This window comes from Chaetodon auriga, chromosome 17 (assembly GCF_051107435.1).
Source record: "Chaetodon auriga isolate fChaAug3 chromosome 17, fChaAug3.hap1, whole genome shotgun sequence".
Lineage (NCBI taxonomy): Eukaryota > Metazoa > Chordata > Actinopteri > Chaetodontiformes > Chaetodontidae > Chaetodon > Chaetodon auriga.
Window position 1 is genome coordinate 7368529 of NC_135090.1, and position 123040 is coordinate 7491568.

Genomic DNA, 123040 nt, shown 5'->3' on the forward strand with positions numbered 1-123040 from the left:
TTGGGGCCAATCTTCCTCAATGTGCTCTCATTCTGTCACTGCCTTTAACGCTGGGTGTGTGTGGAGGGGAGAGCAGGTGGTCAGCACCACCATACCTGTGGTTAATGTGATGGAGTAAAGGAGTTTATATAGAATGTCCCATTTATAGCACATGGATTGTGGTTTGACAACATGGCAAAAACAGGCATTGTAGTATACTGTCTGTAGCTGTCTGTGTCCCACACACACTCACTCATTTGCTGATAAGAGTGTGTGTGTGTGTGTGTGTGTGTGTGTGTGTGTGTGTGTGTGTCTGTGTGTCTGTGTGTGTGTGTCTGTGTGTGTGTGTGTGTCTGTGTGTTTGAAGTTTTGAGGTTGTGTCCTCAAGTTTTCTCTCCCTCCTCCCCTCACAGTCTAAGTTACGCTTGACAGATTAGCTCCACATTGATGCTTCTGCCCATTTTGAGGAAGTTTGTGTGTGTGTGTATGTGTGTATGTTAAGCTTGGTAAAGACTGGGATTCCCCTAATTTGAGTAACATTGCTCAAGGGCTCATGAAAACAACATTTATCACACTGAACGAAGGACGAGCTGAATAAAAGAAAATGGCCCACAGTTCAAGATATCTCTCTCTTGCACAATTACAAGCACGCACACACACACTCACACACACACACACACACACACACACACAGGCAGTTCTGTCACGGGGGTTGTGTTTGTGTTTGTGTGCGAGGAGCTCTGCTCAGTTCATTAATCCTCTCTTTGTTGTGTCAAGGCAGACCTAATTAGATTACATTACACACACATATTCAGCTTATTCAAGGCAACCAAGCAGGAAGCATATGAGATGTTGCAATATGTTAGGAGACGACACACACACAGAGACATAGACACCAAACACTGCAGCTCTAGACCTCATCACACGTTTTGTCAAATGCCTCTGTTACCACCAGAGCAGAGATTTGATGTGACAATGAAACCCAGACTCACACCAATTTTCATGGCGTCACAAAGCCGTCGGGACAGGGCACAGACAGACTCACAGTCACGATAGAGGCGGAATGAGCAACGCCGAACGGCTGTAAATACATCACACTTGATGTCATACAGCTATCAGCTTGTCAGGGGGAATCTGGGTTATTGTGATGCGTGACTCCTGGCATCAGTCATCCCGTCTATCTCGCTGCCGTCTTTCCTGTTACTAAAATAAATATTTGGGCCTAGGCTGTTCCAGAGGGCCTGATCTTTTACAGCAGCAGACTGCTTTACATTCAGGAGGTTACTGACACTGAAAACGCGCCCCCGTTCTGATCAGCCGCTGGAGCAGCGGGCCTTAAAGTTCAGGCTCGGCCACTTTTGAGAGTATAGTTCGTGTTGCTGTTGAAATGCAGCGTGTGATATTAAAACCTTTCTCTCTGTTGTCGATGTTTACCACATTACTTAAGTTTATGATATGTAATTAAGCCAAATGATACTTTTGTGTGGAATAACTCTACACTATGAATTTGTTCTCCATTATCTATAATTGCTTATAGAACTGTTTACATTCTGGTAGCTGTGTAATGCTTAAATTGCTGTACCTGAGATTATTCGTAGTTTCAACATAGTGCTGTTTTGTGGTAGTGTCATGTTAGCATGACGTAAGCTGAAACAAAGTCAACAATTACTTTTAAGTTCTTTCACCTGCGAGTAGCTCCTAATGGAAAAGCGCAGGTGTGAGCTGACAGCCCTGAATCAGGCACACCTGAATCCAGTGCTGTTGCTGCTGTGGCATGTCAGACTGTTTGCCCTGATTCAGCTCTACAGCGTCCATCAATTAACATTGTCATTTCTCAATGTAAATATATTACATTCACACTTCAGTCACTTTGGACAAAAGTGAAATAAAGGTAATAAATTCCCAGGTAGCATCTGTATTTAATCATTCAGCCATGCAGCTTTGATTAAATGTCTGTTGCTGTTAGATTAAAAGCAACTAAACAGCAGTGACAGCATTTAATCCAGCATTTTTTACTGGCCTGCATGGACAAAAGAGTGGAGGAAAAAAACGTTAATGTGCAGCAGGACGAGATGATGATGTGCGTATCATTATCATCATCGTTCTCATTACCATCATTCTGTTACCCAACTGGACGCTGAGCTCTCTCCGTGTCACTTCCTCCACAGTGATCGATTTCTCTGCCCTATGCTCCTTCTGAAAAATGAGAGAAAACGTCTTTTTCTTTGCTTCTTTCTCTTTCTCCAGCCGCACGAACACCGAACAGCCACAACTGATTTGATCTTAGCACTATTGGATTTCCAGTTGTTTGTCTGCTGATCCAAGCTCAATATGCTCCATAATGTCTGGAAGTAAAAAGCTATGAATCCTGAGGAAGCATGTGTTTGACCATCCCTTCCAAATCATTTCTCACATTTGCTAATCAGAGTTCCACTATTATTCCAAATATGACCCTATTCTGAATTTGATCTGGATCATGTAAACAGTGTATTTTGTTTGGGTATTTTTGAATTAGATATTTCTCCGAACGGAGCATTTTCCAATTTAGACATGTCAGATATGCTGATATTTTTCAGCCTTTAGGAGCATTCTTTGCACATGTGTACATCCTATTCAGATTATGTGTCTCAGATGGGGTTTTTACTGCAGTTTGCGACACAGAGCCTTGTGCTCGTACACTCAGATCTGTGCATCAAACCAAGCAGCCAACAGTTTGCACATACGCCCAAACAAAAAGGCCACATTTCTGGTCTGAAGGACGAACACACCTGCATCATGAAAGACCACAACTATGACGGCAGGTTTTTGGATTTGCGTTAATATCATATTTTGTGCATGTAAATGCCGTCAAAGTTGCATTCTGGGATTTTCAGAAATACAACAAATGTCTGAAGACTGTGGAACTGACAGCTGGAACAAGATAAAATCCAGTGCACGCTGGCGTACTTGCTGTAATAATCTGCCCTCAGGACCTCTTCATTTATGTACTGACTGCGTCGTGTGTGCAATCAATCAACACAAGGCAACACAAACGCTGTAAATAGACTGCCAAAACTTCATTGTGTCGCCAAGCTGGCAGCAGGGCTCCATGGACGGCAATGCTGATCAGTCTGTTGGTTGCGCGGTCCAAATGTTGGATACACTGAAATTTTGTGCGTATCCCCAGACTGTGTTTGACTTTGGATCCGCAGACTTTTTTTTTCTAGCACCACCATGAGGTTTTTTGTTTTTGTGTGAAATATTTCAAAAGCAACCTGATGGACATCCAAGGTCCCCCAGAAGCAGGTGAAAGTTTCCACCTGTTGGATATCTCAGATACCTGCAAAACTAATGGCGCTCCCACCAGTCAGCTGCTCTTTAGGCTTAGTGCTTATTGGCAAGTGTTAGCATGCTATAAACTGAGATAGTGGCTGTGGTAAACATGATCTGCTGAACATCAGCATTTGGACACATTTATTGTGAGCACAGTGCAGGCCAGTGGTCCCATGGCTGAACAGTCTGTTCAAGTTCTGAGCGGTTTGCCCTCAAGCCGGACGCATTTGTCACTGGGGATGATATATTTGTTGTTTTGCTTATGGCTGCTTGTAATTGTTGGCGCTCGGGGACAGAAGCTTATTCTGTCGCCTTCACTTTGAGATCAAGTGCATTCCCAAAAGTTCTATGTGCAGTATTTATCACGATCAGACACGCTGCAGACTTGGCCCGAGCGCGCTCTCTCTTCCTCTCTCTGTCTGGTTCACGTGCTGAAGGGAAACGATGTGGGTTTGACACATTGAAGTGGCACGGCCATTTTCACACTTCACAGAGCATCACATGTAGAGGGGAGAGAGAGGGACCGCCGCGGCAGAGCAGGGCTCCAAATGAAAGGGGGAGAGGAATATTGGGATTTTGGTTCGTCAGATCTTATTTTACTCCCACCAACCGACACACAGACGCTGCCACCCTCAAACTTTCACTCATTACCAGCTCTCTCTTCCCTCTCCTTCAACAAGCCCCCGTTTGAAGCACCGATCTCTCTTCCTCCCACACTCTCTCTGTCTCCTGAGGTTTTCCTTCCTGACTTTGTTTCTTCTTCCTCTTCCTCCCCGTCCTTCCCCCTTCTGTGTGTGTTTTTCTTTCCCTCCTTTTTATCTCCTCACCGGCTGCTAGATGGCATTTTATTCTCTTTCCCTCCACACTCTGCTGCTCCTCTTGGTTTAGCGCAGCTGTTACAACCCTTCTCACTCACTCATTTTCACTCTGCTTTGCACGCGCACACACACACACACACACACACGCACACACACACACACACACACAGTTTTTCTTCTTCTTCTTCTTCTTCTTCTTCCTCTCTTCTCGTCTGCCAACTTTGCTCTGTCTTCTGTTTCTCTCTTGTAAATTTCTAACTCCGTACTTTTTCTGTACCTCGCAAACACAAACACACACACACACACACACACACACACACAGAGTCTTGAGTCATATACCAGTTCTCTCCACATTAGCTAATCTCACACATCACCATTCTCACATTTCCACTTGCTCCGATAGGTACAGCACACGCACACATACACACACTCTTACCCACAAGCTCTCCCCACCACACACATTGGTACACACCCTCTCTCCTCTCGCTCTCTTTTCTCCCTCCCAGTCATACACATTCTCTCTCTCCCTCAGTCCTCATCTGCACCTCAGCAGAGTAACATGTTGCCTCGTCGCAGCCACAGCACAGAGCGGTGAGCGGAGGCTGCCTGACCAAACATAAAGAGCAAACAAGAAGGAGAAGCGCGAGGAGGGGAAGTCAAGTCTCATCTCTCCTCCTCGGTGTCCGACCACCTTCTCTGGGAGGAAGAGGAGGAGGTGGAGGAAGATCGGTGTTCACACTGTCCTGACTCAGTTTGTCGCCTCGAGCGGAGGGAGTGGCAGAGGATGCAAGGGAAACCGGAGGAGCTGAAAAGTTGGCTCTCTCTCACTCAGCTGTCCATCCATCCCACACAGCTGACCAAACTTTTCTAGACGAAGAGGAGCCAGAGGACGTTGGCTGTTTAGGATAGGAAGGAAGGCGAGAGAAAGCATCCCTCACCCCGATCACTCCTGTGCACACGTTGTTTTGGTCAATCAGAAAGCAGGACTGTCCTTGCAGAGGCAGCTACCCATGTGGCAGGAGGCTCTGTGGACCCGAGGACGCTACCTGCTGGAGAAGAGCGATGGCGGCGAGGGTGGCGAGGGGCCTGATAGCCTTGGAGATGGGTGCCCGGGGTTCCAGGGCGAGGTGTGCGTGGAGGACGAGAAGCCCCAGGACTGGCTTTACGAGTCCTACTACAGAATGAGCCAGCAGCATCCGCTGATTGTGTTCTTGCTGCTCATCGTCATGGGAACCTGCCTCGCGCTGCTGGCGGTGTTCTTTGCCTCAGGACTGGTGAGTGAGTGAGTGTGTGTGTGTGTGTGTGTGTGTGTGTGTGTGTGTGTGTGTGTGTGTGCAGAGGTAACTGTTCAGACAGGTCTTTAGAGGTGTGGGTAAGTTTAGCTATCCGCAACAAAGAGGATCATGTAGCTTGATCTGAAATATGCAGCAGCACAGCGCTGCCAGTAAACAGGACATTTCACAGCATTTCACAACATTTTCGCAATATTAACAAACAACCTTTTCAAGTTATGTCACATTTTTTGTTCCCTTATCATCAGAAGTCCCTTCTTCAGGGTTTTTAGAATAAATGGAACTTGGTAGTTAAAGGAACACTTTGACATTTTGGGAAGTTTGCTTATTTGTTTCTCTTCCAGAGAGTTAGACAGAGATGGGTACCACTCAATCATTATGAAGCTGCAGCCGGCAGATGTCTAGCTTAGCATAAAGACTGGAAACGGGGAAACAGCTAAAGGTAAATAAACACTTTCTTGCACATTTTAAGTTCAATAATTAGCATGTTACAGCTTGCTTGTTTAATCAGTACAAAAACCAAAGTGTACAAGTGACAATTGGCTGTTTTCCCCTGCTCCCAGTCTTTATGCTAAGCTAAGCTAACTGGCTGATGGCTCCAGCTGCATATTTATTTTATAGACATGAGAGTGGCATCGATCTTCTCAGCTAACTCTCAGCAAGAAAGCAAGTCGGTGCATTTGTCAAAATGTTGAACGGTCCCCTTAACATGAGCTGCAACAACCAGCACAAACAAAAAGAAAAACCCTCTTTCTGCCTTACACTTCTGCTTCTCTCTATTACAAGTGATACAAGCAGAACTGCAGTCACAGAGAAAGACCAGTGTTAAATCTAATGATTGCTCATTGCTCTAACAATGAGCCACATTGATCAGAGATCTCATTAAGAATCACTTCAATGTGCATTTCAAAAAAAAAAAAAAAAAAAAAAAAAAAGCCAGCATGAAGGCCACAGTCTGTTTTTAATGCCATGGACTGAATTCTGCACATCTCATAGTACCGTGAAAGATCCGGCAAGGCTACAAGCTGTACATTCAATCAGATAGAAGCCTCCTTGTTAGAATCACAGAGCAGCGATAGAATAAACGACGAGTTTGGCTTTTAGCACGAGACTGAATGAGACAGGGAGGCCCGTGTGCATGTGTATAAATATGTGTGACAACATAAGAGGCTGTGAAGCGGCACTTTAAATTGGGACGCCGGGTTTGCAGAGAGGATCAAGAGCGGGATGAGTGTTTAGTTCGCAGCTGTGTGGGTGTTGGTGCTTTTGTCAAGTGAAAAGTGTTGTTTTGGCCACAAACACTCAACCACAAAACACAAGCTATTGTTTCTCAAGTGCCGCTCTAGTGTTTTTATGAAATAGCCGTACAAAAGGAAGCCCACTCATTACTGTGGTTGTCGCTGTTTCAAAATGATTGGTTTGCTGTGGTACGGTCCCCACAATCTGCGGACTCGCCACGCTTTTCTCTCCGCGTTCGTCATGTGCGATGAAAGCAGCACATGGAGGTCAGGGGTGAAGCTAGGGGTAGATGGAGCCCATAAAGAAGAAAAAAAAAAAAACACTTTGGTCCTTTTAGCTTTTTGGAGGCACTTAATGACGTTAATGCCACAGTCATTACAAATATTGAAGGGGGTGAAATTTCCATTTTTCATTTATTTCTGCTCCACACAGACGCCACCCACCAGCCAATCCCTGGAAGCTGTCACTGAAGTCCCGTTAAATTCAGCTGAACTCCATCTAAATCGATCCCTTTACTTCTATTTAGGAAAAAATCAATAGATCATATTGCCCCGGCTGGTCAATGTACTTCTTCAGGTTCTTCTGGTGCACGTGTGTCCAGATTATGGTTTGCCCTAATAATTCCCCATCATTCACAATGTCAATCTAGAAAACCTTCTTTTTTTTCCCCCAATTTGTTCCCATTAAATGACGGACAGATCTGTCTTTAAGTTATGGAGTGGTTGTTCAATGAAGCGTGTGTATTTATTACTGCTGGAAGAAGAAGAAGAATGGCAGGAATAAATAGAGGGTAGGTTTGGAGCTGGGGGCCTGGCAGCAGAGAGGGAGAGGGGTGGGGGGGTGGGGTGGGGAGGATGTTGTCATAAGTGTTCTGGCTTTATCAGTGAGCCGGCAGAAAGTCAACCAAAGCAGCACTAATGCTCCCAAAATTACCGCACACTTTTTATCTTCCTCCTCAGATCAGGGCTGGAGTGGGTGAGTGTGGTGTTTGTACGCCGTAGACTCCTCCACCCATACTGTGCAGTGTGTGTGTGTGTGTGTGTGTGTGTGTGTGTGTGTGGTATTTACACGTGCTTGCATGTTCATGTTGCGACTACACGTATGTGTGTGAGTTGTTTGGGTGTGTTTGTCTGAGGAAGTCTCTCATTTCCTTCTTGGGCTTATCTGCAACTTTTAGAGAAAATAATTCTTCTGCTCTTGTTGGCTTGAAGTTGTATTGATAGGAGAGTGTATTGGTATGCATCCGTGTGTGTGTGTGTGTGTGTGTGTGTGTGTGTGTGTGTGTGTGTGTGTGTGTGTGTGTGTGTGTGTGCGTGGTTGTATTTGCATGTATTGTGTGTGTTTTCATGCCCAAATGTCTGTACAGAACCAGCAGTTAGATGGCAGTATGTCAACTTAATGTTCAATTGACAGTTTAGTACAGATCAATATTACATCTGGTGATGGAACATTGGAAATCTTTGAATTGGATAAAGAATAAAGAATCCCATTATTTTTACTTCACTTAAATCATTGATTATATCAGAGCATGTTCATTTATTGACTTTTCAGGATCATTTGCAACCCATTCTGCATTTTAAGAATTTGCTGATATTATATTTATAGCATCTGCAAGCACTTATTCCATTCCACGTCGTTGGCACTTTGATAGATGCAGGACAGTGAGAGCAGAGTGTTTTTGTAAAGATGGATCACCAATCCATTACTCAGGGGCAGGAAGGTGAACGCATGAGGTGAAATAGATGTTGTGACATCACTGACTGAGCTGCGACGCCAAAAAGCGCTACTCTGCGCACAGATGTGGTGCTTCATGACAGAACTCATGAGGTTAATCTGGAAAAAATAGGGCATTGTTGTGTTGATTTTCCTTGAAAAAACCAACCTGTTTTTTGATGTTACAGTGCCATGGTGGTGCCTTTGTTAAAGTGCCTCTCCTGGCATTTCTTAAACACAGAGAAACCTCGTCTCATTTAGACTTTTTTTTGCATTAAAAAGTCTGATGATTTGCTGGCCCATCCGTCCACCCCAACCTCCTCTCTCCATCGCCTGAGCTCCTCAGTTCCTCCTGTCATAATGACCACTGCCCCGAGAGGACTTTGGGTAAATGTAAGTCATTTCAGAGCATTTTCTGGAACAGCTGAAGCTGTTGTTCTTCTTGGGAGGACAGTCTGCGACTAAACTGATTTTGATGTGTAAAATAGGTGGTGACCCTTTAGGGCTGCACATGATTGTGGTTTTAAATACAGGAGTAATTCCACTGGCTTTAGCTTTTAGCTAGCATTCAGATCTTCCTGAAGTTCATGTTATTAATTTTAATTTAATGAGTGCCCATGTTACCATTCTCCCATGACCTACCTTCACATGTCTGTTATTTATCACTTAGCTGGATCTTTGCTTCAAATGCGTTTCACGCTGGTCCGATCCACTCTGCAGCTCAGTGCCACTGTTGTGCCCTCTGGCATCTTTTTGTCTGCTTTTGAAACGACCATTTCTTCACCCTGCACCGATGAACTCCTCCCCTGGGGTGCTGTGATGAATGGATGTAAGATCACACAGTTGAAGTAATAAAATCTCAACGCTATAAATAACGACCACAACGACCTCATCTCATCCCCAGCAAACAAAAAGCCTCGATCTTCTTGAGTGAGATCTCTTTAGTTTACGCTTTTGAATGACACTCAATTTTTGTTTTTTTTACCCAGCTCTTTGTTGTTCTAACCTGCAGTGTTTGACCACATGTGAAAATGATGATGAAGTGATTTCCTGTCCTCCAGAACTGATCTTTCCTTTACTATCTTTCTTACCTGGATCTGGCATTTGGATGAGTCATAGTCTTTTCTGGCTTCCAATAATAGTTTTTTTAGTCACAATAATGAAAACATTAGCCCCTTTCTGCCTTGGAAATGAAACCTGTATACCAAATGGTCACCACGACCCTCTTCTCCAGCTGTGTAGCCGAGCACAAAGGGTGTGTCTCTTCTGGAAAACACCAGTCGCAGTCTTCTGCAACCAAAATCAAAAGTTTGTACGTTTCACACCCATTCTCCGTCGTTATCCTCTCCCTCCAGTCTTGACAGCGTTTCCGCATCCAGATCGTCCTCTGGACAGTGACCACAGCTGAAATAACAGCAACTGCGTTAAACAGCGTTCTCCTCTGCTTTCCTCTTCAGCACTGCAGTTGTCAAAGACCGCTTCGATCAAAAGTCCAAACAATAGCACCACTTCACGGGTGGCTGCCTTTTTGTTGTTGTTGTTGTTGTTGTTGTTGTTGGTTTGGCTGTGCATATGAGAGGAGGGTGGAGAGGAGAAAGAGCCAGAAGAAGAAGAAGAAGCTGGGCAGAGTGATCGGATCCCAGCGGGATCTCAGTGTGGACGTTGGAGACACATATTAATGCTACGTGTTAATGCTAATGTGTTATTTTCTCAGATTGAAGAAATCGTCACCAGAGCAACTGAAGATGTTTTACAACTGTTTTCACAGGCTGCTCCCCATGACAAGTAAAATGATTTTGGAGCATCCCTTTGAGGTTTTTTTGAACTTCCACATGAAGACTTTTAATACCGGGGTTATTTCTCTTGCTTTGAATCATTGAGTGCTGATCAGCCTTACTACTGATGGAACGCCTACTTCCTCAGGTACAAATTCTCAAGTGCATTTCCCCGCACGTTACTTATTGTTTGGCTTTGTCTGAATGTGTTTCAGACTGGTTCGATCCGCTCTGCAGCTCAGTGTCGCCGCGGTGCCGTCTGGCATCTTTTTGTCTGGTTATGAAACGGCCGTTTCTCCACCCTGTGATGAACTGTCGAAAGATCACACAGCTGAAGAACAAAAAATCTCTCAAGGTCTCTTAAATAAAAATAGGCACACAGGATAAATAAGCGTCATATTTTGAAATATTATGTATTGAAATGTGTTGGGTGTGAATCCACCACCAGAACACAATTTACTCACCTGTCAGGGTTCATATGAAACTGATAGCATTTGAGCATGAGCATTTGAAGTAGAATCAAACTTTCCCCTTCATGACAGTACGTCCTATATAAGCGATCAGGCTTCAGATAAGTACGTGCTTTTAATCATTTCTATCTTTTGGGTCAAATGCTGGATGCTCTGCAACCCTTGACCTGTTTTAACAGAGTGTGTTAACATTCCCGTACGCTGCAAATGGAGCGCTCAAGGAAAGGTTTGTTGATTATTGATGATGTTCAGAACCAGGCTGAGAGCAGACTGAAGAAATCTGCCACGAGTGCTGTTTCATCAGGCAGGATAAATATTAAACAGGCACCAAAACATGGAAAGTGCATACACTACCATGATTTCAACACAAGCCTCTGAACCGTCTCTCCGCTTCTCCTCACTTTCTCAAATGATGTATTTGGTGTGTTTGTGTCATTTCACCGCTGAATAATTAGATTACTGAACCTTTCTGCTGCTGCTGTTATGTCTCCCTGTTACCCCCTTTTTCCTCCCAGTATAATAGCTGGATAAGCCAGACTGGGCTAAAAAAGGAAATAATTGTTCTGGATGACAATGCAGTATATTATGGCAGGCCGGCAGAACTCCCTCCCTCGATGTCACGATGAGGGAAATGGCTTTAAATGGTTTCAAAAGGGTTTTAACAGGATTAGATGGCCCACAATCAGAAATGTGCAAAGTGCAAAAGCTTCTCTTTTTTCTTACCACAAAAGCATGAAAACACTGAAGTGGTGAGAGAGCGGCTTCCTCCCTCTGTAACCTGTGTGTGCATGGCTGTGTGTGAGCATACAGTTTGTGCAAATGTGCCAAAGGAAGGGTCGTTGTTACTGATTCGCACTCAGGTATCCCTGTTTGCAGTCTTGCTCGCGTCCTCATTGGGATTCAATCTGTGCTGCAGGCTGACTGTATAGCTGGCATGGCGTCAGCAGCCAGATCCCATGTGATCCCTTCTCCAGACCCTGACTCACACTACCTCCGTGACGCCGCGCTGCTACTCTAACACACAGCAAAAAAAGCTCTCTTCCTGCATTCGCTCTGGCCAAATCACTTATGCTATTTTCAACAAGTCGCTCGAGTCAATAAACTGTCAAATCAGCCACAAATTCAAGGTTGAGTCTGTGGCATCTTTCCATTCTGTTACATAAAAGCTGCTCCAGCGAGCTGCACGGTCGCCGAATCAAACGCATTTCTGTGCCCACACTGATGTTCATTTCGCCGTAAAATCGGTGACATCTAATCACACAGTGGCTTGATAATTTAACATTTATAGCTGCTGGACCTGTCAGTGCAATCATGACTTTGGAATAACTTAGCATGGTTTACGTGGGTGTCGGGCAGGATCAAGTCTGTGAAAGTGCGCCCAGTATGTGGAAGCTCTCAGTCCTCTCCTGAAGCAAATGATGGTGATTTTGCCGCTGTTCCATAATTTACACAGTCTGAAGAGGGGGAAAGGACATAGAGAGTATTTTGTGGGATGTGGGATGAGTGTGTGTTTGTGTGTGCTGGGATTTTTGCACAGGAAAGTTTTTTCTTTTTTTTTCAGTCAAAATCAGATGAGGTTTGTCCACAGAATGTACCATTGGAAACATGCCTAGAACACACACACACACACACACACACACACACACTCACACACAGACACACACACAGGGGTTATGTACAGGTCAAAGGGGTGAAAGTGCTCAGGGTGAAGACATTAAGGGGATCTGAAAGGTGGTGCAGTCTCCTCTTGTTAACACTAATAATTTATCACTAAGACACAGATGAAGCTAACTCCCTTGACTCCTACCAAAGAACTTTGGTTCATAATGTCTTCATGCTGATGACCCACAAGCTATCAGTCCTACCACCGAAGTTTGGTGTCGTGATCGTGGGAGTTACAAAAATAGGCTTTGAGCTGTAAAAAAAAAGTTTTAAGGAGTCATTTTGTTGCATATGAAGACATTTTTCCTGAAACAATGAACAATTCTGACAGCTTTGTGAGATCATTTGCCCTTAATTTTGGTCGTTTCAAAGGAACCAGATATGAGAGAATCCTTGACAAAAAAGCTGAACTCTGCCTTGTGAGGAAAAAATACAACCAGATTTGTGTCTTTTTCTAAAGCACAAACATGACAAAGTGAGAGTGAGGAAGAGGCTGTCGAGGATGAGGAGGTGGGCGAGGGAGGTCTAGTTGAAGAGGGAGAGATCCTGTGTGAGCGTCTCCGTGTGTGTGTGTGTGTGTGTGTGTGTGTGTGTGTGTGTGTTGACAGCGTCTAAATGCTGACTTTGACAGTGTGAGCGCAAAAGTGATGCAGTAGCACATTCTCTGGGCTCAGACTGTCTGTCTGCCAATCTGTGTGCCGTCTGTTCATCTCTTTGTGTGTGTGTATCACGTTGCATCTCCGTCCTAATGAGGACTGAATGTCCTCACTAGGACACGAAAAACAGTAAGTAAGCACACAGTTTCATTATTTTGACCTTATTTGTTGTTTTTCCATGAAAAAAAATCCCTTCATGCCTCACATTGACTTAAATGGAACACCTCTGCCTTCATGCAGTGTGTGCGGATCTAAGCATCCCCACTCCCCCTCTGCCATGTACCGTTACGTAGGCTTCTCCTCTGATGCCCCTCGTTTCAGCCCACCAAGCTGACGGTATTGGTTCTTTATGTGTATGAAACCCTGGCTGTCTGAATCCCTGTTTCTGAGACTGTTTTTGGTCCACTGCAGTTCCAAGGTGGAAATGCTCAGCCATGGCACGGTATTTCACTCATGATATGTCCTGTAGTAAAAAACATCACATGGACGTGTTAACAATGTTAAAAACTTTCACTGGAGGGTGTCTTTAAGGTTAGAGGAAAGTTTTGGGCTAAATCGATCTGTAATAAGTATTTAAAGCATATTCAGAACCCATCTAAGTGTCTTTGCTGGATCTTTCTGTGGTCCTCCACACTGTGCTGAGGTCCAGCAACTAAACATGCTAACAGGGATGGACTGAATGTACTGCCTGTGTTTAACTCCACTAAACTCACCCACCCTGAAAACTGTATACGCCAATAACTCTCTCTCTCTCTCTCTCTCTCTCTCTCTCTCTCTCTCTCCCTCCCTCCAGAATACAGAGGACCACTTGACGTTCTTGATTACGGTTCCCGCCGCTCTCTTCCTCTTCCTGTCCATCTTCATCCTTGTCTGCATTGAGTCGGTCTTCAAGCGGATGCTCGGGCTCTTTTCTCTCCTTATATGGGCCTGTCTGGTCACCATGGGCTACCTGTTCATGTTCTCAGGAGGGATCCTCAGCCCCTGGGACCAGGTTTATAAATCTATGTTTGCTTTATGTGCGTGCATGTGGGTGCGTGTGTCAGAAAATGCAGATGCATCCTGGGTATACCTACTGTACATACAACAGCATATCTGGCTGCACATGTGTGGGTGTGCAGTCAGTTTGATTGACTGTTCGCTAAGCTCCGCCTGCCTTAGTTACAGTTGCTATGCCTGTCAAGTTTTCTGTTCTCGCACGGTACATCATGCAGTTTACAGTGAATGCAACGGTAGATTTACCATCAAAACTCTTCATCGTTGCTTTAAATTTCATTAAGAGCACAATAACAACCACCAGTTTTATACAGTTTTCCTGAGGTGTTTGCTTTACATGAGCCACACCTCAATTATTATTAATAATAACAATCATTATTGTTATTTCTGCTAAATATGTACCAGAAACATACTGCACGCATAAAAAGCAAAATGCAGAATCATTTTATGCTTTAAAAATGTGATTATTGACTAAAGTTACCAGCACTTGTGGGAGATGCTGAAAGAAAAACCCTGCTATTGAAATCTACCTCTGAGAAGTTTTCCCAAGTTCCCAGGGCATTACAAAGAATAGGCCAACATTAATAATTGAAGGTAACTAGTTAACATTATGTAACAGCCTTGGATCTCCAGCAATACACCAGCCAAGGGTGAAATAGAACGGTTAAATAGTTCTCGAGATATGCGAAGGAAATCCATCTGTACAGACAAACAGAGATTTCCTGCTTTCTCGTCAGATATCAGACAAGCAAAACAGAGGTTTGATTCATGCTTTATTGCTTGTATTTTCCAAGTGTGGCTGGGGTTTCTGGAGTGTAATCTTATCTAAATCCAAAAAGCAGCAGGACAGAGCCGCAATTTTAGCCTAAATGCTGACAATGTCACATTCAGAACGGATGCAAAACCAAATTAATGTAGTATTAAACGACCGCTTTGGAAGAAACATTTGGTTAGGTTGCTATTGTAGTAAGAGAGTTAGCTGGACATGCTAATGCTAATGCAGACCATCACACTGTTTTATCCAAACCTTACATTTTAACTCATGCATTTTTGGTTTGGTCAACATCTACATTTTCTGTATAAGGAGTAGCTTTCACTGTCGTTGTAGCATCCACAGAAATCCAAAGCTTTGCAGATCAGCCGAGTGAAGGCTGCAAAACTATGATTAGACAACTACTGGTTGCATATTTTGTTACAGCTATGTCAAACTTCCATAAAGTTGGGGGGGGGGGGGCATGCATGTGTATTCAGGAGTACTCTTGATTGAGTGATTGCCTACATAGTTGTTGTTACACATCTATCCGTCAGTTTAGGCGTGCCTTTGTGTACGCATACATGATTGTGTATGATGTATGTGTGTCTGTGCGAGCACACCCTTGAGCGCAATTAATTCCACGTGACAACAAGTGTTAATGAGGCCTGATGAGAGCTGGAGGTGAGCAGATCAGGAGACAGACACATTAGTTTTCAGTGCCAGACTCCTCTCTCTGTCTCAGGAATCCTATTTTCTCATGCTAGCGCCCTGTCTCCCCCTATTCATCAAATCCCATTTTCTCTGCCCAGCTTTTCCACCTGCCTCCTCCTCTCCTTTTAAGACCCCCTCCACCTACCCCACCATGTCCAAATTTCCTCTCTCCCCTCTACCCAGCCCCTTCTCTCCTTCCCTCCATCCTCTGGGGTGGAGATATTTTTACCATCGACCACCTGTGAGAGCATAATCATTCTGCATTATTAATCACTCTCCTCTGTTCCTGTGACTCTTACACTTATACTCGTATCTATCTATCTATCTATCTATCTATCTATCTATCTATCTACACTTTTAAAGAAAGAAAGACACTTACAGGGAGCAGGGAGTGGTGAACAGCTGGAATTGCAGCATGCTTTCAGTGGATTGACTGGATTGACTGTGATTACTGAGAGAACAACATGTCTGATGGATAACAGCAAAGGCCTGAGAAAGAGAGGGAGAGAGATAAAGTGGTGCTCTTCTCGGCCATTCACTTTCAACCCCTCTGCCCCCAACATGCTCGCCTGCTCACCCTCTTTCTGTACACACACAAACAAATATCTTGTCCACGTACAGTAAAAGCCACGTGTGCCACCATCTAGCTGCATTACCCTGTTATGTCTGGGCTTTATTCAATTTCCACGAAGGCTATGACGCTTCCCAAAAGGCAGATTGAAGATGGCTGCAACACCTGGTACCCCGGAATCAAGACGCAGTCACACTGGTACATACGTGCAAAAGACGACAATGAGTTTGCATCTAAAACCGCTGCCAAGCTGCTCATAAACGCTAAAGTGAGCAAAGAGTGAAGCATTTGTGATGCCGGTACTCAAGTCTGCATATGTGTGTGTTTGGAAGCAAGTGTGCTGCTTCCGTCAGGAGAGCTGTGAGCTGGAAATGAGGGAGAGGGGAAAAAAAAAAAGTCAACCAAGAAACTGGATGGCAGCGGCTCCCATCTGGAGGTGTTTGAGTATTAGGATTCAGACCGGAGTGGTGTGCAGACGGAGTGTGTCTGGCTGCCTGCGCAGCAGAGAGAAGCAGGTGACGCACCTGAAATTGGACTGCCATTCTCGATTCCCACAGCCACCCTAACAGACCAGACGTCACACACTCTCCGCCCTCCGTCCTCTGTTTTTTCTTTTTCCCAGAGGTGGTAGCTCAGGGTTTGCAGTTGAAGGTTATTGCAAAATATACAAGACCTTCATAACACCACATCTGCTCCGACGTCAGCATCTAGCTTCCCTATGTTGGTTCCCCTAGCAACAGAAAGTCTAAGCCTACACAAAACACCCCTCTCTCTCTCTCTCTCTCTCTCTGTGTCCTCTGTGTTCCCGTCTTCTGTTAGAAGGAACTCGGTCACCCAAACAGTCACTTTTATCCAATGTACTAGTCTCGATATCTGTGAAACCTATGTTTGCACTTGATAACACACCACATGGACTCATAATATCTTTGTAATGCATCTCTGTGCACCCTCTCACTGCAAATAATGTTTATGACACTGAAGTCATAAACACTGTGAGTAGCATGCAAAGAGCTCTTCTTGGCTAGCACTCAAAGGAGGCAAAGGACTTTTCAATGAACATATATTTTTTTAAATTTCACATGTATAATAACGTGGCTCATTGAGGTCCGAGTCCGAGCAAGATCAGTTTTCCCTCTCTGTAGATTCCTGTTTGTGGACCCACTCTCTGAACCTGAAAGACACAGGAAATAAACAGACAGGCAGGAAGGTCAGAGTTCATCTGGTGTCCCATTTGAGACTGTGACCCACTCACGCTGGTGGCCACCATAACAGGAAGGGGTGGACTCACAGCAGGGGAAGTGGACAGAGACAAAGCTGGAGGTTAAGGCACAAGGTATCACTGAGCAATGCAGTAGGAAACACACACCTAGCTCAACACACACACACATGCACATTCACAATCTGAGCAGATGGGAGGTCGGAGTGAGAGGCTTTGATGGAAACCTGGAAAATCAGATGACTGATTACAGTAAAGAAGCAGGAAACTCCTCTTAATATGTTCCACAGTCAAGTACTGAACTCAAGTACTGAAATGAAATATTCGAGCAGTCATTGTATTATACTTCAGTATTTGTGAGATTTTGCTTTGTTTTGTTTTCAAGGCAGTTTTTTTTTTTTTTATAATGCTGAGTGAGCAGCCCACTCATCTCTAATCATTTATTGAGGATCAGCAGTTTATTGTTGGATCTTGAAGAGTGGGCAGCCCAATTAACTCTTACAACTCTCTTTCTGTATTCAAACAAAAAGCAGACAAAGAGTCAGGGAAACGTAAATCTCTGGTGGGATTCAGTCACAGCCATTTTTGTGATGCATATTTTGGTATCGCTCTGGTCATTTCTGATGCATGACCACACATATTAGCCCAGGTTGACCTACGATGCTGATATTTACTGTCCTCTACGCACGTAATTCTGTAAACCATACAGTGGTTATCATAGCATATCATGAAAGAAATTTCAAAATTTATTTCAAAAGAGCTTTGAGCCGATCTGATTCCTTTTAGACAAATCGGCCCCTTCACCTATCAGCGTCTTTCTGTTTCCTGTGTCCAGGTGTCCTTCTTCCTGTTCATCGTGTTTGTTGTCTACACCATGCTGCCTTTCTCCATGAGAGGGGCCATTATCGCCAGCGCCATCACCTGCTTCTCGCACACCGTCACCCTCAGCGTCTGCCTGGCCTCCAAAGTCACAGAGCTGGAACCTTTAGTCTGGCAGGTAAGACAGATAATTGCTCGTGTTGACTCTCAAACTGTTGAACACACGGCTCATTGCAGGACTGTTGAAATCCACATTTTACCCAACTTCCTGCCTCTGCGGCTGATGTGGCGGAGTGACTGCTGTGAGCTTCCCCTTTAGTTTTTCTGAAGGCCTAAATGATTTCTTCACAGGGTTTAGTTTCTCACAAACCAAATTGGTAATGCTGCTCCCCACACGATTAAAAATGACGAGGTGCAACATTTTAAAAAGGACTGGCTTGTAAAACAGTGAACCTGTCCTGTATCATCACGACACAGCACATTCAGCAAAGCCTCCAGAGTCAAATGAACTGCCTTTTAATGTACTCAGGGAGCAGCTCTTAAAACGCTGCCTCTAAATGAATGTACTCTTGGTACAGCGGCACAAAGAAAGTCTCCCCACAAACCAGAAAACTCATCGCGCTTCTGTGAACACACCAAACAACAAACATCACAGAACCATGCTTGATAACGCTTCACAGAATTGCTTTTGCATCGCATGCATGTTTGAGGTTCACACACACATATACACACACACACACACGCACAGTGGAAAAGCACACTAACAATAAAACATGCTGGATGACTTCATTGCCCTTGGATACAGCACCAGAGACAACCTATTGATATGCAAGGCTGCATTTTAAAGAGCTCAAGGTTGACATAGTGGTGTAAAGGTGCAGCCAAAGTGTGCGCACTGGCCCGCTTTTACGAGGTAATAATGTAGGCTTAAGTGGAAGGAGGTAGATAGAGTGAAAATTACATGTATATCTGCATCACTTCCTGACATTATTTTAATGCCCCGTTCTTTGTGCGTATACGTCTGCATGCGGTGTACGTGCCAGATCTTAGCCAACATGATCATCTTCACCTGTGGAAACCTGGCCGGGGCGTACCACAAGCACCTGATGGACCTGGCTCTCAAACAGACCTATCAAGACACCTGCAACTGCATCAAGTCCCCCATTAAACTGGAGTTTGAGAAGCACCAACAGGTACACACACACACAAAGATAGACTTGCAATGAACATGTGAATAAACCCTTAATGTCAGTTCCTGTCATCAGATTGCTGAGGATGCATGTGACACCTGCTTTTATGCTGTTGAGTCAAATGTTTCTATGCAAGACTGCAAGCAAGTTCGCAAGACTTTAACTTCTTAAAGTCTCTGCATACTCAGTGCAGCTACATTTTTAGCTCCAGGAATGGCGATGTCAGTCCTCTTCTTTGTTCCATGACATTTTGTGCAGACATTTGTGGTCCCCAGAGGATGTTCTCCAGTGTTTTTGTCTGATTCCCTGACTTTTCATGGAGCACCACAATGAAGCTGACATTTGTGGGTTCGAGTGAAATTCCTCAACAATGACTAGACTCTTTTGAAATTTCATACAGAGATTCATGCTCCCCTCAGAAAGAATTGTAATGGTATCAATAACGCCTGACTGCTCTTCTAGCGCCATCATCAAATGTGTTTTATTTCCAATACAAACCTACAATACTAATGTGCATCCCATCAGCTTCAGCTTTGTGTTTACTGATAGTAAATGTCATCACGCTAGCATGCTAAACTGCATAATACAGTGAACATGGTAAGCATTATTCATAGTGTGAGCACAGCCATCATGAGTATGTTAGCGTGCTGACGTTAGCACTTAGCTCAAAGCACACCCTAAATGAAATTCAGACTTGTTCTGCTTCATGGCCAAAATATGTCACTTCTCAGTTTTGTCAGGGATGAAGAGTTTGTAAGTCGGTCATGTCTAAAGAGGCATTATGCAGTGACATTTGCTTGACATTAGCGTCTTTGCCCTGACATTAGCCATTCTCTCCGACCAGGGAAATGACATATAAAATTACACATTAATAACTGGTGGTCCACTCAGTGGGGATTCACTATGATTATTATTATTATTAGTGCTGTAATTCTAAAATTTGAAGTGTTTCCTTACAAAATGGTGAAATACACAATTTAAAATTAATATATCATTCAAAAAAATGGCTGTTGAAATATTTCAAATACCTCATATTTTATTTATTATTATTTAAGTTATTTCTGATCTGTTATGTACATCACTTATCCTACAGGTGGGCAGAACAATCTCATATGTGAAAAATATATTTGATTATCTGACTTATTTTTCTTTTTAAAGCAAATTCTAGCTGTAAGAAATGTTTAGCCACAGGTCAGTTGCACACTGAATATTATATCTTGCACATAATAACAGAAAATATTTACCTGTGGCAACAATCTTCGTGTTAAATGTTCACTGGCTTATGTATCTCTGCGTAGTCTTTGTGTGTGCGTGTGTGTGTGTGAGGATTCACACAAATGCCAGTGCATAACTAAACAATGCCAAATCTCATTGAAAAGCTGAATACAGATCACTTTAGTTCATTAATCAAACACATGATTAATAAAGCTACATCTCTTCAGGCTATTATACCCCCTCTGCACGCTCACAGTAGAGTGCTTCAGTGCTGAATGAGTAAATAAGTGAGGGTGGTGTGGGTTTCTATTTTTAGTGTATCCCCCCAACTCCTCTCTCTCCCCTTAATTTGCTGCTGTGTTTTAGGAAATGAGCTTGTGGTGTGTGAACATTGTAATGACCCTCTTTGCTGTGAGCCGCATTTATGAGTCACACCCCCTCAGGCAGCTATTCACTCTGTCGAATATGCACACACACACACACGCACACACACACGCACACGCACACACGCACACACGCACATCAAAATCACCCTTACAGAAACCTCTATTCAATGTAGATGGTGCAAAATTAAAAAACACAAAAACCCACAACATGCATGGCCACAGAGCAGCTATGGGCGATGGATGCTGCATTTTTCTTATTCCCCCAGATAGCTGGCCATATTAATCTGTAAGATATTCTTAGTGCTGCGGAATATGTGAACTTGAATATGTCAACTTCCTCAAACATCAGCAGCAAACATCAAACTTTGATGTCAACATCTCAGAGTCACGTGTAGCAGACTGAAGTAGAGATCAGTGAGGAAGGACAGCGCTTCACTACAAGGGGCTCAACATCAGAAATTTCTTATTAGTGAATCTGACAAGTATGTTTCCTTTAAGTTTCACCTGCAGGATCGCAGGATCACAGGACAGATTGACAGAACTCACTCCATTGCTTTCCTCTACCTTGCTTCATGTTTGAAAATAAAGAAATTTCTCTGCTTGACTTTAGCCTCCTGTGTTGGGGTGCAGAAAAATGAGCCGCGCTGATCCATCATTAAGGGCATGTAAAAATCTATTTAGCAGGTTAAATATTAGCTGTGGACAACGATGGTTACATGCAGTATTAGAGAGAAGAGAACAGAAGAAAATCTACCACAGTATACTGTCTTATATTGTGTTGTTATCATGTTAATGTGTCCAAATAGTTCATTGCCTCGTCTTTTTCTGTCTCCAGGAGCGCTTGCTGTTATCCTTGCTGCCGGCTCACATAGCCCGGGTGATGAAAGCCGAGATCATCCAGAGGCTGCAGGGACCCAACTTCGGTCGAACTGAGAGCACCAACAACTTCCACAACCTCTATGTGCAGCGGCACACCAATGTTAGGTATGAATCCTTCTCCTATATCCGTGCCTCCTTATAACAAAGGTTATTATTTTCTGCTCTCTTACCATCTGTAGCATCCTGCCCTCCTCCCGCCACCGCTCATCCCTCGTCTTCTTTTGTCCTCCCCTCTCTGCCTGCTCTCACATTTGGATTGCTCCTATACTCTGTGCTCTTCTCATCTTCTATCATCTTCCTTTATTTCCTTTCTCCCCTGCGCTCCATTTTCACTATCTTGTCTACATCCCATCTTCTTATCCCTTGTCATTGCCATGGCCCAATTCAATTCAGAGTTAATCCACCTCCATTGCGACCTGAGATCGCTTTGCCAAACGAAAAGGGGTCAATGTCCTCTGTTGTCGATGGCACCCTCCCCTATATTGGTGAGGTTCAAAGACACAAATCCACGCTGACCATAAGAGCCTCTCCATTGATTGTCCTCTAAAAACCTGTTTCCCATCATGCTGGAGCCTCACAGGAGAAACAACATCACCGTGCCCCTTTTTCATGGGCCTCAGGTGTGTGTGTGTGGGTGAGCATGTGCATCCGTGTGTGTGTTTGCTCATGCTGATCTGCCTATTATCCTTCCAATAATAACAAATTCTCGCATGGTCTAGCTCACAGTGAAGAGGGCAATCTCTCCCGAACAAAGAACTGACACCCAAGGACAGGTGGCATTGTGATTCTGCTGGGATCCTCCTACACTAGACAGCTAGTGGAGAGCCAAACACCGGCATCTGCCTCCACCATCCTATCTGCAGCTGTAATAATTGGTTGTTGCTGCTGAGAAACAGGATAAATTGTGTGTTTTTATGCTTGTTCTAATAGCATCCCTTCTCTTTGGGAAGCAGTCAGATGCTTGTTGAGATTCTGCAGACTTGTAACCGTTCTGAGGCGACGGAGACATCACGTATGAAGTACTGTTTCTATAAGTCTGCTTCAGAACTTCTTTTTTTTTTCACATTTAGCAAATTGGCCACTGGTGGACTCAGGGTGCCTGAGGGACAGGGGCGAAAAATAAAAAATAAAAAAAAGGTATCATGATGCATTCATGGTAAAACAGTTCCAAATCCTGCTAAAGATTAAATTGTTTTATTCTGTGACTCAGATTTAAAGTGTAACCACTCCAAGAACTATCATCTATTTGAGCATGCAGGGGCACGTAGAGGCCAACCAGCTTTCTCGCATGTAGGCAGCTTATATGGCGCCACACTGTATTTTCTCTGTTAGGGCATCAAAGAGGGCACTTTATCATGTTTTATCTACCATAGGGGCATCCAAGAGAGCTGTTAAGCAGCTTTTTTTGTTTTATTTGTTTTTGTCTGACATAAGGGCACCAGGGAGCGTTTGTCTTTGTAGTTTGTCAAATATGAATCCAAAGGCTTCCTCTGTAGTAAAATGTTTCCTCTGTTGACCCCAACATACTCACCACCATAGTAAAAGTGCTGCAAAACAACACTGCATACAAGCTCATTGGAAGCAATTGTAAGTGCAACAAATACCGAAGTGCCCCATATCAATGTTATTTTCTTAATAAAATGACACTAATTAAACCTCATGCAGTACAACTTCTACACTTCTTGTTTTCTTGTAGCATTCTGTATGCCGACATCGTGGGCTTCACCAGGCTGGCCAGTGACTGCTCCCCAGGTGAACTTGTACACATGCTGAATGAACTCTTTGGCAAGTTTGACCAGATCGCAAAGGTAATTCAAGACCAGCCCAGCTTCATTTACATATCACATTTCATACACAGGGACACTCGGTGTGCGTCAGATGGAAAACAATTACAGCAGAAATGGATGGGTAACGTGCCCTCAAACACACATCGTTGTCGTTGTATGTACAAAATAAGAGGATGATGATGATGAGGTTCAGCTCTGAGAGGTACTTGTTAATGTCCACCATGAAGGTCAAATCACACACACACTTGCTATCACTTTAGATTTTAATTATTCCAGACAAACTGACACTTTGGAACATTTTTATTTGTCTGCTTCTAGCAGCTCTGCAGCAGCAACAAGGCTCTCCTTCACAAACTCTCCTTCTGAATGAGGTTTCAGCTTCTTAGCTGTTAGCTCGCTCACCACAAAACTTGCCTGCAGAACACTGTCTCTGTCAGAATGTGGTCTGCAAAAGCTGCTTGATGGGCATCCAAACTCTCCTGCAGCTCATTCAGTTTAGCATGTTTGTAGCTGTAAGTAATAGCTCAAGTAATTGACCTTTTTCATCACAGCGAGTTCATCCCCAAAAGCCTCCCCAACCGTGCAAAACATGCACCATAAATACATTATAGTGAAATTACAGTATGACATTTTTGATTAAGAATTCATTAGGATTGAATAAATGAAGGACATGTAGCACATAAAATAATGTGATCTGGTTCACAAGTAGTGCCTTCATTTAATGTAACCTGACGTGTAGAATAATCAATCTAATTTGAATAGTCTGCACAAATTGGTCAGTTACAAAATAACCAAGAAGAGACAACAAGTCTGTCTTGAGCTGTCAATCAGATGAAGCGTGGCCTTGAAATAGATGTTTTCTGTGTCCTGCGGCCAGACTCGGCCTTCGCACCGTACCTTCCCGGAGCGCAGCGCTTGTTAACAGCTGCAGGTTGTAGCAGTGTGGGCTGGTCAGAGTGTATCTCGCAGTCTCATGGGTGCTCTGCTTTGCGGGTCTAAACAGTTGAGTCAGGCTCTCTCAGCTTTGTGTCCAGCAGCTCTGTCTTTCTGCCTGACGAAGCTGCCGTTATATAAACCCGATGCAACGATGAGCTGTTACACATCCCACATGTGGAAAAAGAGCTAATGTGTTAGGTGTGTGGGCGTATGATTTTGGGCTTGATGGATGTGACTGTGTGTGTGTGTGCGTGAGGGTTGTGTGGAGGTGAGGAAGAGCACGAGAAACGGTATTGTATAAGTGAAATAGTTGACAGTTATTAAAGAGTTTGTTGGTAAGCGCACACTAAATCCCCATTTCCCCTCTTTACGTCTCTCTCTTTAAGGAAAACGAGTGCATGCGAATCAAGATCCTCGGAGACTGCTACTACTGTGTGTCCGGTCTGCCTGAGTCGCTGCCTCACCACGCCAGGAACTGCGTGAAGATGGGCTTGGATATGTGTGAGGCCATCAAGTAAAATACCAGATCTCTCCCTCTTTCTCCCTCTTTGTCTCTCTCTCTCACACACACATATCCACACACACATGCACAAAATGGAAACACAAACAAACACGTGCCTGTCAAACAGATTGAGCAGAAGGAATGCCAGACTTGATTTCAGCTCTGTTTGAACTCCAGAGTAAACACAATGTGAATTCAATATGATAAGCCTCCCAACTGAGCAAATACAAATTTCAAACAAATGGAAAAATATCCCCTCTCTGCTCATCTCTCTCTGTGTCTTTCACTCAGGCATGAACACGCACACATTAGTTTTATAGACCGATATGTTTGCTTGCCAGCACTGACATTTAACCACAGTTATATTAAAGACATCATCAAGTGTCGTCCACTTCTGACACGATGAGGCTGAGTCTGTATTTCACTGCGGTTGTGCAGTGTTTTCTGCTCAGGTTAGAATTAAATTGCAGAGGAAAACACTGAATCATTTTGGCACATGTCACAAAATACATTACTGATTACTGGCAGCATTAGTAATGGCAGTCTATAAATGGCTAAAAAACACATTAATTTTTAAAAAATTCAACATTTTGCTGGATATGCTTGATTAGCCAAGAAACAGTTCCAGCACGAGCTTCCCCATAGAATCACATATTGTCATTCTCACATCTCTTTGTCAATGAATGAGACACAATGTGTTAATTGTAATGGGAACAACTTGAAAATGAGATGATCCAATCTCAAATATTTCATCCTGTTACAATAAATCTGTCTTATTTTTTGCTGTAGATGCATTCAGAGGTGTGATTTTAACCTTTGTTCACAACCAGGCTAACTGTTTCCCCCTGCTTCCAGTCTTCATGCTAAGCAAGGCTAATGTGTCCCATCTCCAGCTCTGTACTCAACACTCGAAAAGCGAGTAAGCACATTTCCATTATCATTTCCCTTTAAAGATGAACTCTTCTGCCCTGCGCTCCCCACAGGAAGGTCCGCGATGCCACTGGAGTCGATATCAACATGCGTGTCGGTGTTCATTCTGGGAATGTCCTGTGTGGCGTGATTGGCCTCCGGAAGTGGCAGTATGACGTGTGGTCACATGACGTAACGCTAGCCAATCATATGGAGGCAGGAGGTGTGCCAGGGTAAGATATTACCAATACTTGAAAGAATGTTTGATCTCAGCTTGCAGTGCTGCTTTGCAGATCCTTAGAATTATTGTGTGGTTGGCAAACTGGAGGGATGTACCTGCAAGGTTGCCAGTTTTAGTTTGTGAACCAGACAGGAAGCTAAGCTTTGGGATTTGACTAACACTTTCTGCTCTCTGTGATTAATGTTGACTTGCACTCTAGCAAGTCAGTGAATTCCCATCTGCTCCACAGCAGTTCCATGTGGCCTAAAGTAGAAGTGAGCAATTCCCGGTGGCCACATGTACAAAAGCATCATTATCTGGAGTTTCAGTGGAGAGTTAGTGTCTCAAGGAGGCTGAATTTTCACCCGCGTTTTCAATCCTTGGGTGTGGAATATGGTTCAGCATGAAATACCACAGAGCAGTACAACTTAAAAATATTCACATCAGTGTCAGTGTTCTAAAACCAGTGTTTGCTGAACCCCAGTAAACCACCCCCTGAAAACCAAATATGACATTACACCTGAGGGAACAACATATTGATGTGTTGCAGCAGCACCAAGACCGAGCACAGTCAACACTGAATCATTTCTTTCTCGCCTCATTACCAACTTGCTTTACATTCGAAAATACACACATTTACAGACTGACATGGAACATGAGATTCTACTCCATCCTAAACATTTTAGACAATTACAGCCACCTCATTTGACCACCAGCTCTGTGCTTGTTATGTGGCCATTAGGTCTTCCATCCAAGCACTGTAACAAGCCATGGGAAACTGTGCTGGTGGTTATGTGCGTGCTCACTGAAAATAAGCTCTCCAGTGTCACCACATTGTCTCACTGGGCTGCTAATGGTTTGTCTCCTCTTATGCATGCTGAAAGATATGTGAAAAACACATACTCCTATCTCCATCCCTCACTGTTTGGTAACAAACAAAGCCGAAAAAATGACAATTGCAGGTTGGCGTAGTTATAAAGCTGGAAGGTAAATAATGTGTTTGATTGACCTGTTGATGGCGCAGTGACGCAAGCTCTTAACCTCTCATCATCTGTCCTCTTATCCCTTCCTGTCTCATCTCCAGGAGGGTCCACATCTCTTCAGTTACGCTGGAGCACTTGAAGGGCTCCTATAAAGTGGAGCCTGGAGATGGACAGAGCCGAGACTCCTACCTGAAAGAGCATGGAGTGGTCACCTTCCTGGTCATCAACCCCAAGGTCAGACACCATCACTTACAAAGTTCTATGCATTCACATACAGTCAGAAAGAGCCATTGAGAAGGTTATTCGAACACAAGAAAGATGGACTGCATCTCTATAGGAACATGTGACGTTATAATGCATCCCAGCATAACAGCCCCACAGTGAATCCTAACTTAGCTCGTAATGTTTCAGCTTAGTTGCAGCTGTGTGTGTCAAAGAGCTGTTTATTCAACAGTCTTTGTGTTGTCCAACCCCTCTCCATAACCCTGGAAAAAACTGTTGCCATCACTTCATTTCAAGTTGCCAAAAAAATTTCTATTTTTCTTTCATGAAAAGTTGTAGAGATGCAGGGCAATAAACACACTCACTCTTTGCCGCAGCGCTAACTGCTTATGTGTGTTTTGGGTCACGATGATATAATGAGCCTGGATGCAAAACTATGAGGGTCTATTTTCAGCACCACAGCTTTCCAAACATTTCAACGCGCAGGTCAGGTTTACACAAAAAAATCCCACGCCATCCTTCCATCCTGCCTGGAGCACAGTGGGCCGCTAAACAACTCTGACAATGTCAAGTATGGAATCAAATAATATTGGATTTACTCTCATACTGGTAAATAATATTAGTGCGTAGTGAACCAATGACGGTATGTTATCAAATGAACACCTCGGCCGGTGTTCAGTCAGTCACTCTAAGGAGAACGGATCCCTTTTCGCTGCTTGAGGCACTGTGAGACGTGGTGGAGCTCCTCCAGTCAAACCAGGACAGAGTAAAGGGCTGTTTAAGGACATTTGAGCGATCTGCCGAGAACGTCTCCATATAGAATATGTTGTTGGCATCCAGCGTGTGCTGTGTTTGGCTCGGCAGATAAAAAACCCTGCTTAACAGTCCTCTTCCCTCATAATCTCTCCATCACTTGGCGGAGATGCAACCACCTCTTTAAATATGTGCAGTGAGACCCTCCTCCTTCAGGCGTCCTGTGCTCACTATCTCCTTGCTTCACAGACCTCAGGGTTACGCTTTCCAGTGCATTCCTCCAAATCCGATCCTTTGGCTCCTTCTCTCATTTTCATCGTCTGGTTGCTCTCCAAAGGGCCTGACCGCAGATTGGTAGCTTTCCCTTAAAGTCAGTTTCAACACTCTCAGAGTGCAGATGTTCAACTCAGTAGCAGCATTTTGCAATGGAATTTGCAAGAAAAACACACAAAACAAAACAGGTCGCGAATCCTTCACAGAAGCTGCTAATGTAAGTGATGGAGCATGTTTTCTTTGATACCGATGTGATTATCATCTGTGAGAATGTCAGAAAGAGACCTCATATGTGCCGACATCTTCTGTCATCAGTGGACACCACGTTCAAACAATCTGTTGTTGTAACTCCACCAGGTGTTTGGTTTTGAAGGAGAGATTATGTGGGCCATCATACAAGCTGCATGTAATGAGCTGCCTTTTTAATAGCTCCCTCTGGTCACGGCAGTGTATTAGAGCATTTCATGACAGACTGCCCTGTTTGCTTGTCTTTCAGCTTTTTAGATTTTTCTGGTATCCCACCTCCGAATGCACAGTAGCAACACTTGAGTAGAGAGTCCTAATTTACTCTGGCTCTGTGCAGCCCTACAGCAACCCGCTAAACCACCAGTTTTCTGCAAAACTCGAGCCTCTGGGTATACACACTGTGGTAACTTTCAATATAATATTATTATCTTAGGAGGTCTCTACAACATATGAGAAGATGCTGCTCTGTGGCCTTTATTTAATGCACTGGAGATAGCTTATCAGATATTGGAAACAAGGCTGTGGGTGGTCAGTGACATTTTCAAGAAGCCCATGAATGGATCAAGGCCAAATATGGAGCATGGGTCGCAGGAGGTGTCATCTCCACTGTCGTTGTCATTGATTGTCACTGTCAGAGCTCTTTACTGCACCCGCGGGAAATGAACACTGCCATTATTGACAGTGTCTGTTTTAATTCTTACAGGCTTATGTGCCATGTTTGCTCAGTCACACTCTCTACATTAAATCACCAGAGGAATGGAACAAGCTTAGAGGCAGCTGGATTCATGAGATCACACAAGATCTTGCCAGGTTTCAAGTCCCAGCAGCTATGGGCAGGCGTGGTTTAGATGCAACGACAGTGGAAGAGTTTGCTAAAAATCACCAATGGCGACTCCTGCAGAGGTTAGCATAGATGCTGCTGTAGCAGCGTTTCTTCACTGCAAGACGAGCAAAGAACAGAACTGAAGGTTTTTCTTCATAAAAAAGATGTTTTTGCTCTTCTCTCCACTGACTTCGCCAAGAGTCCTGTTACATCATATGGTTCATTAATCTCAGTGGTTGAAGTTGGGCTGTGATAGATGATGGTTCATCCAATCACCTGCCAACTATTTGTTGAAAGTGCCTGCCCTTTTCCAAACAGTTTCCATGGACGACTTCCCAACCTTCATCAGGTTAAGAAGAAGGAACATCGTGTGACAGTTCCTCCTTGGTTTTGTCCACTCCATTCAGAACCCCCCCCCAAAAAAAAGACTTTCACTGCTGTATGGCTCAGTGCAGGGCAATGTTTCTGTCAGCCATAAAGTGGTGTGGTGTTTGTCAGAGAGAAGCACTCAGCATACATGCCAAAATAATAGGAGAGCTGCATCATTCTCTTAAAGTGGTTTAAGTAGCTCAAAACACTGACAGGTAGGTCACAGATGTCAAGAGCTGTCATTTGACCACAAGTACCTCGTCCTCTTTACTTCACACCCACTGAGTGTGAGCATGAATTACTGCTCAGCTCGGTCAGACAAAAAGGAATAATGATCTTTTGCTCCCAGAAAATGAATTTAGATGTTTTTAACTCCGGAAGATCGTTTACAAAATGTCGGTACCTGGTGTTTTGAAGTGCTGTGAGGATTACTTTTTTAGAAAACTACACTTTTCAGTCGGAATTCGGAGACAAACTTAAACTCAAACATTGTGCATTGTTTACTGAGGTTCAGTTAAATGCGCCGCAGCTCACCTATGGTAATCACAATGGGCATTGTTTGCATGACATTAATCAACACAATGAGAGGAAAACATTTCAAACTGCGGTCTCAAGCTGTTCACTTCAGTACACTCAGGGGTTTTGCCACTGAGGCCTACTGTGTGTGTCCTTCTCTATTCCTGCTGGTTTTCCCAGACTGAGAGGCACAGCCCTCTGTTGGGTGTGCGCTCTCGTCCTTCTCTGGACGGTGGGAAGATGAGGGCGTCTGTCAGAATGACCCGATACCTGGAGTCCTGGGGCGCCGCCAAGCCCTTCGCCAACCTCCACCATCGAGACAGCATGACCGCAGACAACGGCAAGATCAACACAACTGTAAGTACAATGCAGTCCTCTCTTGCTTTCAAAGACACACGCAGATGAGAATATCAGTCATTAATAGTGAATGAATGATTTGATTCCCATTTCAGGATGTTCCAATGGGGCAGTACCACTTCCAGAGACGAGAAAGGTGAGCCAGGAGCAGTGCTGCATCGCATGTAATCACTCTGCTCTGACGACATTTCATCACGTTTATTCTGTGTCTCGTGTTTAAGCCTGTCCTCCCCTCCCTTCCATCCCAGGTCCAAATCTCAAAGGAGGAGGTTTGAGGAGGAACTCAATGAGCGAATGATTCGCACTATCGATGGCATCAACTCGCAGAAGTAAGAGACTGCTGCACGTCCAATTTCTTTTCTTTTTGACACTCGCTCAACACTCAAATGAAAACAGTGCAAAGACAATATATTTAATGTTTAGATTTTTTGTAAATATATGCTTATGCTGAATTTGATGCCAACAGTATGCTTCAAACAAGCCGGGAGGGCCTCGTCCCTCTGTGTTTTCTCAATCTGTCTGTTCGATTGTGTCTCCAGACAATGGCTGAAGTCTGAGGACATCCAGAGGATCTCATTGTTCTTTCACAACAAAGGTCTGGAGAAAGAGGTAGGCGAATGCATACAAACCACCAGCCTGCACTGTTCACTGGGGAGACAAATCAATACAATTGTATAGGTGTCAGTGAGACAGAAGTCATTAAGGAGTCTGTGCAACCTTACAACCTTCACATCGTTTATCCTTTTTAGCTTCGTTCCACATAGCAGTCTGGTGTATTTTTGAATTGTGCATCATCAGTATTCATTTTCTCTTTGCATGTTTTACTGCTGCTGTGTTACATATTGTCATAATGCACCCAATTTTCCAATTTTTGGCCTCATTCAATTTTCAATTATCTCCTCTCAACAGTACAGATCTACAACATTACCAGCCTTCAAGTACTACGTCACCTGCGCCTGCCTCATCTTCTGCTGCATATTCATAGTGCAGGTCCTCGTCCTGCCCAAGTGAGTCTGTGCCCCCTTTACTGAATTTACACTCGTAGCATCAGCAAACTCCAGCTGTGGCAGCGGGTTGATGTGAAAAAGCCATTTGACGCCAGCTGTCTCATCAACAGGACCGCACTGAAATGAAAGAGGCAGGGGGGCAAAAGGCAGAATGCTAAAAAGCAGATTGAGATGAAAGGGCACCATGTCTGGTAGTGATTATACATCGGGTGAATCAAAGTGTGTCGTCTCTTTAATGGCGAGGAGAGAAATTCATGGGCATGCTAATTCACTGCCTCAGGGAGCCAAGGGTGTAATTCAGCATCTGAGAGGCCATTGATTGTCTAATTCACCTCTCTCTCTCACCCTCTTTTTATCTTTGCCCTGTTTGTCGCAGCATTGCTCTGCACTTCTAAATGTGACATCATCTATTTTATGGCAAGGGTCCTTAAATCAGCCATACGGTGGTCCTCCTTCGAGAAAATAATCATGAATGTAACTGCATTATGAAACACAATCCACAGGTTCACTTACTTAATGTAAATGGATTTCAGGTCTGAGGTAGAATACATTAGAATCTCCAGTACATGTATTGCCCCTGATGGCACTGCAGAGGGCCGAGCGGTGCCAAGACGGTTTACAATAATGTGTGTGTGTGTGTGTGTGTGTGTCTGTGTGTGTGTGTGTGTGTGTGTGTGTTGCAGAACTGCTGTGCTGGGGATCTCCTTTGGCCTGGCATTCCTGCTGTTGGCATTAATCCTGCTGCTTTGCTTTGCGGGTCACATTCTGGTGGGTTTGTATGGATTTATCAGTGAAAATACACACACACACACACACACGCACACACACACACACACACACACACACACACACACACACACACACACACACAACTGCATGCACACACACTCTCCAAGACAAAAATATGGAAAATAGCTTTTTTTTGTCTTAAAAATTCTATGCAACAAGTTGATGTCATTGGCCAATGCTCTTCTGAACACTTCATAAAATGTCCTGTTGAACTGCCTGCAACTTAAAAAACATATATACATATATATCTGTTTGTAGAAACTATGAAGGGTCAAACTAATTTTTTTGAGATTCATTCAGAATTTTCTCATATACAGCATCATGCAGTGTAAATTATTATGTGTTATGCAGTGGAAATTATGGAGCCAATAAGTATCACAAGACAAAATATTGACCTTTCATACATCATTTAAGTTTTATTTGAAAAGCAAAGAAATATTACATTTTCTATTCTTTGCATTCCCCATCTAATCATGTACGTGTTTTTGTTTTTCTATTTTCATTTGCATTCTCTGGATTTTGACATCTGATCATTTATTGGTGTGGTAATTTTTTTCAGCTGTTTGAGATTTAGCTCCCGGTTTTGATTCGCCGCTAAAGCCTGTGGCTTTAGTATAAAGTGTGTTGTTTCACATTGTGGATTTGATGCCTCCCAAGGGTCCATGACCAAAACGTTTCACAGCGTGGTAATTCAGCCTTTCCGCTCTTTCACATGAATTCACTTTCCTGTGCTTGTTTACCAGCACTGAGTCCAGCTTCGAACCTACAAAATGCTCCACCAGTCACTTGTGAAGTGAAATGATCTGTTGCCAATATGCAAACAAGATAGAGAGGCCCATTACTGAAACTGAGCACGAATGGCAAAAAGTAGAAGTAGACAAAAAATGTGAACGTATTTGTGCTCACGCTGGTTTTTGCATCGATGGCGAATTGCTTCACCTGAGCTATCCAGTAAGCACTAAACCATGTACCAGTAATTACTTGATGATCAATGGAAGAAAATTCTATGTAGAAAAATGTGGAATGAGATCCTTCACATCAGAGTCAATACTTCCTCTTCTTCTTCTGTCTTCTTTAAACACACAAGCACAACCTTACTCTAAGGACCCTTTGACATACAGGATAAGCTTGTAATTGGTTCCTCGAACAGCTACGCAACTTAACAATGACGTGTCTCATAGGAGCCCAGCAGCCATTCTATACAAGGTTTATATGAGCTGATCTATCTTTTATTCTCCGTCATCCATCAGTTCACTGCTGCTGTTTGTTAAGTGGAGGGATGGGTGTTATTTACCGGCTGCCACAGCTTCCTGTCACATGTGTTTTATGGACAATCAATAAATGATTTCTTCCCTAAGAGCCCATTTTCTTCCCTCTTGCTTCTCAAGAGGGTATTATCACCCAGTAAGTGGGTCACTGCTGATTAATGTGGATTTCAATAAACCTGGGTCTGTCCAACCCCAGATACCAGCTTCCTACACCGCCTCGGTGAGAACAGAGAGCGAGATCACGCTTGATGGGTGTGTAGCTCCATGCACCTGTTGGATATGTGCCAATTTTTATTAATGTGGCGTATTACAGTTGAATGATGTGCTCTGATCATCTGTGACAGCGTGCATTACACGGCTATCATGATCAAACACATTTCTTGGAAAATGGATTTTCAAGTCTAAAGAGTTCAGCTATTTGTAAGGAAAAAACAGACCCGACTTGAGATATGAAGCTGTAGAAACTCTTGGGTAAGCGCAAATAAAAAGTTAGACTTTTCTCAGCTAAACATAACTCGCTTCTCCAGCTGACTTTTTTTTTCTGTTTCTTTGCATCCTCAGCAGGGAGGAAAGGGCTCCTCTTGCTCTCTAACCTGGTTCCCCACTTCCTCCCGTATCATCGTCACCAATAACCCCTGGCTGAGATTGGTCCTCACCATGACGACCACTGCTCTTATCCTGGTGATGGCCGTCTTCAATATGGTGAGAAAGCAGTTACAGGTCGAGGTGGCGTGACGTCGTTGGTCCACAGATGTTTAACGGGATTATGGAACAGCATGTCCTGACAGTAGCTGTAATAGCACAGCGGAAATAGCATTATTTTTGATGATTCGATTTGATTAAGGTCGCACTAGGGATGAAAGTGCTCTCATTAAGATAATGCAGCAGCTGAAGAAGCACCTTTAAAACAGCATTTAAACCTCATGAGATCTTGAGATAAACATCTATATTTTTAGTATGACACCAGCATGAGACTGTTTTGGCTAAATGTGTGTTGAACTTATAATAACTTATATCCTCAAGAACATTATTTATGTCCCATTTGTTGCCTATATTGTTTGTCAGCTTAGTTTATGTATTACATGCTTTTGATAGTAATGGATTCACACTCATCGACTGGGTAACGTGCATGAAAGACCACTCCACTACCTGACACACCAGATGGTTTGTTACACAGAACCATCTGGGACGTCATGGAAACTGTTTGGAAAAGGGCAGGCCCTTTCAAAGAAGACTTGGCAGGTGATTGGATGACCCATCTCTCTATCACGTCTATCAGGCTAACGAACCACATGACTGAGTCGGAGAGCGATCTTGCACCTGTGTGTGTGTGTGTGTGTGTGTGTGTGTGTGTGTGTGTGTATATATATATATATATATTTATTTTATTTTATTTTATTTATTTATTTTTTTTTTCCTAACACATGAAGGCATCTAACTCTGATTATAAGGACACATTTATCTATTCAGCCTGCTGCTGTGCCACCTGGTGATGCACACAGGAGGAAAGCTTGTTTGAAAATAGCTAATTATCAGATTCTGCATCAGTTATCAGCCAAAAAAGAAAAAAAAAGAAAAGAAGAAGAAGAAGAAAGGAACTTAAAGAACTCAAAACTTTGTTTCCTTATGTCTCAACCGTATGAAGGTGGCACGAATAAAAGACTTTAGAGGAAGTGGAAGTGTTGCTGCGCTCAGCTATCATCCAGCTCTGCTTATCTCTCCACACTGACAAAACCTCAACACAAAACTTTTTGCCTTTTTTTGTGCTTGCTAGTTCTTTGTGGAGGATCCTGGAGGATCCATGGAGGATACCCTGACTACACCATCCGTGAATCTAAGTAATGACAGCCTGTTGGACTACCAGGAGGAAAGCACAGGAGAAAACAAGTTTTATCTGCCAGTAAGTGCAACAGGTCAAGTGGAAAGAGGGTGAATAGCTAGTCATATGTCATATATGTAAATAACAACAACAAAGTCAAAGTCAAGACATTTACTGTATTAAAACCTGCAAAATGTGATATTTGTGCTCATGCTAATTTAGCTTTCTTTGTAGCATTCAGGGCAATCCTCTTTTTTTAACTTTAAATAGACATATTTGATTCACATGTTGGTGTGAACACAGGATTGAGACCCGCTGTCAGGCATTTACTGAGGAGCCATCTACACAGCTGTGTCTCTTTACCATTAAAAACACAATAAACAATCCAGAGAGGCCAAGTTTTTTTCCACTTCAACAAGGAAACTTTTGATTACCCAAATCCGATCTGTTACACCAATAATATAGTTTCACGGCAAGCTGGAGAAAAAGGTCACTGAGAGAAAACAAGACATTCATTTCAGTCATCAGGTTGTCAGACATATTGGGGATTTCTTCAAGCGCAAAGACTTCATTCATTGTCCTTCTAAATTGTAGATTCTAAAAAAAAAGTGTCACGCTATGTAAAAGCATACATAGAAACAAAATGCAATCATTTGCAAAAGAACTGTGATCCTGAGCAAGAAGAGCAAGAATATTCTTTTTCAATCAAGTGATGAACCTTCATCCTTGCTTTTAAACGACTGAGCCAGGATGCAACTTTCATACTCATGCCTAGTCCTCACAGACACTGTTTAAAAAAATCTTATTCATCCATATGGGAATGCAAAAACACAACTAAAGCACTGTCAAGAGCACGCCAAAAACCAACAGGCAGTGAAGAAACCCTGAACCTAAAGCCATCTTGGCTGATCAGAAACCTGAAAAAAAGCTGTTACCAGTAGGCTACCTGCAACTAGAGGTCTGACCAGGTCTCGTCCAAAGCCAGTAATGTTGGCGTGGTCTGTGCTGTGGGGGTGTTGGATTATGCAACAGTGACCTCGTGGTGCATTCTGACGCCTCTGTTACTCAACAAAAGTTGAAGAGTAACTGTACGTTTAACAGTGCATTGTAAAAGATGCAAAAAGTCCTGTTAGCAAGATTAGCATCAGCACTATTTTGGCCACATCACTGCACAAAATCGCCTCATGTAAACAAAGGAGATAGTGGCGCTCTCTCTGAAATTTCTGAGTATCTTCACCCTGGAAGGAGTTTCCCAAAAGCTCCATTTTTTAGTGACCTTTCTGTGTGGACAAATAACCAAAACACATAGAAAACGCAATATCTGAAAAGTAACTGTGTACATGTGGACTACGCATCAATCATGATGCTCTCACCTGTTACCAATGAACCTGTTTACCTGTGGAACGTTCCAAACAGGTGTTTTTGGAGCATTCCACAGCTTTCCCAGTCTTTAGTTGCTGCTGTCCCAGCTATATTTACAAAAATCAGTGAAGTCAATGAGGCATGACATTCAAGAAATTGTCTTTGTGCTGTTTTCAATGAGCATATGTCAAAGAGGATTAGCAAATGATCGCATTCGGTTTTATTTAAGTTGCACACTGCGTCCCAACTTTTTTGGAATCTGGGTCGTACTAATCGTTTTCTTACAGAATCACCCTTCTTTGTCATTGGTTGGTCTTACATAAACAAAATGTGGTGTTGTATAAGGATATTGACAAATTCTCATGGCAGTATGCAACCTTTAGTTCTGTTCTTGCATCTTAACGACACAGTATGCTGTCTGATTCACCACTGTCAGAGCAGCACTCACTGAAAGCATATTACACTGAACAAAAGCTGCATTTCCGTCCATTTTTTATTTATTTTTTTTTTTTTTTTGTAGCCTGAAGCATGCATTATGTGCGACACAAATGTCATGAAAAGCTCACACATCAGGGTGCACAGTGCCTCACTGCTGGAGAAACGTTTTTGACTCTCTTTCTGTCTCCAGTACTTCATCTACTGCTGTATACTGGGCCTAGTGTCGTGCTCAGTGTTCCTGAGGATCAACTATGAGCTGAAGATGGTGGTGATGCTCGTTGCCGTGGTGATCTACAACATCATCATCCTCCAGACACACGCCACCCTGCTGGATGAATTTAGCAAAGCGCTTTACCCCACCGATACTAGGTACTAACAAACTGCAAACTCCTCTTTACTCTAAGCAGTGAAACAATTATTAAGACCACTTAAGGTCAAAGCGTGCGTCCCCTCTGACCCTGCTGCTTTCTTGAGCGCAGCAGAGCCCATTAAAATGACTCAAGAGAGTGGACCCTGGTCTTGAGGGAAGGAGTGCTGCTGAGCTAGCAATATCCCATATGACTGTCGAACAAGTGTAACCGGCTGAGGAGGACGATGAGTGGCAGAAGGAGATGCAGCACGTTGTGTTGATGGACCTGAATTCATTTCCTACATTTGACTGACAGCTGGAGTCTCACTGCTGAAAAATACCATTATGCAAAACATTTTTAGAGCGCTAACAAAGACTGGTGAAGTTTCCATCTCTTATTTCTCTCTTTGTTTCTCTTGCTCACCCTGACTTTATTAGCATGAGGAGTATGCTGTTGTTGCTGCCAAAGCACTGGGACATACTGTTTAAATAAGAATAGTTATGCAGTATTAAATGAAAAGGAAATGGACCGGGACAGCCGAATGAATCAGTTTTGTTTCTTGACGAGCGTCAGTTTAATCTTCATTAACTTTGAATATATCTTGGCATTAGGGTGTGTGTCTCACTACAGTTTGGGTTCATAATGATAATGTACACCAGTGAAAGCTACCTGAACAGCGCAACAAGAAAACAAAGTCATCTTATAAGTAGAATCTCGCAGGTATTAAATGAGATTCTTTTAACACCCTTTATAATTTTAATGGTCCATTTACTGTGCATGCACATCAATAAACAGAGACAGGTAACTATGAGAGAATCTAAAAGACCATACCCGTGATTTTTCATGTTTACGTCCATTTACAAATCATAATTACGACACATTATGGCTGATCATTTTCCAGGCCATGCCATCATTTTTAAACAGTTTTAAAGACATTATTCCTGTGACAAAGGCAGGCAGTGACAAAGTAGATGCTGCACAGAAGAATCAGGCTCAGTCTACACAGGCAGTATTTGCTACTGATCAGTTCATTGTAGGTTTGGTTTTATTCATGGGACTCTGACAGCAGATAATCAGCACTGTGATAATTGTATTCTCTCTCTTTGCGTGTGCAGACCAGGAGTGTTGAAGGATTTGAAGACGATGGGCTCTGTTTCTCTTTTCATCTTCTTCGTCACCCTACTGGTATTAGCCAGGCAGGTCAGTAGTCTTCTTAAACTGACCGTCACGATGACACCAAGACATTTAACTATAGCCTATTTTCAGCATTAGTTCTGACTTTACCATTCACTACAGTTGGACCCATTTGATTTGACCATTCAGCACTGTCACAGAAACATGTTTTACTGAACAATCTCTGCATGAGGATGGGCTTTTTTTTGTTTTGTTTTGTTTTTTTGTTTTTGGATTGGAGCTAATCATCACTCCTCTCCACAGCAGAATTTGGAAGCAAGTGAAGCTGCATTCAAGGATTTGGCTCAATGTGCTCACAGACCAAAATACTTGTTCAGATGAACATTTTTCTAGTATTGGAGCAGTCAGCCCGCCTGCCTCCGTCTCCTCTGTGTCCACCCCCCTCACTTCTTATGGAAGCTAGTCTCAGCTGACACAGATTTGGTGTGCGTGTGTTATCTTTTTCGGGGTACTATCCATCAGCTCTGACCCCAAAGCAGATGTTCTGGACAGAAAGAGTCCCCCATGAGGCTCTGTACACGAAACTGGGGCTCCCCTGAGAGCCACAGTTGGTCCAAACAGCTCCATGTGTTGTTCTGATTCTGGGTCACCATCACCAGAAGGGAGGGGAGCATTTGTTTTGGAAACACAACTTTGCTGTGGTAAACTCTTTGTTACTGTCATATCTTATTCCAGGCTGCGCTCTTATCAAGGTCTTTCAGGATTAATTGGGTTCTTCCTGGGTCCTTCTGGATGCTGCTTGGGTATAAATTAGTCCAGTTGAAATGCTTCATCAATTATCGTCTAAATAACTCTGGACATGGTGTCGCAAGCGGCGTCATCCAAGGCCCTCGATGCAGATATGCAAATCTGTGTCGGATATGAGGTCACAAGGTCTACGAGCATTCTGCTATTAACAAATTTGGCCTGCAAAAATGTTCGTGGTCAACCCAAATGAGCCCATTTCAAAGCGTTTAGCAAGAAGGAGGAGGAAGCATGTTAGGAGAACGAAGGCATTTGTAATTCATCCCTGAAGAACAGATGCACGATGGAGCAAAGCTCATTTACAGGCTTGTTAGCTGGTTTCTCAGTGGCATCTGGAACGAGCTTTGTTTCCTCTGGCCTACTTTCTGGACTCCTTGAGGTGCTGGAGTTCCTCTCTCTATGGGAAGGGCTCAAACTGTACGTACACATATCTATATATACACAAATGGTTCAAACTAACCATCCTTAGAGGGCTGGAAGTCTTTCTATTTCAGCCTCAGGCTATCAACATTATAGCACAAGAGCAGTATGGGCCTACACTGTTGGAGCGCTCCAAATTGACACCATTTTTTAATCTCAAGGGGAAAAATAGTCAGTGCACACATACATCATGCACACCGCTAACTACACACATGAAATATATGTCACAGGAGGCAGAAAACACTCCCACACGCATCCATACACACACTGTAGGCGCCAGACCACAGGTAGCCTGCAGCTTTCAAATATATAATAATGATGATGTGTTCAGGAGACCCTATCTGATGTAGGACACACTCCTGGGATGCAGATCTGAAACCTCTTCAAGCATTAATAACCAAAACATTAAAAAAAAAAAAAAAAAAGCAGCGGCTATCTTTTATGCAAAACACTCCTGCCTGCATTTCCTTGAGCAGTGACAGCGGAGCTCCTCGCATTGCTTCATTGTTGTCATTTGGGCATTAATTTTCTATGAATACCAAGCGAGCCCTTTAGTTTCAGATGGTTATGTCTTCCCTGAAATCCTGTATGGCTTCCATTTAGTGGTAATGATTAGAACTGAATGCATGCAGCCTTTCTGTAAGAAACGCTCTCATATCATGGACAAATATCCGTTGCTGGAGGAGGACTGGACTCGGATACATTTGTGGCGTCTCCGATCAGCCTCCAGTCCAAATCCGGTCCAAATCAAATATCAGCTGTTCAGTTGCTTTTCTTGATTTTGGTTTCGGCTTCTCCTGCGGCCTGTGGCTTTGGAGCAGAGTGCTGGGTGTGAATGACACAGGTGTCTCTTTACTCTGTGTCCTCCTGTAACAGAATGAATATTACTGTAGGTTGGACTTCCTGTGGAGGGACAAGTTCAAGAGGGAGTGCGAGGAGATCGAAACCATGGAGAACCTCAACCGGGTTCTGCTGGAGAACGTTTTACCCGCTCACGTCGCTGAACACTTCCTGGGACGCAACTGGAAAAATGAGGTGAGCAAACAAGATACGTGGTAATTCATGAGTTTTTAGACCTTTGGACAGAACCAGGCCAGCTCTGTCCCCCTGTCTTAGGCCTTTTGTGCTAAGCTAAGCGCTAAATGGCTGCTGTTCTATTGACCTTTTCATTTAAATGCCTGCAAGAAAACATGGCACAGGGTTCATTTATTTATCGTTCTACAACACAGGGTTGTACAGCAGAATGCAAGTTGTAGTAACTTTAAATATAATAAATAAACTATTATTCATGGCTGCGTGTGGAGGATGAACTGATGAATCTCACAGCCTGAGGAAAGAGGCTGTGAGGAACAAAAAAAAGCGTGTTTAAATGAAATCTGTGTACTCTGCATGTGCTGTGGATTCACATGTTTTGTCAGCATATTCTTTTGTTTTCTCAACTGTTCCATGTTCCCTCTCGGTATAATTGAACAAACACATGTCCTTTTCATTTTCCTCGCTTCGCTCTTCACTGCTTTTGCTTGCGGCCCATGCGAACATGCTGAGGATTGATGTCGCATAACATACTTTCCATTCCTATGTGCCTCCTTAATTCATTCCAGAGTTGTGCATTTTTGGTCGCGCTCTGCTCCCTCATTTCCTCTATTCTTACATCCGTCTTACTCTCTGTCTTTCCCATGATGAATGCTGTTACTATTTTGCTGCTGCAGTGACCCAGTGTCCTCACGGAGATGATTAAAGTTTCATTTTATTTATTTAAAGAGTCAGTGTCATTGTTCAGTATTAGGCATGCAGCCCATAGATCTTCTTCCTGTGGTCAAGGCTCATTGAAACCACGGACCATTCATCTTTAACCTCCCTTCACCAGCACTCCATCAGTACAACACATCCAGCTCTTATCTTTCTCGTGCTCGTTACCAGGACCTTTATCATCAGTCATACGAGTCGGTGTGTGTGATGTTCGCCTCCATCCCCGACTTCAAAGAGTTTTATACCGAGTCTGATGTCAATAAGGAAGGACTGGAGTGCCTCCGTCTTCTCAACGAGATCATAGCAGACTTTGATGAGGTAAACTCCCCTCACGCTGATAATCCCGGCTGTCTGACAATGTGAGAAAAAAGCAGAGGCAGTCACACAGGATGGTTATGCTCTAAAGTAGCAGGCAAATGTAGCAGCATTTCCTGCTCCTGCGCGTGTTTGGTGACGCTCTGTATTCTCCGTGTGTCCTCAGCTGCTGTCCAAGCCTAAGTTCAGTGGAGTGGAGAAGATAAAGACCATCGGTAGCACCTACATGGCTGCAACTGGACTGAATGTGACACTGGGACCGGAGTGCACACAGGCACGCTTTTACACTCATTCTTACGCACGTGCACACACAGACACATGATTCAACACATTGCAAATAGACACGCACGGACAGGCACACGGTGTTTAATGTGTCCTCCACATTGAACGCAAAGTGACCCACTGACTATCAGGTTAAAATGTCCAGCTTCCATTGGAGCTCACGTTCTAATAATATCACATAATCGACGACCAGGCAAAGAACAACAGGCCTTTTCGTCTCATTTCAGAGCGCTAAAACTGTTTTGGCAGCCGGAGCTCGTCTTCAATCATCTTGTCATTTTTCATTCATGGTCACAAAACGGGACGAAGCTTAAGCATCAAAGTTTTTATTGCTGTCCAAATACACTTGGAAGCTTTGTGTGGGTTGCTGCTTAAAATGTGCCACACATAACGTTCACACGTCAGTGATTCATTACTACGATCGTTTGAATGCATCAGAGGAAGCAAATAAGATCATCACTCATGTGACAGCAGGTTGTTTTTAAAAAGATATGTCCTTGATTGGTTGGGAATCGGCTTTCTAGACTAAACCCCACCCCCTTAGTTACTGCTGCTAAGCCTGTCAAGCTGAACATCATAGCACAGGACAACTAACGCAGTTCACTGTGATAACAGTGGTAGATTTTTGGTTTCTCATTCTAATCGTCCATTCATTAGCTATAGCTACATCTAGCTAATTAATATTCTGAAATGGTGTGCATCACTGTCATTAGAGGAATGGTTTTTATGAGTTTGGGAAATGTAACACTCTCATGTAACGAGTTTGGCTGAATTTGCTTGAGTGCAAACTTGCCCAAATCCAAGAGCAGGACAGAGCCGCTAACATTAGCTGATAGCATCTGGCTCCCACACAGTGAATGTGTCATTCCTGGCTTTGGCTTTGGAAAGGTGATTCCAAAAAATCACCACCCTCCAAACTCTTAAAATGCTGAGTGTCTCTCTCTCTCTAGTGTCCAGAGCACACTGCTTCAACATGCTGAGAAATCCAAAGCTTTACTGTCTGTCAAGGTCTGTTAGGGTTGCTAAACCATGACATGGCGATCACTGTTGGGAGGAGGGGTACAGAACAACAACAACAACAACAACAACAACAAAAAAGAGATGCATGAAACTGAGACTGCCACACGTGGTGATCATGGTCTTATGTGTTTACAGTCATCCCCAGTTATGATGTTAATTTGACAATGACACATTGAGGTCTGAACAGGGGTCAGACAGCACGTTGAACTTCTTTTCTCCCCCTCTGCATTCCCCTCAGGAGCATGACAGACAGTACATGCACATTGGCACCATGGTGGAGTTTGCCTTCGCTCTTGTGGGGAAGCTGGATGTCATCAACAAACACTCCTTCAACGACTTCAGACTCAGGATTGGTGAGAGGACATTTCTTCACTTCATTTTTTATTTTTTCCAAGAGCAAAACTTAAAGCTGATGATATGTGAGTCATGTTATGTGTGATTTGCTGTTTTTTTTCTTCTAGGGATAAACCATGGGCCAGTGATCGCAGGGGTTATCGGAGCCCAGAAACCTCAGTATGACATCTGGGGAAACAGTGTGAACGTGGCCAGTAGGATGGAGACCACTGGGGTGCTGGGAAAAATACAGGTGGGAAGTCTCCCAAAAACGCAGTATGCGTCTTCCAGTGTGAACTTCTTACTCTAATCATGTTTGTTTCTTTCCGAACAGGTAACAGAGGAGACAAATCGTATCTTATCAACACTCGGGTACATGTGTTCATGTCGTGGCATCATCAACGTGAAGGGCAAAGGAGAGCTGAAGACCTACTTTGTTCACACAGAGATGACCCGATCTCTGTCACAAGGGACAGTGATGCCATGAGCTCGCCACACTCACCGATCAAATGAGGCTCGAGAACACAATCGCACACACAAAGTGGCCGTAGAAGTGATTTGTCATGCTCCGTAACTAAAACCCATTACCAGAAGCCAGCAGCGCAACGGCTAGACAATTGTCGAGAAGCAGTTTTGTCCTTAGCAACACAATGTAGAGCAGGGCCGAGGCGCGCCGCCGCAGTCCTTCAACACTGCACATCGGATGGTTTCCGCATCTCAAGTGTAACGAGGACTTTGCTCCGAGGAGTCTCTTCACTGTCTAAAGGAGTGCCTGACTAAAGAGAGGTTTGCTAAATTAGTGCAGCTCTCAAGGACTGCAGTCACCCTTCTGTACAATAGTAGTGGTGTGGAGCTAATTAACCACGCCGGTGTTGCAGTGCTTCAGAGCCTTACACTTCAGCAAACTGAGCTGCCTGTCGTGCTTTTTTTTTATATCTGCCTGGTTGGGACTGTGAGCCGGTTCGTTCCATTTTATTCTAAATGGATGTTACAATAGTTTATTGTCATATAGAGCAGTCGACGCCAACAAATCGCTAGTGTGATGGGTAGTGCCAAAACCTGTGAATTGTATTTATAGCTTTAGAGCGGCGTTTGTGTCCCACTGAAGAGGAGGTGGACTCGGGCACAGGATTCGAGAGGAAAGTAGAGGTTTCTTTTTTTATAATCCATCTGGATCCAAACCAACAGCAATGTGTGTTAATGTTCACTGCCATCCTTTTGTTATTCATTAAACATTTGTATATAAACTGACGCCCTGTGTCTCTGTGTGTTTCTTTTGGTGCTTTCAATACAAGTGATCGGCTCGTCACAGTATTAACAGTCACAATACAGTCAAAGGCTTGTAAGATCAATAGTTTGAGTGATTAGAGACAGTACAGGTGTATTTATTGTAGTCATCAAACACAGAATTGTTGCCATGAGAAGTATTTGCGATGTGGCAGAGAGTCACTGCTAATACTTTGTATTTCTTCAATACTTATCAAAACCCTATCAGAGTACATCAGACATACATTTTCTTGTAACATATTTATTAACATTCAGAAATGAGTTTCTCTCAGCCAACAGTCATAATAAAGGCTATTCAGGTGAAATGCGCTTTGATGCAATAAGATACATTTTCTGCAGGACCAAGCAGAAACCCAGCAGAGAGAGGATGAGTCTGCTGACTGCGGTGTGAAACCATGTTTTCTTACGGCTTCTGTGACCAAATAATTACTTGTATGACAACAGTTTCATTTTACTCAGCTATTTTTCTCTTTCCGCTTCCTAAATACCACCTTGCCTATTAGCTCCTAATCCTCCCAAACAAACACTGCACCTCTTAACACCAAACAGATTCAAATACTGTATTTCTTCTCCGAATAAAAGGCCTATTTCTACCAGAGTACAAAGACGGCAGCAAATGAGAGATGTCTGCGCTCAAAAACATCCCATTATGTGGGAGGTTGGTCTCAGTTGCGTGGGTTCAGAATGTATTCTCAAAAATAATCCAAGAACTTGCAAATCAAAGAGGTTAGTGATGCACAAAAAAGAACTGTGTTTACATAAGGAGAGGGGAACACATGAAGTGCACCGGAGAAACAGGGGGGAAATATGAGTGTGCTCAGTGTGGGTTTGGTTGAAGCGACTCTTTGCAACTTCTGCAGTTTATATAAAAGAATCTTAGTCTCTCTTTCCGTATTAAGTGGCATGCTCGATAGAGAAATCCTCCCAGTCTCATTGTGCCCGTCATCCAGGGCACTCTGTGATAATGAAAACAAGCATTATACAGAGGGAAGGAGTCTGACACTCTGATCTTTGATATCATGTGCAATACTGAGCTGCAATAACTGGAAGACAGTTTTTGATTTATAGACGGCGCCACCTGAGCCTTTAAGTGACGCTCACACTGATGGAGCGATTTCAGTCTCAAAGTAGAAAATACAGTTTGAGCTTCGAGGAAAATGTCACTGTCTTCATATCTTCTATCTTCTGAATTATTCTTTACGGTCTTTTGACAGATAATACTGCACTGAAATGAACTGTATTTGTCTTGCTAATTACAGCATATACTACAGTAAAATACCATAATTAAGTGTCATCAGATTACATGATTGATGAAATGTTTCATTTTTTACTATGGACCGATCAAGTAAATTGAAATTTAAACTACAACACTGGTTTATTAGTAAATGCTGTGAAACTTGTGGCTTTCAGATAGGGACCACTGATCCATACCCTTCTTCCACATTCCAGATGATACCATTTTTCATGAAAAATTCAGCTTTTATACAAGCCACACGTGCGTACTGCCGGCCCGGCTGGTAGAGGACAGGTACAGGGCGACGGCCATATTCTGAAGAGGAGCGCACGGGAACCACTCGGGACTTCTCCTGACGTTGAGCAGAACAAGAGGGCGGAGAGATACAGAGTCAGTTTTTAAAAAAGAAAGAAAGACTATCCATTATCCCGTGTTTGGCCTGATCCATTTGGGGAAAACATGCAATAGATCTTTTCACAGGAGACTTTCTGACACGCAGGAAAAAGCACAAAAGTTAATAATAACATTAATGATGGCTGCATTCCAGTCAGGTGTGTCAGCTCTGGAGTTCAGGTATTGAAGAAGGTATTGAAGACTTTCTTCAGCTCCACAAACACAACCTTTGCTCATTGCTAAGACATTCCATTTATGGTATACTACAGCAATCAATATTCAATTTGGGCTTTAATTATTAACTTTAATTAGCTACAACCTTAGGGGGAAAGTCAAAACCTTCAATAATTCAGCAATATGTCATTTTTTAAATCAAATTAGAAGTTCTACCTTTTCCAGTTAGTTGAATCTTTACAGGTACCCCCTGGTAACTGCAGACGTACCCCCTCGAGTACATGCCTGTTTTAACTGTGTGTTCATCCTCAGAAAGTTTTGTAAACCATTTGTAGTTTGCACATGCTGTCATACTCATTCATTGAGCTATTTTTAGCTCCAAAATGTGCCCAATGAAAGCGTTTTAGCATTGAAGGGGCGGGGTGGTATACAGCTGCAGAGGACCCCTGATTTTAGAAAGCTATGATCATTGCAGCTGAAGCAAAAGTCCTTGCTGTTTCTCTTTCTCTGCTTTAAGATTCCTTTTGCCTCTTCACGGCCACGACTTGAAACAGGAAGCAATACTGGCAGGATTGAAAATAGTCCAAACAAATGAAGCTATTAGCTCCACCATAGTGTCATATTATGAAAAACTGAAGTACACGTGTTGCTCAGGATTACCCAGGGCAGCAGTGAGTCTCAGTGTGAGCTTTTTACACAGATTTGTGAACACTGGGAGCCTCTGACTTCAGGAAGGTCAGGCTGACTATCTGCAGAACAGTCAGTACCTGCTTCTGGCTGCGGCAGATTCACTGCTGGGTTCACATTTGCATAAGCCTTGGTGGAAACTGGAACAAAAAACTAACACACTACCATTATCCTCTGAATAGTTTATACAATAAATAGTTTCTTTAATTCATATTCAAATGTGAATTCCTCAACAGAAATGTCCTAATTCAGCAGGAAGCTGTCAGCCAACCACTCAACTAACTGTAATTACAAGCTCAGCAGTGTGTGTGGCTGCTTTGTTCACCCCCCCCTCTCTGCTTTCAGTGACCCAGAAACTCACTGTGAGCTACTTTTCTTGACATGAATAATTACTCTGTGGGGATGAAAAGGCTTCAAACAGGAGCCATAAACAAGTGTCAGAAAACGTAGATATATATGTCAGCCACCACATGGTAAAGGAATGTTAACAGACTTAGAAATATGGCACATTTTGAAGTGTATGCTCTTTTAGAATTCATTTTTACAATATACTGACATTTCCAATCTATGGACCACTGCAAAGTCACAGTGTCAATATCCTCTAGACAAGATAATGTGTGTAATGTACACTGATCTGTGGTACGCAGGTGGTCAGTGCCATAAGGCAATATCCATGGCTGTCAAGTAAAACACTGTACTGCATTCATTTGACCGCTCATTGCATTAGTTCTTCATTGCATCTTGCTGTAAAACAACTGAGCTTGTGTTGAACTCATGAGCACTGAACATGTAAAGCAAGCTTTCATGAAGACTGCTATGCCTAATAAAACCTAATTTCCTGAGAGTAGAGCATTGATCCAGACTCCAGCACGTAAAAATGGGATAAAAGTAGTACAGTTAGTGGAAAGTCATCCCTGTCAGCACAGTACCATTGATTCAACAGTAAGTCACGGAAGGATTTGAAGTTTGTGTGTTACATGTCTGTGTCCATGGATTCCAGTATGTCAGAATTTAACAATGAATCACTACAAATAGTAATATTAAGTTTGACCCTTTAGTCACATTATCCAGTTTATGACAAGAGGATCAGATCTGATGAAGCTGCCCTGTGAGTGACAAGTTGAACATGTGTAGCAGCTTTAGGGCTGGATGGCCTCTTTCACTGTAGAATTTAGTGATTTGACTGAGTGACTTTTTTTAGCTTGTTTTAAGATGCTACACAACAATCATTAGGGGATGAAATAACATCCAGAACAGAGTATGGATTACTGAGGTGTTTGGTTCATGAAGTCCAATTTCTTGCTGAGGCTACCTTAAATACTATTCAGATTAACTGAACTCAAGTTTGAGCTCATCAGCAAGCTAAAACCGTTTTTTAATTGAGAAGCTTAAGACTAAAACAGTCAATTGTGGTCATTACCTCTTTGTTTATGTCTAGTCCTCTTCCTTTATAGTGTTTTCTGTCATCTCGCCGCAGTCTCATGTCATAACCCTCAGCCTGGTGGAACACTCGGTCATACATAGAGACTTCTGGGGCCTATCAAAAGAAAAGCAGTGAGTGGGTGTTTGTCATTCAAAGCCTGTCCTCAAACAGAAGGGGATCGTTTTGTGCCACTTTGGGCAAGGCGCAGGGTGGTAGAGGTGCAACCAAAGCCAACAATCGCAGCAATCACTTCTCAAAGCTGGCTCAAGTTACACGATTATATCCAAGCAACATTTCAGGAACATTCCTTTCATAAATTAGGCAGTTAGCTTTAGCATTAACTAAACTCACTCACTTCCTTTGTTTGAAACTCACTTTCCACATATTACCAGCAGTACGTCGCAATAACATGATAAATATAAATATTTCCACATAACTGGCTGCCTAGCTAGCTACATTAGCCGTGAGATTAGCTTAGCACTTTCAGTTACCTCTGAGACTTTGTTAAAGAACGACATTTCTTTTGGTTCCTTTCGTCGTGGTGGGATGTAACTAAATGAAGACAAGGTGGAAAGCGGTTTGGTTTGTGCCTCCAGTGATACGTCCATCTTCTTGGCTAAAAATCACTCAGCAAAGGTAATAAAAAGTGAGAAAACTGAGCGTCCAGGTAGTTAACGCAGCGCGCTGGCGTCTGTGGTTGCTAGGATACGGATGCTCTCCGATTGATGTCTTACGTGGTGCCTTCACGACCCCTTTCCTTCCATGTACTTCAGAATTTCAAAGTGCTCCATGTCAGCTAACTCAAAAGCGTTTGATTAGGGATGCATAATATGAGTAAATCCTCTAAACACATGTATGACACGTAATATTGAGGAGAATCCCAATGACTGCTGCAAGAAATTCTATTATATCAGCGTGTCACATTAAGATGTATGTCGCTGCCAAACTGTAAGGGAACATTTGTCCACTACTGGTTGCTTTCGTCCTCAGAATACATTAGAGGGGATGTTTTCAAAGTCTGCTCATTTTTATTATTTAAAATAATCGAATTTCAATTGATTTTTTAACTGAAAGCCACACTTTACTATGTAACTTTATGGGAAATCAGTGCTAATGCACCCTTTTTGTTGAGGCACAGAGCTTCTTTTAACTGCAGGAAAATAACAAGGATGGCATGCAAGGAGGAGATGGTGGTGGGGTTATTAAGTTAATTGTGGCAATTGCCTCACTTTCAGAGCCAATTAATGATAAAATTTTAATTTGCTTCATTTTGCAACTTTGAGGAGACCAATAAGATGGCTCCTATATTCCCTTTTGCATATGAAACTGGTTTAAGAGACACTATTATCATAACCCTGATGAGCTGCTACATTCAAATAGTCCATATAGGCCAACCAATTACTTTATGTGTCTAATTTTCGTTGATGATAAAAAGTATTTTTATTCTATTGTTTTATCTTTAACTAAACTTCAACAGTCTGGCAGGAGTAGGTGGATTTAAGCAGATGTCTTCTGCAGCATATCTAGAAGTAATTGAATTCTATAGTTTTATATTGTAGTTGAGTTACAGCATGCCGATATTCACACAGAAATATCAATCAAACTGTCTGTTCCAGATACACTTTTGACTTATCGATGCAGGAGTGTTGAGAGTCAACAGTGGAGCATCAAAATAAAGTGATAGCACATCCTTGCACAGTTGCCTCAGTACGTTCCTTTATGCTAATAACACTTGTGCCTTCAAGGTCCTGCGAAGGTCTCCCGCTGCATCTGCTGTATGACTGTGGCAGCAGAATCAATTTATAACAGTGGACAGACTCTGCCTCAAGCATAGTGTGGAATATGTGGTTCAGTTGTCACAAGAAAAGCCCATTTGCCAGGGCTCTAAAGTATAAATACCCTCCCAGTCCCTCAGCAGGATAAAGACACAGATGGTGCACCTCAAGTTAATCTTGGCAAATTGAGTCCAGTGGGGAAATAGGAAAAGTTGCTACAAAACAACTTCTGTATGAACAATTTATATCTATAATTTTGTGTGCTTAAAGCAATACTTAGACATTTTGGGAAACATGCTCATTCACTTTCTTGCCAAGAGACAGATGAGTAGATCAATATCATTTCCTATTGGATAAAAAATGAAGCTACAGTGATAGCGTAGCTTAGCATAAAGACTTGGCACCAGGGGAAACTGCTACCGTGGATCTGTTCAAACTTGGTTTTATGGATGGTTATGTGCTGCTGGTTGACCTGTAGTCAGCCTTTATGCTACGCTAATTGTCTGCTGATTGTAGCTTCATGCTTAATAAACAAACATGATAGTGGCATCTACTCATCTAGACTGGTCGATCGTTTAGATTGATCCATTCTTTTCAAAATACCAAATGATGTTTAAGGCTGTGTCTCAGGAGGCAGAGCTGATCATCCACCAATCAGAAGGTTGGTGGCTCAATCCCCAGCTCCTCCAGCCAGCATGTTGAAGTGTCCTTGGGCAAGATGCCGAACCCCAAACTGCTCCTGATGGCTGTCACTGCTGGGTGAAGGTGTCATCAAGTGCTTTGAGTGGTTGGTAGACTCAAGAAGGCTTTAGATTAGTGTCCTATTGTCCAATTATGTTTTGAACAACTAAAACAGAATAGCATTGTGTGTTTTTTGATAGAACAGGATGGCGTGGCTAAAAAATGGAAATGCAAATGAATGCGTTGTCGTTTTATTTTGCAGCACACAATTTCAGAGGCTCTGTATGTCTGCACCTGCTTCTGTCACCCTTTCACACACAGACACAAACACACTTTAACCTAACACGTCACAAAGTGTGTGTGTGTGTGTGTGTGTGTGTGTGTGTGTGTGTGTGTGTGTCTTTCACACCGATAGTGGCCTCAGAGAAAGCACACATTGTCCACATAGTGGGACAGTTAACCTCTAAGCTTTTTCCATTCAGGAGATTACAGCTGTGACATACACCTTGTGTGTGTGTGTGTGTGTGTGTGTGTGTGTGTGTGTGTGTGTGTGTGTGTGTGTCTCAGCGTGTGTGTGTGTGTGTATTATTCACATTGTGGGACTTGCCTTCCTTACTAGGACAAAATATAAGTCCCCATAAGATAAATCATTCAATTTTAGGGTGAAAACTTGGGTTCAAGGCAAGTAGTGGTTATGGTTATGGTCATGGTAAGTGTCAGAGATGAACCTAAGTCTATGTGATGTCCCCAAAAGCGATGGAAACATGACGGTGTGAGTGTGTGTCTGCCACCTGCTGTTATTGTTCTCTCCTTCCACATAATTACGACAGAGCAACAGGGGGTGGCCAATAGAGGACACCACTCACTGCGCTGTGAGTTGGACCAGACCACATCACACACACACACACACACACACACACACACACACACACACACACACACACACACACACAGAGAGAGAGAGAGAGAGAGAGAGAGAGAGAGAGAGAGAGAGAGAACCACAATATAAACCCCAAATCTCTCTGAGAGTAGGGGAGCACAGATTTTGATCAAACTGCCAGCAATTCAGCAGCACAGTTCAAGAGGTTTCCAAGAGCAATGATGTGGAGGACAGAAGGGATGTGTGAAGAAAGAGAGAGGGGGGAGAGAGAAAGAGAGAGGGGGGAGGGAGCGAGAGAGAGAGAGAGAGAGAGGGAGAGAGCACAATCACCACCTGCTTTCTTTCATTCTAGATGTTGTCTCAGAGCGCCAGAGTAATTACTGCTGACATTTCAGAGGGATATATTGCTATTTGGCAGGACTCACTGTGGGAATGAAACCACCTGAAGGCAGGGGTCAGTCATTTCAATGGTTCTGAGTTATTAAAAGGAGGTATCAGCGTTACTGAGTTCTTCTCATCCGTATATTTTTTTTTCCCCTGCTTCAGATGATATTTCTTTAATACAGAATTCACTGTTACGCTGTCTTATTTGCACGTTTTATATCATTCTAAGTAGCACTGCATATTTTCTGACCAGAAGTCCTCATCAGTATGAAGCCAGGCACGCTCCAGCTGATAATGAAGATTCCTTGGACAAAAAAACAGAATAATAAAAGGTCATGGTTATTAAACAACCAAGCCACCGATAAAAACTAATCCAGGCAACAAATGACTCATAAAATGCCAGTCAAAAGTAATATTAAGATTCAGAGGGAGAAAGAAATAGAGAAAAATTGCAGAACTTTATTGTGAAAGGCAACACATTTTGACTTATTGACTTCATCTGGGCTAAAGGCTTCAGCTTTTTACTATGAGAAACAGTTTGGGTTATTTTACATGTGAGACTTGCCCTTTCTTTACTCCTTAATTTGAACTGGGCAGTTAGAAAAACATGATATTTACCTGTCAGAGTTAACAAAACATGATGACAGTTATGGGGCGGTTTGCTTACAGTTGCCATCATCTGTCAACCAGATCTGATTAAACCACGTCCATGTAGAAGCAGATGAAGTGAAAACTTTTCACAGATAATGCTTAAGGATGTTGTTTTCCTCATGTTATGATTGTCCTGAACATAAGAATAGCTTTCAGGGACTTAAACAAAAAGTTACGAAATCAACCACTGATCACGTCTTACTTCTGCTATCACCATGTCCAGCAGGTTGCTCTCTCTGTCAGCATCACCATTGATAGCAGACAACTTGCTTTGAAAGGGTGATTTCTTTCATGCATTGTCTTAAAAAGGAGAGGAGGGGAGAGATTCATCCATTCTTCCACCACCCAGCATCAATATCCCTCTGTGGACACAAGTTGATCTCTAGTATCAGCCTTCCCCCTGCTGGACACGACAAGTAATACATCAGTGTCTCCATAAGAAACAGCTTTAACAAGAGAGGCAATGAAACAAAGCATATTATGTGTCTGTCCAAAGACTTTTTTCTTCTCAGCTTTTGGTCAGTGAATCTGAGTCTTGATAACTGCAGTACAAATGTCTAATATCCTCATGGGACTCTAATTCTATTCTTTTGAAAAATCTGGTGTTGTTTTGATAATGGCTCCATGCACACAGAGTGAAATCTGTTACCCAAATGTGCCGTCAAAGCGACTGCGCCTCGGCTATCAAGGAGCATCAGCATCATTACGGTTGAATAAATGCAATAAGATGTTCAAATATCACCAGTGGACTTAGCTGATCCTGAACAGTTAAACAGCTGCTTCCCAAGAGAACAGAAATAAGGCTGATCTGCAGTCCTCCGCTGGATGTAATGAATGCATTACAGCTAAAGGTCATTTTCCATGTTCAGCCCCATTTATAAAAGGGCATATGATGTCATCTCGTCGATAAATCACTCCACTATCTGCTGCTACATTTCCACAGCAGTTAGTCAATATCAACATTTTCACTCACAGGGAATCATTTGGAGCATTTTGTGCAGGTGTGTGCCTTTGAATGTGTGCGTGTGTGTGTGTGTGTGTGTGTGTGTGTGTGTGTGTGTGCGTGTTACGTGTCAAAGCACTTTGAGCAAGCATCCGTGCTGTGATGCTCTCATTACTAGAGGGACCTTCTGTTCTGTTCCAGAAAATATTTACTTGACATTAGCTGAAGAGACCTTGGGTGTCGTTAAGGAACATAAAACCCACAAGTTGTGGATGGTCAGCATGAAAGAACCACAAGCAAGCAGCAGGATTGGTCTGTTGATCTTGAACACAGCTTGAAAGACGGCAACATAAACCCTGCTTTGACTTCGGCACAGAGCTTCAATCTGTGTGGTACAAACACTTAGAGCTAGAACTGACATGACACTGGACCTATTGACGCCACCCATACCTATACAGCCCCAACACACACACACACACACACACACACACACACACACACACACACACACACACACACACACAGTGTTCTTATTTTGCTGGTGGGGACTTATGGAGCTCCAAAGCACTCAATGTTGGAATAAAGGATACCATGATGTAAACAATCCTGAGAATTAATGGAGAGAAAATATGTAAGAGAAATATTAAATTATGAAATAGTCCAATAAATGTTTAAAACACATCTTAATATTCTGAAATCGTTTTCCATTTTTGTATGTAATATTTAGTCTACCCTCATTAAAATATAATAGTGATTACAGGATAGTGATTTATCAACAAGATGGCACCATTTTGGCCTTTTATGACTTATTTTGAGAAGAATCAGGATGAAATATCATTCGAGCTGAATTTGAAACATTTATTGGATTATTCCCCAGTTTCATTCTGCTACATAATATGTCTGTATTTATTATTTGATTCTTAATTTCATTCTGCCTCTGAATTTATGGTTTCTCTAGCCGTTGCTGGTTATTCAACAATAGCATTACAAACTGTGGGGTTAAATCATGCATAAAAAGGATCAGTGATCAACACAAAGTTTCTTAAATTCAAATTCTGTGGAAAAACAAAAAAACAAAAAAAACGAGACTTCGAGCAGAAGCGCCGGTTCGCGGCCAAACCAGCAGATGGCATCAGTCATACAGCTCAGACCACAAAGCTCCGAGAAAAGAAGGCCATGACAGAAGCTCAATCATAACAGCTGCCCTTTTCTGTTTGTATCCGGCAGACTTTACCAGCCTCTCTACTCCTCCCTGAGAGTATGAGTAACTCCACATTCACCCACTTTTTATGGAAACATCACAGACACGATCAACAGCACATGAATCACTCTGTTAAATTCCCCCAAAATGGGTCTTTTCCTACCAGTGTGTCGCATAATTGAGCTCGATGAGACAGCTCAAGTTACACACAGCCCAGAAGCTTATCATTCACATCATGATCCCCACTGACAGTGTGTCTATGCCTCGTTCTTGCAGCAGTTTTCATTGTTTTAGATATCCTCCGCTTGGTCGTAAGTTCACACGCGCGCGCACACGCGCACGCTCGCGCACAGTGACCGCCGTCGTTCCTTGATGACCCACCGTCTGCTCATTTCCGAAAGCTTACGGAGATTCACCGAGCAGCGACCCGGCCCCTCCCGTCCCCCTCCTCCGCGCCACAGCTACTCTCCCCTCGGCTCCACTCCGAGGAGGAACCCGGTGCCCCCGGCTGATCGTTTCCAATTACGTTACCCCAAGATGGAGGTCTGCAGATGGCACTGCTCGCGTCTACGAGTCACCGTAACCGTCCGTGTGTCTTAAATGACGCTTTTGTCGGGACAGAAGTGATTTTGTGCCATCTTTTAGTCGATTTTTGGGGGGATCTACTTGGGAGATACTGAGCTCCAGGTTCGGGTTGTAGCAGCCATGAGCTCCGGTGAAGGAGCGGAGGAGACGACGAAGGACGCCAGCGATATAGCGGCGTTCTTCAAGACCGGTAAGCCCAAAAAGGAGTGGAAGAGGTCGGACTGAGCTCCACAGAGAGCTGCTGCCTTTGGTCCAGCTGTGTGAGGGACAATGTTCCCGTCCGCGTTGACTGCTTTGGGAGCTCAGGCAGTTAATAGGGAATAGGGAAGGCTTTAGCGGATGGATTTCATAGCTGTTGTTATAAACTAAGTGTATAACAAGCGGCAATTGCCAACACCATTGTGGAAATCTCTAAAAATGGGTTTCTTCCATGCATTTTTCCAACTACATCAGATAGCCCATCAGGACTGAGTAGCCAGGCAACGTTAGCTACAGCGCTAATTGTCAGAGTTCCATCTTCGGACACATCTCCCAGATTTGTCAGCGCTTGGTTGGCTACCTCTTCGTGTACTTCAGTATACATTATTGTGTGTTTCTGCCCTGTCCACGGCTTAGCTTAAACTCGTCTATGCTTTTGTCTGCGGTCCAAATGAGGGTGTGAAATGTAGCTAAGTTTGACCCAGTAAGCGTTAAGAGAAAGGAAAATATAGGAACAACAAATGTATGTTCCCCGTCCAGCAAGCCCGACACAAATGGATCAACGCGACTTTATGTTAATGGGAATAATTCGCAGTCACTATGGCATATGGATGACATGTTTTTATCTAGTTCAAGTGGAGTGACTTTAGATCTTGCAGAAGCGAGAAAAGAAGCAGGTCAGGGCTGTCCGACAATGGACTAGTGTGTTAACTAACTACTTCCAACATCTTAGCTCCCAATGTTAGCCTGTGAGCTAGTGAATCCTGTATCAGATTTGGTGAATCCTGTCTGCTTGGTTAGCTAACAAATGCTAGCTCGTTTAGCATCGCTAGCTCGCCTGTGAGTTGACAAAGCGTGTATCTAAGCAGCTTATTTGTGTATTTAGCACACACGAACACACCGCGTGTCTGTTTTACGTTCGCTGTTCCGTTAACTGGTTGTTTGTTGTTTTCTGGGCTGTCAGAAAATAGCACAACTGTACAAGCTATGTAAACAATACATGGCGTGGCACATAGAGCCTGGGTGTGCACTGTGTAGGGTAAGCTAGCTGTGTAACATGGCTATCAAGGCCAAAAAGGCTGCCTAGTATCAATAAGTCTGTTGGTTGTGACAAAAACCGCAGAAGATCAGTGACACTGACTCATTCATACACAACCAAACTGCTGTTTTTAGACAAGATCAGATGCTGCCCACTAGCATGTACAGATTGTTAACCCAGCTAAGTAGGCTAATTAATCAGCAAGGACTGTGACTTGAAGTCCCAGCACGGGCCTACAGTGATCCCAAAGGCTGCAACAATAGCTCATAAACTGTGAATTCTAGGGGTCCGAGCAGAGATTTAAGGGGCCAGAGAAATATATAGTTAAGTTTTATTTTATCTGGCACAGCTTGCATTGTGAAACCATGTGTAAGGATTTCTCATTTCTTATTCACTTCCATACCCACACCCAGTGTACAGTATCCACATTTATACACTCATTACAAAATTCTGTGTTTCAATTGAAGTGTCCTCAGATACAGTTGAATGGAAAGGTGATCCGTGGGCCTGTGCCTGTCCATTTTTAGGTGAAATAGCAAAACCTCTGAGCTTATTCGCTGCACTTGGATATGCCAGATAAGCCTCAAGTGATGTTCTCTGACTGCAAGCTGTGAATTAGATCTTGTGCGTGATGTCATGTCTGCCAGTGTCATGGTCTAACTCCACTTGCTTAAGTAGCTTACTGTTTCAATGTAGTTTCTCCATAAACCAATAGCTGCCTTTGTAATATATGTGTAGCGGTAGTTGCACATGTGATTTTTCCTGGTAATATGCGCACAAGCGTGTGATAAATATTAAACTGTAGCATATGAGAATAGTCATGCATTGTGTGCATTGTTGTGCAGCGCAGTGTTGGACCGTTGTGGTAGAACTGAGATTTTGAAGTAAAGTTAGAGGGGTGTAAACAAGCACTAGAATGCAGAGTATTGACATCCAGCCTCTGGCTCCTGTGGTTTTGTGTCTAGCGAGATAATAAGCACAGAGTGAAGTTCACTTTCTGTATTGAGCTGATCTGATGGCTTCCTCTCAGGGAGGGAGGCGAGAGGCATCCTGTAGCTCACTTGCAGCCACAATGTGAATGTATGTTTTGTTGATGGTGCACAGCTGCAGCCATTCTGCTTCACTGTTAATCAGATCTGTTGCTAATTTGGTGTATAATTAAAATGTTTAGATGTAGCTCCTTTTCTTGGTACCTCAGGTCCATCTGCTGCAGTTTCAGTTTGTAGTTTAGTAATAGCTCTTTATTTACCAATAGAGCACGTAAACCATATATTCCCGTTGTTTTGAGAGAAGCAATGACACAGTTTTTGTTGCACTTAAATTTTTCCACCAGTGGTGGGACACCTACTGCTGAATTAATAATAAAATAGGAATTGTGGGTAAAGTGAAAACAAATCTGTGTCTGTTTTTGACAACAATACACTTGCAGGATCATTAATAAACATTTCATGGTGCTATCCTGATGTAAAGATCTTAAGGATATTTAAACACCCATTACATTTCAGGCCTGTCTGTACTTGATGCATTCTCTTAATTGCCACAGCAATGGTGAGAGATTGAAGTCCTTCCTACATTAAAACACTAACATTAATCAAGACAAACCTGTATGCTAACCAAGATCTTAACTTAAATCTGACAGTTATCTAACCTAGTTTATCTTAGTGGGATCCACAATTTTGTGTGTACTTAAAGCTAAACATGGCCTCTGAGCACTTAAGTACAATTATTGGAGTTTTATTGACAAAATGTTACCGTAAGCTGCTTTCTTAGTGTAACTACCATCTTCTATGAAGATCCTTTACGAGCATGTGTGCGTTTGTTGTCTTTCCTAACAACACACCTTGTTGAACACACCTCTAAAGGTATACTTAGCACTGATTATGAGTTCTGTGTGACTGATAGTACAGCAGTCACAAACGGCTGCTCTTTGTGTTAAATATGACCCAGGGTTTTGTCAGCTTGATTTGTGCTTATTGTATAGTGTTGCCGTAACCCCCCGAGAGTGCCTGGCTCCATCCGTTGATATGCTGATGCCACTGAGCGCAGCAGGACAGTGACTGACAAAGACCACCTACTGTATGAGATAATGATAACTATGGACAGATATTTACTGTAAACATGAGATTTTTGTTTCAAAGTGCAAGTCAGGTCCATTATCTTTTGTCTCCAAACAGTGTGGAACTACTGGGGACACCAGAAATGCTTTTGCTAATGCTGTTCTGCATATTTCCGAGTGCTGTGTCTGTAATATATTGTACACAGTCTCTAGTTCTTTCAAGGTCTGCCAACCTTAATTGGTACTGAACTGATGTATATGGTTATTATAACAGTTCAAAGTGGAGCATCCTTGAAAGTCTTGTTCGGAGTCATCTCAGTAGTGAAACCACCATAGCCCTGACTATGGACAGCCTACCAAGAGATATGTACAATGAGCCAGTTGGAAGGCTTGAGTGTCACCTTTGGGCTCCCCTCCGTTTTGTTCTGCTTGTGAACTTCCTCCTCATAGATCTGGGAGTCTTGTTTTGACATGCACAGGTTTGAGTGTCTTGCCACAGGCTATGCTTTCTCCCCCCCCCCTCCATCCCCAGCTCCATCCTCATCTCTTTTTCCATCCTTTGGCATTTGGTCTCTTTGTCTTTCCCATGTCCTCCCTCTTTGCTTACTTCCCCACTCTGTCTGCCGGCCTGCCTGCCTTCTGTCTGAGCGTTCATTCGCCAATGCCTGTTTCGTGTTTTCACTCCCTCCCTCATTCTTGTTGCGTCGTGTTGGGCCTCTCCGTCCTGATGCAAAATGACAACTAATAAAAAAAAAAACGAGCTTCCCCCCGTCTGTCTCCCCTGTCTTCCAGACTGGAATTAATACCTAGGCCTCAGAGCTCTGAAAGGGGGAGTTTTGTTGTGGCATGTTGTCAATCATCAAGTTATTCCACTCCAAACATATCTTTGGCTACACCGATGACTAAGAGGCTGATTTAGTGTTGATTTCATACAGTTATTACTTGTTGGTAGTGTAGAATATTATTTATAGTTAGGGGGGATCTGCAGTCGGCACTGCCAGGCCTTCATGAATGAATATTTAGAGTCTGCAACACGCCGTTCACAAGGTTGCTCTGTATGTTTGAATGAGCGTCAGTGTGTGCGTGTGTTTGTGCAAGAAACAGAGTGAAACAGACAAGCAGGAGAGAGAGTGGGAAATCTGATCCAGAGCATGCATTTATGACTCAGGCCCATTCACCCAGGATGAGGTCTGGGAGCACAGACACACACACACACACACACACACACACACACACGCACACACTCTGAGACTAATGGATATTGATCCAGGAGATGGAGACTGATTGAGGTCCCTCAGTAAAGGTTTCCTCCAGGCTTAAAGCTGCCAAGTCAGACACAGAGCAGAGGCTAAAGCCTAATGCTGCACAAAGCAGAATTCTTTTATCATCCTCATGTTTATGGGATGGAAGTAAACAGAGGATTGGTGCGTCACAGATCAATACAAACAGATAATTGAAGGCTAGGTTTGTTGTCACGTTGTTTTGCTCCTTTCTTGATAAAATGCATTTATTAATTAGTGGACCGATTATTCGGAACCTTTAATCGTAGAGGAACAGCCAAGTGAACGAGTAGTAGACACCGTATTCGTTGAAAACTTTAAAAAGCTGCAGAGGCCGAGATATTCCGACTTTCAACCCCTTGTATGAGCCACACCCCCAATACGCAGGATTCTGCATTTCCCACAGTGCATCTTGATAGCGCCTCATGACATCATCAGGGTTATTTTGTCAGATTCATAGAAGGCAGCTGTTTTCGCTGGCTGAATAGCATCTAAAATCAGTGGAGTGAACCTTTAAACCTCCACACACCATAAAACTAAAGGTTTTTCATGCCCTGCACCTCTAATATTTGGTAGGTTATGGTATTAAGTACAGATTTGGCTACTAGACGATACAGATGCAGTTCTATATAATGGTACGTGCAATTTTATAGCACTACCTATGTATATATGTACACATACGCATAGTATCTATATATTATATTGTCAATTTTCTCTTAAATCAGTTCTTCTGTTCTGAGTAATTGAGGAATGTATTTTTTTGGCCAATTGCAGCTAATTGGAAACCATCATTAATCAAATTACTCTATCGCAGCGGTGCAAAGAATTCAATCAATTTTTTGATTTGCAACATTGTCCACAACTTTCTAATACACCCAGAGATATTAAAGGTATAGATTAAGGTTGCTTCCTGATAGGCAGCCACTGTTCTCTCTCCATTGCTTTTCGCACTTACTCACACACAAGCAGGCACTTTCTCCGATTTGCCTTTTTCCACTGACCCGGGCCTCTGTCTCCCCACATCTGTCTTTGTACCGTTAAGATCCCAGCGTACATCCACATCCACTGCGAGTGGCCGTTTCTGCTTGTACGCACATTCTCAGGAGCAAAATATCAGGTACCTCACACACCTCTCAGTAACTGTACCATTGTGCAACAGAGAGGAGTGAATATAATATATAATAAATGGAAGCCATCTGGAGGGAAAGATAATGTTAGGAGATTTTATCCTTTTATTTAGCCAGGCATCTTCAATCAAGAGCAAATGGATGGCTGGGTAAAAAAAAAAAACCTTTTAGAAAGGGTTGGAGATTAAGCTAAAATATGGGGATAAAAAACACTCCTTCTACTCAAATTGTTCCCTTTATTGTGGCATTAAAAATGTGATGTTTCAGTTAGAAAGGCATTCATCCCTTAAAACGAAGCCCAAATACAAACACTGAACACATGGTTACAAGACGAGCAACTCAGGCACTTGGAAACCATTAGTGGCACAGACCATCATGTCCTGAATAACAACCTCTTTCTGTCATACATTCTTACTTTTGTGGAGAAAATTGTCGAAAAAATGCTGCAAATATCGGTTGGTTAGCAAAGAGTAAATAATTCAGATTGCTCTCATTTCCCATGGGTGGTTGTGTAAACACATAATCTTTCTCATCCCTGATAACAGGTGCAGGTACATTAAATTTTAAAGGCAGATTACAGCTCGCAGAGCAAGCCAGACCTCCTCAGTCTGCTGTGAGGTCAGTTTGAATGGGAGGATTGTGAGCCTTTTTTTCTTGTTTGAGCTATCATCTATATTTCGGTAAATCATTAGCGTTCAAACACAGAGAGCTGCCGGTATCACAGTTCAATGTGAAGAATGATCATGGCAGATCAGGATTAGCACATGTGGCCTGTGAGACTCTTGATTCCAATTGAGTGTTTGTGCCAGAAAGGAAGGAAAATGTCCAGGGTTATGTTTGACGAATCACCTTGTAGAATACTCACTTGTACTCTACATCATGTGACTGAAACTGTGACTTATGCAGTATGAAAGTTTCATGTGTTCCAAAAGTTACACGAACACCAAACAGCAGCCAGACCGGTCACAGCGCAGAAATATTAAAAGCTGCTCATGTCGGACCAAGGAAAATGAATTAAAGCTCCACAGCAACTATGTCAGCAACTACAACTTTAGATTTTAGCTTTGTGGTAGCGAATAATTTCCTATTTTACACACCCAGCAGAGGGACTCGAGACTAATGGCGTCCCATCGTCCTAGGAATGATAGAAAATGTGTTTGGGATGAGCAGAGATCTTCCCCGGGACACATCTGGGATGAAAGAGATTTATGTATGTATGTGTGTATGTATGTATTTACTTGACCACTCTTGACTTTATGACACATAAAGGTACAACGCACAGGTCGTGGCCAGAATTTTGGTTTAAAACACTCAAACAAATGAACTAAAATGAATTGTGAAGACGTAATAGGTCTGACTTCTAGAGCAACAAGATTAACCCTCTCAAGCTACGACCGTAGCATCATTAGCATTAATTTGGGTTTGATGTGGTGAATGTAATATGCATTCTCCTGATGTTTGGTCTCTGCTAAATGCTCCACTGTGTTCACCTGCCAGGTTCTAACTGTGTCTGTCTGCTGTTTGGTGTTGAGTAGTTAGAGTACAGTGAATGTATAGAGGTTTTTCACTGGAAACAGTGACACTACAAAACCAAAACACTGAGCTGAGAGACACTAAAATGCTCTGTGGAGCTGAGGGGAACCGCAGAGTCAGGTGATTATTCTTTCATTCTAGGTCGGTGGTTCAATCCCCGGCCTTTGCAGCCTACATGTTGAAGTATCTTTGGGCAAGGTACTGAACCCCAGTTTGCTCCCGATGTGCCATCAGTGTGTGTGAATGGATAACGCTCGTAATGAGCAGGTGGCTTAGCCGCCGTACGAATGTGTGTGAATGAGTGAATGCAGACTTGTGTTGTCAAAGCGCTTTGAGTGGTCATCAGACTAGAAACATGCTATACAAATACAGTCCATTTACCAGTGTGGATTCACTCCCGAACCCAATCACATACAGATAATCATGTGGGCCATTGTTGACGTAAAAATACTGATCATAGCAGCTTTAAATGTTATGCTACAGTATGTGTTCAGGAAGATCCTCTTTGCTCAGTTAAGTTTCCCTGGAAAACTATGGTTAAACTATTTCTGTGGTAAACCTGATGTCAAGCTGGCACAATACATCATCTTACTCAAGGTCTTTGTTGCTGATCTGTGTATCATATCACGGGCTTGTAACGGCTGGGTCAGGTTTACTTTGGCATTACAGTGACGTATTCCAAGTTTTATTTTATCTTTTTCAGTGTGCTGTTGAATTAATGTCACGAGGTGAACCAGGAGGTGCATTTCTTATGATGGCAGTTTCCTGTTTTAACCACAATAGGTTTAGTGATTGGAACCAATCAGAGACAAGTTAAATGAGGACATTTTATGAGGTCTTGATAGCTAATAATCACACCTACAAACGCAGACCAGGAAGGAATCCGTTTCAAAAACTATCGCACACCATGTAAATGAAGGGAGAGTCTATCAGCAGTCATTGATGCAAATGGAGAAATTTCTGATGCAAATTTAAGATTTTTGGGACTGCCATGGTAACAAAGAGTGAAATAATGTTTTGACCTCACAGATTGGGGTCCACAGCAGAACTGGTCGGAAAACCCGTCCCGCAGATGTCTGGCTAGACTAAACACTGTAATTTTTCAATCAGGACACAGTGAGCGAAGCCATTGAAAGCCATGAAGTAAAACTGAATGGCAACACTGGAGTTGTTTGTAGCCCAAAGCATGGATGATGTCAGTGTGAACTCTAAGGAGCACCACAGTAACACAAACCTAAACCCGAACAAAAAGCACCAGATTGCGTTTCAGAGGGAGTAACGTCCTCTTCCCTGATAGTCAGAGGCTTGTAAACAAGTTTTGTCTTTCTCTGGATGTGCCATACATGGCAATGTGAAGAGTGGCCTGTAACAGCTTACCAATGAGCTCGGACAAGTTTAGAGAGCGATTTGAAAACGGTTGGGGTTAACATTGGCCCTGTGCGTCTAGATGTGCTGCAATGAAGTCATTGCAGAAATGGATTTAATAGGATTGCCTTAGATGTGCATGTTGATAGTAAAACCCTGTAAGGATATATAGTCAGAAATACAATGTTTTGATCCCAGGAAGTCAGTATGTTATTAATAATATAGTGAGCAGATTGCAGATCCTCTCAGAGAGGGTATGGAGCATGTGGGGAAGCAGACTGGCCAAGAACTGTTTTAACAACAAATCTGCCTGCTTAAACAGGAATTTATACATGATGTGTTCGAGAGCACAGCTATGTGGCAGCAGTACAAGTCCCTGTCCCTGTGTGTGTGTGTGTGTGTGTGTGTGTGTGTGTGTGTGTGTGTGTGTGTGTGTGTGACAGAGAGAGACGGTGTGATGTTGTCAGCTCGAACAGCATTAGGCATGTTAGAGGTGAGAGTTCATTGGATTACACACGCTGACCTAATCTAATCTGGCCTTTATTCTCTGGGATTACTGCGAGTGTGTTTTCGAGTGTGTTTTGGGATGTAGGCGTGGAAGTGGAGAGAGGGAGGTGGATTCACAGTGCGAAGGTGTGCATGGCCACACACACACACACACAAACACAAACACAAACACACACACAAAGAAATTGTTTGACATGTTGGGAAATATGCTCATTAGTTTTCTTGCCAAAAGTTAGAAGAGTAGTTTGTTGCCACTGTCTGTAAATACGAAGCTGGAGCCAGTCGAGCATAATGACTTGCGACACTGGGAAACGGCTCCGTCCGACCGTCACAAAGTCCCAAAATCTGTACAAAAACCCAAACATTAAAACAACAAGTTGTGGTATTGTAGCTGGTTCTGTGCTGGGCTATTTTGCCACTTAATCCCCCTTAAAACCACAATTTATCCCTTTGAAACATTGGTTTTTGTACAGATTAAAAAAAAAAAAATGTAACTTAGTGAGCTTTAGTGATGCTGATTGGCGCATTTTGGTACCTTTGGACAGAGCCAGGCTAGCTGAGTCCTCCTGCGGTTAGTCTTTATGCTGAACTAAGATAAGCGGCTCACATGGTGGTGGTATCATCTAAGTAAATAAGAAAATAAGGGGATATCCCAAAATGTTCTTTTAACTGTTGTCTAAACACAAACAACCATACAAAAACTTTGAAGGGAGCAGTGTGTAGGCTTTTGGGCATCTAACAACTGATTACCTCTCACCTCATCACCCACTTTCCAGGCGTGTAGGCGGACCTATGGTGGCCACGAAACTCATAAAAAATGCAAAGTCTAGAGCCAGTGTTTGGTTTGTCCATTCTGGGCTACTGTAGAAACATAGAGGTGCAACATGGTGGACTCTGTGGATATAAAGATAGATTTGAAGAGCTTATTCTAAGATAATGAAAACAAAGTTATTCTTATCTTAATGTGTAGTTTTAAGGCAGATATTTTAACACAGGAAATACCCATGGTAAAGACAGCTTTCTGCATGTTATATCCCTCTTCTCTCCTCATGTCCACCAAACAAGGTTGAACTCGCAGTCTGTCACCATGGTAACAGCAGCTAGCATGGCCGTCTGTCTGACCCGTGCTCTGCCTTCACTAACAGGCCTATGTAAACCAGGCCTGTGCTTTACCACTCTCACAAACAGGGACACGGGTCCCACCCAGATGCAGACGAGATAAGACCAAAGGGCGTCTGATAAGAGCCAATCACGACAGTCGCTTTCAGTGCTCTTCATATGGGGCAGTTGGTTCGAGGGTGGATCGCTCGCTGCGTTTTAAAACAAAGTTTTACCGGTGTTACCGCTCCAAAGCAGAAGTGCGCTCATGTAGTAAGATACAGTAGCTGTCAATCAGAGCACTTGTGAATCAGGGCAAGCAGAGCAAGGTGTTTCCACTCCGCTTCAAAGTAGGTAATGAGAAGTGAAAGGAGGGCTATTGAGTTATTTAAAAGTATTATATTATAATGTCAAATATAGTTAAAAGTTCTCCATTAACAAGGGAATTGAAGTATTAGGGTGTTTTGTCAGATGTGTAAATGAAACGATTTTTGGCTTGTTTAATCCCCTCTTAGGAACAACTGAAACACGCACGCACACACACACACACACACACACACACACACACACACACACACACACACACTCTCACATGCAAACCTCTCGCCTCTCTGTGTGTTTATAAAAAGGAGCTTGTCCCACTTTTCCCTCTCATCTGCCGTGCTCTCGTTCGGTAATTTCTCCGGCGTGATAGCTAATTGGTGTGAGCTCGGGGAAAATTTGCCGCCCCGCCGCTGCCTCCTTAAAACAAGCTGGAACGAGAGAGAGAAAAGAGTCGAGGGGGCAAAGAGAAAAATGGAGAGAAGATGGAGAAGGAGGAGAAGACAGGAGGTAGGTTGCAAGGGAGGCGGGGTGTGCAGGTTGCAGGCGGCCATGAAATCACATGCAGATAACCGTTTTCTCCACGCGTTCTTGTTAGAAGAGCATAAACAACAAGAGTGAGTGAATGATTTTGTTGTCCTGTTAGAGGGAAATAAGGAAGTCTATTCAGAGCAGGTGGAAGAGGAAGGAGAGGAGCTGTGAAACTCAAAGATACAGAGAAAGAGAGAGAGAGAGAGAAGAGAGCTAGACCTTGGAAAGATAATGAAGAGAGCAGAAGTGTAAATGTATGTGCCAAGCTGGGTTAACAGAGTTTCAACTGGGTAATGAAAGAGGTCAGTAAAGGAATTGAATCAGCTTGCAATTGATTAGGATCAGTGTGAAAGATTTGCCAGAATGGTCTCTGCTCCTATTTTGAGAGTGGAAGGAGACAGGGAGAGAGAGTGAACCAAACTAGGACAAGTCCTGAAAGACCATTGTACTCCTTTTTCTTTGGGTCTCCAGTGCATTCAAAACTGCTATCTCACTGTCGCCCTCCCCATCTCGCTCACTTTTCTCTCTCTGTCTCGTCCTCTCACTGCTTTTCACCCCGGTTCTCTCCCGATAAGGGCCGGTCACTGAGAGAAATTGATTCACTGTAAGCATCACAGTCAGTGGCTTTTTGTGTCTTCAAGCATAAGTTATGGGGCGCTGAGGTCCTGGAGAGGGCCCCAGAGGTCCCCAGGAAAAATGAGGAGCAGTTTAAAGCGGTGCCATGCTTTTTTTTTTTTTATCTTGGCTACAGTTTCTAATGGAGACTGTTTTGCACCTGGGATCCAAGGTGAAGCCAGATAACAACATGGTTGGATAGAAGAGTACTGGCACACTTCTGCCCCAACCCATCATAAACTGAGCTTTGGTGGTAGATTTAGAGTGGATGTATCGATCAGAGTCACAGTTGTGATTCGGCTGGCTGTCTCGTGTATGTCCTGGTAAAAGTATGTATGTTATGTTCCAGCTTTGTTTCGAATGAAGAACAAGTGGCTCAGTAGTTCACAGTAATTGATCCCCTCAGGGTCACAGATGCAAACACTGTGACTGTCGCACCAAACAAGAAGCTGGTTTTAAGGAGGAAATGTGCATAAATCAGTTTTCACATGTGGGCGAAGGCCAGCCTGCATTGCTTTTGATTGTTGGCAGTGTGTGGTTTTTTTGAACATTAACTGTCCACAAGATTCAATTAAGCGTATAAACAAAGATAGTAGTGTGTGTTGACAATGTAGTAACCTCCCAGAGTGTCGCCATTTTTAGTTGTTTAACTTGAAATTCTCTCTCCTTCCCAAGACCCCCTTAAAATCTACATCCCACATCGGCCTGAGCACACTGGGATGTTGATGTTGAAGTGAAATATTTCCTTTGTGTTTTACGTGTATTAGGTGTCACGGTATAATGAATAATCGATGAACATGAACGAACATTTGGTAAAAAGCATATATATCACAGTCCTTTTACATTTCTTCAAATGATGTCACTTGAGGTTGCATTGACTGGGGCTGAAGACCACATTATCGGAAATGGGGAAATAAAATCTGGAGTTGTCGAGTTGGAAAGAAGTGCGCTCACAAACCGCTTGAAGCTACATTAGCTGCTAGCAGCACAACACGGCTGAATCATCTGCTGAGCTGCTGGCATTCCAATTGCATTGTGGTTAATGTAGGTGCCAGGTTTTGACAAGGAAGATGAATGCATGCAATATAAAGGTTGGAATCCGATAGCGACTTTGCTTCTACATGAAGCAAAGACGAGCTCCACAGTAACGCATTGTCGGCAGACTGATGACCATTATGGCCGAAGCACTAGCAGCAGGTGACGTCACAGCACTGATCACCTTGTTTGACTAAGAGGTTATCTCTGGGAAGTGCTAGGGCATGAATACCGAAGCAATGAGTATTTGCTCCAAACGAAAACACAAAAAAACACGAAACTCAGTTGAAGTTCAGTATCACCTACCACTTGACTGTTTGGATCATGAGTTTCACAGGTTGACATCACAAGTTTTAACCACCTACAGCTCTGTGCCAAGCAGCAAAAATCCTCTCAGATGGCCGATCCCTGAGGTATTTTTAAATGTGTTGTCCATGGCCCTTGACATTTAAATGTTTGCTAAACCCCTACAGCAGTATGTAGTGCTACACTCTCCAAGACAGCTTTGACAGCGGGGTATTACTCATTGTTTTTGTGCCTCACACCTCATTCTAGTCTAGTGTGAGCTAGACAATCGGTATTTTCAAATGAAAGGGGGTCTTTCCTTTTTGTGTATGAGTCAAATGATGAGTGTGCTTGCCGAGAAGGGAAAGGCAGGGGCCCACAGAAAGGGTGGTCTTGTGTTAATGTGGGCTCGGAGACAGAAACAGTGTGTTTTGGGACAAGAGAGAGCTGCCTGTGGAAGGACGCTCAGTTAAGGATACAGTGTAGGCTGTGTTCCTCTGAGCTGAGGTCCAGGTGAGTTCACTGTGCCTTAGTGTTTGCTTATGTCAGAGAGATGGGTGTTTGGATGTTTTATGGGATTGAGCCTGGAGAAGTTTTTTTTTTTTTTTTTTTTGCTTTGTCATTTCCTCAACGTCTGTGCTCGCGCGTCCCACTGCTCCAACACGGCCACATCTCGGAGAAAAAGCCTCCGCTCATGAGTTCATGTGTGTGTCTCTTCCTGCACACAGACATTGTGTTTTATCAGCTTTTTTGTCCATGCATGTTTGACTTCTGGCACGGCTACAACTTTTATTGTTTAGATTGCGATAAGATGTGGGCAACCACTACTGTAGTCTGGTATTACATTGTTGTACACTGCGTCTTAAGTGGATATCTTTGGCATTGCAAATATGTGAGGTATGTGGGTGTTTGGTCTTTCTCTTGCCGTCCCTTTTTCCCTTCTTTTCTCCTGCATCCCATTCATTCTCTGTTAAGTTCTCCCAGGTACACGGCTTTAGACAAAATTCCCTTGAGATCTTCGCGCTTCTCTTCCCATGCCGTGTTCTTGTGTGCGTGTGCTTTTCCTCATGAACACGGACCCCTGTGGCACTGGCAGTTGTTGCCAGCAAGTTTGCTCATGTGTAGTTTTATTTGTACTGTGCTGCTTTATGGGCATCAATGGAAAATGCCACCAGTAAAATATTGCTAAATCACAGCTTTCTGTGAGGATAGTTTACACTAGCAGCCACGACAGAAGGAAACCAGTTGTCATATGTGAAAGTGCTGTAGCATAAAGACCGAATTAAGTCAGAAATGGAAACGGCAAAAGGTGAGACAGGGATAATGGTCATTGCAGGGAAAGTCTTTTCTCTTGCCTTTGAAGGGCAGAGGTCAGGGTCTGTATCTAAGAAGCCAGAGGGAGTTAAGTTTCTTGCTCAAGGACCCATTAGAAAGCCCATTTGTTCCTAGCAATGCGTCTTGAACCTGCACCTCATAGTTATCAGCCCCACTACCTCATTTATGTCAGTGTAATTAAAATTTTCAAACTTATGTATGTAGCATGTGGTTTTGCACACACTGTGGGACTGTGGGAGACATTGTTCCAATCCCTCTGCATGTCCTGCACGTATGGCGTAATCGACAATAAAGTTGACACATCAGCACGTCATTCACCTACTTTGTAAATGTGAAAGCTGCATTTCTGCTGTGAGCCTCGCTATCGGTATGATGAAACATAAAGGAGTTGCCACCGTGATGACTTTCCAGAGCTGTAAAATCCTGTCCTTGAGTATCATAAACCATTGTGCGGCGTCTTGGCATCTAATAAGCCTCTTAATGCATTAATCTGTTACCGCAGCTGGACTTCCTGGATCATATTTTAATTGTCCCACCTGTGCCTTGAACAACAGTCCCGACCAGTGCGGCCCGGTTTGTTGTTTTAACACAGGGCTGTTTTCCGGAAACTTTCCCATCTATCAATCTAATATGACATGAACAAGTTAATGATAAGCTGGATTACTGTCCTGCGTGCTTTCAAGTGCGAGCATGTGAGCGAGAGGGTTATTGTTTGAGTCAACAGAAAACTGAAGAGCAGGTTTTACTGTTGCTTTAACTCAATCTTGACTCTTTTAGGTGTGACTCAGGCAGTTGCTTCATTGCAACTTCCAACTATTGCCGCCAAAACATCCTGCTTCTGCAGTAATGGTGGCACTGTACTAACAGTATGGATTCAATAAATCAACAGTATTGATTAGCACGCATGTAGGAGAGGATGACAGTTAAGTGCAGGAAATGTGTCATGGCTGAGCCTCTGTATTAGTATGAAATGGTACTTTTAGCTCCTTTACAGTGTGTGTTTACATGTTTCTCTTGCCTCAGTGCACTTATGGAAGTCTACTTTGTATATAGAGAACACTGCAACAGGCAAGCATCCTATGTCACATACTGCATGTACTGTATACTATATCCTAGTGTTGATAATACAAATGTTAGTATTTAGTACGACCCTCTCTCTTCCCTAATGTAGGCATCTGTAAGGTTAAACAGGAAGGCGTAAGCCTGAGTCAGAACAGAGGGAGCATGTGTCACTGAGTCAGCCAGCAGAGCGTCCAGCCTGTGTACATGTTGCTAGCACATGACACTGACTGTATCTTCCCCTGAGTCGCAGCAGCAGCCTCTGTCACACACACACAGGCTATAGGCTGGATCAATGGGCCGATTGTTGTGTTTGCCGAGAAACCAGTCGGCCTCGGTCATGAGGTATAGGGTGATGAGAAGATGACTCCTGCCTGCGCTGGTCCAGTTTACGCAGAACGTGCTGGTTAAGAATGGGAAATGATTGGACTGGTGGTACCACGTGTGATAATTAAAAACAAAGGATTCAATGAGACGAGTGGCAGCTTCATCTGTGCTCACATTTTTTGAAAATGAAGACACGTTTTCTCCTAGCTGGCTGTTGTCATTGCAGTTTCATGACATCGTTTTTGAAGGTTGACTTTTGATGTGATTTGTCCAGCGTGTCAGCAGCAGCAGGGGATTTGTGTTCGGTATTTTACACGATGTTCCCATTTTGACTGATGACATTTAGCCAAAAAAAAAACAAAAAAACAAAAAAAACCAACTGTTTCTACGTTGTTAATATAATTGTTTTGTGTGCGTGTGTGTGTGTGTGTGTTTTGCCTACAGATGGATCCCTCCCGAAAGAGCCAAAAGGAGATGTATCGAGTCAGATAGCAGGTAAAACACACAGAAACAAACCCAAACACACTGATTCAAACTGTTACAGCTGTTTTCACGTCCCTGCCTGTCTGGTCTTGTTAGTGTGTGTTGTGACAGTGGAAGAGAAGTGTGTTTTTTATTATAGCGGAAATAAAACTGGCACACACACACACACACACACACACACACACACACACACACACACAATATTAATATTTCAGTGTCCCCAGTGACAAAGACAGGACATTGTCACTGTTCCCAACCCCCCTTCCCTCCACCCCTCCACCTCTTCAGTCTCCCCCCGCCATCGCATACAATGTTGCCCACCGCGCCTGTGATTGGCTACCGGTGTCTAGCTCCCGTCTCTGTAGCGACAGCAGGCTCTCCACGATGAGCTGAGATGTAGCTTTCATTTTCCCCGTTTCTTCAAGCCGCCTGTCCATTATCGTTTGCTTTTACGTTTGATATTTCCAGTCGCTCCTGCCTTCCCCTCCATCATGATATATTCGCTTAATTTGCCCCTCCCTCATCAAAATGGCCTGTCCTTTCAGTCATACTTGAGTGCAGCATGCACTCCCCCGTGCTTCATTGGGAAGGTTTTAAGGTTTTATGGGCGAGATGTTGTAGTCTGAAAAGGACACACAAATGATTGACCTTCAGTAGCTTTATACCAAGACTATCCGCGTTATCTGAGCCTACATATGAAGGAAGACAGCGTTTTGGTAGGATGCTCTGATGCCCAGGGGCCCTGATGGAGACAGCTCTTGCACCTGCAGAAAAAAAACAATGTGAATCTAATAATATCAAGACAATACTTGTCTTCATTGCTACTGTTCGGCCTGTCTGCAACACGCTGTCAGGGCAGTGTTTTCCTTAAGCTTCCTGGTGCTCGCCAGTTATCACCTCCTGGTTTAGAGGGAGCGCTGGGAGATTAGGCCTGTCCATCTGCTGGCCTGGCCTCCTCAGCCACTGGTGTGACTGGGCGGCTGAAGAGTGGGCTGCAAGGCAAGGGGGAGGCAGTGCTGTTATGTAATAATGTTAATGCCTTTGGATCTTGACAGATGTACTTAAGTGTACTTTGCAAGGAGGGAGTGTTGTGGGCTTTTCCATCACTGTCTCTCTCTGTCTCCTTTGTGCTTTGGTCAGAGTGTAGAATTACTCCAATACTATTGAATGGAAGTTTTGATAAATCATCAGTCAATAACTGCATTCCGCAAGCTGAAAGTTCATTCAACAGTTGCCTCCAGATGGCGTATTTGTGCAGATTGGAGTCGCTGAAGCAGAAAAATAGTTTGCAGTAGGCCAAGCTGCAGCCGGAATCAGCTGCTGACGACAAGACGACAGTGTCAAACTGTTCGCTGCGTGTTGCACTGAATCTCAACTGGTAACAGGAGGGAAGTGCGCAAGTGTTTACAGCACTGAAGGTGGTGGTTGTTTTCCTCCCTCTATCACAGTGGTATCAGATTCATATATATATAAAGCCCAGTGCTGCCAACACAGTTTGTCAGAATGAGATCAAGTGGCATTAAAAGACCCAGACGAATGAACTCTTGGCACCAATAACAAGCCATCTTTTCTCTCTCTCTTTCCTCTTTCTCTTCCCTTTCTCCCTCCCTCCATTCCTCCTCCTCCCTCCCCCATCCTCCCCTGCTGTGTTTGGGTCGCTGGGGTAACCCTGGCCTGCTTCTCGCTCGGTTAGCCTACCCTGCTATTAGAGGTCTGGACGGATGGAGGGAACGAGAGAGGCGGAGGTGAAGGAAAGATGGTGTGCTCTCTCTCTCTCTCTCTTGCTCTCCCTCCCAGGCCAAAATTCAGACTGGGGACAAAAAGAGGAAAATAGGGCAGGACATGGCGAGTCTGAGTGGAATGGACTGGAAACAAACACCCGGGCTGGACTGCTTAATCGCTTACACTGTCATCTTGGCGTCTCGAGATAATGATACCCCGTTTTCATCGACAGGGCCAGATTTTCAATGCAGCATGAAATAAGTGAAACAGAAATATCTCTTTTAAAAATTGCACCTTTTAGTTCACACTGTCGATCTTGGATCAGATCAGACAGTTGGCCAGAGGAATCGTTCAAGTGGTGTCGAGGAGGATTTTACTCAACAAGTTCAGGGATATCAGCCTGTAAAAACAATGTAGTGAAACCTGCCTCCCTCTGCCTTCTGGCGCAAACACGCAGAATCCGGCAAAGATGCATCTAAACACTCAGGACAACTTTCTCATATTAGAGCTAAATAGTAGACTGAAGTATGTTTTTGAAGACGTTTTAGGCGAGAAAAAGGCAATGCAGTAATAAAATCTTGATTCATGTTTTATCAGCGCTGCCTCGTTTGACCGTGTGATCAGATTTTCATGAGCCCACCATGCTGGACAGACTCATTTGCATGAAGTAGAGGTCAGGTTGTAATTATCGTCAGCTTGCCGTGCCGTATCCATCATGCACCACATGGCGGGATCTCCTGCTCTCCATTGAAAATGAATACGATCCGTCGACTTGGCATCCGTCAATGGATCCGGTCTGTACCTTCAAAGAGCTGCTAGCAGAGAGTGTCCCATAATGCAGTGCAGGCTTTCTTACCCCTATGTGAAATATTTGCATTACTTAACACATCTAAAAATATGGGCACAATCACCAGGTTAAACAATATGCTGTAACTCCATGCTCCTTCTTCTTAATTAGTTACCCACTTGTTTGTATGTACAGTGGCATAGCCAGTATCTGATCCCAACAGCCAATCAGATGAGCCCCTCTTTTTTCATCACTGACCAATAGGGCAACACCCTCCAGGGCAGCAGCCAATCATCAACGTGGGTCTACTAGGACCGAGATTCAGGTCGACAGCTGCTAGTTACAAGTAAAGTAGGCTAAGGGCAGTTCAGACAGGAGGAGATGAATAAGACGCTGTTGCTGGCTGTGGATAAAAACACAAAGCACAATACATAAAAACAGTTGTAATGGAGCTAAAGATGGGAAGAGGAAGACAGAGGGCTCATGACATTAGAGAAAGACGATGGAAGAAGAGTCACACTGAAGCAGAGTAGAATACTGACAAGAGAGTAAGACGAAGGCTGAAACCTAATGAAGGAAATGTCTCTTTCTTCTTCACGTTCTCTGTGTGTCAGCTGCTGTTTCCCACAGGAAACGTGACACCTGCATCAGTCACATACACACATTTATCTGTCACCTTCAGCTAATTTCTCTTAAATGGGATCGGGTGTCTGAAAAGTCTGTCATGACTGTAAAATGACACTCTCATGACCCAGCACCGACTTCTAGACACGTTTGCAGACAGTAGTACCACATTTCTCTGTGTCCAGTAAAAGAGGTTAGCAATAATTGACCGTTCGCTAAACCCTGGCCAGCGATTGTCTAATCACGGCTTAGCGAGAGTCAAGGCAGCTGACAAGCTTTTGATTTCTCTGCATGTGAGAGCAGTGTGCGTGGAGCTGTATCAAGACAGATTCTCAGCATTTAAAGGGCCAGTGTGCTGAATTTGGGGGCATCCAGTGGCGAGGTTGCAAATTGCAACCGGCTGAATACCCCTCGCCTCGGAATCTGCAAATGTCAGCTGGTCAAGCCAACTAGTTTTTCTTTACGGTAGAAATTCAGCATCCAAGGAGCTTTTCATATTACATTATTATTAGCCGGTCTGTCCTGTTGTATTGGATTTGGGGAAGCCAAAGTCATAATCCAAGACAGCGTAACATTTGGCCGGTACAGGAGTAAGTTCTCATCCTAAAAACTTTTTCTCTTGTGACATTACAAGTGACAAGATATGCAGCTTAACACAGTTGTGTTAGATGAAATAACAGTATGATTGTAGAGTTTTCCTTATCAGGGTGGCCATGCTGTCCCTTGCAGAGCTGTCATTGTTGCACTGACCCGGGAAAAATAAAATGTTCAGTATACTTGAGTCAAATCAAATAGTCAGACTTTCCCACAGTGAAACCTTCATGAATGAAATCAGCATGCTGTCTGCTCGGTATCAATTTTTTTTTCTACCCCGGGATTTCGGAGCGTCTGATCAGGATGTAGGTCAGGGGTCCAGGTCACGGACGCCCTATTCCTGTCCACTCCCTCAGCCTCAAGGAATTCCTGCCATTCCCACACATCCCTCAGCGAGGAATTCCTGGCACGCCGTGAATGTGGGAAGTCCACAGTTATGCAGGGATGCACACACATGTGCACGGTTCTGGTTTCTCTTGACCCATAACAGCTGGTTTCCAAATGATGCACCCAAGACAGCTGCCGGGGAGCCATTATGAGATTACGCCTGTATGTAACTGCTCTTTAATCAGATCTTCCAAATCTTTTTGTGGTATGTATGCAACTTCTCCCCTCCCTCCGCTGACTGACCGTACCACCCGTCCCATCTGTCCCGGTCCAGGCAGCTGTTGCATTCTCTCTATTTTTTTCTATAAACACACAGACTTTGACCCCTCCCTGAGCTATTTGTCACAGTCCTTCTGAGGCGTTCTTGTAGTAGTGTTGTCAAGTAAACTGCTTTGTTGCATCAGCCAGCCTAATTCCCACTTGACCTCCCAGAAGCCCCTACAGGTCTCAAGCCTCTGAGGTGTGTACTGAGTGTTGACACATTGAGACACACACACGAGCCAGTAACAGTCCTGCCCTGGAATGATGAGCTGACCGTGTTGTGGTAGTTTCCATACAGGCGTGGATGATGGACGTATCTGGCATTTCCCTCTCATCCCTTGCCCTTTCTCGCTGAGGGGTGTAGCCGTATCAGTGGTCACTGTGTTTCACCAGTACCCACTTCACACAGGACCAGGATCCAGGAAGTACTGGGACTGACTTTCGGATTAGGAAAAGGATGATGTCATGAATGGGACATTTTTGTCGTATGGGATAGATGAGCTTCCCGGAAAATAAGTGTTCACCTCAGCTTTTTGAGGGCTTGACAATGGACGTAGAATTCCTGAATTTAGAGAGCGTCTACAAGGTAAAAATCCTCACCGGCTCTGGCTAATGGCTCATTTATTCTAAATAACATGAGGAATCGTATGAAATAATGTATTCTGGTGTTGCCCACAGTTTGTCGCTGAACTTCATCACTGGTGAGAGTAAACACTGACTCCGTGTCGTTTACTTTTCATTCAGCGTGCTCAGCGACTTCATAATACTGATTAAATTGTGCTGTTTTTTCGGGTGGGCATGAGCCTTCTTGGCTAATTTTGACTTTTTAGTCTCTGTTGTAGATCTACCCAGTGCCATTGATAACAGTAGGAGCTTATCAACTTATTAATTAATCAAATGATGACCTCCTCAGCAAGGAAAGAAACTAAGCTAAATAAGAATTAATAGAAGTATTTTATTACAAATCATTGTCCTCAGGCCTCAGCACTTGAGCAGGTTTATAGCTCAGGTGTAATCACATATTCACGCGCACTTCATAACATTTATGATGTATTCTTGGGCTCATTGCTAAACATTGATAGACGTGGATGCATACATACGTGTAAGCTGCCAAGGACAGCCACAGTCTGATGCTGTTGGTCCCTGAGTGGCTCCACTGGAGCGACAGCAGGGAATGTGAGACTGTGATGTGTGTGTGATGTTCTATCTCACTCTCCCCTGCACTGTAAGGGTTTCCCCCATCAATCAAGTCTCCCTCCTGATGCTAAGCAGCTTGTCAAGGTGCCTAAATGCAGTGCAGGCATATTATAATTATTGCCCCTCCTACACATTGAGGATTACCTTCAGGAACCTGCCTTCCCAAAAGACAGGCAGATTAGCGTCTCACCTAATGCCGCACGAGGTGCACGCCACCGCCGTGCATCCAGACTGAAGCGGCTCGCACCGATCGCCGTGTTTCTGCTTGGAAATGTTTGCACCAGCTTTTCCGTGTTGACGCGGAGATGACACCGAAATGGGCGGTTTTGGTTGTCTGCTGGATTGGAACATCTCCCCTCAGGAATCCCAGGATTAGCCTCAGCTGCTCCGACTGTGCCCGCAGTAGATTGGGATCCCTTCAGCACATCAGCCCGTCAGTCTATCATTAGTTGATGGTAGCAGCAGACTTCGTTTCCCCGTCAGCAGACAAAGCCAAATCCGCAGTGATTTATGGATTTTGTTACTGTTTGTGGAAGAATTATCAAGCATGACTTGCTGGGCCACCAATCACAAGTGGCGGTACGCCCAGACAGGCTCCGCCCTCATCCAGCTGACAGGTACACCGTGAGGTCATCGCCCTCCTGTCCCTTTTCCCTGCCCATCCCGCAGTCACCTGCGTGGGAAGTGAAGCTAACTTTACTTTCTTTCATCCTTCATATTGCTTTGAAGCTGAGAATAAAGAAGAAGGAAGAACAGCAAATAAAGGGAAAGAGACAGGATGGAAATGAGTGTGTGTTTGGCAGCGAGCGATTGGTTGGTCTGTTATTACCGTCTTTTCCTCCGTCCTTCTGTTTGTCTGTCCACCTGTCATTTGTCACACACTTCCCCTCTGCCTTCCTCCTCCTCACTCTCGCTCACTCTCCCTCCCTCACTGTCCCCTTCATGCCCTCCCCCCCTCTCTCTCAGCCATGGTACGTCAGGATGACTTGTCTCATTATCTCACCCATTTGCATAGTTTCTCTTTTGTCTGCTTCTTTGGGTTTTTTTTTGCCCTCCCTCTCCACTGTGTGTGTGACCTGGCCACTCTATATTTAGCTGTTGTGCCACTTTCTCCAGTTGCAGAGCACAGGGAAGTGCTGTGTCTGTATGGTTCAACTTACCTTTTGTGCTTGATAGATGAGAAAATCCAGGCCAGAAATACTTCAGCACAGTTGAAACCTCCACCCGAGGTTGGACTGAACACTTTCTTTGTCGGGCTATTCATAGAAAATATGTCATCATATTCAGATCTTTTCTGCTACAGCGCCATGTAGAAGCAGAAAATCATCAAGTGATCGCTCTAGCAAGTGATCTTGTGTAGAGAAGCGCTTATGCATCAAGTCAATCACATATGATGTGTCAATATAATGTACATTTAGGCATTTTGGGGTTTTCTCCCTGAGAGGAACTGCCCACTGGGACACTCCCCCAAGAACTACAGACCTTCAAGGGCTTTTCTTCTGTTTGCATCGCACTGCCTACAGAGATGCTGAAGTGACGTAAGCTGACTGGCAGCTGGTACAGCAACATCACTTCTGCACAACATACAACAAAGGCGAGAATAAAGGTTGAATCCTACTGTTAGTCCGTCCTACCTTTTGTTAAATTTCTTCAAGGCAAATGTTACAAGCTGTTATTTGTGCGGCTAATGTTTTACACAGGCTTTAAAAATGCTGCTTCTGCAGTGGCTCGACCAATCAACGTACACCTGTATCCTACTATGAAGTGAAACACCATTCTAAGAACTTCTAAGAACCAGGTTTTGCAGTGCGGGCACAATAAAAAGGGGGGGGTTCTTAGACTTATGTTCTTGAAAGTGTGAAAAAAAATGATGATCTGGTCGGAAAACAGAGGTAAAAAATACTTCATGAACAGTTGCATCAAAAATCAGGAGTGCGTTTTCCCCGATGCAGCATCTTCCCAGCACTTTTCTGGAGCTCGTTCAGAGATATTGTGAAAATGTAGAAAATGGCTAACTGAAGCAGAAGGTGATGCAGGAGCTTAAAGGAATTCCCAGAATAGATTGACGATATCTGCCACTGTATGAAGCCGTGTTGAGTTTGACATACAGAGTGATTCCTCTCAGAGGAGAGGAGGATGAAAAGGAGCGTGTTTGGAAAGAGGCAAAGGTTTTGTGCGTTAAAAGTGTGTGTGCATGTGTGTCGGTGTAAAAACAGAGGAGGCTTACAGTATGTTTGGGCAGATCTTAATGCAGTAACCATCAAATTTTGACTGTACAGTAGTGAATTCACACACAGCTACAAAGCACTCAGTGTGTTCTCCCTCCCCCCCTCTCTCCCTCTCTCTCTCACACACGCACGCACGCACACACACACACATACACACACACACACGCACACACACACACACAGAGTGGTTTTCTGCTTGTCATCTTGTCAACATTAGGTTTTACATTGACCTTTGATTATCCTGCTGCTTGATGGCACTGCAGCCGGCCAATCAGAGAGCAAGTTTGTGGAAAACAGCAGAGATTCTCTTTGCTTTAGAGGATGAATCACTCCACGGTGAAAAGATGCTGACTTATCCAAACAAATAACACCCATCACAATTTCCTGAAATCTCAGGTGATGTCTGCAGATAATTTCTTTAGTCGGACCAACGAGCCAAAGAGATATTCATTTTTTTATCACATAATGCATTTGTCCGAAAAGCACACACTTTTAGCCGTAGATGCTTCAGCACTTATGATGCAACAGCAAAACTTCTATATCAGGGATGTCGCAGTGCAGGAATCCCACAATCTGCAGGCGTTTGTTTCAATTCATTGATTAGTCAATCAGTGAAGTCAAATTGCTCATCGTTTAATCATTCAATGTTATATTACTATAAATTGAGCTTTGGACCTTGTATTGTTGTGGATATGATTGCGCTTTGAGAACACGAGATGTGCATTTTCTGCTATTTTTTGTCAAATGATTAAGCAAAAAAAAAAAAAAAAAAAAAAATCGAAATGACTCGTCAGTAATGATCCCAATTATTAGCTGCATCTTGGTCCTTAAAACAGAGGCCGAGCGAGGCCTCTCTGTCTGCGTCCACCTCCTCTCATGTGTCATCTAGAAAGAACTACAAGCTCAGTCTCTACAGGAGCGCTGTGGGAAATGTAGTCGATCACGCTAATTTGTTTTTTTTTTTTGCGGCACCCTGAGGGAAGTCGGGAGACAAATGAGAGGAGGAAAGAAGTGTTAAAAAATACAGACAAGTCCTGATTCTCATCCATCTCCTCCGGTGGTGGAAAAGAATTAACATCTCATTAGCATACAGCCATGAATACGACAGCATGCTGAGAGCGGAGACTGGAGTACAATTCACTACAAGTGCCAGGGAGAGGTGTGTGTGTCTGTGCGTTTGTGTGCGTGCTTGCATCATAACAGTAGTAGAAGGCCGATATTTACATTGTACTCATTATGTAATACATGGTAACAGCATGTGTGTGTGTGTCTTACTAGTTCACCACCACGCTAGACAGACACTCCAGATTTCTAAGCTGTTTTCCTGTTTCTGGAGATGTTGTGTGTGTTTGTGACATATATTGTCCTCAGAGAGAAGGTCATTTCATTGTAATTTCTGTTAAATGTGCTAAAAGTGTCACTTCCTGATGGCAAAGACGGACAGAAGGAGAGAGTAAAGGGACGGCTAATGTGACTTGTCTGGGTCATCAGTCACACAAAGCACACCTCTGCTCAGTCTGAAGGACAAAATCTGGGTCCATTCTGTCCGTGTGTGTGTGTGTTTTTAAGTGGAGGTGTGTGTTCAATCACTCGGGGGGAAATGTGTGTTTATATATATGAGTCGTTGAAACAGGTTTTCACTGATTGGATCTCTTGACAGCCATTCAGGGATCACACCCACGAGATCCAGTTTGACATTTATAGTGTCAATTTATAGTTTGGATTATTGCTGTGGGCTTTTTTTTTTTTTTCTTCGCTAACTCTCATGCTAACCATGTAGTACTCCTTGCATTTATTCCAGACAAACCAGTATGTAAAACACATCAGTCCTCGTGTGAAGTGCCAGAGGATCTTTCCCAAGAAAGAGCCACAGTTGTCAGAGAGCCCCTGTTGAGAAAACATCGAAGCTTTTATGAAGCAACTGAAGGTTCAGCCACTATTGTGTGATTCATCACTGAATACCGGCAAATACTAGCAGATATTTATTTATAGGAAAATGTCAGGTATTAGTAGTGGAAGGGAAGGCAAACGGTGTTGAAGTGAGTACAGTAACTATATTTATATTCATTTTTCTCAGCTGACAGCTTGTTGGCCTGCTCTGATGGTGCCATTTAGAAAATCTTCTGACTGCGGTTTGAGCAGAAAGTGGAGGGAAATTTTGAAAGCTGAGATGTCTGAATTTTAATTTGACGACATGCATGCATACATGCGATACCCAGGATTTATGAGGTTTATGAAAATTGTTAAGTAGGGGAATTGGGGGTAATAGCTTTTAGCCATGGCGATGTGGGTCTGTTGTTAAGTTGGTCGGTGCACCACTTTGGTTCTCGACCCTCATAGAACAATAACCACTGGATGGATTGCAGTGAAGCTTTTCACAAACATTCATGGTCCCCAGAGGATGAATCCTGATTTTGGTGATCTCCTGACCTCTCATGCTGATGATGATGTTGACATTTGTGGTTTTCTGTGAAATGTCTCATCAACTACTGGATGGATCAGAGTCGTGGTCCCTGCACGATCATTTTGAATGACTTGATCCTCTGCTTCTGCAGCTTGTGCAATCATCACAAGTTTCAGTTGTTTAAGAGCAAATACCTTCAAAACTAGCGACATTCCCTTCAGCCTCAGCTGTACTTTGTGCTAATTAGCATGCTAACATTGTTACACCTGCTTAACATCAGCATGTTGTCATTGTGAGAATGTTAGCATCATTTAGCTTTTTTGTCCTCCATTGAAACTTTACTGGTGGATGTAAGAATTTGTCAGCTACTTCTGTTTAACAGTGCTGTGATTTAAGTGTAGTTGATGGGAACCGAAGTGGCCGATGGTGTTTAGTGTAATGTTACCCTGTTTCACCTCTGTTACTGCAAGAGTTACAACAGCTCTTTGTCTCTCCTGAACTTCCCCTCTCTTTGGCCTCACTTTGTCTCACCACTACTGTGTGTCTGACCACAGCCTCTGTGCTTTGTCTCGGTGTGTGTGTGTGTGTGTGTGTGTGTGTGTGTGTGTGTGTGTGTTATGGGGTTGTAAGTGAATCTTACTTTTTCTTCATGATGCAAGCGATCTGAAAAAGGACCCAATCCTCGGTGTTTAAAAGCCGCCGATCTCCAGATTACAAGTGGACAAAGCCTGCTCGGTCCCAAATAATATGCCCCGAAGAAACAAAAAGTCCCGGCTGATGGACAGAGAAAGAGCAGAGAGGAGAGGTGTGCTTTTTTTTATTCTTCCATTCAAACCTTATTGTCTTCCCTCTGTCTCTATCCAGGTTTCAGGAGAAATGAAGAGATGAGAGCAATGGAGGTACTTCCCATCCTCAAAGAAAAAGTTGCCTTTTTGTCAGGTAAGATTGTGTGTGCGTGTGTGTCTCTGCATGTGTGTGTGTGTGTGTGTGTGTGTGTGCGCATGTGTGTGTCTACTCTCAGAAGTCAGCCTCGACTGTCTGATTATGGTAGACAAGGCTAATGAAACACAAAGTAGAGCCCTTAGTTTGCATTTTCACACACTCACACACACACAGTCAGGACGAAATAATGAGCTGTGCACTGTGCTTGTAAAAACTTACGGGGTCAGTCTGAGGCCCAGACACTTAACCCTTGACCCTTCTTCAGTATCAGCAGGACTACAGAATAGAGTCTGTGTCTCTGCCCCCTCTTAAGGAACCTCAGCCATGTCTGACACACACATACTGACAGGCAGGCAGACAGACAGACAGACAGACAGACAGTCTTTCTCTCTCTCGCGCTCGAGTCGTGCCAGGGAAAACTCACAGGAGGCCGAACTGGAGATAAGGATTGCCAAGAACATCCAGCAGGATTATTTGTACAACACACAAAAACATTATTCAACTTGTGCGTGTGCGCGAGAGACTGTACGCATTATCATCACATGTGCATGCAGATGCCAGTGGAAAAACACTCACACAGTAGATCTCAGTGGTATCAAATGGAATAAAAAAGTGACGTGTGGAAGTGTGTGTGCGCCTGTGTGTGAGCATGTCGTGTGTGCACTTCTCATTGGCCTCCTTGCGCGCGGCGAAGGTCACAGGCAGAAACACAATGACGAGGACGATGACTCAGACGAAACACAATGAATTTGAGAGAGGGAGAGATGGGACACCGTCGCCATGGAGATGACTTACTCTCAGCTACCGCATCCCATAGTAGTCGCTTGCGGAGTAATTGGCTTTGAAATGAAGGAGGGAGGGATGTAGAGGAGGGAGCGCTGGTGAAAAGGAGGGTAAATGAGCTAAGCCTATTATCCCGAATCTGGCCCCTTAATAAATCGGCCATGTTCGCGCTCACTCATGTTTGCCTGTTTGCCACGTGAGCGTTTGATTTTCTCCTCTGAGCAGCCAGGTCGAGCCTACAGGCGCACAGCAGCCGACCTCAACTCACTAATTTGTGGGCCGAGCTCAGTCGGCCTGTGTTTACAAGTCCTCACGTGACGGGAGCAGAAAACTGGTCAGGAACTAGACCCGCAATGTTATTGTTATTGTAGACATTTGTAATTTAGTCATTAAAATGACAAGATAATATTGCAAAATACAGAACGTTGGATTCAGGCTAGAAGACTGTTGAAGGCAGAAATACTGTAAACACACGAAATGTCAGATATGCAAAATATGCAGTGTGTTGGGATACGCAGAAAATAGAGAAACCACACATTTAGCTTGCATGTGTTTGGAATAGGGGGATGCTAGCACCGCTTTAGGAATGGCATTGTCGGGTTTTTCCTTCAGTGTAGACTCAATATCTCAAACTATCAGATGGATTACCATGACATTTGGCGCAAGCACTCGTGATCCCTAACGGATGAATCACGATGTCCTCCGCGAGCTTCTGGCCTTTCATCTAGCGAAACTGACAGGTTAAACATTCGGGGTCCCCGGGCGACGCGGCCTAATGGCTTCAGAGGCCTCCTGACCTTTCCTCAAGGGCCACCATGACTGTAACATTTGTGGTTTTGAGTGTTTCGACAGTTTTTTAGATTGATTACCATGAGTTTAGTGCAGGCACCCGTGCCCCTGCACCCAGCATAAATTTGAATCACTTTGGTGATCCTCTGAATTTTCACCTAATGTCACCATAAGGTCAGATACCTGCAAAACGAATGCCATTATCATCTGCCTGAGCTGTGCTTTGTGTTTAGTGCTTATTAGCAAAACTAAAATAAGATGGCGATGGAGAACATTATGCCTGCTAAACATCAACATGTTAGCATGGTTTCTGTGAGCATGCTACCATTAGCATTTTTTATCTCAAAGCACTGCTGTGCCTGAGTACAGCCTCACAGAACTGCTAGTGAGTTTGTAGCCTAGAGATTCAAATCACTTGTGAATCTCTTGCCAAGGGCGTTCAATTTAATTCATCGAATCCTGTCACTCCTTTACTGGATTCATATTATACTCCCAGTCAGATTTTTGATGATTTAGTGACAAATGTAACCCTCCAAAATGGGTATAAACATGCCTGTTTTGGGGGGTTGCCTTGAGGGAATTTCTTCAAAAACAGTCACTTGGACTCAAGGATGAGCTGATTAGATTTTTGTGGGGAAAGGTCAAAGGTCAAGGTTGCTGTGAACTTGGAGAGCACCTTTTTGGCCACAGGTGAAAACAGCACGTTTCACACCAGGAATTCACTGGAATCACACGTGTCGATATAATCAAACAACACACTTAAAAGACATGGATGTAAACTGCAACGTTACTCGTTGGTGGAGGCACATGACCACGAGGGGGGAATTCTAGCTGCTGCCATGCTCTTACTCTAATCTGACTGTGTGTATGTGTGTGTGTGCATCCCCTCAGGTGGCAGAGACAGACGCGGTGGTCCGGTGTTAACGTTTCCATCACGCAGCAACCATGACAGAATACGAACGGACGACCTGAGGAGACTGATCGCCTACCTCGCCGGCATCCCCAGGTAACGCATTACATTTGTGGTGTTGTGCTTGAGAGCAGTGTGTGTGCGCGTTGTCATTTATTTAAAGGGAAGAAGAAGTAGCGCCTCTAAACAAAATGAACACCCGGAGCAAGTGGATGAGGCTGTGTAAGGAAACACGTGAGGGAGCTGAGATGAGCATGTGAGGGGTGAGGGAGGAACGGGGAGAGAAATAATTCAAGACCAGTTCGCTTGCCGCAGCTTCTTCGCTGCCAAAAATCAGTTCTACAGACACAGTGAGATGCTGAGGCAGAGCGGGGAAAGCCTGAGCTAAGAGAAGGATGTATAACAGACAACAAATGATGGAGGGAGGGAGGGAGGGAGGGAGGAGGGATCAACAGAGAAAGCAGTGGAGAGACGGCAAGGGAAGGCTGGGGAGGAGGGGGTGGGGGTGGGGGGGATTAAAACTGACAGAGACGGAGAGCGCATGTGTGAGGGGGTGTGTGTGAGCGAGCGAGCGAGCGAGCGAGCGAGTGTGTGTGTGAAAGCAAAACAAAGTGTCGCAGTAGCTGAGGCAGTGCAGCAGCAGCAGCAGCAGTAGTTACTGTGGACGAGTTGCTCCTCGCCTCGCAGGTAAAACGTCTCTGTTTACTTCTGCCTCTTTAATCTGCCGCTCGTCTCCTCCCTCCATCCGTCGTAATCCGCCCATCCTCTGTCTGCGCTCGCCTCCATTTAAGTCGCCGCATCATCTCTGTACGGCTCAGAACGCAAGTGCATTCACTGTAAATGATCTTTTTTGACTTTTTCTCTGTCCTCAAGGCGTCGGTAACCGCGCCGTCACCATGTCATGTTTCGCACGTCTTCATAGTGTCTCTGAAGTGTGTCGTCTTTGGTCACCAAAGGTGTTTCTATTTTGGGAAACTCAACATCTGCACACTGCTGCACACTTGTCTATCCACTGACAGGCTGTTACAGAGGGAGAGGGTTGGAAAGGGATGGAGGTGTTCAGAGATGCAATAAAAGAGGGACATTGAAATGATATTTGTTATGGCGTCTGAAGCCGTGAAGGAAGGGATGGAGGCGTGTTTTAGAAATGCGTAGAATTACCAAAAGATAAAATAAGTAGTCGTCATAAGATACATGGCGATGAACGAACCATGTCATCGTTTTGCCCCTCAAATCGTGAAGACGAATACAGGTTTATTTGTACGATCTTACATAATGTTAGCTGATTTTAGTTTCAGGTGTGTGTTTGTAGCTTGTGCGTGTGTGTGTGTGTAAGGTTGTGTGGTCGTAATGTCGGCCAGAGCGGAGCAGCACAGGTAGATGAAGGTTGCTGGTGCACAGATGTGCTGATTTGTCTTTTTATATATGTGCACACATACGGAACTCATTCGTCGCAGGGGTCTGTGTGGGTGTAGTAGAGTGTGTGAGCGTGTGTGAGTGTGTGTGTGTGTGCGTGGTTGGGTGTGTGTGCGGGATCTGTGTTTGTTGCGTAGGCTTCTCACAGTATAGAAAATGCGTCATCTCACTGTTTGTTTTGATTCTTTCCTCCCTTTTTCTCTCTCTCCCATTTTCAATCTCCATCGCCTTCTCTCCTTTCTCTCTTCTCTCCATCCCTCCCTCATCCTTTCCCACGCCTGTCATCTGTCTCCTCTCTCTGGATTATACTCTCTCTCAATCTCCTCACCGCCCCTCCCTCCCTCACATCCTCCCTCCCCTCTCGTCTCTTTAATTCCTCCCACTCCCGCCGACCTCCATCCATCCCAGCGAGGAGGTGTGTAAACATGGCTTCACGGTCATCGTTGATATGCGCGGCTCCAAGTGGGACAGCATCAAGCCTCTGCTGAAGATCCTGCAGGAGTCGTTTCCATCCTGCATCCACGTCGCCCTCATCATCAAACCGGACAACTTCTGGCAGAAGCAGAGGACCAACTTCGGCAGCTCCAAGTTCGAATTTGAGGTAGGACGGGGAGAGATTCTCTACAGTAACAGCTTATTTTTATGTCAGCTCAGCTCTCTGGCTGCTTACGTAATTAGCTGCCGACATCTGAAAATGTTTTTTAACCCGTAGAATCAATTAATAGAACATTTATACAATAATATTAATTACAATGCCAGACTGCATTTTATTTAGGACTGTCAAAACATGACAACGTGACAGTAATTATAGAGAATTTATAGGTAAGGAATGATGTCACTGAAGTGGCAACCAGAGGAGTATGATGGGAACTACTGCAGGTGAGATGCTATACAGTTAAAGCTACACTTGCCACAGCAACAACATCTCTTTAATTATGTAACTATATGCTGCTCAGTTAAGGGTAGACTGGGCTATAATATATTTTTAGCCCGCTGTAATAAATTTTGAAAGCACCCAGATATAGAGAGATTAATTGCCACTATTTTGTATTTCCCATTTCGACGTAATGAGTTCTAAAAGTAGCAGAAAGTCAACCATTTTCCCCTTAATTTGCCGTCAGCTGAGTTGTGATAACGACTGCTGCAGCCAGCTGAGCCGCTCGTCGTCGGCACATGTCATTATTTTCCTCTCCCCGCTGCTTTGGGTGCGTAAATCACCAGCCAGCTGTCTACCAGAGGAAAAAATGTCATCACGTTCGAAGCAAAAAAAAAAAAAAGAAAAAAACAACAGCACACGGGATCACGAGGAACAGTGTTTGTGATGCTGTCACAGCTGATTTAATCATATATTCACAAGAACGGGCTTATTTTTATGCTCGGACCATTCAGTCATTAGAACGTGATGGCAAAACGTGTACCAGTGTGAAAAAGTACTGACAATGCCACTGCAGGGGTTAATCAGTGCGGGTCTTTTGCTTTTGAAGCTGTGAAGATGCTTTCATCTGATTTGCAGCCTGTTTAGTAAATTCCCTCTAATGAGGACGAGCTAACAAATGTCCCACCCTCCTGTTTGATCTGTCTTTAAGGGGCATTCCTTGCTACGATAATGATCTTGTTCATCCTCTCTGTACGTGCTGGGATTCCTGTACAGTGTGTTTCTGATACGTTCCCTGAGCATCTGACCGGATCTGTGTGTGTGTGAATGGTCCACTGTAGTCTGATGACACCCTATTGATTGTTCGAGGAGAAGAATAGGCAGATGCCACAGGGCAGGTTGCCGATATCCATGAGCCGCCCTGCCAGGCCACACAGGCATCGATTGGATCCGCTGCATGTGGATCTGTATGTGCGCCTGCCATCATGTATCACTGCCTAACCTCATGTGCGTGTGTGCGCAGAGTTTTCCCAGCCTGACGAAACTGATGTGCTACGTCCAGCATTCACACAAACATGTGCATTATTGAGTATTACTGTAGCAAGTGTGTGTGTGTGTCTGAAGGATTTTCTCCTGGCTTGGGAAGACTAAAACTTGAAGAGGAGGTAGGAAATGTCTCCATCCTCTCTCCTCCCTTCGTGTTCAATTGAGACGAAAAGAAAGGAAGCGGCGAGCTGGAGCACGGAGAGCTGCCTGCAACCTTGATTTTGATTGTTGATAAGGCTCGCGGTTCTGTTCGGGGGGGGTTCCCAACAGCCCCTCTCAGCATTCAACAGAGTACAAATCAATTAACTTGAAGAACAATAGTGAGCACAGCGGTATCAGTACTTTCCCCTGGCGAGAGCCACTGTGCTTTTCTACCCAAGGACAACAGTGTGTTTCTGTATTGTTTGGCCTACACAAAGCTCTCTAGCTTTCGTTCTGTCTCCATCCATCTCTGGCCATGTGTGTGGGGGTGTTGTGCGGAGGTGGCTCAGCAGAAACACGGAGGCACTGAAACCAAACAGGGAGACATTTCCTTGCTGTGTCTCTGAAATTGATATTGTAATATGCAATTGTCGTGTGGAGAGGATCTGAAGTTCACTTAGCTTCGAGAAATTGTGCCAAGGCGTTGTAAGTGTTTAATGTCTGCGCTTTTCGGTCTGTGATAGAACAGTGCATGCTGCGAAGTGCTTATTCGGTGACTCCTTTTCAAAATGTTACGGTATTGTAAAGCTGCTGTGTGCTGACTTGGCAGGATGAAGAGGATAAAATAGGCTCTGGCATGTCATTGATTTATGAAGTTATTAATTACAAGCTGTTCTCTAAAAATCACATCTGTGCAACTCTGCTGTCATGTCAAAAATCCTGTGTTCATGCATTTTTGGCACAGGGGTTGGTCGTGTCTTATCTAAATAACAAAATTTCCAACAGTACAAGAAGGCAGGAAAGAAATGCAGTGGGAGGAGAGGAGAGATTAGAAGCATTTTGCACTCAATTGACTTGAGTTTAACCTAAATCCGCCTAAACCCCGTTCAATCCCTCTTTCTCTCCACTACTTTCCTCTCCACTTCTTTTCTTCCACCTTTACTCCCCTAGACCACCATGGTGTCACTCGAGGGCCTGACGAAGGTCGTCGACCCTTCCCAACTGACGGCGGACTTTGATGGCAGCTTGGACTACAACCACGAAGAGTGGATAGAGGTGAGATTGGCCCGCCCATCCTGTCACTCGAGCCTGTCTGCCTGATTGGAAAATCTATCTTGAAATCCCTAAAACCCCTAATGACTTTCAAATTCAGCCGTGCTGTACGAAATAAGCAGAGAACGGGGCAAGAGACCAAGCTGATGAAATGTGCTAGAAATGGAGCTGCAGCAGGAATAGCAGGGATCCGTTTACATGCAGTATTCTTGTTTTGCTGTGTTTTTATCCAGGTGCGTGTGGCGTTTGAGGAGTTCTCTGGTCACGCCACCCAGATGTTGGCTCGACTAGAAGAGATGCAAGAAACCGTGTCGAGGAAAGACTTCCCCCAAGATCTGGAAGGAGCCAGGCGGATGATAGAAGAACATGCCACGCTGAAGAAGAAGGTCATAAAAGCCCCAATAGAGGAGCTGGACACTGAAGGACAGAGGTTAGCATGCATTTTTTTTCTTTTTTTGCTCAGTTAAGGACTGAACAGTACGGCATGAGCAACGTGAGCAACTGTAGGGTCATGTAGAAACTCGTTCAGCGCCGCGAGTGTCCTGTTTGTGATTGCTTGTAGGCTTTTGCAATCGTTTGTGCAAATGAAGCTTATTCATGCACTCAGCGGATGTTCTGAATAAGTGTCAAATGAAAGTGTCAGTTTAATTCAAATCACTTTCAAGGTAGATGTGCAAGTGAAAAGACACAGGGGTTAATGGTGGCAGTAGCAGTGGCGGTGGGGGGGGGCAGTGGCTGTGTCCGACCATTTCTGTAACTTTCAAACAATCTACATTCATGTTCACTTCAGGCTGTGGTTGGCCAGCAGTGTGGAGCTGAGAAAGGAGCCACGGTTAAAGCTTCTCTCTCAGCTCTCTTTTCGCTCTCTTTTACACTTTTTTCAGCAAAACAACTATAGTAAATCTCAAGCCTGAGTAACGCAGCAGCTCACATTAAATCCATCTCCAGGTTGCTCCAGCGAATCCAGAGCAGCGAGTCCTTCTCCAACCGCAATGGCGGAGGCGGCGGCAGCGGCGGCAGCAGCAGCAGCGGCAGCGGGGTGTGCAACGCCGACACCCAGGGCCTGGTGCCGCGGATCACCCAGCTGCTGGACAAACTGCACTCCACCCGACAGCACGTCCACCAGGCCTGGCATGTCCGCAAGCTTCAGCTGGATCAGTGCTTCCAGCTCCGCCTGTTCGAACAGGACGCAGAGAAGGTCGGTGGATGGCGGGAGTCAGGAGGGGTTCATTCGGCATGAGCAGCGATGTAGTGGTAATCTATAACCACAGCTGGTGATCACTGTAGGGCAGACAAGTGCCAATACAAACAAAAACTTCATTACACAGTGAAGCATTGATTCATGCCGTATGTGCAGCTCGCGAAATTTGTTTTATTTTAGCTCTTAAAAAGCAGCTTAAACTTCATTTCACGCATAAAATGGGAGGTAAGAAGCTAATGGCGTCACCCTCCACCACATCCCAGGATAACAGGCAGGGAGGTAGAGGATAGCAGGCACAGTGCCACCTACTCCGGCTGCCACTCCGACAGCTCAGGTGATGACAGCTGCGGCACAAAATAGAAAGAGACAGGCAGAGAAATTCAGAGATCCGTGTTTGAGTGAGTAGAATAAAATAGCAGGTTGCAGCAGCAGGCAGAGCTGCAGTCTTGGATCCACTGCAGTAGTAGGAGCTTGTTGCTAGGACACCATAGGCCACGAGTTGTTCTCTTGGAGAGCCTGAGAGGATACTCTTAATACAGGCAGTCCATTTCTCTGTATTCTGGCCTGGAAAGACAACAAGTATCCACACACTGCAGCAGCGCACGAACTCGCCGAGGTCTACTCACGACGGCGAAGTGCCAGCTGTTTATTTTCACCTGCTCTTGCGGCGATCTGTGAAAGTTAACGATGAACCCGCACCTTCTGTGTATATGTTTTCATTCGACTGGCTAACATTTTTTTTTCCCCCTCCGTGTCTGTCCTGTCGTTCCCCGCGCCTCAGATGTTTGACTGGATCATGCACAACAAGGGTTTGTTCCTGGCAGGCTACACAGAGATTGGTAACAACCACCCCCACGCCGTAGAGCTGCAAACCCAGCACAACCACTTCGCCATGAACTGCATGGTAAGACGCACACACACATACACGCGCATGCTGATGCACAGCGGGAGGTAATGCTTTTCCGCCCACTTGGACCATCGAGTCCGTGCCCCACACTGTATAATCATATAGTTATTGCACTTAGTGTCGACCTCTAGTCCTGTGCTCAAGTGTTTGTTTGGAGCAGCCTGTGCTTGTGTGCACTTGCACATTTTCTGCATGTTAGCAGCAGCACAACCAGGTATTGAGTAATCCTATTCTTTATCCACAGTCGGCCTTATGTAACCATTATGAAACTGTTGAGACGAGGAATCAATCTAGCTGCTGGAGTTTCTGTCCTCGGATGACAATAATGCCGACAGTTCAATAGCCCTCGCCTCAGTCTCTGCTCCTCTTTTACTTGCAGCTCTGAATCTCTTGTTTTTCATTTCATTCTCACCCAATGTCTGGTGCTTCATCTTCCCACACCCCTCTGTTCAATCGTCTCTTTCCCGCTCTCCCGCTCTGCAGAACGTGTACGTGAATATCAACCGCATCATGTCGGTGGGCAACCGGCTGCTGGAGTCCGGTCACTATGCCTCGCAGCAGATCAAGCAGATCTCAGGGCAGCTGGAGAAGGAGTGGAAGGCCTTCGCCGCGGCGCTGGACGAACGCAGCACGCTGTTGGAGATGTCGGCCAGCTTCCACCAGAAATGTGACCAGGTGAGTCAGAAACACGTGCAGATGTAGGATGGCAGCGGAGGATTATTTGAAGATTAAGTCTTCGCATTTAAGAGACCGGAACCAGCAAATGTTTGGTGTTTCTGATTATTGGGTATTTTTTCAGTATAAACCATAACCAACCAAATCCAGTCAACTATTACATGTGCAGGGCTGCAGAGACAAACCGTCCTCAGCATCTTTTTAGACAATAGTGTGTTTTATCAGAAGCTGGCCAAGCTCCAAAGATAACAAAATGTGCCCACCAGCACATCCAAAGCTCGTTAATTAACACATTATATCATATTTGTTGAATTCTCACATCAACGTACCGTCGAAGCAGCTGAGGCGTTGACCTTCACTATCTTAATGGATGCACATGGGCACGTATGCACGCACTTTCCGGGTTGTAAAATACCCATTTGGCTTCATTAAATATATAAAGCCGACCATATGCATCGCATTAACATATATTTACATAAACAATGCAGCATGTCAGTGAAGTATTTGTTATCTGCTGTTATTTCTGTCTGTGCTCATTAGTCGGGCCACTATGGAATGATTCATGGCCTGAAAAAGCGCGCAAGCAGGATCCCAACTGGGATGGGTGGTACGACTTTTCCGACCTGGAATACTGCCGTCATCAGACCGGCCTTTCATGTTTGTGAGCTGAAATAGAAACAGCTTCTTTTTTTTTTTCTTTTTTCCATAGGTTTCACCCCAACCTTTTCCCCTCCACACACACACCGAGAGGCACATTTAAATCTTTGTTCTACTCATTTACCTTATTCCACTTATCAGCAGTGATGAAACTCTCACACATGGGGGTACAACAAAGTTCTAGGAAGTCACCACAGGCCAGTGAAGAGCGCACTCAGCCATGGATAATTCCTCTGAAAAAGTCTTAAGAGAGCTCATAACCATATAAAAGGGCATTACTGCATGTGTAAGTTAGTAATGGTAAAGAAAATGCTCCGCAGGCGGTTTCTTGCACACTCTGCTGTGTCTGACTAACATGTGACTCCCGGGGAAGAGCACAAGGATGTATACACCACCGCCTCACGCAGAGTTTCATGTGAAATGCTTTACATCAGAGTCTAAAAGCAAGTGTGTGTGTTCTTGCCCTGCAGTACATGAGTAACGTGGACTCCTGGTGTAAGGCGTGCGGCGAGGTGGATTTGCCCTCCGAGCTGCAGGATCTTGAAGACGCCATCCACCACCACCAAGGCCTGTATGAACACATCACTGCTGCCTACTCCGAGGTAACATCCCCCTTTATCTACGTATATGATGTGCAGAACCATTAAGCCATAGCATGTTCAGACAATGTAACAATGTAAACAATGTAACATCACTTAACACCGCGGTCATGGTTTAATTTGTAGCAGTGTATTTCTTATTAAAGCTTCGATGTACTTCTAACAGTACATTGAATGCCCCTCTTATATTGAGGTGCAAGAGTCAAAATGAAAGCTTTTTCCAGCAAACATCTACATAATCCAACTCTGTGCTTTGAACTGAATTTAAAAGAAATGACTACGCTGACCATTTTGAAGGAATTGCAACTGCGCAGTGCCAGAAATTACTTTTCATTCTCACTCATTCCTCTTTTGTGTTGCTCTTTCATTTATCACGTCTCTTTATGAGTTTCTGAGTATGATGTGCGTGTGTGTGTGTGTGTGTGTGTGCGTGTGCGTGTGCGTGTGTGTGTGCGTGTGCGCGTGCGCTTTCCCGAGCAAATGTCCACACAGTTTGCTGGCCGTTGTTACTTGGATGATGTTTATATTTCTATGTTCAGTCAAATGCAAATTACATTAATGCCAGTGTGCTTTTCACTGTGCCAGTATTCTACTCCTGTGCGTTTGTGGAGCAGATATGAGTCCGAAGAATAAATAAACAACATGACAACTTCTGTTCCTCAGGTGAGCCAAGATGGCAAAGCCCTGCTGGACAAACTGCAGCGACCTTTGACCCCAGGCAGTGCTGACTCACTGACGGCGTCGGCAAACTACTCGAAGGCAGTGCACCACGTCCTGGACATCATCCACGAGGTGCTGCATCACCAGAGGCAGCTGGAAAACATCTGGCAACACCGCAAGGTGCGGTTGCACCAACGTCTGCAGCTCTGCGTCTTTCAGCAGGACGTCCAGCAGGTGCGCGTGCACGCACACCCATACACACACCCATACAAACACACGCACCCACATGCATGCTATTGTTTATGTGTTTTTGTTGAGATGCATGTGCACGTTTGCTCAAATACGTGGTAATTCCATGACCGAAGTTAATTGCCAGCTTTTTCAGTATAACATGAGAGGGTTAGACAGTAATTTGAAAATAGCAGGGTAGTGTACTGGTTAGAAGGATTCTTCTCTTAATAGAGGGGTTTGATCCCGTGGCAGCCATGTTTCCTATCAAAATGTCCTTGAGCAAGTTGCTGGAACGTTGCGTCTTCACTCATCACGCATTTCAGTGGAAAGGAACATTGGATAACAGCCTGAAATGTAAATGTTCTCTGCAGAATAAAAGCTTGGAAACAAGTACAATGAGCATGCCATCATCAAATGGTCCAGTATGATAATACGCTCGCATCCTGTCCAAAAAAAAAAAAAAAAAAACGAAAATCACGGGCATTCCTGGGTGTGTTGACATGGCAACTGTTGCTATGGCAACTGAATTGGGTCATATGTCCATGCAGATGCTGTTCATCTGCTAACGCTTTGAAGGACAGAGTGCAGGGAGACGAGTGTGAAGAGAAAAGGCTCGGCGCGCCGCCTCGTACAGTGCTGATCATCGTTTCTGTCATTCCTCTTCTCTTACACACTCGTGGTTGTCATCAGCACTTGTGGCTCATCTACCACCTCATAGCGCCCCCTTGTGGCTGCCTGTTCCCTAGTGTTTGTCTCACTGTGTGGATGTGTGGCCTGTGTGTGTAGGTGCTGGACTGGATAGAAAACCATGGCGAGGCCTTCCTCAGCAAACACACAGGTGTGGGAAAGTCCCTCCATCGAGCCCGAGCTCTACAGAAGCGGCACGAAGACTTTGAGGAAGTGGCGCAGGTAGGATGGTTCAGTTTCTGTAACCCTCAGCCTGATCACTGTGTTCAGAGTGCTGTTTTCTCCTCATCAACAGTGAATTTTGAACGGCTACAAATGAGCAGTTGTATTTTGTTTCAGTTTTCAGTAATAGTAGTAAGTATTTTAGCAGTAATCATGAATCAGGTGTGTCTGCAGCAGTTTCTGTGCAGGACAACACACATAGTCTCGGTTTAAGACTTGGAGCAGCTGTTTCCTCCTACATTTGCTGTAAACATCAGCCAGCTCACCTCATGAGTTCTTAGTTTCAGTTTCACAATGTGATCTAAATTCCGTTAGTTGTAAATCCTAACGCATGTTGGGTGTATTTTGCCTATAATGATGATAGAACTCAGTACATTTAGTCAAGTACATTTAATCAAGTACTCATTTTCAGAACTTGTACTGAATAATGTGTATTCATTTCATGCCACTTGAGACATCTACTACTACCGGAAAGGAACATGATGTACTTCTACTTCACTACATTTATTTGATAGCTGTAGTTACTAGTTCCTTTACAGATGAAGCTTAAAATAATTATATTATGTAATATGTAATACATAACACTCAGTGGGGGATTTTTCTGAATGAGTAATTTTAATTTAAAGTGCTTTGAAGCACATTTTGCTAAAGAATATTTGCATACTTTCAATGCAGGACTCTTACTTCTAACTGCTCAGAATGTCAGCTCTGATCAGCTTTAAGCAGAAAATATTAGTATCAGCCCTCTGATATTCCCCTTTAATGAAGCCATTTGTTTCTGCAGCATCTTTCTCTTCCTCTTTATATCACATTCAACCACTCTCTGTCTCTGTTTCCTCTTACTAGCTGTCTCTGTGCAGCTCTACTATCACTGACTCTCATCAGTGTACACGTCTCCTACATATCCTGTTTGTCATTTTCTCCGTGCTTCTACTCTTTCTCTCTCGTCGTCGTCAAAATCCGTTTTACTTGCATTATATATGTCGCCTTCCTGGGTTAATCCACCTCTCTCTCCATCCCCGGCCTCGGTGTAGAATACGTACACTAATGCAGACAAGCTGCTGGAGGCGGCCGAGCAGCTGGCCCAGACGGGAGAGTGCGACCCAGAGGAGATCTACCAGGCCGCCCACCAGCTCGAAGACAGGATCCAAGACTTTGTTCGCCGCGTGGAGCAGCGCAAAGTCCTGTTGGACATGTCTGTCGCCTTCCACACGCACGTCAAAGAGGTAGGCAGGGAGGATGACGCAATGCTGAAGTGGATGGTGGGTTGTGTGTTTGTGTGGATGAGAGCTTTCAGAGCGCTCTCGGAGCAACGGGGAAATAATTACCTGATAACATGGAATTATGTGTGTATTGTTTTATCCAGTTACTCATACATAGAAGTTTCCATTTTTCTAATCCGAGAGCATCTCTCCAGCCCTCACCTTCTAAACCAGGTTCAGGTTTATGTCAGGGTGATTATAGAGGTTAGCTTTGACCTTAAAGTTGAAATGAGGGATTCAGATGGTCACTAAACTGTCCTCTACGCGTGCCACTGAAAAAGTGTAATGGCACAATTGCATGCATGCATAATGTAAGAACACTGTGCTGTAAAAAAACAAACAAACAAAAAATATATATATCTGCAATTAATGTGCTCCTGCAGCTGTGGACATGGCTGGAGGAGCTCCAAAAGGAGCTGCTGGACGACGTTTATGCCGAGTCGGTGGAGGCCGTACAAGATCTGATCAAACGCTTCGGCCAGCAGCAGCAGACCACGCTGCAGGTCACTGTCAACGTCATCAAGGAGGGAGAGGATCTCATCCAGCAGCTCAGGTACGGATTAATATACTTGAAATACTAGAAATGAAAGCAGACAAGCTGAAATTATACATTTAGATGTTCTATGAAAAGATCATAAAGTGTGGTGTGAAGAGAGATCTGCATTAAGTGCCACAACAGCTTATTTTGTGAGGTAATGCTTTAGCTATATAGTTCTGTATATCACATGCATGTCTGGAACAACATCAAAACCTACAAACTAGTAGACAGAATCTGTAAAATATGTACCAGTTGAATCACGCAACTACTAAAACTAATAAACTGATGCGAGCCAATCTGTGAAGCCACTTAAACCAGTTGTTAAGAGAGAGAATCCAGCAGCAGTGAAAGAAATCAAGATAATAGCACACATGCTATGCCCAACAAACGAGGCAGTAATCCTCTGAGCCAACTGGTGACAATAAAAACGTTGAAAAAAAAAAAAAAAACAATACAAAAACGGATCTTCTTACATAATGGTTTTCTTCTAGTCTTTTGTCTCAGTAGAGCTTCGGCGAGGCAATTTACACGTGGGGCGATTTGGAATTAAAGCCGCGTGAATGTGTAAACACATGTAACGAAACAGCCCGTCGGCGTCATTTTTGAGATGAAGGAAAACCAAAAACACAGAAAGAAAAGAGGACGGGAGGAGGTGTTGGAGAGGTGGACGCAGTTGACCCTCATTCCCCAACTCTATTTTTATACCGAGGATGTTCCAGTCCCTCTTCTTCCTCCCTTTTCATCCACCCCCTTTGTTCTCTCCCTCTCTCTGTTTTGCTCCTTCTCTCCATCCCTCTCTCCCTGGAGTGTTGGCTCCGCTGTGAATTCTTACATAAGTCTGCCACACAATTAGACACACTTATAAAGCAGTCTCCCCGGGAGGCAACTGTAACTCTATACACCTTTCCCTTGCGTGTGCGTGTGAGACCATGCGCACGTGCGATCACGAACGTGAGTTCGGGAGTGCATCTGTCACGCTGTGTAATCAACCTCTTAGCCAATCAGAATCCGCCTGACCTCCGCTGTCTTTGCTTACTCATGTTTTGCCCCTCGGTAACTCTCTGGTGTCTGTGTGTTCATGCTTCATGCATGTGTGCGTCTGTCAGATTGATGAATCAGGATCTGTATGAGCTGCTTCACTTTGCCACTCATTGGAGCTCTTAAGACTCTGTGGTCGAATTTGTGTGTAGTGTTAAACTGCTGTGATGCATGGAGTCAAGAGGATTCATCTTGACACAAAGGGTAACGCTTGTGATGTAAGACACAGATGGGAATTAGAGTCAGGGAAATGTGGATAGGAGGGGACATGGTCCATGTTTTTTGGGAGCTGCCCCAAATGATGTGGTTTTGGAATAAAATCAAGGTTGAAATAAAACCAGTGTTTTATCCTTTAAACTATGTCAACTAATTTTAGGGAAATTTTGGGGAAATTTCAGTCTTGAATTTGGAATTTTCAAAGTGAAATTGCGCTTGCTTTCTCCAGGCAGACATTTCCATCATTTAAATTGATATATCAGCTCCCTTTTTTGAAATCTACTGATTTGCTGTGTTGCTGCTGAATAAGCCACTGCAGGCTGTGCTATGCAGCAGTTTGTAAAGCAGCTAGTTCACTTGGCGTAATGCCCAACTGTGTCTTTTTTTTTTTTTTTTTTTTTTTTTTTGCGCAGCGCTGCCTCTCACCGCTCATTGCTTAATTGTGTGTTTCTGTTCCAGGGACTCGGCCATCTCCAGCAACAAGACGCCCCACAACAGCTCCATCAACCACATCGAGAGTGTGCTGCAGCAGCTGGACGAGGCCCAGGCCCAGATGGAGGAGCTCTTCCAGGAGAGGAAGATCAAACTGGAGCTCTTCCTGCAGCTCCGCATCTTCGAGAGGGATGCCATTGACGTGAGTCTGCTTGGGAGCAGGAGGAGGGGTCATGTGTGTGTTTGCTGTATTTACAGTATAAGTTTTCCCTGAGCTACCATAGCGCTATATTCCTAGTATGTGACAATCAGACTCTACCCATTTAAAAAAAAGCAGACCTAATGTAAAGATATATTCACCATCTAAGGGCCTCTGAAAAGTGGAATCTTATTGTCCTTCCTCAGATCATCTCTGACCTGGAGTCATGGAACGAGGAGCTGACGGGTCAGATGAATGATTTCGACACAGAGGACCTGACGCTGGCCGAGCAGAGGCTGCAGCACCACGCCGACAAGGCCCTGACCATGAACAACCTCACCTTCGATGTCATCCACCAGGGACAGGAGCTGCTGCAGTACGTCAATGAAGTCCAAGCCTCTGGTGAGTACACCACCCGGACTGTACTGGACATACAGCACCACACCATGCAGAGCGGCCGTTCCTCTTTGAAAGACCAAAAAGCATTGTATTATGAAAATTCTGGTCTGTAGATGGATGGTAAGTGTCTCCAGCCTTTAAAAGTCTTTTAAAATCTGCAAATTCTCAACTGTTCCGCATCCGTCCTTCTGTGATCATCGTCAGTCATCGTTCACCTGAGGGTTAAAGCAGAATACAGCTCATGTTCACTGCTGCTGCACAGATTTCTGTGTTGGCTACATTAGTTTAATATTGATACTGTGTAGGTGTCGCGGGTCAGATTCAGTCAGTGTTTGAGAGGCACCCACACATTAACTATAATAACTCACCTGTGATCTCACATGCTAATAGGTGCTCTCTGAAAGAGCATAAAGAATGGTTACATCATGTCACATGTATTGAAACATACTGATGATATTCATAGGGCAGTTATTAGAAGGGAGGTCGACAAATATGAGTAATAATAACAACTGTTGGGAACCATTTCTTAGTCAAGACAGGCAGCCAGCACAGGCAGGGGTCGACTGTATGAATCCAAAGCTAATGGCAGTGTGTCTTGCCTCAAGGCGTGGAGCTCCTGTGTGACCGGGACGTAGATATGGCTACGCGGGTGCAGGACCTGCTGGAGTTTCTCCACGAGAAGCAGCAAGAACTTGACTTGGCAGCTGAGCAGCACCGCAGGCACCTGGAGCAGTGTGTGCAGCTGAGACACCTGCAGGCAGAAGTCAAACAGGTAGGACTGTCATATGCCAGAGAAAAGGTGCCATCTGCAGGCCAAGACTTTGCAACTACAGTATACCGAGTTCTCTGGGAAAAAAAATGAATTAAATAAATTGTTGGATTGGTGACATTTGATCACAGCTTGAATCTGTATTTTTCAGGTTCTGGGTTGGATTCGTAATGGTGAGTCAATGCTCAACGCTGGTCTAATAACAGCCAGCTCCCTGCAGGAAGCTGAACAACTGCAGAGAGAGCATGAGCAGTTCCAGCATGCCATTGAGGTGAGGCAGTGTTTCTTTAACCCATCAGTTTCTCCCTTCATTATTTTATTTCTCTTCAAAGTCTAAGTCTAGATTTTCAATTATTTTCTCTACCTTTTCCCCCTCTACAGAAAACCCACCAGAGTGCCCTGCAGGTCCAGCAGAAGGCGGAGGCTCTGCTCCAGGCAAACCACTACGACATGGACCTGATCAGAGACTGTGCAGAGAGTGTGGCCTCCCACTGGCAGCAGCTCATGCTGAAAATGGAGGACCGACTCAAGCTGGTCAATGCCTCAGTGGCCTTCTACAAGACCTCTGAACAGGTAGGGTAAGAGACCCCCACGGAGGACTCAGCATCCAATTGCATTCTTTGTCTCAAAGATTTCTCTAAAGAACACAGTTCGGTGTTTTCCTCAGACAGACTTGTGTGTTCGTCCCCGCAGGTCTGCAGTGTGCTGGAGAGCCTGGAGCAGGAATATAAGAGAGAAGAGGACTGGTGCGGAGGAGCCGACAAACTGGGACCCAACTGTGAAACGGACCATGTCACCCCCATGATCAGCAAACACCTGGAGCAGAAAGAGGCCTTCCTCAAGGTGAGGCACAACAAAATCAAAACAAAGCCGAAACACGGCTTCAAGTTGCCCGTCTGATCTGAGTGTGTGTTGATATTTCTCTCAGGCGTGCACTCTGGCCAGAAGAAACGCAGACGTCTTCCTCAAATACATGCACAGGAACAGTGTCAACATGCCTGGGATGCTGAGCCACGTCAAAGCACCAGAACAGCAGGTTAAAAGTGAGTACCAGGAAATACATTCAGCATTAGCGAGGCTGTAACACATGAACACTGTATGTTGCATTTGAGAGTGTATGAAAAGCAGTTCTTGATATATGTTCGTTATGCAGTACTGATGAAATCTTTGGAGTTTGGTTGGATACTGAATGCCTGGATTTTGATTGTTGTCTGTGTTTCTGTTAAGACATCCTCAATGAGCTGCTGCAGAGAGAGAATCGTGTCCTCCACTTCTGGACCATGCGGAAACGACGGCTGGACCAGTGTCAGCAGTATGTGGTGTTTGAACGCAGCGCCAAGCAGGTGCAGGAAACATGACTCACACTGTGATGCTGAACACAGTGATATAGCCGAGCAAGATGCTGCTCTGTGTGGCAATGTGACCTGACAGCAGCTGTGTCCTGTGTGTTTGCGTGTTTTCAGGCTCTGGAGTGGATTCACGACACTGGGGAGTTTTACCTGTCCACACACACCTCCACTGGCTCGAGTATCCACCACACGCAGGAGCTGCTGAAGGAGCATGAAGACTTCCACATCACAGCCAAAGTGAGCCTCACACACACTGACGGCATGTGACTGTGTGTACGCTTGTGTGTGTGTGCATGTAACAATGATGTCCCCCTCTTCTTCAGCAAACTAAGGAGCGCGTGAAGCTGCTGATCCAGCTGGCTGACGGGTTCTGCGAGAAGGGTCACAGTCACGCCGGGGAGATCAAGAAATGGGTGACGGCTGTGGACAAACGCTACCGAGACTTCTCCCTGCGCATGGACAAGTACCGCTGCAGCCTGGAGAAAGCCCTGGGCATCTCCTCGGACTCCAACAAGGCTGTAAGTGGTCATGTGTTTCAGTAGGGGATGACGGGTAGAAAATTCACAATCTGTCTCTTTCCATCTCTTAAATCTTTTCCTTTGTCTCTGTGTGTGTGTCAGAGTAAGGATCTCCAGCTGGACATCATCCCTGCCACAGCTCCAGGATCAGAGGTCAAGCTGCGGGATGCCGCTCACGAGCTAAACGAGGAGAAACGCAAGTCGGCGCGCAGAAAGGAGTACGTCGCCGCTTTCCAGAGGGGGTTTACAGATAACAGCAGAGTTGTAGAATTGCTAGTTCAGAATAATTTAGCGGATTATACAGTGCGCTAGGTTGTGCCTTATGAAACCGTTTAGCATTTAGCCTGCAGAGTTAAAAGCTCCACCTCTGAACAGGACGTGCTGTGCCTACAAACTAAACAAATAGTAGCTAGTCAGCATTTACGCTGCGTGTTCCTCACGTTGGAAATGTATTTCATTGCCTCTACGGACGAGTCATTAAATGATTGGCTCAGCGCCCAAAATCCGCAGCAGAGCAGCCTAATGCTTACTAAGATGGTCTGTTTCAGAAGGTCACAGGTTCAATTATTGCGCTCCTCATTGTCCTTGTCGAGATTAATGCCAACACCGAACCCCTGCTCGCTCTGAGTGAGTGAGTGAGCGAGCTCAGTGTAAATGTCGGTGCATAATGGATTTCCATGATTTAAACTTCCGTCTCTTGTTTGCTGTGCCAGCACGAGAACTGCAGACGCAACAGTCAAGCTCCGCAAGATAGCAAATGAATCTACATGTAGCACACGGGAAAAGGAGACGGCATCATTTTACACGAGCAGCACAAATCACGAGCATGATTTCAGTCATTCGTGGCTGGTTTATGACCACGTTTTATGGTCCGTAACTCTTTCATTATTCATTAGCGTAAATGGGTGAAGCAGACGGGATGGAAGAAAGCTGTTGGTGATTTATCATTCTGTGGCTGAGGACAGTATGACAGTTGCTAATTTTGTGCGTGTGCGTGTGTGCGTCTTTTTGTGTGTCTAGGTTCATCATGGCTGAGCTGATTCAGACAGAAAAAGCCTACGTGCGAGACCTGCGGGAGTGCATGGATGTAAGTCCAGCTTCACAGCCCACCACTGCTAACCTGTGTCATGCCAGAGTTGTGCAACAACAAAATTTGGAAATGTATCAGAACGCTGCTGAAGAGTTTTGTTCGTTTTGTTGTTAGTTTGTTTTTTCATTTTGGCGTCTCCTCTCTGTGCAGACCTACCTGTGGGAGATGACCAGCGGAGTTGAGGAGATTCCTCCAGGAATCATCAACAAGGAGCACATCATCTTTGGAAACATGCAGGACCTCTATGAATTCCACCATAAGTAAGACACACTTTTTTTTAGGACTTTAATCACGCTTTGATTTATGGAAAATCTCGTTTCAAACTAGACCTGCAGACATAGTATTTGTTAAAGGTTTCCCACCTTCCAATCTTTTATTCCTTGTTTTGTCAGCATCTTTCTCAAAGAGTTGGAGAAGTATGAGCAGCTGCCAGAGGATGTTGGGCATTGCTTTGTCACATGGGTATGTACCATTCGTTTCGGGTGTGCTCTAACCCGCCATTCAATAAGAGATTTGCCCATGGGCATTAAGATATGTAAATCCTTAATGTTTTGGGGATGAAGCAAACATATCTCACATATGATTCATTGCCTGTGGGTTCAGAAAGATGCTTAATCTCAATCACTATCATCAAGTATCATCTTTAATCTTTTATATTTCTGTCCTCTTCGTCTAGGCTGACAAGTTCCAGATGTATGTGAACTACTGCAAGAACAAACCGGACTCCACCCAGCTCATCCTAGAGCATGCTGGGAACTACTTTGATGTGAGCATGGCCTGTAGCCATTAAAATGGAAATCGCATGGTCCTGTGCAGTGCAAGTCTGATCACATGACTGTCCTTCTCCATGCAGGAAATTCAACAGAGGCACCGACTGGCCAACTCCATCTCTTCCTATCTGATCAAACCCGTGCAGAGAATCACCAAGTACCAGCTCCTGCTGAAGGTGACCCCCCCATCCCAAATCTCACTGCTGCGGTGGTCGTCCACATCCTGTCTAATAGTCATGCTTCCTTTCTGTGTGCGTGTGTCTGTTTAGGAGCTGCTGACTTGTTGCGAAGAAGGTAAAGGAGAGATCAAGGACGGCCTGGAGGTGATGCTCAGTGTTCCGAAGAAAGCCAACGATGCCATGCACCTCTCTATGCTGGAAGGTGATTAACACACTACTCTTATTTACGTGGTTGTGGTCTTTTACTGATAGCTGGATTTGTAGCAAGCTCCATTTTCGCCCTCCTCATTCCAGGTTTTGATGAAAACATCGAGTCCCAGGGCGAGCTCATCCTCCAGGAGTCGTTCCAGGTCTGGGATCCAAAGACCCTGATCCGTAAGGGTCGAGAGCGCCACCTCTTCCTCTTTGAGATGTCCCTTGTCTTCAGCAAAGAGGTCAAGGACTCAAATGGCAGGAGCAAATACATCTACAAGAGCAAACTCTTTGTAAGTGGAGGATGGTGAAGTGCACATAGTGGCAGATATTTGAATGAGGTGTTTCTCTTTGTTTAGCTACTTTAATGGAATTAAGAACAACGTACTCAGAGAGCAAATCAGGCTTTTTGAGTTTTACTTTGCACTGCAGTGACAAAGTGAACCTTTCAGAAGACTACCTGACTCTCCTGTGACATTTCCGATGACTCGTGTTATTCCCCTCTCATCTCAGACATCAGAGCTGGGGGTGACGGAGCACGTCGAAGGAGACCCCTGTAAGTTTGCTCTGTGGGTGGGACGCACCCCGACGTCTGACAACAAGATTGTGCTCAAGGTAAAACACACTGTCCTCTTATCTGTTTCTTTTAAAATCTCCTTTAGGGTTCGACCGATTGGGATTTTCAATGGCGGAACGAGATGATTAGAAAAGAAAATTCTAATATTTTACATCACAGGTTTAATGATATATATATGAAATCAAACAAAGTTCCCTATTGTTGTGTTTGATGTCACTCACAATATCTGACTGGGTAAAAGAAAGCAGCCAAATTTGTCACAAGATCATCACATCGGTCGAGCCCAGTCTTCTCCTACCTCTCTTCTTCTATTTTCATCTCTCTGGCGTCTTGTTTGATTGCATGAGCGGCATCAAGGTGGCCCAAGAGGCTTTCTGTCGTCCCAAACTCCTCTTCTGTCCCCTTGATTTCTTTCCTCTGTCTCTCTGCCAGCCTCTGTCCTCTGGTTAGCTCCTGCTTTGTTCCATCTGTTAACAAACACAGGGACATCTGTATATCTGGGGCTGTGTTTTCTGTGGATGTTTGCATCTCTAATTCTCTCTGTGGGCTGACATGCTTCCACCAACGCCGCTGACACCGATTCAACCCCTTAACGCCCACAATCTCCCATCCTGGCTCAACGCCACTTTATCAAAGTGACGAGTAGCCATCTTTCTCCACCAGAAAAATAAACTCTTTAATGATTTCAGCACCGTTGCAGAAGGAAGATATGACCCATCAGTTTATTCAATTTCAATTTAGACCCTATTATCTTGTGTGCGTTTTCCTGTTGAGCGGATAGATTAAAATTGGTGTCAGCCGTTGGAACAGCACGAAGGCAAAATCCTAACACGTTTAATTCTGAGCATTACGACTCTATTATACATGTTGACTACCAAACTAACCGCTGAGAAGCAGTCATGTGCTATCTGCATTGTAAATGAAGTGTGTCTCATTACTAACTACACATGTTTTCACAGACACACACACACACACAGACTCACACACACAAACACACACCATCATTACAATCTGCTGCGCATTTAATTGGCCTACAATCCGCTGTCAAGGCAAAATTCAGTGTTGTTCGTTTCTATCATGTCAAACCGTTTTGTCAGCATAAAAAATGCCATGTACGTCTTCTGAGGCCAAACCAGTGAAATTCTCTATTTTATATTTTAAATTCAAAGCTAAGTCAGGGATCCAAACATGGAGCGATGGTGAGTACAAACTATCCCACAACACAGCCCTCAGCCACTTCTCACAAGTCTGAAACACAAACTCTTAGCACTTCTTATCTGCACTCTTGTTGTTGAACAAAAGCTTAAGAACACACACACACACACACACACACACACACACACACACACACACTGGCGAGTGCCATAGTTGAGGGACTGAAAGATTGCAGTGTAAAATATAAAAGCTAGCTGTACTTGTACCCCAGGTGGTAATTCAGCAGTTACCAAGGTGTGGATGGAAAGACTGTGTCATCACGCAAATTCATTTAAAGAAAAAGTTGTCTTAAAGTAGTGGAGTAGAAAATAAGATAAATCTGAAAAAAGATAAGAGATGACGAGAGCTAAATTCAGACTTGTGCGAAACACACAGAGTGAAACAAGAATTCCAAAAGAAGTTCCCCTCCTGACAACTTTTGACTCCTCCGACTCGTTCCGTTATTGACCAACAACAGGCCTCGAGCATCGAGAACAAGCAGGACTGGATCAAGCACATCAGGGAGGTGATTCAGGAGCGTACCATTCACCTGAGAGGAGCGCTCAAGGAGCCCATTCATATTCCCAAAGCAACGACAGCCAAGCACCACAAGGGGCGAAGGTAAACACGTGACTCCTGCATTTCGAGACGTTGTGAGAGAGCAGAGAATAATGCACATGGGAAAGAATTCAAATGCTAATATTGATCGTGCGTGTGTCTATTAGGGACGGAGAGGACCTGGACAGTCAGGGTGAAGGCAGCAGCCAGCCAGACACCATCTCTCTGGCCTCCCGCACCTCACAGAATACACTGGACAGCGACAAGGTGAGCCAACACACACACACATACACACTAGAAATGATGTCATAACTGCACCATTTCTGCAGTTAGAAGAAGTCAGCTTGTTTCTCATCGCGATCACGTCTTCCTCCTCAGCTCTCCGGTGGTTGCGAGCTGACTGTGGTGATACACGACTTCATGGCCAGCAACAGCAACGAGCTAACGGTGCGGCGCGGTCAGACGGTGGAGGTCCTGGAGCGCTGCCATGAAAGGCCAGACTGGTGCCTGGTCCGGACCACAGACCGCTCCCCGGCCCTGGAGGGTCTTGTGCCTTGCTCCATGCTCTGCATCGCCCACTCCAGGTCCTCCATGGAGATGGAGGGCATCTTCAACCACAAAGGTACAGCATGTGGCGTGAAAGACAGACTGTTTATTAGGGAGGGGAAGATGAATTATTTGTGTAAGTCTGCATCATGAAGCACATTTTCCACATTACTGTCTTTCACAGACACTCTGTCAGTGTGCAGCAATGACTCCATCATGCCAGGGTCGTCCGCCACGCTGCAGCCGGGTCACGGCATCAGCTCTCACACCTCACCGGGGCCTAAACGACCAGGTATGGTCACCTTTGCCCATACTGTCTGCTCAGTTAGTTACTCCCACTAGAACAATATTAAAGGAAGTAAAACTGCTTGTTGAATAGGGTGTTTTAGTGCTGTTTCTAACTGAAAACACAAACAGGCTTACTGAGGTTTTGGTCCGTCTGTTATTCTGCTGTGTGGCTAGAAATAATCCCCCATACAGCAGCAAACTGAGCTTTCTGTATTGGCTTTGTTTCCTAGGCAACACCCTGCGGAAGTGGCTCACCAGCCCAGTGCGTCGGCTAAGCAGCGGTAAGGCGGACGGCCATGTGAAGAAGCTGGCCCACAAGCACAAGAAGAGCCGCGAGGTGAGAAAGAGTGGGGAGATGACGATGGGGTCCCAGAAAGACTCAGACGACAGCGCCGCTACACCTCAGGATGAGACTGTGGAGGAGGTGGGCGGACACACGGAGCCCCACACTCTCGATGTTGTCCTTTCTCCATTTAGCGGTTGTGTAAACCATCGTGATGTAACCTCTGCTCTGCCGTCCGTGTGTGTTGCAGAGGGTGCGTAACGAGGGCTTGTCCAGCGGCACGTTGTCCAAGTCCAGTTCTTCGGGCATGCAGAGCTGCGGAGAGGAGGAGGGAGAGGAGGGCGCTGACTCGGTGCCTCTGCCTCCGCCTATGGCCATCCAGCAGCACAGCCTGCTGCAGCCGGACTCACAGGATGACAAGGTGAGGAGAGGGAGGACGACAGAGCAGAGGAGACAGGGAAAAGGGAGGGAGGCAGAGGGGGAGCAGGGAGCAGGACACAAACCGTACTCACCTTTGACTTTTAACATTTTCTGGTGCCGTAAAGTTGAAGTCAACAGAGGATACGGCTTTTATCACATTTGACATTATCACGTATTTATTACAGCTTTATCTCATGAATAGGTGTAATTAAAGAAGCCACTGAAACTACATCACATTTCTGAAGCAGGTATAGTGTAAGGGTTCAGTTCATTAGATGTCGATGATGATCTTAAAGATAAAGTAAACAGTTCTTATACAGGCTCTCTTTCTTCACATTGTGCTTATGATTTTCAGTTCTTTGTAGCTTACATTTTCGCTCATTTCAGTCTCCCACTTTGCCCCAAAAAGGGCCTTTCCTGACACAGTTTTTAGTGACTCCTTAGTTTCTGTTATGCATAACATTTTATCTTGGCATGTTGCATCATATTCTCTCTTCTAAAGCAGAAAGCAATGACAAGTTTCAGGCGCTCCAAGTCGCCTCCTCAGCCAAAGCGGAGGCTCCTCTGACACTAATTTCTGTTTCTCTTTTGTTTTGTTTCCTGGTTGTATCGTTTGCTGTTTGCCATGCTGTAGCATTACCTTGATTTATGTCCTGTCTTTGCTTTGTCTCAGTTTCCATACCTCTCCATCTGAAATGCCCCGCTCTTCCCCCTCTGTCTCTAACCTCAGTCAATTCTTCAAATCTCTCTTTTTTCTCCCCCCACTCTTCAGCTTTAAATGCTACTCGCTAAAGCCTTTTTTCTTTGGTTTTCCCACCAGTTCATAGATTGAGAGGAAATGAAACTAGCAGCTTTTTTAGACTTTAACTTCCTTCTTTTGAATATCTATTTTCTGTCCCCTTAAAAAGTCACTCTTCCTAACTTTTGTATCTTTCTGACCTCTTAAACATTCCTGAGTGCAGAATACTTTCCTTCTTTTTTTTTGTTTTTTTTTAGTTTCACTCTTTTTGACTTGTACTTTCTGCCCTGTTTCTTGAACACACCGCAGTAATCGCCGGGCAGATAAGCACTGCAGGAACATGTAGATAAGGACTGGATGCATGTAGCTCTTTACGCTAAATAGAGAGCGATGTGGAGGGTTGCTCTGTCGGTGTCGGTGCAGATCAGGAAGGCTAAAATGGGTAATATGCGTCAACGTCTGCACATTTTGAGGACATTTAGAATTTTGTAATGCCTTGAGCCTGTTAATAACACAGGATTGCAGCATTTTTCTGCATGTTTATCATTGATAGGCTGGGAAAAGGTTGGCGGTTTATTGAGGTTTAAAGGAAACAGGTAGACATCAGCATGAACGCCAAGAGGACAGTCGAAGAGTCCCGCCTGTATTATAACCTAAATATGACGCCACACTGAGGTGAAAATTCAAAAGCCCCCTTGTTCCCATCATCCTCCAACCCCCCCCCTCCCTCACCCGCCCTGCCCGCTCGTCTTCATCTCCCTTTTACCCTCTGTGCGTTAACCTCATTACCCATGCGAGTAATTGGCATCTCTAAACGCTGGCGAGGCCAGAAGGGCACACAGCCTCACCCAGAAAACCTAATTGGGGAAAGTCTTGAAGCACAGCACAGCAAGGGTGAGAGTCTCCTCAACTATATATACATACACATACCTTCTTTCATTCCCGCTCTGTGGGCATCCTTTCTTTATTTCAAAGGCTGTTCATCATCACCCCGAGACAGCGACGGAAGCATCATCCATTCAAACATCACCTTTTTTTTTTTTCCCCGACCTTCTCCCCATCACCATTTTCTGACGTTTCACTTTTCTTTTTCTTCCCCATATCTTCATTTTGGTCACCCCACACCCACCTCATGTTTTTACCTTTTCACAGACAGTTTACTTTTCAATTTCATATCCGTTTCCGTCTCACTTTCTTAGAAGCTTCAGGTATAAACGGGTAGCATTGGACTTTCACTTGTGGAAACATCTCTTTGGATCTCTCTTCAGATTGCAGCATTGAACATTTAACAAGCATTTTCACAAAGTCATTGCTCACTCAGATAACTAAGATATTCACTTATGATAACACACATAAAGATATAAGCTAAACAGAAGCTAATCTTGAGTTTATGCTTAACCGTAACTGAAGCTGTTATGTTTGCTGTTGGTGGATTCATTGAGCCTTGACGTTTTCTCGTAAAACAGACTGTAAAAATATGAAATGTTTATTTTAGCAACATAAATAGCAATTATTACATCTCTTTAAATGGCCGACTAAATATATATCACATATAAAAGACAGTCAGGTTACTTTAAATGCCACTATTTCCTGATGCCAGTTAAATAGCAGATTTAGAGTTAGCAGAAATAGATTGTGCTGTTTGTATTATTAGGTTCTAATGCTCTTTTTCTTCTTTCTCAATCCTCTCATCTCTTTTTTTTTTCCACCCAGACCTCTTCTCGTCTGTCGGTCCGTCCATCCAGTTCAGAGACGCCCAGCGCCGCTGAGCTGGTGAGCGCCATCGAGGAGCTGGTCAAAAGCAAGATGGTAGGACGACGTTGACGTAACGCTTCGCACATGAAGTTACTTGTCAATGAAAGCTTGATTTGATCTCTTAGTCGGTTTGAATTGTCTTACGTCGGCTGAGCGCTCGCAGAGGTATTCACCGCAGCTAAACTGTTTAAATGTTGTGACATTTTAAAAGCCTGAAACATTTCAAAATGCTGCTCCAGTGAGAAATCAGCCGACTGCTTGAAGACGCTGAATGTAACATGTAACGTGTCAGAGTTAGCTTGATTCTCTCCCAAAGCGAGCCATGTAATCTGCGTTCACGCTGCTCAGCTCTGTTTCACACACTCAGCTTCTCCTCTGTGTCTCCTGGTGCAGGCTTTGGAGGACCGACCCAGCTCACTGTCAGTAGAACAAGGAGACAGCAGCTCTCCCTCCTTCAACCCCTCCGACAACTCCCTCCTCTCCTCCTCCTCCCCGATCGAAGAGCTGGACGAACGCAGGACCAGTATCCTGAAGAAAAGACAGTACGTCTGCCTCCTTCATCTCTGTCACGAACACACACTGAGGCGTTTTTGGGAATTGACTTTTCTTCATTTCTTGAATTTGGAGTCTAATGTGTGTTTTTTTTTTTTCTTCTCTGTAGTTATGTTCTGCTGGAGTTGGTGGAGACAGAGAGAGATTATGTTAGAGATCTCGGCCTGGTGGTGGAGGTGAGTCTGTGCATTATACAGATCTGAAAACAGGAAAGATTCTTGGTTTTCTACTTCTTTCTACAGCATTTTAAAACTATTAGAATTAATTTGCCAAACTCCACAGACTCCCTGGTGTAAATTTGTGTTAATTTGTGCGTCTCCATCACAAGGGCTACATGAGCCGGATGAAGGAGGAGGGCGTCCCTGATGACATGAAGGGAAAAGACAAAATCGTGTTTGGCAACATCCACCAGATCTATGACTGGCACAAAGAGTATGTGGCGCACACATTTTGGAAACATGGAGCTTTCCTTGTTCTTAATCACTCGTGCAGCAGCTGACTGTCCTCTCCTCTGCCTCTGTTCAGATTCTTTCTTGGGGAGTTGGAGAAATGTCTGGAAGACCCCGACAGACTGGGGCCACTCTTTCTCAAACAGGTTCATCCACAGTGAATTGCCGACTTCTGCTTTATCTGCGTATGCCTGTATACATTTGGTCATGTCGCTATCGTGTTTGCTTTTTGTGTCCAGGAGCGGAGACTAAACATGTATGTAGTGTACTGTCAAAACAAGCCCAAGTCGGAGCACATCGTCTCAGAGTACATTGACACCTACTTCGAGGTATGAGCCACTTATTTGGAAGAATTCACCCTCTGAGATACATCAGATACTGCACATCTCCATTCAGCCGTCATCCTCTCAAGTAAACTCTGACCTTTGACTTTAAAGGACCTGAAGCAGCGGCTGGGACACAGGCTACAGATCTCAGACCTGCTCATAAAGCCAGTCCAGAGGATCATGAAGTACCAGCTGCTGCTCAAGGTTGGTCTGAGGGTGCCAGAGCTTCAGCTGCTGCCTCTGCTCACCTTTAAATTACTTTTGCCATTTGATATCATCCACATTAATGTACAGTGTGTCATCACCTGCAGTCTGTACATATACATCTCTGCAACTGCTACTACTAATCTACACTTTTTTTTTTAAATGTGTAAATAGTTGTTTTTTTCTGTTTTAGGATTTCTTGAAACACTCTAAAAAAGCTGGGCTTGAGTCTGTGGAGCTGGAGGTAAGATGATTGACGATGATTGATGACATATTGCTTCACTTATATTCAAGACAACCATGTTCAAGAACCCCGTCAACCTTTTTGCTCATTTGGTGACTCTTACAGAAAGCAGTGGAGGTCATGTGCATCGTGCCAAAAAGGTGTAATGATATGATGAATGTCGGCCGCCTTCAGGGATTTGACGTAAGAATTCACTTTGAATTGTGATTCAAAGCGATGCTGCACTCATCAACACACCTGACATTTCCCTCTCACTCGTCTCCCTCTCCAGGGGAAGATCGTGGCTCAGGGACGCCTTTTGCTGCAGGACACGTTCATGGTGACTGACACACCGGAGGGCGGGCTGCTCGGCCGGATGAAGGAGAGGAGAGTCTTCCTCTTCGAGCAGCTGGTCATCTTTAGCGAGCCTCTCGACAAGAAAAAGGGTTTCTCCTTGCCAGGCTTCCTCTATAAGAACAGCATCAAGGTAATGGACACGCAAGAGAGGCGTTGCTGTGTGCTGTGACATTATCAGTGAGGGATGCATGGCTGTCGGTTAAACAGCCTGCAGCTCCCTCTGGTGGAGAAACTGAAGCCTGTGAAAAATGAATCCGTTTGTGAGTTCCTTGAGTGAGTTGCAAGCTTTACATCTAAAAATGTACATGCTCTTTTGTCTCCTTTTGCGCTCTGTAGGTAAGCTGTTTGGGTCTGGAGGAGAACGTGGAAGGCGACCCCTGTAAGTTCATCCTCACTTCTCGGTCGACCAATGGCGCCATAGAGTCCTTTGTGCTTCACTCCTCCCACCCAGGGGTGCGTGAGGTCTGGACCCTTCAGATCAGCCAGATACTCGAGAGCCAGCGCAACTTCCTCAATGGTATACACACACACACACACACACACACACACGTTTTATAGGGAGAAGTGATTGCTTCATGGGCACCCTCGCCTCTGTTGTACCATGTCACAGCTCTGACCTCACCAATAGAGTATCAGAGGAACCATGTGGGAGCGAGCGGTGGGCCGTGTGTGCCCAACATGGGGGCACCGGCTGGAGGCAGCAGTGGGTCCAGTGCGCCCCCTGGAGTTGGAGGTGGAAGCTCTCAGGGTAGCGCCATCCCTTCAGGGCCCCAGGGTGGCTCTCGTCGGCCCTCCAGGATTCCCCAGCCTTCCCGTCTGCCCCAGCCCCTACGCCACCACCCTGGGGCTGACCCCGACGGCCCCAACAAGATGTCAGGTATGGACCATCTGTTTGTGTTTGTGAAGGCTTTTTTTGGCAATGAAAGATGTGACTGAGGTTTAAGTTTCGCTCACTTATGATCCAGGCTTGTGCCCATGTGCTCTCACTCTGCCCCTCCTCCCTCCAGGGGGTAGCCCACAGGGCAAGCGCCCCATCCAGACCCAAGAGGACCATGCACACACCCCCACTCCTGCCAGCGCTGTTGCCCCTATTCCCCGCGCTGCGGTTGGGCCCCTGCCCTCGACACCCTCTTCCAAATCACGGCCAGGAGCCGTGTCCCCTATGGCCCCACCCCTGGCCACTCCTGCCTTTGGCAAGGACGGCCTGCCTCCTCCCCCTCCCAGCCCGGGCCAGAAGTCCGGATCTGGATTCTGGAGCTCCATGCCGAGCTCTCCAGCCAGCCGGCCTGGCTCGTTCACCTTCCCGGGGGAGGCGGCAGAGACTCCGACCCGTCAGAACTCGAACCAGATCCAGACCGGCTCTGGATCTGGGAGCCAAACCCACAGACACTCCACGCACAGCAAGGAAGCCGACCGCATGAGTACGTGCTCATCGGCCAGCGAGCAGTCCATCCAGTCCACCCAGAGTAACGGGGTAAGACTACTCGCTGCTGCGCAGTGTTGCACCGACTAACACCGAGGCAGAGGGACGCCTGGGCTGTCCTGTCTGCCTGCTGTCTCCTGTCCTGCTGCAGCCAGCTCTACTAATCTGTCCCCTACTGCACATCTCTGACAACCTTCACTGCTCTCCAACATCATCTTCTCTAGCTTTCAGTGTCTGAAGAACCTCTCTAGTGGACCTCAGTCAGCTCTTCAGTGGTTCCCTTTCAAGGCTGTCGCTTTCTTAACTCTGACCAAGCTTCTACTAACACCTTGACTTCCTCTTGGCCATCCTTCACCTCCCGCTGTCTTTATGGTGTGTCACTGAAATGTACTTTTCCTGCAACTAACCTCTGACGTTTGTGACGCGTCTACAAACGTCCTCGACAGAGATCCTCTCATCCAGTCTAACCTTCCTCCTCCTTCCGTGTTTGCCTGGAGCTGCAGAGCAAAGACGAGTGACATGGAAGTCTTCCATCTTATTCTTGCCTTTCTTCATCCGCTTTTGTTTTTTCTCCAAGAAGAAAATAATGAATTGCACTTCATTCTCATCCTTTCTGAAGACTTTATCAAGTGGACAGTAGTCAAACATCTGTGTCCAGTGTTTGTCCTCTCCGTCAACCTTCTCTCTCACTTTTTCCTCGCTGAAAGTGTCAGATTTCTTCAAATTTTTTCAAATGTATGATAGTACACAAAAGCTGGGTTTGTACTTCCTATTTTCCTCATTCCCGTGTTTCCTCCCTGTGCTGCAGAGTGAAAGTAGCAGCAGCAGTAGCGTATCCACCATGTTGGTGACCCAGGACTACATGGCGGTGAAGGAGGATGAGATCAGCGTCATTCAGGGTGAGGTGGTCCAGATCTTGGCCAGCAACCAGCAAAACATGTTCCTGGTGTTCAGGGCGGCTACCGAGCAGGGCCCTGCCGCCGAGGGCTGGATCCCCGGATTTGTGCTGGGACACACCTCGGCCATCGTCCCCGATTGCCCCGAGGGATCCATCAAGTAAGCGCTCTGAGAAGTTACAAAAGGATCTGTTATCTTTACCGTCTCATGTTTATCAAAGCTTCATCCACGTTAGCTGAAGTTAATCTGAAGAAGAAGAAGAAGAAGAATTACATATTGTGGCAGTCTATCCTTGGGTGCATGGGTCACGCTCACACCTACTTGTTTAAATAGATAGATAGATACTTTATTCATCCCCAAGGGAAATTCACATTTAAACAGTGTTTAGTTAAGCACTTTGATTTGACTTGTTCCATTTTGCCATCCCAGCAGGAAGTCGTCGTCCTGGCACACGTCCCTGCGCATTCGTAAAAAATCTGAGAAGAAGGAGAAGGAGGCAAAGAAAGAGACCAAGCTGGAAAACGGTTACAGGAAGTCCAGAGATGGCCTGGCCAATAAAGTTTCTGTAAAGGTGAGTTTATCAGTATGTCTGAGGACACTGTGCTATGCCTCTGCTCCACAGTACATTTTTCACTCTGACCTGCTTTGTTCTTTCTCCTCAGCTTCTAAACCCAAACTACATCTACGATGGTGAGTTACTTGGAATTATTTGTATTTGAAGGTTAACATAACGTACAGCAAAATCATTTCTGTATATTATCAATTCATTTCAATTCTTTACCTTTTTTGCTCTTTCAGTTCCCCCTGAGTTCCTCGTACCTCTGAGTGATGTCACGTGTGACAACGGAGAGAGCGTCACCCTCAGGTGTAAGGTCTGCGGTCGACCCCGGGCCACGGTCACCTGGAAGGGCCCCAACCAGAGCAACCTCACCAGCAACGGACACTTCAGCATCGCCTACAGGTGAGAAAGCCCAGTCTGAATATCGCCTTTTGGTTTTTGCGTGGCACTATGAAATAGCGTTTAACAAGAAGCTAACACGTTCGCGTTTATTTCAGTGATACGGGCGAAGCGACGCTGCGGATAATCGGTGTGGCCTCTGAGGATGATGGCGTTTACACTTGCGTTGCCACGAACGAGCTGGGCAGCGTAACGTCGTCAGCCAGCCTCAGAGTGCTAGGTAAGAGTGCAGGTAGAGAACAAAATACACCGTTATCATGTCCTTCACAGAGGTTACTTGACCAGCGTGGACATCAGTTGAACGTGTTGTTGTTTTTGTCTCAGCTGTGTCCACTGATGGGATCAGAGTGAGCTGGAAGGACAACTTTGAGTCTCACTACACTGAGGTGGTTGAACTGGGCAGGTAATAGACTCCTTTTGTTATGTCTTTTCTCCCTGATATGATTGATAGGTGTTTGACTCATTAAATGCCTAAAACGTACCACAACAGGCGGTCTAAAAATTGTTGTCCGAACGTCCGTCTTCTTTCCTATCACCAGGGGTCGTTTCTCCGTTGTTAAGCGCTGTGACCAGCGGGGCACCAAGCGTACGGTGGCGGTCAAACAGGTGAACAAGAAGCTGATGAGGAGGGACCGGGTGACTCAGGAACTCAGTCTGCTCCAGAGGCTGCAGCACCCACACATAGTCAGCCTGATAGACACGTATGAAACCCCCAGCAGCTACGCCCTCGTCCTGGAGATGTGAGTACAGGACAAAAAAAAAAAATTAAATGAGCTTGATCGGCCTTGATTAAGGTCACATTTCTTCCATCTGATGTTTAACATTCGCGTTTGTGATGTTTGTGTTTCAGGGCTGATCAAGGTCGCCTGCTGGACTACATCGTTAGCTGGGGGAATCTGACGGAGGAGAAAGTGGCCTGCTACCTTCGGGACATTTTAGAAGCTTTACACTACCTGCACAACAGCAGAATAGTACATTTGGACATAAAAGTATGGACTTTCACCGTAATGCTTTAATTACTGTGCTTGATTCTGTACGTGAAAAGCTCTGGTTATCTTAGCTTAGCTCTGACACATGCACTCCCCCATAAAACCAATAGTCTTTTTTACACTTTTGATTTTGCACAAATTAACAAAACATAAAATATTAGTGAGCATCAGAGGAGCTGATGGGGTTATATTACCTGCAGACAGAGCCAGTTTCCCTATGTTTTGAGCCTTTATGCTAAGCTAAGCTAGCTGGTTGCTTTACCATACAGACATGAGTGGTATCAATCTTTTCATCTAGCTCTCTGCAATAAAGCAAATAAATGCATTTTCTCAAACCTGGAGCTATTCTATTAAGATCATGGTGGTTGTATTTGTTTTTAAGACTAAGGGTGACGCCGTTCTTTCTTTCCCCAGCCTGAGAACCTGCTGGTGGCTCACAGCTCCAGCGGCCAGCCAGCGGTCAAACTCACAGACTTTGGTGATGCTGTCCAGCTCAACAGCACCCACTACAGTCACCCTCTGCTGGGCAGCCCTGAGTTTGCCTCCCCAGAGTTGGTCCTTGGAGAGCCGGTGTCACTGACCTCTGACCTGTGGAGCCTGGGCGTGGTGACCTACGTGCTGCTGAGCGGCGCCTCCCCCTTCCTTGACGAGAGCGCCGAGGAGACCTGCCTGAACATCTGCCGGCTAGACTTCAGCTTCCCCAGGGATTACTTCCAGGGCGTCAGCCAGGCGGCCCGGGACTTCATCTGCCTGCTCCTGAGGACGGACCCAGGCAGGAGGCCTCCAGCCGGGCTCTGCCTCCAGGATCCCTGGCTGCAGGCCGGGCCCCCCGACAGCCGGGCCAGAGCAGAGGGCTGCCTGGACACCTCCCGCCTCATCTCCTTCATAGACAGGAGGAAACATCAGACTGACGCCCGGGCCATCGGAGGAGTCAGGAGCTTCATCCAAAGTCGCCTTCAGCCCTGAGTTTAAAGGATTGGATGCACAAATCCTAACCAACCTTCAATCCCTACTGCCTCCAATCAGATCACAGCTGACAAAAACCAGACGAGCTGGACTTACTTCAGTTTGCCGTCCAGTGCTGAGGCTGTGGGGGCTGCAGGTTCTTCTGGAACTGAGCATCTCGATGGTCCAGATGTAAAAAGAAGGAGAAAAAAATGAATGCTGATCTTATCCTCTGATTTACTAAAGTCCTGTAGTCCTTTCATCAATTAACCTGAGACCTTTGAGGGTCTCGAGCCAATCAGAGCCCTGGAGAACAGAGTTCTCACCAATCACCTAAATTCATGGATGCTCTTGTCTACTGCTGCTTGCTGGTTTCAACTCAAAACCGATTTTGTAGTTAAGTGAACAAAAATCCCAAAAAAAAACAAACAAAAAAAACAAACAAACATTATGACGTAATTTATTTTACTTTGCAAGAGTTAAAGCTGATCAGAGGAGCCAATTGATCGAGCCTTGACACCACTGCACAGACGCAGAGCTTTCAGGAGAAAGTGATGCTAACGAAGCTAGCGATAGCGCTGAGAGCAAACTGCCCTCCCGCTTGTCGCTAGAGGGACACAGACGTTGTGTGTTTTTGCTCTTTTACACTAAAACTGTAACTCAAACACTTTTGAGCAGCAGCCCACCCTTTCTTATAGAAACAATGTATACGAACAACAGTACTGTCTCGACATTTCCCAGAAGAAAAAAAAAAAAGTTATCGTAGAAAACGCTCATCAGTTGAAAGTTGCTGTGCTACTTTGGACTCAATAGACACCCGGAGACAGTGACTGAAGTTCTTGACTTTGAGACATTTATACGTCCGATCAGAGCTTTTTGATGGCTGCGCTTATATAATGTACCTTAATCTAAGATACCATGATGACCATGTCGCGAGTAACAATGCTGCACTGTCCAGTCTGAGAAGAAACAATAGACATCCATCGTTTGCTTTTCCTAGAACAAAACTTGTGTTGCGCAGATATGAGATGTTTAAGCCTTACCTTGTACATAGACTTCTGCCTTCTTTGCTCTCACATTCACAGTGGACTCGTGCTTTGGGGACGGCGGGACACGAGGCCGCCGGAGCCCCCGCGGCAGCAGTGATTGCCAATCAGATGGGAAAGAATGTGGAGGCAGAGGAAGACAAATTACTGTAAATGCACTCATTGTATGTTATGTTTGATTATCATGTGCAATGTTGCGGCTTTAACATTTTATGCAACTATTTATGAAGACATCTGTTGTATCTGTAATAAATCTAGAGAAAAAGCATGTACTTGGTACTGCAAGCACTGCTGGTAGTTTGTGTTTATTTGATCTTTGGAGTGTTCGGACTTCCGCGCCAGGCCAGGTTAGAGGTCACAGTCTACAATCATTATGGTTTGATCAAAAATAATTTAACACTTTTTGTACTGTATGCCTCTGTAGTATTGGTACACCAAAGTTGCTCTAGCTTTATAGTACTTAATAAATAAAAAAACAACAATGTTTTATTGTGATTATGTTTCACTTGAGTTAGGTAATCTATGACCATGTGGAATGATTGTTTACACGCGATGTTTAGTCTCCTGTGCTCTTGATTGAAAAAGGCAGGGGATGAGAGAAAGACGGTGGAGCATTGCAGTTTCATTTGAGCAGGAGATTTTTTTTTTTTTTTTTTTTTAATGCATCATTTACTAAATGGTGTTCTAACTTTATGTACAGATACTTATTGCCAAAATATTGCTTCCATAAATCCCTGTTCCTTAGAAAAACTGCCCTAAAACAGTGACTAACCGGTGGTTTTGATCAGTTTGCTTTCCTGGAAATTAAAAACACAAGATAGCTGTGCTATGACCGCTTCACCACACATTCATCCAACATGGGGTCAGACTGGGTCACCTTGGAACGGATTCTACCAGGAACAGACGTCACAGTCCTCCGTTACCTTTTTATTTATTTGAAAGGTGTGCACAGGCCATTAAAAACAAGGAAACTTGGACTGGATACCTCAGTTTAGGTTTTTGTTTGTTTGTTTGTTTGTGTTTGTTTTCCATTGTTGTTTGTCTTGTCATGTTTGTTTCATTTGTTTCATGTTTGCTATTGTTTTGTTTTTTTTTTATCTTTGCATGTATATTTCTTTGTACAGATCATACATAGTTCCTCTTGTAAATACTCATTTTGCCATCAGTTATTTGAAAATTAAACATAATGAACACACCTGTTTTACATGTTGCTTCTTTTACGGTGATTTCATTCAAACCCAAACGGAAATTCAGCATTTAACCATTCATTTGAGTTTTGATGAGTAGATAAAAGTTTAGTTCTTGAGGATATGAGATGAGAGCCCAGTCAGTGCTAGATTTAAAAAGTGATACGATGACACTAGATCCAGTTATTTCAGAGATAACAAAAGGTATGTTTGAGGTCCTTTAAAAACCACTGCATAGTTTGTCCAACAGAGGGCTGATGAGCTTTGCAGCTGTCCCTCTCAGGACGTGTGTGACAGATGGACATATGTGAAGTGTTGGGTCGCCACCAGCTTCCAGAGCAGCTTCACTGCTTCTTGTCGTAGATTCAAGCGTCTGACCTCTCACAAAGATATTTCCTTATTTGCTCTTTGGGTGATGACATGTCAGCATGTGATTCACATCATCGTCATCAGACCGTTCAGAGAGCTGCTGCTCTGTTATTCTGGGTTTTCCTTTCATTTGTTCTTGGTAAAATTTCTTCTCTAGCCTGATTTAAGGGATGTTTATTTATATAATGAATTTATTTCAAAACATGATCATATGACTGTCTTCAAAAATCCACCATTGGTCTGTCTCTATTCCAATGTGACTGACAAATTTGACCTCCGGCAGGTGAGAGTGAAGCAACCTCATGTTGCTTTGCTGACTGATTAAAGTAGTTAAAAATAGGAATTGAGAAGCTGAACAGTAAGGCCTTCTGTTATCTAGAGTTGGTTCTAGTCAGAAATATGGTCTGCACTGCCCTCAAGTGGCTCTCTGCTAACAGTAAAGGTTGCTTCACAGGCCTCAGAGATGACGGCTGGGTTAATGACATTTTCTATGCATAATTGGAACTTTTTTTCTATATTTGATGTGTTCCACCCTTTAAGGTCCATAAAGGGGACTGTTGACCAGGATGACATCAACATCTATTCATCTCGTCTCTCACAGCCTGTCAAAGCCGCTTGGTGTGTGACACTGACATACAGAGTGAAGCGCTGACCTTGGATCTGTGGAAAAGAGATAAAAATGTGTTCTTACCTTTAGCTTCCTTTGACTCAGCTGGACTTCCTGCGTTCCTTGTTTTCCACAATGCTTGAAGTCTGGTCAAAGCAGCTCCCTCACATGTCTGAGGACACGTCGATAGTTGGATTTCACATATTCGTGAGGAGAAAAAGATTAGAAAACACAGTTTCAGTGCAGCTGGTTTGACATTGGGAGTGATGGTTCAGGTATCCATACACTGTTCAGTTTGCCTGCTTCAGCCAACCACACTATTCAGATAATATCTTTATATTTCTGCCTTGTTAGTCTGGACATGTTGGCCAGCCTTGAAGTCTCACAGCTGATGTGAGAAATGGGACAAACACACACACCTCCACAGAGCCACACGTGAACAACAGCAGCAGTGAGATGTGGTGATCAATGACCGCTGAGGTTTCAGGTGTGCAGAGCAGGCAGCTTTTAAACAGCTTAGAGGTGCTTGTTCTTTGCTTTAGCATTTCAATTTCATGCTGCTTTAAAGTTACACTCCACTACACGTCAGAGGTAAATATTGTACTTGTAACTGCACCACATTCATCTGACAACTATGGCTTGGGCTACTTTAAAGGTTGAGATTTTAATAAAGAACATAAGCTCCTCACAGACACTCAGCAGACCTTCTTCACGGCAGGAAACACACAGGTGTAATTTATAACGATGGCTCACTGGACAGACAGAGATGAACACTTACCTTTTCCTGCTGTGACAAGTCAAAATGTCCCCTGTGTAAGAAATCAATCATCGGAAATTAAAACAGTTGTTGTCAGATGCTTATGAGCTGTCAGAGACTTCTCAGATAGTTTCAGCTGTTTGAGGTCCAAAGAGGAAAAAATATTCACTATTTCAGTATTTCATTGTCAGTTAAAGTCAGTTAAACTTCAGGGACGTCTATCTGTCCATTTAGGAAGCACAAGTGATTGGGACTCAGTTACACCTGCTGTGGTGCTAATGGAAGTGACAACAGGTGCGATGGAGAGGCGACAG

General features: G+C 44.3%; 3 protein-coding genes across 12 annotated transcripts; 2 read left to right on the forward strand and 1 right to left on the reverse strand.

Annotated features, from left to right (window-relative positions):
• Positions 1-4639: 4639 nt before the first annotated feature.
• adcy2b (adenylate cyclase 2b (brain)) lies at positions 4640-44889 on the forward strand. Of its 4 annotated transcripts, none has more exons than XM_076754425.1 (25): positions 4640-5383; positions 13710-13907; positions 17997-18158; positions 19024-19173; positions 21607-21755; positions 23347-23458; positions 24760-24887; positions 25859-26017; positions 27089-27221; positions 30370-30546; positions 30642-30682; positions 30795-30875; positions 31086-31155; positions 31456-31553; positions 32237-32321; positions 34172-34312; positions 35385-35510; positions 37420-37598; positions 38695-38779; positions 40814-40972; positions 41858-42004; positions 42168-42275; positions 43542-43656; positions 43765-43889; positions 43971-44889. In XM_076754425.1, exons 1-25 carry the CDS (start codon positions 5120-5122, stop codon positions 44121-44123), a joined length of 3345 nt encoding a protein of 1114 aa, XP_076610540.1. In that variant the 5' UTR covers positions 4640-5119; the 3' UTR covers positions 44124-44889. The 4 variants fall into 4 exon arrangements, with proteins under 4 accessions (XP_076610540.1, XP_076610541.1, XP_076610542.1 ...); XM_076754426.1 differs by having other exon boundaries at positions 4978-5383; positions 34175-34312; positions 43971-44888; XM_076754427.1 differs by lacking the exon at positions 13710-13907 and having other exon boundaries at positions 4978-5383.
• Positions 44890-46223: 1334 nt separating this feature from the next.
• On the reverse strand, positions 46224-49454 carry cfap90 (cilia and flagella associated protein 90). The gene is made up of 3 exons (XM_076755224.1): positions 49326-49454; positions 48832-48948; positions 46224-46509 (listed from the first exon to the last, which is right to left on the reverse strand). Exons 1-3 carry the CDS (start codon positions 49440-49442, stop codon positions 46330-46332), a joined length of 414 nt encoding a protein of 137 aa, XP_076611339.1. The 5' UTR covers positions 49443-49454; the 3' UTR covers positions 46224-46329.
• Positions 49455-55812: 6358 nt separating this feature from the next.
• LOC143335367 (triple functional domain protein-like) lies at positions 55813-121001 on the forward strand. Of its 7 annotated transcripts, none has more exons than XM_076754744.1 (63): positions 55813-56124; positions 72090-72140; positions 83197-83271; positions 85738-85852; positions 87581-87773; positions 90186-90290; positions 90521-90717; positions 91236-91485; positions 92270-92392; positions 92879-93070; positions 94198-94329; positions 94990-95220; positions 96004-96126; positions 97161-97352; positions 97772-97941; positions 99640-99814; positions 100018-100213; positions 100816-100982; positions 101131-101250; positions 101361-101552; positions 101673-101822; positions 101908-102022; positions 102207-102322; positions 102443-102565; positions 102652-102846; positions 102949-103064; positions 103867-103933; positions 104087-104196; positions 104329-104398; positions 104613-104702; positions 104790-104882; positions 104976-105087; positions 105180-105370; positions 105591-105692; positions 106824-106853; positions 107327-107469; positions 107574-107673; positions 107785-108028; positions 108137-108244; positions 108471-108664; positions 108774-108944; positions 111396-111491; positions 111831-111979; positions 112099-112165; positions 112318-112421; positions 112515-112584; positions 112678-112767; positions 112876-112968; positions 113162-113212; positions 113318-113395; positions 113484-113678; positions 113885-114065; positions 114159-114425; positions 114556-115022; positions 115780-116027; positions 116298-116439; positions 116531-116558; positions 116667-116829; positions 116925-117046; positions 117151-117229; positions 117366-117566; positions 117677-117815; positions 118230-121001. In XM_076754744.1, the coding sequence occupies exons 1-63, from the start codon at positions 56055-56057 to the stop codon at positions 118779-118781; spliced, it is 9291 nt and encodes a 3096-aa protein (XP_076610859.1). In that variant the 5' UTR covers positions 55813-56054; the 3' UTR covers positions 118782-121001. The 7 variants fall into 7 exon arrangements, with proteins under 7 accessions (XP_076610859.1, XP_076610861.1, XP_076610862.1 ...); XM_076754746.1 differs by having other exon boundaries at positions 116301-116439; XM_076754747.1 differs by having other exon boundaries at positions 114177-114425.
• Positions 121002-123040: the final 2039 nt, after the last annotated feature.

Excerpts from the sequence above, each read along its gene's own strand:
- adcy2b (XM_076754425.1), top strand. The coding sequence starts at position 5,120 with ATGTGGCAGGAGGCTCTGTGGACCCGAGGACGCTACCTGCTGGAGAAG. Across the intron at positions 30,876-31,085 it reads GATGGCATCAACTCGCAGAA|ACAATGGCTGAAGTCTGAGG; the intron begins GTAAGAGACTGC and ends TTGTGTCTCCAG. Across the intron at positions 38,780-40,813 it reads TACTGGTATTAGCCAGGCAG|AATGAATATTACTGTAGGTT; the intron begins GTCAGTAGTCTT and ends CTCCTGTAACAG.
- cfap90 (XM_076755224.1), bottom strand. The coding sequence starts at position 49,442 with ATGGACGTATCACTGGAGGCACAAACCAAACCGCTTTCCACCTTGTCT. Across the intron at positions 48,949-49,325 it reads TCTTTAACAAAGTCTCAGAG|GCCCCAGAAGTCTCTATGTA; the intron begins GTAACTGAAAGT and ends TTCTTTTGATAG. Across the intron at positions 46,510-48,831 it reads GACTAGACATAAACAAAGAG|GAGAAGTCCCGAGTGGTTCC; the intron begins GTAATGACCACA and ends GCTCAACGTCAG.
- LOC143335367 (XM_076754744.1), top strand. The coding sequence starts at position 56,055 with ATGAGCTCCGGTGAAGGAGCGGAGGAGACGACGAAGGACGCCAGCGAT. Across the intron at positions 103,934-104,086 it reads ACCTGCGGGAGTGCATGGAT|ACCTACCTGTGGGAGATGAC; the intron begins GTAAGTCCAGCT and ends CTCTCTGTGCAG. Across the intron at positions 104,197-104,328 it reads CTCTATGAATTCCACCATAA|CATCTTTCTCAAAGAGTTGG; the intron begins GTAAGACACACT and ends TTGTTTTGTCAG.